General features: G+C 42.0%; 3 protein-coding genes and 1 long non-coding RNA gene across 8 annotated transcripts in view; 2 read left to right on the top strand and 2 right to left on the bottom strand.

The window, feature by feature from the left end:
* Nucleotides 1-9,838, bottom strand: part of LOC123995647 (zinc finger and BTB domain-containing protein 1-like) — a 19,671-nt gene extending 9,833 nt beyond the window's left edge. Inside the window, exon 1 of the mRNA XM_046299298.1 lies at nt 9,361-9,838. The gene's annotated coding sequence lies outside the window, so the exon portion shown is untranslated. The remainder of the gene's footprint in view (nt 1-9,360) is intronic.
* Nucleotides 9,839-22,628: 12,790 nt separating this feature from the next.
* LOC123995817 (zinc finger and BTB domain-containing protein 25-like) lies at nt 22,629-26,778 on the top strand. The gene is made up of 3 exons (XM_046299499.1): nt 22,629-22,767; nt 24,276-24,470; nt 24,902-26,778. The coding sequence occupies exons 2-3, from the start codon at nt 24,298-24,300 to the stop codon at nt 26,127-26,129; spliced, it is 1,401 nt and encodes a 466-aa protein (XP_046155455.1). The 5' UTR covers nt 22,629-22,767; nt 24,276-24,297; the 3' UTR covers nt 26,130-26,778.
* A 14,003-nt stretch (nt 26,779-40,781) lies between these two features.
* Nucleotides 40,782-93,729, bottom strand: LOC123994936 (C-1-tetrahydrofolate synthase, cytoplasmic-like). 4 transcript variants are annotated; one of them, XM_046298065.1, is made up of 28 exons: nt 93,522-93,727; nt 91,611-91,782; nt 91,206-91,290; nt 88,248-88,307; nt 88,097-88,150; nt 83,124-83,260; nt 79,901-80,001; nt 79,439-79,575; nt 72,855-72,966; nt 72,405-72,532; nt 70,143-70,240; nt 69,576-69,749; nt 69,210-69,346; nt 68,713-68,759; nt 68,518-68,625; nt 65,334-65,408; nt 64,898-64,984; nt 62,968-63,102; nt 62,532-62,600; nt 58,488-58,599; nt 57,362-57,501; nt 55,626-55,667; nt 54,735-54,835; nt 54,123-54,300; nt 49,687-49,794; nt 46,277-46,429; nt 42,323-42,411; nt 40,782-41,468 (listed from the first exon to the last, which is right to left on the bottom strand). In XM_046298065.1, the coding sequence occupies exons 2-27, from the start codon at nt 91,709-91,711 to the stop codon at nt 42,340-42,342; spliced, it is 2,751 nt and encodes a 916-aa protein (XP_046154021.1). In that variant the 5' UTR covers nt 91,712-91,782; nt 93,522-93,727; the 3' UTR covers nt 40,782-41,468; nt 42,323-42,339. The 4 variants fall into 4 exon arrangements, with proteins under 4 accessions (XP_046154021.1, XP_046154019.1, XP_046154020.1 ...); XM_046298063.1 differs by having other exon boundaries at nt 91,611-91,774; XM_046298064.1 differs by having other exon boundaries at nt 91,611-91,766.
* Nucleotides 93,730-97,628: 3,899 nt separating this feature from the next.
* Nucleotides 97,629-98,898, top strand: LOC123995492. Of its 2 annotated transcripts, none has more exons than XR_006831857.1 (3): nt 97,629-97,723; nt 98,071-98,141; nt 98,476-98,898. It is a non-coding gene; the product is annotated as an uncharacterized LOC123995492 (long non-coding RNA). The 2 variants fall into 2 exon arrangements; XR_006831858.1 differs by having other exon boundaries at nt 98,461-98,898.
* Nucleotides 98,899-144,179: the final 45,281 nt, after the last annotated feature.

The raw sequence follows: 144,179 nt of genomic DNA, 5'->3' as shown, positions 1-144,179 counted from the left end.
AGTGAGCCATGTTTCCGTGAAACAGAGAATGTTAAAATCTCTGATGTCTCTCTGCCACTGGATCCTAGACTTCCTGATGGGCTGCCCCCAGGTGGTAAGGGCAGGTAACAACACATCTGCCACACTGATCGTCAACACGTGGGCCCCCAAGGGGTGCGTGCTCAGTGCCCTCCTGTACTCCCTGTTCACCAATGACTGCAAGACCATGCACAACTTCAACACCATCATTAAGGCCTGATCACTGACAACGATGAGACAGCCTATAGGGAGGAGGTCAGAGACCTGACCATGTGGTGTAAGGACAACAACCTCTCCCTCAACGTGATCGAGACAAAATAGATGATTGTGGTCTACAGGAAAAAGAGGACCGAGCATGCCCCCATTCTCATCGACGGCGCTGAAGTGGAGCAAGATGAGAGCGTCAAGTTCCTTGGCATCTACATCACCAACAAACTAACATGGTCCAAGCACACCAAGACAGTCGTGAAGAGGGCATGACAAAACCTATTCCCCCTCAGGAGACTGAACAGATTTGGCATGGGTCCTCAGATCCTCAAAAGATTTTACAGCTGCACCATCGAGAGCATCCTGACGGGTTGCTAGAGGGTACGAGCGTACGGCCCAGTACGTCACTGGGGCCAAGCTTCCTGCTATCCAGGACCTCTACACAAGGCGGTGTCAGAGCAAGGCCCACAAAATTGTCAAAGACAACAGTCACCCAAGTCATAGACTCTTCTCTCTGCTACCGCACGGCAAGCGATACCAGCGCACCAAGTCTAGGTCAAGAGGCTTCTAAACAGCTTCTACCCAAAGTCATAATGATCCTGAGGAGCTCATCAAATGGCTACCCAGACTATTTGCACACCACATGCTGCTACTCTCTGTTATTATCTATGCATAGCCATTTTAACAACTCTACCTGCGTGTACATTATTATCTCAATTACCTCGACACCGGTGCCCCCCCACATTGACTCTGTACCGGTACCCCTTGTATATAGCCTTCACATTGACTCTGTACCGTAGCGCCCTGTATATAGCCTCCACATGGAGTCTGTACCAGTACCCCCTGTATATAGCCTCCACATGGACTCTGTACCGTAACACCCTTTATATAGCCTCCACATTGACTCTGTAACTTAGCACCCTGTATATAGCCTCCACATTGACTCTGTACCAGTACCCCATGTATATAGCCTCCACATTGACACAGTACCGGTACCCCTTGTATCTAGCCTCCACAATGACACAGTACCGGTACCCCTTGTATATAGCCTTCACATTGACTCTGTACCGTAGCGCCCTGTATATAGCCTCCACATGGAGTCTGTACCAGTACCCCCTGTATATAGCCTCCACATTGACACAGTACCGGTACCCCTTGTATCTAGCCTTCACATTGACTCTGTACCGTAACACCCTTTATATAGCCTCCACATTGACTCTAACGTAGCACCCTGTATATAGCCTCCACATTGACTCTGTACCAGTACCCCATGTATATAGCCTCCACATTGACACAGTACCGGTACCCCTTGTATCTAGCCTCCACAATGACACAGTACCGGTACCCCTTGTATATAGCCTTCACATTGACTCTTTAACGTAGCACCCTGTATATAGCCTCCACATTGACTCTGTAATGTAGCACCCTGTATATAGCCTCCACATTGACTCTGTACCGTAACACCCTGTATATAGCCTCCACATTGACTCTGTACCATAACACCTTGTATATAGCCTCCACATTGACTCTGTACCGTAACACCCTGTATATAGCCTCCACATTGACTCTGTACCATAACACCTTGTATATAGCCTCCACATTGACTCTGTACCGTAACACCTTGTATATAGCCTCCACATTGACTCTGTACCGTAACACCTTTTATATAGCCTTCACATTGACTCTGTAACGTAACACCCTGTATATAGCCTCCACATTGACTCTGTACCGTAACACCTTGTATATAGCCTCCACATTGACTCTGTAACGTAGCACCCTGTATACAGCTCCGCTACTGTTATTCTCTGCTGCTCTTTAATTATTTGTTTTTCTCATCTCTTACTTTTTTTGTAGGTATTTTCTTAAAACTGAATCTTAAGGGCTTGTAAGTAAGCATTTCACTGTAAGGTCTACCTACACCTGTTGTATTTGGGGCATGCAACAAATATCAATGTTATTAACTATTATCAACTGCTGTCTATTTGGTTAGAAAGATGGTTCTATACAGAGGATAATTCTGTACTGAATGGAGAGCCATCCTCCTATAGGTTGACTTCATCCATACACACACACACACACACACACACACACACACACACACACACACACACACACACACACACACACACACACACACACACACACACACACACACACACACACACACACACACACACACACACACACACACACACACACACACAGGTAAGGGATGAAGGGAACCTGTAGGAGGATAGCTCTCCATGACAAGGGTTGGGCGTGAAATGACAGTAGGCTGTTTAATACTAAGCCGTACTGACTGATGAGTGGCATGGATTGGTACTCGACTCAGTCCCACACAGTATGTTATCATTTATTTAGCTAACTGATTATCCATAGTTGCCTCTTTTGATACAGCAACAGTCTTAAAATACACTGTTACCTTGAATGCAACATTAAGATGTTAAACTTTCCAACTCCAAATGAACTCTATGACATTCCCTATTTTTACTCTCTCTCTCACTGCAGTTGTTCTCAGATGATGGATCAGTGTGTGTAGAAAACATATCTGACAAGGTTAGTCAGGCTTCTACTTCATCACCCTGGACCACTACACCTACGAGGCAGAGGATGCCAATTTTTACCTGTGTGTTACCTTTGACCTTGACATAACTTTCTAAGGCTTTTGGGGTCATGGGTGTTCCCTAACTCATTTTGTGCCTTACACAACTTAACACATATGTATCCATTCACCTTCCTCAGTCCTGACCTGGGGTATCAAACTCCAATATTTGTGAAATCAGAGGAAGGCTTCAACAGCAGAGGGACATCAGGGAAATGGGCGTCTTTGTTTTTACTAAGACGTGGCTTACGAACAATAAACTCGACTCTGCTATACATCCGGACGGCTTCTCCATATTTCGATTGGATCGAGTGGTGGCTTCTGGTAAGTCAGGGTTAGGGGCTGTGCTTTCTCAAACAATTCCTGGTGTCCCGAAGTTGAAAACATTGCAATACTCTTCACCCCACCTGGAGTTTCTGATGTTTAAATGCAAACCCCACTATATGCTGAGGGAATTCACGTGTTTTATTATCACATCTGTGTACATACCGCCACAAGCAAAACCAAGGCGGCACTCAGCGAACTGTAAAGGATCATTAGCCTGCAAGAATCCTCTCACGCGGAAGTAGTCTTTATTGTTGCGGGTGACTTTCAAATCAAACCAGTCTAAAACAAATGTTGCCAAAGAAATCACCAACATGTATCCTGCCCCACAAGAGGATCCAGCGTGCTTGACCATGTATACACAAACATCCATTTAAAAAAAGATTTTACCTTTATTTAATTTGACTAATATTATGGTATTTCTATTCAGAGAAAAATTAAAAACGAAACCCCCATGGTTTCCGATAGGGTGGAATGGAAAATACGGCGCTGTACAACGTGACGGTCGGGGGTAGGCTACGGGATTGGAGGAGCCTAAATGGTTTGCCTTCATTAGACAGATTTGTACCAAGATTTCTGTAAATCAGCAATATTTATTCCCATAATAATTCGTTATGGATCCATAACTAAATAATCATCTGCATTTTGAAAGAGTATTTTTTATCATTATTATATTGATGAAATGTGTTTTTGTTTATTAGGTTACTATGCAATATACAATACTGTAGTAAACATTTTTTTTACTGTAGTAAACATGGGAAAGTGCCTAATTCCTTACATAAGGGAGAGCAGTCTGTACTACAGAATGCGGGGCACGCAGGAGACCAGTGTTATAAAGCGTTCCCAAAGTAAACTGCCTGCTACTCAGGCCCAGAAGCTAGGATATGCATATAATTGGTAGATGTGGATAGGAGGTGCTCTACAGTTTCCAGAACTGTTAAAATAATGTCTGTGAGTATAACAGAACTGAAATGGCAGGCTAGAACCTGAGGAAAATCCATCCAGGAAGTGCTATTATTTTGAAATGGGTGTTTTTCCATTGAAAGCCAATCCACCATTTAAAGGGATAGGACCGAGATTCCATTCCCTATGGACTCCACTAGCTGTGCACAATCTTTAGACATTGTTTCTGGCCTTTATTCTGAAAATTGAGGGAGAATGAGCTGTTTCAATGAGAAGTCCCCAACCTGTTTGGTGCGTAATCCCGAGAGCGCGTCTTTCTTGTTTTTCATTTATATTGACGACACTATTGTCCGGTTTAAATATGATTGATTATTTAGGCTAAAAACAACCTGATGATTGATTATAAACATCGTTTCACATGTTTCTAAGAACTTTACGGATACGATTTGGAATTTTCATCTGCCTCTTGTGACCGCACTTGGGCCATTGGATTATTGAACAAAACACGCCAACAAAATTGAGGTTTTTGGATATAAAGAGGGACTTTATCGAACAAAACAAACATTTGTGTAACTGGGAGTTTTGTGAGTACAACCATATGAAGATCATCAAAGTGATTCATTTTATTGCTACTTCTGACTTTCATGACTAATCTACTTGGCTGCTAACTGTTTGTAAAGTTGTGTGTGCGGAGCGCTGTCCTCAGATAATCACATGGTTTGCTTTCGCCGTAAAGCCTTTTTGAAATCTGACACGGTGGCTGGATTAACAATTAAGTGAAGCTTAAGGTTAGTGATTCATTTCTCTCTATTTCTGCTTTTTGTGACTCCTCTCGTTGGCTGGAAAAATGGCTGTGTTTTTCTGTGACTTGGCTCTGACATAACATAATCTTTTGGTTTGCTTGCGCTATAAAGCCTTTTTTAAATCGGGCACTGTGGTGGGATCAACAAGAAGTGTATATATAAAATGGTGTAAAATATTTGTATGTTTGAGGAATTTTAATGTTGGGATTTCTGTTGTTTTGAATTTGGCGCCCTGCACTTTCACTGGTTGTTGTTCTATCGATCCCGTTGGCGGGATCTCAGCCCAAAGAGGTGAAAGACTGTGCATCCGTATTCATCGACCTGGCCAAGGCATTCGACTCTGTCAATCACCACATTCTTATCAGCAGACTCAACAGCCTTGGTTTCTCAAATTACTGCCTTGACTGGTTAACCAACTACTTCTCAGACAGAGTTCAGTGTGTCAAATCGTTGTCCGGACCTCTGGCAGTCTCTATGGGGGTGCCACGGGGTTCAGTTCTCGGGACGACTCTCTTCTCTCTTCTCAATTATGTCACTCTTGCTGCTGGTGATTCTCTGATCCACCTCTACGCAGACAACACCATTCTGTATACTTCTGCCCCTTCTTTGGACACTGTGCTAACTAACCTCCAGTCGAGCTTCAATGCAATACAACTCTCCTTACATGACCTCCAACTGCTCTTAAATGCAAGCAAAACTAAATGCATTCTCTTCAACCGATCGCTGCTAGCACCTGCCCACCCGTCCAGCATCACTACTCTGGACGGTACTGACCTAGAGTATATGGACAACTACAAATACCTAGGTGTCTGGTTAGACTGTAAACTCTCCTTCCAGACTCACATTAAGCATCTCCAACCCAAAATGAAATCTAGAATCGGCTTCCTATTTCGCAACAGAGCATCCTTCACTCATGCTGCAAAACATACCCTCGTAAAACTGTCCTACCGATCCTTGACGATGTCTTACAAAATAGCCTCCAACACTCAACTCAAGAAATTGGATGCAGTCTATCACAGTTCCACCCGTTTCGCTGAAGCTGGAGACTCATATCTCCCTCACTAGCTTTAAGCACCAGCTGTCAGAGCAGCTCACAGATCCTTGCACCTGTACACAGCCCATCTGTAAATAGCCCATACAACTACCTCATCCCCATACTGTATTTATTTTGCTCCTTTGCACCCCAGTAACTATACTTGCATATTCATCTTCTGCACATCTACCACTCTAGTGTTTAATTGCTATATCATAATTACCTTGCCACTATGGCCTATTTTATTGCCTTATCCCTTATATTATCTCATTTGCACACTGTGTATATACTTTTTCTACTGTATTATTGACTGCATGTTTGTTTATTCCATGTGTAACTGTATTGTCGTGTGTGTTGAACTGCTTTGCTTTGTCTTGGCCAGGTCGCAGTTGTAAATGGGAACTTGTTCTCAACTAGCCTACCTGGTTGAATAAAGGTGAAATAAAATAAAACCTCTGGGACTTGTTGGATTGGAGGGTGAGGGCTAGATCCATTCCCCCAGAAATGTCTTAATGCAGCTGGTGGCGACACCAGATACTGACTGTTACTTTTGACCCCCCCCCCTTTGTTTAGGGACACATTATTGCATTTCTGTTAGTCACATGTCTGTAGAACTTGTTCAGTTAATGTCTCAGTTGTTGAATATTGTTATGTTCATACAAATATTTACACATGTTAAGGTTTTTTCAAATAAACACAGTTGACATTGAGAGGACGTTTCTTTTTTTGCTGTGTTTATGTCAAGGAAACAACTTTATAGGTGTAAGCAATAGAGTGAATGCACTTTGAAGTAAATCTCAGCCCTGTTAAAGTGGAAATATGTAACTTTTGGGGGGACCAGACCAAATTAACATAGAAATGTGAGTTATAGATCTGTCATTTGCATTGTAAGCAAGTCTAAGAAGCGGCAGATCTGTTCTATGTGCCCTATTTCTATGCTTTCAGTTATTATTTTTTTTAACACATTTTTTCTTTAACTAGGCAAGTCAGTTAAGAACTCATTTTTATTCACAATGACGGCCGACCCCAGCCAAACCCTAACGACGCTGGGACAATTGTGCACCGCCCTATGGGACTCCCAATCATGACCAGTTGTGATACAACCTGGAATTGAAACATGGTCTGTAGTGACGCTTCTAGCACTGAGATGCCATGCCTTAGACCACGGTCACACTTGGGATCCGTAAGTTTAGTTTTTATGTCTTTTACTATTGATTTTGTACACCAGCTTCAAACAGTTGAAAATACAATATACAAAAGATATTTCACAGTGGTTTAGATGGTACAATGATTCTCTACACTATACTAGCTGATTTTGCCATAAACTGAAATTAGGCCAACTATTACAATTTCGCTAACTAGGAAATGGCTGAGTGATTTTTTCATAGTCTAACTTTAAATGTACACAAAATATTTTATTTTATCATAGTGATTCAGGATTATCATTAAAAAATAGGTTAACATGCCTCACCAATATTAGACAACTTCACAGAAAGCTCTTGAAAAAAGTAAATCAACTCAATGATGAGAACAGTAAGATTAACCAATACGTGACTGGACACAGTGGCGTAACGGGAAGATCGGAATACCATGAACCAAAAGGTTGTGAGTTCAAATCCCAGGTGAGATAATGTTGAATATTTGCTGTATAAATGAACATGCACAATGTAATCATCTACTTTCAGTGTGTAAAATACATCAATTAAAATCACTGTGTATGTGAGTCTCCCCAACAGACAAAGAGCTATGAATTGATCAGTGGTTCACCAATCAGGGCCTTGATGTTAGGCAGTGTCAGTGGAAAGCCATAAGACTCCTGAACATCTAATCAAATGGCTACCTAGACTATTTTGACAGTGCAGCAGTATCTAACAGGTAATATCTAACAAAACCTAATATCTAACACATTCGGCAACAAAACCAACACAATCTAGTAAATGAATAGGATGAGAAAGTAGAAGTATAAAATATATGGATGAGTGGCTAAGATGCAATAGATAGTGAAGGATACAGAATATGCATGAGATGAGTAATGCGAGATATGTAAACATTCTAAAAGTGGCATTATTAAAGTGACTAGTGTTCAATTTATTAAAGTGGCCAATGATATCAAGTGTGTAGCTAGGCAGCCGCCTCTCTGTGCTAGTGGTGGCTGTTTAACAATCTGATGGCCTTTAGCTTTGATGCGAGGTGAACAGGTACTTGTAACTTTTATTTCTTATTCTTATGTTTTAAACTGCATTGTTGGTTAAGGGCTTGTAAGTAAGCATTTCACTGTAAGGTGAATTCAGCGCATGTGACTAATAAAATTTGATAGGCTCGGAAACAGCAACAAGGTGTAATTAAACTCTTTGGGGGTTCAATTACACCTGACAACTGATACACAGAAATGATCCCATAAAACGTGTCTAGAACATTAACATCTTAGATTCTGATAAAATGGTAACCATATTCTGGGTAGGATCTATGTGACATTATGTAGATGGTCTCTTAGAAACATTCATTACACATCACACAAACATTCCTATGAAAACGTTATTTAATGACCTAATGAGATTCTTAAGGAACCTTCTCTAAGGTTGTGGGGACGTTCTTGTTAGCTGGGGTGGGCCTTCAACCAGAGGGTACAATAGGGACAAATCTGCTGTGATTCGGTTATTCTAACAAGGCCCTTAATCCCTATACTCCAGGCGTGCTACACCGTGGCAGACTCTGGCATCCAGCCACTCAGTGCGTGTGTACCTTGGGAAGCAAAAAGGACCAGTTTCTATATAGCTTATCATTTTTGATGTGATATACAGCCAGCCTGTCAATGACATATGTTCTACAGTGTTGACATAGAGGGGTTCAGTCTGCAATAACTAAGCATTTGTAGCCTTTTTATTTTAAGCCTTAGCTGACTAAAATCCACTCCATAGTGAAAGAAGTTGAGTTCATCAGAAATGCCTTTCAGGTCTTCAAGCCTAAATCTATAACAGTCTAGAATGCATTTGAACGTAGTTGACCACAATGAACTATCTGCCATCATCAATGGTCTACTTTGAGAATGTGCAGTCAGTAAAAATAACCTCATGTTTGTGGTTCAAAACAGCAGTTTTTTTGTCAGGACTCCACGACGACTCAAATTGAGAGGTTTTACATCCCACCCACGCATCTTCATTGGCCTAATTTGGAGACTGTCGCGCGGACATCATGTCTGTCAATCATACCACAATAAATAGTAATAATCAGCTAGACAGATTTACAATCATTCCGATCGGAGCAACAGAGTGGTACTTCTTGAAAATATCGGGGAACCAAACAAAGTGAAACCAAAATGGAGAGCTCCACGGCAGTGTTGTCGGAAATGTCACGCAAGCACGCACAGCCACCCCGCGCTGCTTCCCGCATTCACGCTAGGTGAAAAAAGGCACAAGGTTTTTCCAAACGCCGGAATGTTGACCCTGTGAAAACACTGAATAAATACTCACCGAAAACAAAGGTGGCCGACTGTGGCTGTAGTAAAACTCAAGTTGGGTTGTACTGTCCAGAAGTTCCACCTGAACCGCTTTTATCCAAGCATAAAGTTGTGACGAGAATAATCGCGATGGCGAAGCCCCTTCTGCAGCAGGGATGACTGAATTTCCGCACAGCCGCTGTTTGAGCTCGTTCACCGCACTGAGCCTGATCGAGCCCCACTCACGCAAATCCAACCCTCTCGAGACTGCACAGTAGAGTAACAAGGCAGGTAACATTACTCAGTTGAACGCTTGCAGTTAAAATGGACGAACATAGAAAATGTGATTTATGTGATAATGGCATAGTAGGCTAGTTATTATATTATACATGTAGGCCTGTACAATTGAATTAGGCATATCTTCCTCATCATTAATTTGATTAATAGCCAATGTGTATTGCCTTTCGTCTCCACATGCACAGGCATTTACTATAATGACCGCCGATTATGTTTAGGCTACATTTCAGCATAAAGGCAAATTAGAATAAACTTTGACATCTCCAAGGCATACGTTAATTAGAACTTTGCTGCACCCATTGGCTGAGCATGGCATGTACATTTTATGATCTATTAGAAAGTGTTCTCTGCTGCAAAGTTTGTTAACGAACATCATATTTTTATTAGGATGGCGTAAAACACTATGTGCAAAAATAAATAGATACGTGCGTTCGCTACCCAGACAGGTGATTTTTACACATTTTATGACCTGACAGAAAATGTACATGGGACACACTCTTTTCACGCATTTTGCCCGGTGGGCAGTCCCATACGTGGGCGTCGGTTTCAAAGTGCAATGACTGTCCCAATGGCATGGGATTGTCCGATGCACGTCAACGTTCTACGGAGGCTGGGTCCAGTTGTTTTAGCTAACATTCCACTCCCTACCACTCCGGTCATTTCCCATGTCTTTGGCAAATGCCATGGAGTAGCCTACAAGGAGTGGAATGAACGAGCTGAACTGAGACCATAACCAGGCAACTCCACCTGGGATCTAATTCATACATTAAGCTATGATGGGTTTATACTTTATAGTTTACTTTAGCAATAATACACGAGAGGCCATGTTTTATGACATTTTTATCATGGCTGTGTATTATTGCTTTTATACATTGGGTTAACAGCATTAAAAATCAAGATTATTTCCCAAACGATCAGTTTTTAAACAAAACATTCACTAACACTGGTTATCAAGTGACATTTTAGGCATTCTCTGATCATGACTTATTTTGTGTTTATTAGGATATAGCATCAAGTACTAGGATTAGGATATACAGTGTCTGAGTGTCTCATAGTGTTAGTGTAAGAGTATCGTTCCATAGTATAGTAATTCCATACCCAGCATTTGGAATTCAGTTTATGTCCTCCCACTGCTAAAGGGTGGAGATCCCTCAGATGCTAATAACAATCGTCCTATCCCCAAACTCCCTGTCCTGGTCAAAGTCTATGAATCCCCAGTGAACTCACTATCCTGGCCAAGGTCTATGAATCCGTAGTGAACTCACAGTTAAAAAACTTATTGAAAAGAACATACTGAGCGGGGTTCATTCTTGCTTTAGATCGGGGCACAGCACCACAACTGCAGCTATGGCAGTGGCAAACAACATCATTAATGCACTTGATAAAAAGCAACGTTGTGCTGCTCTGTTTGTGAATTTATTAAAGGCCTTTGATTCCGTTGACCATGAATAGTTGCTAGCTAAACTCAGTAACATTGGTCTCAGTGAAGGGGCAGTAAATTGGTTTAGGAACTACCTTTCTGACAGAACACAATGTGTATATACGGACAATCACAGTCTAGCTTTCTTGAGATGAAAAGTGTGCCCCAGGGTTCAATTTTAGCTCCTGTGTTGTTCTCAATTTTCATTAATGATTTGGGAAATGGGATGCAACCAGCAAAGTTACATCTATATGCAGATGATACGGGTCAAATGGGTCAAATGTTTCGAGTAGCCTTCCACATGCTTCCTACAAATAAGTTGGGAGAATTTTGGCCCATTCCTCCTGACAGAGCTGGTGGAACTGAGTCAGGTTTGTAGGCCTACTTGCTCGCACACACTTTTTCAGTTCTACCCACAAATGTTCTATAGGATTGAGGTCAGAGCTTTGTGATGGCCACTCCAATACCTTGACTTTGTTGTCCTTAAGCCATTTTGCCACAACTTTGTAAGTATGCTTGGGGTCATTGTCCATTTGGAAGACCCATTTACGACCAAGCTTTAACTCCCTGACTGATGTCTTGAGATGTTGCCTCAATATATCCATATAATTTTCCTTCCTTACGATGCCACCCATTTTGTGAATTGTACCAGTCCTTCCTGCAGCAGAGCACCCCCACAATATGATGCTGCCACCCCGTGCTTCACGGTTGGAATGTTCATTATGGCCTAACAGTTCTATGTTTATTTAATCAGACCAGAGGACATTTCTCCATAAAGTACGATCTTTGTCCCCATGTGCAGTTGCAAACCATAGTCTTGCTTTTGTTATGGCAGTTTTGGAGCAGTGGCTTCTTCCTTGCTGAGCGGCCTTTCAGGTTATGTCGATATAGGACTCGTTTTACTGATACTTTTGTACCCGTTTCCTCCAGCGTCTTCACAAGGTCCTTTGCTGTTGTTCTATGATTGATTTGAACATTTCGCATCAAAGTACGTTCATCTCTAAGAAACAGAACACATCTCCTTCCTGAGCGGTCTGACGTCTGCGGGGTCCCATGGTGTTTATAATTGCGTACTATTGTTTGTACAGATGACCGTGGTACCTTAAGGCGTATGGAAAATGCTCCCAAGTATGAACCAGACTTGTGGAGGTCTACAATTTTCCCATGATGTCAAGCACAGAGGCACTGAATTTGAAGATAGGCATTGAAAAACATCCACAGGTACACCTCCAATTGACTCAAATTATATCAATTAGCCTATCAGTAGCATCTAAAGCCATCACATAATTTTCTGGAATTTTCCAAGTGTCACGCCTTGGTCATCGTATTTTGTGTTTTTGTTATATGTTTGGGTAGGCCAGGGTGTGACATGGGTTTATATGTTGTGTTTCGTATTGGGGTTTGTATTATTTGGGATCGCGGCTGATTAGGGGTGTGGTATAGGCTTGGCTGCCTGAGGCGATTCTCAATTAGAGTCAGGTGCTTATCGTTGTCTCTGATTGGGAACCGTATTTAGGTAGCCTGACTTTCGCTTTATATTTTGTGGGTGTTTGTTCCTGTCTCTGTGTTATAGTCACCAGATAGGCTGTAATTAGTTTCACGTTCTGTTGTTTTGTATTTAGTATTCAGTTATTTTCATGTACCGCGTCTTCCTTCATTAAAGTCATGAGTAACCTACACGCTGCATTTCGGTCCGACTCTCTTCTTTCAACAGACGAACGCTGTTACACCAAGCTGTTTATTAAAGGCACAGTCAAATTAGTGTATGTAAACTTCTGACCCACTGGAATTGTGATACAGTGAATTATAAGTGAAATAATCTGTCTGTAAACAATTGTTGGAAAAAATACTTGTGTCATGTGTAACAGTATAACTTTAGACCGTCCCCTCGCCCATACCCAGGCGCGAACCAGGGACCCTCTGCACACATCAACAACAGTCACCTACGAAGCATCGTTACCCATCGCTCCACAAAAGCCGCGGCCCTTGCAGAGCAAGGGGAACCACCACTTCAAGGTCTCAGAGCAAGTGACATCACCGATTGAAACGCTATTTAGCGCGCACCACTGCTAACTAGCTAGCTATTTCACATCCGTTACACATGCACAAAGTAGATGTCCTAACCGACTTGCCAAAACTATAGTTTATTAACAAAAAATGTGTGGAGTGGTTGAAAAACAAGTTTTAATGACTCCAACCTAAGTGTACAGTCGTGGCCAAAAGTTTTGAGAGTGACACAAATATGAATTTTAACAAAGTCTGCTGCCTCAGTTTGTATGATGGCAATTTGCATATACTCCAGAATGTTATGAAGAGTGATCAGATGAATTGCAACTAATTGCAAAGTCCCTATTTGCCATGCAAATGAGCTGAATCTCCCCAAAACATTTCCAATGCATTTCAGCCCTGCCACAAAAGGACCAGCTGACATCATGCCAGTGATTCTTCTTGTTAACACAGGTGTGAGTGTTGACGAGGACAAGGCTGGAGATCACTCTGTCATGCTGATTGAGTTCGAATAACAGACTGGAAGCTTCAAAAGGAGGGTGGTGCTTGGAATCATTGTTCTTCCTCTGTCATCCATGGTTGCCTGCAAGGAAACACGTACCGTCATCATTGCTTTGCACAAAAAGGGCTTCACAGGCAAGGATATTGCTGCCAGTAAGATTGCACCTAAATCAACCATTTATCGGATCATCAAGAACTTCAAGGAGTGCGGTTCAATTGTTGTGAAGAAGGCTTCAGGGTGCACAAGAAAATCCAGCAAGCGCCAGGACCATCTCCTAAAGTTGATTCAGCTGCGGGATCGGGGCACCACCAGGACAGAACTTGCTCAGGAATGGCAGCAGGCAGGTGTGAGTGCATCTGCGCTCACAGTGAGGCAAAGAATTTTGGAGGATGGCCTGGTGTCAACAAGGGCAGCAAAGAAGCCAACCTACATTATTAATCTCATATGTATATGTATATACTGTACTCTATATCATCTACTGCATCTTTATGTAATACATGTATCACCAGCCACTTTAACTATGCCACTTTGTTTACATACTCATCTCATATGTATATACTGCACTCAATACCATCTACTGTATCTTGCCTATGCCGCTCTGTACCATCACTCACTCACTCATATTTTTATGTACATATTCTTATCCCCTTACACTTGTGTCTATAAGGTAGTAGTTTTGGAATTGTTAGCTAGATTACTTGTTGGTTATTACTGCATTGTCGGAACTAGCGGTCGCATCGACACGGTCGCATCGACACTTCGCTCCGCAGGTAGTATACATTTCATTACATTTCATTATAGCACAACGGTTTGATTTGTCTAAATCTTAGCAATTTCTTCTTAGCTAGCTACATAGCCGTCTTTGTATCAAAGATATTTGCGTAATTATCGTATTTCGCCGTCCTAACGTAGTCTTCACTAGCCAGCTAGCTAACGTCCACTGATTAGCTGCACTGGAGAAACTGTTACACTCAACTGAACGACTTGATTAGTGTAGTGTTAGCTAGCTACATAGCTGTCTTTGCTGTCTTCGTATCCAAGATAATTGTGTAGTTTAGAGTGTGTAGTCTTAGAGTGATTATCTTAATTTACCGAGGTTAGCTAGCCAGCTATTTGTCGTCCTTAACGTAGGAGACTCTGCTAGCTAGCCAACAGCTAGCCGACAGCTAGCCAACAGCTAGCCAACGTCTTCTGAATAGACTCAACAACCCGGTCGCATTCACAGGTAGTATCACATTTTCATTTTATTTCATTACAGTATAACGGTTTGATTTGTTTGATCGTAGCTAGCTACATAGCTAGCTACATAGCCATCTTTGTATCAAAGATAATTGTGTAGTCTAGAGCGATTTTCTAGGTTAGCTAGCCAGCTATTGTCGTTCTTTTAACGCAACGTAACGTAAACAACACTACTAGCTAGCCAGCTAGCCCCCGAATAGCAGCACTGTCGAAACTATTACACTCAACGGAACGACTTGATTAGTGTAGTGTCAACAACGCACCCACTGCCAGCTAGCCTACTTCAGCAGTACTGTATCATTTTAATCATTTTAGTCAATAAGATTCTTGCTACGTAAGCTTAACTTTCTGAACATCCGAGATGTGTAGTCCACTTGTCATTCCAATCTCCTTTGCATTAGCGTAGCCTCTTCTGTAGCCTGTCAACTATGTGTCTGTCTATCCCTGTTCTCTCCTCTCTGCACAGACCATACAAACGCTCCACACCGCGTGGCCGCGGCCACCCTAATCTGGTGGTCCCTGCGCGCACGACCCACGTGGAGTTCCAGGTCTCCGGTAGCCTCTGGAACTGCCGATCTGCGGCCAACAAGGCAGAGTTCATCTCAGCCTATGCCTCCCTCCAGTCCCTCGACTTCTTGGCACTGACGGAAACATGGATCACCACAGACAACACTGCTACTCCTACTGCTCTCTCTTCGTCCGCCCACGTGTTCTCGCACACCCCGAGAGCTTCTGGTCAGCGGGGTGGTGGCACCGGGATCCTCATCTCTCCCAAGTGGTCATTCTCTCTTTCTCCCCTTACCCATCTGTCTATCGCCTCCTTTGAATTCCATGCTGTCACAGTTACCAGCCCTTTCAAGCTTAACATCCTTATCATTTATCGCCCTCCAGGTTCCCTCGGAGAGTTCATCAATGAGCTTGATGCCTTGATAAGCTCCTTTCCTGAGGACGGCTCACCTCTCACAGTTCTGGGCGACTTTAACCTCCCCACGTCTACCTTTGACTCATTCCTCTCTGCCTCCTTCTTTCCACTCCTCTCCTCTTTTGACCTCACCCTCTCTCCTTCCACCCCTACTCACAAGGCAGGCAATACGCTCGACCTCATCTTTACTAGATGCTGTTCTTCCACTAACCTCATTGCAACTCCCCTCCAAGTCTCCGACCACTACCTTGTATCCTTTTCCCTCTCGCTCTCATCCAACACCTCCCACACTGCCTCTACTCGGATGGTATCGTGCCGTCCCAACCTTCGCTCTCTCTCCCCCGCTACTCTCTCCTCTTCCATCCTATCATCTCTTCCCTCTGCTCAAACCTTCTCCAACCTATCTCCTGATTCTGCCTCCTCAACCCTCCTCTCCTCCCTCTCTGCATCCTTTGACTCTCTATGTCCCCTATCCTCCAGGCCGGCTCGGTCCTCCCCTCCCGCTCCGTGGCTCGATGACTCATTGCGAGCTCACAGAACAGGGCTCCGGGCAGCCGAGCGGAAATGGAGGAAAACTCGCCTCCCTGCGGACCTGGCATCCTTTCACTCCCTCCTCTCCACATTTTCCTCCTCTGTCTCTGCTGCTAAAGCCACTTTCTACCACTCTAAATTCCAAGCATCTGCCTCTAACCCTAGGAAGCTCTTTGCCACTTTCTCCTCCCTCCTGAATCCTCCCCCCCCCTCCCTCTCTGCAGATGACTTCGTCAACCATTTTGAAAAGAAGGTCGACGACATCCGATCCTCGTTAGCTAAGTCAAACGACACCGCTGTTTCTGCTCACACTGCCCTACCCTGTGCTCTGACCTCTTTCTCCCCTCTCTCTCCATATGAAATCTTGCGTCTTGTGACGGCCGGCCGCCCAACAACCTGCCCGCATGACCCTATCCCCTCCTCTCTTCTCCAGACCATTTCCGGAGACCTTCTCCCTACCTCACCTCGCTCATCAACTCATCCCTGACCGCTGGCTACGTCCCTTCCGTCTTCAAGAGAGCGAGAGTTGCACCCCTTCTGAAAAAACCTACACTCGATCCCTCCGATGTCAACAATTACAGACCAGTATCCCTTCTTACTTTTCTCTCCAAAACTCTTGAACGTGCCGTCCTTGGCCAGCTCTCCCGCTATCTCTCTCTGAATGACCTTCTTGATCCAAATCAGTCAGGTTTCAAGACTAGTCATTCAACTGAGACTGCTCTCCTCTGTATCACGGAGGCGCTCCGCACTGCTAAAGCTAACTCTCTCTCCTCTGCTCTCATCCTTCTAGATCTATCGGCTGCCTTCGATACTGTAAACCATCAGATCCTCCTCTCCACCCTCTCCGAGTTGGGCATCTCCGGCGCGGCCCACGCTTGGATTGCGTCCTACCTGACAGGTCGCTCCTACCAGGTGGCGTGGCGAGAATCTGTCTCCTCACCACGCGCTCTCACCACTGGTGTCCCCCAGGGCTCTGTTCTTGGCCCTCTCCTATTCTCGCTATACACCAAGTCACTTGGCTCTGTGATAACCTCACATGGTCTCTCCTATCATTGCTATGCAGACGACACACAATTAATCTTCTCCTTTCCCCCTTCTGATGACCAGGTGGCGAATCGCATCTCTGCATGTCTGGCAGACATATCAGTGTGGATGACGGATCACCACCTCAAGCGGAACCTCGGCAAGACGGAGCTGCTCTTCCTCCCGGGGAAGGACTGCCCGTTCCATGATCTCGCCATCACGGTTGACAACTCCATTGTGTCCTCCTCCCAGAGCGCTAAGAACATTGGCGTGATCCTGGACAACACCCTGTCGTTCTCAACCAACATCAAGGCGGTGGCCCGTTCCTGTAGGTTCATGCTCTACAACATCCGCAGAGTACGACCCTGCCTCACACAGGAAGCGGCGCAGGTCCTAATCCAGGCACTTGTCATCTCCCGTCTGGATTACTGCAACTCGCTGTTGGCTGGGCTCCCTGCCTGTGCCATTAAACCCCTTCAACTCATCCAGAACGCCGCAGCCCGTCTGGTGTTCAACCTTCCCAAGTTCTCTCACGTCACCCCGCTCCTCCGTTCTCTCCACTGGCTTCCAGTTGAAGCTCGCATCCGCTACAAGACCATGGTGCTTGCCTACGGAGCTGTGAGGGGAACGGCACCTCAGTACCTCCAGGCTCTGATCAGGCCCTACACCCAAACAAGGGCACTGCGTTCATCCACCTCTGGCCTGCTCGCCTCCCTACCACTGAGGAAGTACAGCTCCCGCTCAGCCCAGTCAAAACTGTTCGCTACTCTGGCCCCCCAATAGTGGAACAAACTCCCTCACGACGCCAGGACAGCGGAGTCAATCACCACCTTCCGAAGACACCTGAAACCCCACCTCTTTAAGGAATACCTAGGATAGGATAAGTAATCCCTCTCACCCCCCCCCTTTAAGATTTAGATGCACTATTGTAAAGTGACTGTTCCACTCGATGTCATAAGGTGAATGCACCAATTTGTAAGTCGCTCTGGATAAGAGCGTCTGCTAAATGACTTAAATGTAATGTAAATGTAGAAGCACAAGCATTTCGCTACACTCGCATTAACATCTGCTAACCATGTGTATGTGACAAATAAAATTGGATTTGATTTGATTTCTCTCCAGGAAAAACATCAGGGCCAAACCGATATTCTGCAAAAGGTACAGAGATTGGACTGCTGAGGACTGGAGTAAAGTCATTTTCTCTGATTCCGCTTTCAGATTGTTTGGGGCATCTCGAATAAAGCTTGTCCGGAGAAGACAAGGTGAGCGCTGCCAACAGTAAAGCATCCTGAGACCACTACCACTACTCATAATTTTGCCTATGAACACAGCCATGAATAAAGAATAGAACCAACACATCCTCCGAGAGCAACTTCTCCCAACCATTCAGGAACAGTTCGTTGATGAACAATGCCTTTTCCAGCATGATGGGGCACCTTGCCATAAGGAAAAAATTATAACTAAGTGGCCAGGGAACAAGACATTGATATTTTGGGTCCATGGCCAGGAAACACCCCAGACCTTAATCCCATTGAGAACTTGTTGTCAATCCTCAAGAGGTGGGTGAATAAACAAATACCCACAAATTCTGACAAACTCCAAGCATTGATTATGCAAGAATGGGCTGCCATCAGTCAGGATGTGGCCCAGAAGGTAATTGACAGCATGCGGATTGCAGGGCGGATTGCAGAGGACTTGAAAAAGAAGGGTGAACACTGCAAATATTGACACTGCATCAACTTCATGTAATTGTCAATGAAAGCCTTTGACAATTATGAAATGCTTATAATTATACTTCAGTATTCCATAGTAATATCTAGACATTGAGGCAGCAGACTTTGTGAAAATGTATATTTGTCATTCTCAAAACTTTTGGCCACGACTGTATGTAAACTTCCAACTTCAACTTTGTTCTTTCTGGATTCCAATAGAGTGACAATCGCTGAGAAAGGGCCAGGGCAACACGTTTTACAATCAAATCCAGCTTTATTCACAAAGCACATTTCAGACATGGCAACACAACGTGCGTTACAGGGGGAAAAAAAACACTGAATTTTAAAACTGAAATATTTACTACACAACAAACGTAAGAGGATTCAAAACAAAAGAATAACAATACAAACTGAACGACTAAAAAGCACCCTGAGGAAAAGCAAAGAAAAAAAGATGCGTTTTAAGATCTCTTTTGTATATGTCCACAGTTTTGGCCCCCACCAGGTTCTCTGGCAGGCTATTCCAGAGGCTGGGAGCATAATAACTAGAGGCTGCCTCTCCATGCCTCTTGTTCTTAGTGTTTGGGATAGTTAAAAGGCCAGAAGACCTGAGGGACCTACTGGGTACATAACTCTAAAGCATGTCCGACATGTATTGGGGTGTACAACCGTGGATTGATTTTAAAAAACAATATAAGTATAAACTCGCAGGCAGCCAGTGGAGAGCCCTTAAAACCTGTGTAATGTGTGCTCAGTCTGGTCTTGGTCAGTACCCACGCTGCAGCATTCTGTATGTTTTGCAGTTGACCAATGGGTTTCTTGGGTAGACCAGACAGGAGAGCACTACAGTAGTCTAGGCTGCTTGTAATAAAAACACGGATGAGTCTCTCTGTATCAGCCAGAGAGAGAAATGGCTCCACCTTGGAGATGTTCCTCAGGTGGTAAAAAGTTATTTTGGTCACATTCTCAATGTGTGATTCAAAATGTTTTACCTGGTGTTTTCTCTTTATTGCCTGTGAATGACAATGTGTGGCCAGATTCTCTCTCTGTGCTTTAGCTCAAACAATAAGTACCTAGGTCTTGTCTTGATTTAGCTGGAGGAAGTTGTGTGCCATCCAAGTATTTAAATCACTAATACAGTCTAATAATTTATCCATGGAGCTAAAATCCTCTGGGGACACAGAAATGTAAAGTTGTGTATGGTCTGAGTAGCAGTGAAATCAACGCTGTTCTTTCTGATAACGCTGCCAAGGGGTAACAATATAGAAACTGAACAGTAACGGGACCCAAAGTCGAACCTTGTGGAATGTCACATGTGATATGTATTTTCTATGAGTTATGTTCACCAAGGGTGACGACAACTCTTGACGGGTTAAATAGGTCCTAAACCAATTTATATCTGGACCAGAGAAGCACACCCACCTCTCCAGTCTGTCCAGAAGGGCATCATGGTTAACAGTGTCGAATGTAGCACTTAAATCCAGGAGTACAAGGACAGAGAGCTGTTTAGCATCTGTGTTGGCTCTAAGATAATTGACTACTTTACAGCACCCTCAGCACCCCTACATCCGCGGCTATAAGCCAATCTACAAAATGTATTTGAATGAAATATATTAAACTGATTATGATTAGATTTAACCTAATTTCAGGACCTCTATACCAGGCGGTGTCAGAGCAAAGCCCACAAAATTGTCAAAGACTCCAGTCATAAGACTGCTGAACAATTAATCAAATAGCCACCTGGACTATTTACATTGACACCCGCCGCCTTTGTTTTTACTATGCTGCTACTCTCTAATTATTATCTCTGCATAGTCACTTCACCCCTACCTACATGTACAAATGACCTGCTACTAATCTGTACCCCTGCACATTGACTCAGTACCGGTACCCCCTGTATATAGCCTCATTATTGTTATGTAATCTTATTGTGTTACTTTTCATTTTATTTTTTACTAATATTTTCTTAACTCTATTTCTTGAACTGCATTGTTGGTTAAGGGCTTGTAAGTAAGCATTTCACGGTATTCGGTGCATGTGACAAATAAAATTGGATTTGATTTGCTGATTGGTTAGTCAACATGCAATAATACCTGTATACTGTCAATCACTGAGACATGCATTTCTAGCTTCATTAAAAACTGTTAACCTGATGGATTTTGGATGTCCTTGTTCTTATTTGTTGGAGGACCTATACATGAGGCTAACTGTTACGTAACTAGGAGTGGTGGGTGTAACTTTACCATATTATCTTTTAGGCAAACTCACACAAACTCTCATTTGCATGAATTATATCTCTCAACTTTAAACAATGCGAAATTTGAATACAAAATCATTTGTTTAGCTTTTCCCTATGATGTGGCTGCATGAAATTGCAAATAATGTGAATTCAGCGATTACATTTGTTAACTTCATCTTTGTGGCTCCCTGATGAAACAGTAACATCCATTACTGTAGTTAGGCTTAGAACATCTGAACTCTCTATTGCTGTTTTTCAACTGTAACACCAGTGTTACACTAGTGCAGGGTTCTCCAATTAGCGCCCCCGAGAGTGGTTTTAGTTTTCTGAGCAAAAAAAAAGATTTAAATTGTTCACAGTGTAGCCATTGTTATATAAATGCAGCTGAAAAGCCCCAGCAGCCTTGCCTTGGCCCCAGGGCCGGAGCTAGCCTTTTGGGGGCCCTAAGCGAGATTTGGTCGGCATGGCGAATTGAGTGATTGTCAGTGACTGACATAACAATAAAAAAATTGCTCAACCAAATTTCGAACTTGCACCTTGTGTATTCTACTATTCTAACTCTCAACAGTAAATTGAGACCCTGAGTTCCACAAAAAATGTATTAAGTGTTCTGCAGTTCTACATATTTTGCCATAGGGTGGAGAATTTTTTTAACACCTTTCATGCAATTCTATTCATTGTGGCAAGGGGCAGAGATTTATTTATCTCTTCAGTTTTGTAGCTACTTTCCTGCAATTCTATGACTTATGCCATGTTAATGATATTTCAGTGAGAGTGACTAACAAAATCAATTTGAGGTCACAGGGCCCCTGGGCACGTGCCCTGCATGACCGGTTGGTATTCGGCCATGATAACTAATTTAACAATCTAAAAAATGCTGGCTGACCTGGCTAATTTGAGTAACTGTCAGTGATTGACATAACAAGAGAATAATTGCTGATTCACAACCAAATTTCTAACTTGCACCTTGTGTATTCTACTATTCTAACCCTCAACAATAACTTGAAATTGTAAGTCGCTCTGGATAAGAGCGTCTGCTAAATGACTTAAATGTAAATGTAAATCCCGACTGGGGTTCGGGCCCCCTGGTGGCCTGGGCCCCAAGCAACCGCATTTGTCACTTATTCCTGAAGCCGGCCCTGCTAGGCCCCAAGTTAGCTGAACCTGCTGTTCGCAGGAGCTATGGTCAAGTGAGATATAGGTGCCGACCTGCATAGAAGGAAACAGAACACGGTTAAATCATCAGTGGAAATACCACATATATGGCTTTGCGCAGTGTGTTGAATAGATGCCACGATCCGGACATGAGTGAGTGCTCGGCTCGTTCTCGACACTGTGCGCGTTGAAATCTACGCCCACGGTGACGTTAGCACCGCCTACCGGGCGAAATGCCGTGAAAGAGTACGTCCCAAATGTACGGCGCAGTACAGTCACGTGACGAATAACATGCTCAGTTGACAATCACATATGAAGACGTGAGAGACTGCGAGAATTTCTCTGCAGCAACAAATAAACTCCGAAATATAAACCTGTATTTCGCAAATAGGTGGTAAGAAAGACTCCCAATTATCGTATATGTTTTGTTTTGCAAATAGGAGGGGATATCCAAATGCATGCATTAGTCTAGAAGGAACACTTGATTCGGTCTGACGGAACACTTGATTCAACGCAGACGTGTGTGAATGGATATTAATGCTGTCGTGAAACAAGTTGGCGAATTTATAATGAAACTAGCTGTGGGTTGTAGGCTACATAGGGGACTGGCATATTGACCATCTTTTAGGATGGTATTTTCAGTTATTGATGTATTCCATTCGTCGAAAGCTGACCCTGTCGTGGTTGCAGAATGCATGCTTTGTTGCCATGTCTGACAGTCCATCGTATTGGCCCATCTGCTTTGAAGTAGATAACACGAATGTGTACATTTGAATAAAGGCTTGCTACAATATAAATATGCCCGGTCGACAATAATACTTCTGGCATCTTTGGAAAGCTCAAATTCTCGCCTTTTCAAGGAAAACACTGTCATGTCCCTTGACGGTTATGATTGGGAGAAAATATAGAGATTGACACTGTTTTTAACCTGTAACTAAGGCTTTATATGGTTAATTATGGCTGGCATTGGTTAAAATCTGCCACAATATCAATGCTGTCAGCTAAGGTACAGTGTATGAGGGGATAGTAGGTGGGTTGGACAAGGCTATCAGAATGTGCACATGATGGACGGTAGAGGTAGCCTAAATATTAATTATTTAATATTTCTAAAAATTCACTGACTATGTGACTAAAATGGCTGGGATTTAAAACTAAACTAAAATGGTTTTAGTCGAACGAATACGAGAACTAACGAAGGATGAAATAACACAAATGTAACAGCCTAAAATGTATTTTAAAACTTAATCTTAAATAGCTGCCGAAATGAACACTGCAGTGTAACATTACATTCTATTGACCCCATGCTCAGTTGCAATGTACCATTATTGCTATAAGGCTACATTGACATCTGGAATAGTTTTTATGTCATAGTTTTTAGGTTAGCCTACAGTTACTCAATGTTTCAAGTGTCAATGTTTTTCACACCAGACGTGAAGCTCCTTTACTATCTAAAATGTCTACATGTAGAAAGTTACGGAGATGCCAACATCTGGCCTAGTACTTTAGTTAGAGATGCTTCTTTCAGTGCTTTGACCAGCAGAGTATGTCATTGTTTCAGCAACACTTTGAGAAATGCCTTAGTGCATGAGTCAGAGGTGTTAAATTTACGAACAAATGTTTGGTGCGTGTTTTAGAGCGTGCAGGAAGAGTGTAGTCCGATAGAACCACATTTTGTCATTGCACAGAAATCAGACCTGTCATGGTTACCAATAGTATTTGTGTGTTTGATCGTTTATTGAGCTTACCTGGCAAAATGGAATAGCCCCAGAAGTGCAAACCCACCACACTAAAAGTATTTGATAGGAAGGACATACTATTTTAACCCACGTCTGCACAATATATCCTCTCCCAAATTAATTTTAAGCTGTATATAATACAATCTTAATTACTGTGTGCGTGTAGCAGGAGGTCGAGAAGTGGCATCATGGACGTGTCCAGCCACAGCCTGTTCCTCCTGCAGCAGCTCAACGTCCAGAGGGAGTTCGGCTTCCTGTGTGACTGTACTGTCGCCATTGGCAACGTGTACTTCAAGGCCCACCGGGCCGTCCTGGCTGCCTTCTCCAACTACTTCAAGATGATCTTCATTCATCAGTCAAGGTTTGCTATCTTTTATCAACAGTACTAGTCAATATCACACTCATGTTGTTGTTAAATACCTATGTTGAGGCCTTCAAGTAAGTACTTAGCATTGTACAGTAGCGTGGGCTAGTGTCCACATACGATGTAGGCTAGCATAATAGTGGTCGTCAGGGGTTATTTCAGTGGTATTGGAGATTCAAAGGAAGGTTGTGTTGACTCATATTTCACTGACTGTTAAGCTAATATGATCGTTGAGGATGGTAATATACAAAATGTATATGATGTGTGTGTTTTCCCTGGAAAGCTGTCACAAATAAGATATTTTGAGCTAGTTTTATACATCTTACTCTACAAAATCCAAGAGATACTTTGATATAAATCTGTCTTTGCAGACTAAAAGCTAATGGTCAGCAATAATACTTTCCCACTGTCTACTACCATCTCCACAGCGAGTGCATTAAAATCCAGCCCACGGACATCCAGCCGGATGTGTTCAGTTACCTGCTCCACATCATGTACACTGGCATGGGCCCCAAGCAGCCAGTGGACCAGGGCCGCCTACAGGAGGGCATCAAGTTTCTCCATGCCTACCAGCTGTGCCGTAACCCCGACGACGAGGGTTCCCCCGATGTTGGCGACCTGGTCCGTATGTCCAACCTGTATGGTATTCAGATTTCATCCCAGTTGGCCAACAAAGAGGGTACTGAGGGCCCTAAAGGTAGTGCAGGGGCCCGAGGAGGAGACGGGCGTTCGTCCACCCAGGCGGGCCGCTCCCACGCCGCACAGTTCTCGATGACCGTGGGGATGGAGGGCATCCCCTCCTCGGACCGTCAGCCCTTCTCTGGTCACCTCCGTGGCGTCTCCTCAGTGGCTTCCGGCGACGACTCAGACATCTCGACACGCATCAAGCAGGAGAGGGTGGAGGAAGGGGAGGGAAAGGAGGGCCACCAGGTGCTGGGAAGAGTAGGGTCCCCAACATCTCCCTCAGCCCAGGGCGGCAGCCCCTGCCAGGGCCTCCTGTTCAAGAATGGCCCTCTGGTGCTGCTGTGCCCCCGCTGTGGCGAGCGCTGCTCCTCCCCCGAGCGGCTCCGCAAGCACCTTGTCAGCCATGCCGCCTGTTCCCTGGATCCCAGTGGACTAATGGAGGACCTCTCCCAGGGCGGGGTAGGGGACCCGGAGGGCCCTGAGGACAAGCAGCAACGTGGGGCCCCCCAGGATCAGCTAGATGCAGGCTGCTTGGAGGAGGCCCTGCGGCAGAGCCAGGCCCTAGCTAATGAGCTAGCTGCTGAGCTAAGTTGGAGCAGGGGCGGTATAGCCATTGGCACTAGTCCACCCCCCACCACCACCTCCAGTACCAGTCACGCACGAAAGCGCAAGATCGCTTGTGCTGTGTGCAGCTTGCGCTTCGCCCAGAAGAGCCAGCTGCAGGAGCACATGTATACTCACACGGGCAAGCCGTCACGCTACCACCGCTACAGCCGCCTCTGCAGCCAGCTCATCCACGCCTCCGGACACTTCTGCGAGGGGCCAGCGGAGGGCGGCGTTGGGGTGGCAGCAAGCACCACAGTAATGTTGACGGAGGAGTCCAACAGGGAAGCTCAGGACAATGGCAGCTCCTGCTATTCGCTAGACTCTGAGATCTCACAAGAGAGCGTGGATGCCGTCACTGTGGAATGAAAGTGATAAAAAAAAACTGAGTGCCAAATATTTTTTCTTATTCTTAATTCCTGATAGTACCTCCTGTTTCAGTTTTTTTTCTTTGGTTTGATTCCTACTGAACATGACCTTGTTTCAGTTATAGGGATTCCTTACCTTTTGTCATTATCCTTCCACTTATCCGCTTATATCCTGTCTTTTGTCAATACTGTCATCTTTCTGTTGGTTAGATGAAACCCTGTGATGTGATTCCAGTGTAAACCGTATCTAATTTTATTCAGTGAATGTCTGAATAGAATAGAACATTGTTTTTACATGATACTTGTGTTCTCTCTCTGTTGTCATATGTTACCAGCTGATATTGATTGGAATTCAGCAAATACTATGTATCTGCAGTTATTTCTGAGAATTTGCACATTCCGAAATAAGTAGTTGTTGAAACAGGTACAGTACCAGTCAAAAGTTTGAATACACCTACTCATTCCAATGTTTTTTTTATATATTGTAGAATAATAGTGAAGACGACAAAAATGTGAAATAATACATGGGATTATGTAGTAACCCAAAAAGTGCCTTTATGACGGCTTTCCATTCTCTCAACCAGCTTCATGAGGTAGTCACCTGGAATGCATTTCAATTAACAGGTGTGCTTTGTTAAAAGGTCATTTGTGGAATTTCTTAATTAGTTTGAGCCAATCAGTTGTGTTCTGACAAAGTAAGGGTGGTATACAAAAGATAGCCCTATTTGGTAAAATACCAAGTCCATATTATGGCAAGAACAGCTGTTATAAGCAAAGAGAAACGACAGTCCATCATTACTTTAAGACATGAAGGTTAGTCAATTCGGAAAATGTACAGAGCTTTGAAACTTTCTTCAAGTGCAGTGTCAAAAACCATTGAGCTATAATGAAACTGGCTTTCATAAGGACCACCACAGGAAAGGAAGACCCAGAGTTACCTCTGCTGCAGGAGGAGGATAAGTTCATTAGAGTTATCAGCCTCAGAAATTGCAGCCCAAATAAATGCTTCAAATAGTTCAAGTAACATCAACTGTTCAGAGGTGACTGCATGACTCAGGCCTTCATAGTCTAATTGCTGCAAATAAACCACTACTAAAGGACACCAATAATAAGAACAGAGGTGCTTGGGCCAAGAAACACGAGCAATGGACATTAGACCTGTGGAAACCTGTCGTTTGGTCTGATCAGTCCAAATATTCGATTTTTGGTTCCAACTGCCGTGTCTTTGTGAGACACAGAGTAGATGAATGGATGATCTCTGCATGTGTGGTTCCCACCATGAAGCATGGAGGAGGAGGTGTGATGGTGTGGGGGTGCTTTGCTGTTGACACTGTGACACTATTTTGAATTCAAGGCATTCTTAACCAGCATGGCTACCACAGCATTCTGCAGCGATACACCATCCCATTTGGTTTGGGCTTAGTGGGACTATCATTTGTTTTTCAACATGATAACAACCAAACACACCTCCAGGCTGTTTAAGGGCTATTTGACCAAGAAGAGTGATGACCTGGCCTCCACAATCACCTGACCTCAACCTAATTGAGATGGTTTGGGATGAGTTGGACCACAGAGAGAAGGAAAAGCAGGCAACAAGTGCTCAGCATATGTGGGAACTCCTTCAAGACTTGGAAAAGCATTCCTCAAGGAGCTGGTTGAGGGAATGTCAAGAGTGTTCAGAGCTGTCATCAAGGCAATGGGTGGCTACTTTGAAGTGTTTAACAGTTTTTTTTGTTACTACATGATTCCATATGTGTTATTTCATAGTTTTGATGTCTTCACTATTATTCTACAATGTATTATTTCATTCTACCATGTGTTATTTAATAGTAAAATTAAGGAAATACCCTTGAATGAGTAGGTGTCTCAACTTTTGACTGTTACTGTATGCAATGTTGTTATGGATGTTTGTCAGGGTTACAGGAATTTGCAAGGGACAACTTCTTAAGACCACAATGTTGCAGTACACAATTAAAGTATGGAACATCATTATACATATTGGATTTATTTAATTTTATATTTCTTCCCAAAATTGTGAGCAGTGCCTTGCTGTTTATTTTTTTATTCAGTACCTCCTAACAAACTAGCTAAACAAACTAGAGAATTAGCTTGAATTCAAGCTAGGAAGAGTGTACTACCTACTTAAGTGGACAAATATGCAAAAGTAGACTGTCACAAGTGTCATCCCAAGACCTTTTCAAGCTGGAAAACCTGGATCTGTATGTTTCAAGTGTCACAAGAGAGGTGATCTAGAATCAGGTGTTTCCTGTCTTATTCATTCTTGATCGAAAAGGCAAAACTGATTCTAAATCAGTTGGGGGGGAGAACTCAATATACTTTAAAATGACAAAAACTAAACTGTAGAAATGATAATGGACCTACATTCACACAGTTTCTAGACTGTCCAGCTCGCTAATAATCACTGGAATGAAAGGTAGACAGTGAGGGAGCATTTAACATTTCCTAAATGATGGATTGATGGCTATTTTTTGCTAATTTTGCCAGCAAGGAAATATATCACATTTTCAATGTGGCCCTCCCCTCCGTACCTCGTTAAAGACCGAATGCGGCAAGGACCTTTAGCAGGGGGACCTAAGCAGAGTGGCTAAGTATAGAGTACACTTGTTGAATGTCCTTTCTCCTTGACTAGGAATATTTTCAACACTAAGAGGAAGGACTTATTTTAGCTCATAACAGGCTAACATGAGTAGAAGTGACTAAAAGAGATGTTCTGAAATTCGTTAGTGCTCTACAGCTTTATGATAGTGAGATTATAGTTTCACCATTGATGCATATGTGCCAATGGCCATCAGAATGTGTAGAAGAATGCATCTGTTAATGACAAACCAGGAGTCTGCATGTACTGTGATAGGTTTATACTGTCTCGAAATTGACGATCAGATTTGCCATTTTGGGTGTTTCCATTTTTGTACTGTCGTGTGTGACTTCTGGTCTGTTTGAATTCGCTACTCTTCTATGGTGTTTCCACTTTGTCATACACTTTAAACATGAATGTGGTTTAATGTTTTGTAAATCTGTGTCACCTTTCCATAAATGAGAAATGTTTTGTAAATAAATGTTAAGAGATTGTCCAATGTAACTCTTCTCATTGATAAAAATCATTGGTTTCCACAAACCTGAGTCTGTTTGTGCTATACAATTCCAACTCCTTTGCCAACTCCCTCCTTGACATGCCAAACTAAGACAAGGACTGCAATGGAGTAGGCAAGAGCACAAACAGATCTGGGACCAGGCTTTATGTTCCCTGTTCTTGTAGTAACAATCTGTCACCACCAGAGGCCACTTAAGAGCTGACGGACTCATCCCCAAAAGGTACCATCGCTCCTGTCCTCTACCCCGTGCTTGATGGACTGAGTCCCAATTCTCCACCCTTTTCCAGAAGTGTGCACTTGAAAAATATCTGACATGGATTTAACAAAGATGGAAACTCCCTCCAGCATATGCTTACGCCAATCCTATGCTTATAAATCCATAATGGGGAGTGTGCAAGTACACACTTCTGAATACGCGTGGAGAATTGGTAAGCAAACATGGTGCATTAGTAGCGCAGGGTAATGGAACGACTACACAGAATGTTTTATGCATCTCTCTACGGGGCTCAACAACAAAATATTAAAACTGACAGATGGCTTCTGACTCTGAGACAGCACACCTCTCAAGCAGTGGGTTCGATACATTCCAATTCATTCTTGGACAGCTAGTGCTGGAACCCATCAAACTGTCCAGTGTTGTATTGATCATATATGTTGTTACATTTAGTAAGAGGCTGAGGCTGTAAGGACAATAATTCTCCCTTCCAAACAAATGGAAAACTATTATTGCACCTAATTTAAGAGAAAAACTGATAAACTCGGAAACAGAGCTGTAGTGGTAAAAACTGGCAGTTGCTTGATGATTTATTATAATTTAACTAGGCAAGTCAGTTAAGAACAAATTCTTATTTACAATGACGGTCTACCAAAAGGCCTCTTGCGGGGATGGGCGCTGGGATTAAAAAATTTAATACAAATATAGGACAAAAAACACACATCACGACAAGAGAGACGACACTACATAAAGAGAGACCAAAGAGAGCAACATAGCAAGGCAGCAACACCTGACAACACAGCATGGTAGCAACACAACATGACAACAACATGGTAGCAACACAACATAGCAGCAGCACAAAACACGGTACAAACATTATTGAGCAAAGACAACGGCACAAAGGGCAAGAAGGTAGAGATGACAATACATCACGCGAATCAGCCACAACTGTCAGTAGGAGTGTAGATGAGTCTTTGAATGAAGAGATGAAGACAAAACTGTCCCGTTTAGGTAGGTTATAATTAAATGTAAGATAGTTCTATTGCTATAGAAACCAAACACTGCAGCATTCACTGGGGAAGATCATTTTCACGTTAATGAAAAACATTGGTAGACCAGGAGTGAGATTTTGCTTGTCTGTTCGATAATTGAATGAAAAATATTGTTATATTGATAAATACATACAGTGGGGCAAGAAGGTATTTAGTCAGCCACCAATTGTGCAAGTTCTCCCACTTAAAAAGATGAGAGAGGCCTGTAATTTTCATCATAGGTACACTTCAACTATGACAGACAAAATGAGAAAACAAAATCCAGAAAATCACATTGTAGGATTTTTAATGGATTTATTTTCAAATGATGGTGGAAAATAAGTATTGTCCCCCACGTCATAGTTTTGCTCCACCGTGCTGAGCTTCTTTGAGAAGAAGGCACAAGGGCAGAGCTTCGGTGGCGTACCCGAGCCTTGAGAGAGCACAGCTCCTATCCCAGCCTCGGACATGTCCCCCTCCACTATGAACTTCAAAGAGGGTTCCGGATGGGCCAGCACGGGAGCTGAGGTAAACAGAGCCCTCAGGTGACTGAAAGCCCTGTCCCCCTCAGCTGTCCACTGCAAGCGCACCTGACCCCCTGCAGCAGTGAAGTAATGGGAGCTGCTACCTGACCAAAACCCCGGATAAACCTCTGTGCCAAGTAGTTGGCAAACCCTAAGAATCACTGCACCTCCTTTACTGTGGTAGGAGTCGGCCAATTACGCACGGCTGCAATGTGGTCACTCTCCATCTCCACCCCTGACGTGGAAATGCGATATCCTAGGAAGGAGACGGACTGTTGGAAGAACAGGTATTTCTCAGCCTTGACATACAGGTCATGCTCCAACAGGTGACCAAGCACTCTGCGCACCAGGGACACGTGCTCAGTGCGTGTAGCGGAGTATATCAAAATGTCATCACCACTACACCCTGCCCGTACAGGTCCCTGAAAATCTCATCTACAAAAGCTTGGAAGACTGATGGCGCATTCATCAACCCATACGGCATGACGAGGTACTCATAGTGCCCAGAGGTGGTACTGAAAGCCGTCTTCCACTCATCTCCCTCTCGGATACGCACCAGGTTGTAAGTGCTCCTGAGATCTAGTTTTGGGAAGAAGTGCGTCCCGTGCGTTGACAGGGCGCCTAGGATAGGATAAGTAATCCTTCTCACCCCCCCCCCCTTTAAGATTTAGATGCACTATTGTAAAGTGACTGTTCTACTGGATGTCATAAGGTGAATGCACCAATTTGTAAGTCGCTCTGGATAAGAGCGTCTGCTAAATTACTTAAATGTAATGTAATGTAAATGACTCTATGGCTGTGGCTATGAGTGGTATCAGGTAACTATACCTCACCGTGATCTGATTTAGATCCCGGTAGTCAATGCACAGACGGTAGTAAATGCACAGACGCAGATCTCCCTCCTTCTTATTCACAAAAAAGAAACTCGAGGAGGCAGGTGAAGTGGAGGACCTAATGTACCCCTGATGCAGGGATTCGAGACATATGTTTCCATAGCCTCCGTCTATGCCTGTGAGAGGGGATACACGTGACTCCTGGGAAGTGCAGCGGCAACCAGGAGATCTATCGCACAATCGCCCCGTCGATGAGGTGGTAATTGTGTCGCCTTCTTTTTAGAGAAGGCGAGAGCCAAATCGGCATATTCAGGGGGAATGCGCACGGTGGAGACCTGGTCTGGACTCTCCACCATAGTAGCACCAACAGAAACCCCTAAACACCTCCCTGAACACTCTTGCGACCACCCCGTGAGAGCCCTCTGTGGCCAAGAAACAGTGGGGGTCATGACAAGCTAACCAGGGTAGGCCCAGCACCACGGGAAACGCAGGAGAGTCAATAAGGACGAGACTAATTCTCTCCGTTTGACCCCCCTGCGTCACCATGCCCAAAGAAGCGGTGACCTCCCTAATCAACTCTGACCCTAATGGTCGTCTATTTAAGGCGTGAACGGGGAAAGGAACATCCACGGGAAAATGGGGATCACTAAACTATGGGCTAAAGCTTTATCAAGGAAATTCCCAGCTGCGCCTGAATCGACGAGTGCCTTATGCTGGGAATGCGGGGAAAACTCAGGAAAAGTTACAGACATAAATGTAAGTGCAACAGAGGACTCTGGGTGAGGATGGTGCCAGCTCACCTGGGGTTACGCCAGGGCGCCCTGCCCGCTGCCTCGATTCCCAGAGGAACTGATAAGAGAATGTTCTCCAGGTACATAACCCAATTTAATTATATTGCTCAGTCTGCAAACCAGAATTTGTAAGATCCTGGTCGAATGAAACAGACAGAGGCCCAGCTAAAATAGTAAAATAAATGGATTCACGGGAACTTTCTAAAGTCAAGAATACACAACAATTCACTTTATACTGACTTCTCACGCCCACACATTCACACAGCCATACACACACACATACACACAAACAGACGCACACAATGTCCTGCTACGCACACACTGTCTCACTACCCAGCCGACAGAGATCAGTGACCTTGTCCTTGAGACATACTCCCTGTTCTCTCCCAAATCTCTAGTCAGGTCGGCACCAAGCTCGGACATATTGTTTACCCTAATTCTGACTAGGACTACACATTTATAGATTATAATTTTATACATTCTAATTAATTCCATACAATTATATTTACATTTACATTTACATTTAAGTTATTTAGCAGACGCTCTTATCCAGAGCGACTTACAAATTGGTGCATTCACCTTATGACATCCATTATATGTTTCAGGGTGGAATATTCTAATCTTTACATTAACAGATAATTCTCAACTAACAGGAACCCACCCGGCACCAACCGCCACAGATAGTGCACGAGCGGGAACCCCTTCCGGTCTCCCTGCGCACCGTCCCTCCCAGCTCCATGGGTATTGAAGGGGGGTGCGGGAGGATGGAAGCACCAGACCCCTATCTGAATGTCCACGAGTAGCCAGCAGGTTGTCCAGCCGGATGGACAGGTCCACCAACTGGTCAAACGAGAGGGTGGTGTCTCTGCAGGCCAGCTCCCGACGGACATCCTCGTGTAGACTGCAGCACTGTACACTTTACCTTCTCCACTATGCAATTTGGTTTCCAAGCTGGTCATGGGTGCAACTCAGTCACGCTCAAGGTCCTAAACAATATCATAACCACCATAGATAAAAGACAGTACTGTGCAGACGTTTTCATCGACCTGGCCAAGGCTTTCGACTCTGTCTATCACCACATTGTTATCGGCAGACTCAAGAGCCTTCGTTTCTCAAATGACTGCCTCGCCTGGTTTACCAACTACTTCTCAGATAGAGTTCAGTGTGTCAAATCGGAGGGCCTGTTGTCCGGACCTCTGGCAGTCCCTATGGGGTGCCACAGAGTTAAATTTTCAGGCCGACTCTTTTCTCTGAATATATCAATGATGTCGGTCTTGGGGCTGGCGATTCTCTGATCCACCTCTACGCAGACGACACCATCCTGTAAACACCTGTCCCTTCCTTGGACATTGTGTTAACAAACCTCCAAAAGAGCTTCAATGCCATATAACTCTCCTTCCGTGGCCCCCATCTGCTCTTAAATGCTAGAAAAACTAAATGCATGCTCTTCAACCGATTTCTGCCCGCACCTGCCCGCCCGCCGCCTAGCATCACTACTCTGGACGGTTCTGACTACAAAGATCCTAGGTATCTGCTTAGACTCTAAACACTCCTCCCAGACTCACATTAAGCATTCACTCATGCTGCCAAACATACCCTTGTAAAACTGATTATCCAACCAATCCATTCACTTTGGCAATGTCATTTACAAAATAGCCTCCCAACACTCAGCAAATTGGATGTACTCTATCACAGTGCCATCCGTTTGGTCACCAAAACCCCATATACTACCTACCGCTGCGACTTGTATGCTCTCGTTGGCTGGCCCTCGCTACATATTTGTTGCCAAACCCACTGGATCCAGGTCATCTATAAGTCTTTGCTAGGTAAAGCCCCGCCTTATCTCAGCTCACTGGTCACCATAGCAACACCCACCCGTAGCACGCGCTCCAGCAGGCATATTTCAATGGTCATCCCCAAAGCCAACACCTGCTTTGGCCGCCTTTCCTTCCAGTTCTCTGCCGCCAATGACTGGAACGAATTGCAATAATCACTGAAGCTGGAGACTTATATCTCCCTCTCTAACTTTAAGCATCAGCTGTCAGAACAGCTTACCGATCACTGTATCTGTACATAACCAATCTGTAAACAGCACACCCAACTACCTCATCCCTATATTGTTATTTATCCTCTTGCACCCCAGGATCTCTATTTGTACATCACCATCTGCACATCTATCACTCCATTGTTAATGCTAAATTGTCATTATTTTGCCACTATGGCCTATTTATTGCCTTACTTCCCTAACCTTACTACATTTGCACACACTGTACATAGATTTTTCTATTGTGTTATTGACTGTACGTTTGTTTATCCCATGTGTAACTCTGCATTGTTGTTTTTGTCGCACTGCTTCGCTTTTTCTTGGCCAGGTCGCAGTTGTAAATGAGATCGTATTCCTGGTGAAATAAAAAATATAAATAAACGTGACTTGTTATGAAGCACATTGTGACTCCTGAATTCATTTAAGGCTTGCCATAACAAAGGGGCTGAACACTTGACACAAGACATTTCAGCTTTTCATGGTTAATTCATCCGTAAAACATTTAGAAAAACATAATTCCACGATGACATTATGGGCTGTTGTGTGTACTTCAGTCACAAAATACCTACATTAAATCCATTTGAAATTCAGGCTGTAACACAGCAAAATGTGGGAATTGTCAAGGGGTGTGAATACTTTCTGAAGGCACTGTGGCCTATACATAGAAATAACACAGGTGAGTCAGTCCCTCTAGAGCAGGTAGCTTTCTGTAGACAATCAGGAGGCCTACAGCATCTAACTGACATACTGATTAAAGAAAGACATGTCCTCAGAGGTCTTTATTAACCATAGATTTCACCCAAGCTGTCCATGTCTCATTCATTGAATTGCAGTCATCCTTACTTCTGAAGAAGAATAAACTGAAGATGAGGAAGGAGGCGGTATGGTAGGTGTCACACTCTGTACCATTATTTGCGTTGTTTGTTTCCTTGTTTTGTTTGGTCAGGATGTGATACGAGTGGGCATTCTATGTTGCATGTCTAGTTAGTCTGTTTCTTTGTGTTTTGGCTTGATATGGTTCTTAAACAGTGGCAGGTGTTTACATTTACATTTACATTTAAGTCATTTAGCAGACGCTCTTATCCAGAGCGACTTACAAATTGGTGCATTCACCTTATGACATCCAGTGGAACAGCCACTTTACAATAGTGCATCTAAATATTTTAAGGGGGGGGGGGGGTGAGAAGGATTACTTTATCCTATCCTAGGTATTCCTTAAAGAGGTGGGGTTTCAGGTGTCTCCGGAAGGTGGTGATTGACTCCGCTGTCCTGGCGTCGTGAGGGAGTTTGTTCCACCATTGGGGAGCCAGAGCAGCGAACAGTTTTGACTGGGCTGAGCGGGAACTGTACTTCCTCAGTGGTAGGGAGGCGAGCAGGCCATAGGTGGATGAACGCAGTGCCCTTATTTGGGTGTAGGGCCTGATGTTTGTCGTTGTCTCTGATTGGGAACCATATTTAGGTAGCCTGTTTTGTATTGTGGTTTGTGGGTTATTGTCTATGTTATGTTGCATGTTAGCACAGTGTTTCGATAGCAGTCGTGTTAGTTTGTTTTAGTGTATTTCGTGTTTTTTCCATCTTTCATTAAATCATGCATTCACACCACGCTGCGCTTTGGTCTCCTCAATACGGTGATCGTGACAGTAGGAGGAGGTGGTGGAAGGCATATGAATATCATCTATTCGTTATATTCCTGTTACAGAGGCTACATTGTGAAGTGTTCAAAGAAATAAATGAGATAGCCATAAACAAAACTTTTCTGGGCCTTGGCAACTAAAACTGACAACCTGAGGATACAGTACAGTTTTGAGAGCAAAATATAAAATTCAACATTGACAGAAGTCATGGCCATATAACCATATAAATATGAATATTGGCATCATAAAGAGACAGTCTCTAGGTGTTTTGCAATATAATCGGATATTAGGTAATGGTCAGGATGGTCCATTAAAATTACCTTCTTTGCAGCAATTTGACCACAAAGACCTGAGTCACGCAGTCTCATCTGAACATTTGATGTTGAAATGTGTCTGTTACTTGAACTCTTTGAGGCATTTATTTGGGATGCAATTTCTGAGGCTGGTAACTCCAATTAATTTATCCTCTGCAGCAGAAGTAACTCATGGTCCTCATGAGAACCAGTTTCATTGTTACTCTCAGTGGTTTTTGTGGCTCCACTTGAAGAAACTTTCAAAGTTCTTGACATTTTCCGAAATGACTGACCTTAATGATGGACTGTTGTTTGTCTATGCATATATGAGGTGTTCTTGCCATAATATGGACTTCGTCTTTCACCAAATAGTGCTATCTTCTGTTTAACACGTTCCACCTTGTCAGAACACAACTGGTTGGATCAAACACATTAAGAAATTCCACAAATAAACTTTGAATAAGGTAGCCCTAAATATTTCTAAAACTAAAAGCATTGTATTTGGGACAAAACATTCACTAAACCCTAAACCTCAACTAAATCTTGTAATAAATAATGTGGAAATTGAGCAAGTTGAGATGACTAAACTGCTTGGAGTAACCCTAGATTTAAACTGCCATGGTCAAACCATATTGATCCAATCAAATCTTATTTGTCACATTCGCCTAATACAACAGTGAAATGTCCCTCAGCAGAGTTTCAGAGCGCCACCTATAGTTTTTGATAAAACTCAAACTGTCATTAAACTTTCATTAAAATACACATGCAGGGTACTGAATTAAAGCTACACTCGTTGTGAATCCAGGCAACAAGTCAGATTTGCAAAATGCTTTTCGCGAAAGCATGAGAAGCTATTATCTGATAGCATGTAACACCCCAAAAGACCCGCAGGGGACGTAAACAAAATAATTAGCATAGTCGGCGCTACACAAACCGCACAAATAAAATATAAAACATTCATTACCTTTGACCATCTTCTTTGTTGGCACTCCTAGATGTCCCATAAACATCTAGGAGTGCCATTTTTTTCCGATTAAATCGGTCCATATATAGCCTAGATATCGATCTATGAAGACTGTGATCAAGGAAAAAAATAGCGTTTTATAACGTAACGTAATTTTTTTAAATTAAAAAAGTCAACGATAAACTTTCACAAAACACTTCGAAATACTTTTGTAATGCAACTTTAGGTATTAGTAAACATTAATAAGCAATCAAATTGATCACGAGGCGATGTATATTCTATAGCTGTACGTCTGGAAATAATGTCCGGGTAAATCTCAACCAAGATATACGGTCGGAGACCGGAAGAAAGGCGCTACCTTGTGTCCGTTTGACCAAGAAACAAATCGTAGGCAAATGACAAGACTGTTGACATCGTGTGGAAGCTGTAGGTATTGCAACCTCGGCCCCATTTAATGTGGTTCACATTCAACAATGGGTTCTAGTGGCACATGGATATATTTTAGCATTTTCAGTGATCAGATTTTCCTGTGCTTTTTGATGAAACGCACGTTCTGTTATAGTCACATCCGTGATTTAACCAGTTTTATAAATGTCTGAGTGTTTTCTATCCACACATACTAATCATATGCATATACTATATTCCTGGCATGAGTAGCAGGACGCTGAAATGTTGGGCGATTTTTAACAGAATGTTCGAAAAAGTAGGGGGTAGGAGTAACCTGGAGAAGAGACCCTTAATAAGCAAGCTGGTCCTGGGGTTCTGTCCACAAACAAAAACAGACTCCTATGGTGGGAGAATCAGAATTAGTTCGGTAACGTAAGAATTAAGATGTCTTATCTGCTTAAAACTTCTTACGGGACTTCATTGGGACGCTAGCGTCCCACTTCGACAACATCCTTTGAAATTATAGGGCGTCAAATTCAAATGACAGAAATCGTAATATTAAACATTCATGAAAATACAAGTGACATACATCATTAAAAAACTTCTCGTTAATCCAGTCGCTTTGTCAGATTTCAAAAAGGCTTTACTGTGAAAGCACACCATGCGATTATCTGAGGACAGCGCCCCTGCACACAAAAGCATTACATACATTTTCCAACCAAGCAGAGGCGTCACGAAAGTCAGAAATAGCAATAAAATAAATCCCCTACCTTTGAAGATCTTCCTCTGTTTGTAATCCCAAGGGTCCCAGCTACATTACAAATGGTCGTTTTGTTCGATAAAGTCCTTCTTTATACCCCAAAAAGTCAGTTTAGTTGGCGCGCTTGACTCAGTAATCGACTGGTTTGCCTCGTTCAAAATGCATACAACTGAATCCCGCAAGTTACCAATAAACTTCTTCCAAACATATCAAACAACATTCCTAATCAATCCTCAGGTACCCTAATATATAAATAAATGATACAATTGAAGACAGAGAATACCGGAGACCATTACCGGAGATAAATAACAAAGTGCACACCCTCACCGGAACACACAACAAACATTACAGCCAAAATGGGAGCCACATAGAAAAAATACAAATTCAAGCTAATTTTTCAAAAAACAAACCTGAACCTCTTTCCAAAGACGGTTGACATCTAGTGGAAGCCCTAGGAACTGCAATCTGGGAGGTCTTCCTTTTATATTCACATTCCCAGCCATTGTAATCAGTGGTGAGCTGAAAAAAGGTTTTCGCCTGCCATATCAGTTCTGTTATACTCACAGACATTATTTTAACAGTTTTGAAACTTTACAGTGTTTTCTATCCAATACTATCATGCCAATGCAAATCCTAGCTTCTGGGCCTGAGTAACAGGTAGTTTAAATTGGGCACCTCATTCTTCCAAAATTCAAAATACTGCTCCCTAGTACGAAGAAGTTAATATGCTTAAAACTGTTGAACTCTTGTTGTTAGATTATATCCCTTCAGACTCTGGTGTTGGTAGACGCACTTACTCCCCATATGGGCCTCAGTCACCGGGGGCCCAGAGAGGGGAGAAGTCAGGCTTGTCTTTCACATGTCCCTGGTGCTATGCAGAATATCAGAAAAAGAAGAGAACAGGAGGGAACATAGTCTTCAATGTTGTCAATGTTGTCTTCAATGTTGCGATTGTGTCTTTACCTATTTTAAACCATGATGGTGTGATTCATCGGAAACCATTTACTATTCTCCACAATGTCTGTGCGCCAGTCACTCCCTCTATTGGCCTTAGGGGACATAAGGTCTGAGACAAGATGTGTGGGGTAGTGTTTGGAACCATTGTATGTCATCTCTGATGTTGCACCTATCCTTGGATAGTGATTGACCTAGAGGCTCACTCTCCTCAGTGAGCTTGTCTAGGTGTGTGGTTAAAGAGGGAATTTACTTGAGAAGGGGGTTTCTGGAGTTGACAAATTACTTATGCAATGTAATGTTTTGGGGGCCAAATTATGTACAATAAGGACAGTCTTCATAGCAGATGCTGGCTCGGTGATATTCCTTTCTCATTTATCAAGTCTCACCTTGTGACCCATTCCACAGGTCTGTTGTTTGTCATGTAGACTAAAGGGGTGTATCTTGGCTATGAAATATATTTGTATCCTTTGTCTCGGGGCTCACAACAAGGTTGTTTTGTCGACCAGCCATACACAGCTCTCACTAATGAAGATTCAGTATAACTCTGATTTGTGTGCTAAGTTTTTCTCTCCTCATTTGATAATACAGACATTAACCCCCACACCCCAAAGAGCCCCAGAACAGCAACACAATTAGACCCATCCAAATCATGAGAAAACAAAAAGATAATTACTTGACACATTGGAAAGAATTAACAAAAAACAGAGCAAACTAGAATACTTTTTGGCCCTAGACAGAGAGCACACTGTGGCAAAATACCTGACCATTGTGACTGACCCAAATGGAAAGCTTTGACTATGTATAGATTCAGTTAGCATAGCCTTGCTATTGAGAAAGGCAGCCGTAGGCAGACCTGGCTCTCAAGAGAAGACAGGCTGTGTGCCCACAAAATAAGGTGGCTACTGAGCTGCACTTCCTAACATCCTGCCAAATGTATGACCAAATTAGAGACACATATTTCCCTCAGATTACACAGATCCACAAAGAATTAGAAAACAAATCCAATTTTGATAATCTATTGGGTGAAATATCACAGTGTGCCATCACAGCAGCAAGATCTGTGACCTGTTGCCACAAGAAAAGGTCAACCAGTGAAGAACAAACACCATTGTAAATACAACCTATTTATATGTTTATTTACTTTCCCTTTTGTACTTTGACTATTTGCACATAATTACAACACATGATATGACATTTGACTTTATTCTTTTGGAACTTCTGTGAGCGTAATGTTTACTATTAATTTGTGTTAAATTCACTTTTGTTTATTATCTATTTCACTTGCTTTGCCAATGTTAACATATGTTTCCCATGCCAATAAAGCCCTTAAGTTGAATTGAATTAAGGGAAAGAGAAAAGTCCAACGAACATGGTCCATTAGGGACAGCAGGAGAACAGGTGTGAGGTGGAGCATATTGCCTTTTTCCTTCTCATGTCTTTTTTTCTGAAATTTTTCTCCTTGTTTGGTCCACATTTAATGAAAGGGGTTGTTACAGTATATCTACAAAGAATGGTAGTTAGCTGATTTACTGAGTGTGTGGTTGATAATGTGTGTATAGAGGCAGTGTTCTTCAACCACAGCGTGAGTAGGCTTTTGTTCCAGCCCAGCACTAGCAAACTCGCCTGATGCCTGCACACCCTGTGGGTTCCCCGGGACCAGGGTTGAAGAACATTGGTTCTATTGTAGTTCTCAATGGTTTGATCACTGGGTTTCCTGTTGCACTGTGGTTGACTGTTGCTGACAGCAGTTGGAGGGGACAGAGGTCTTCACTCTTGAGATTAATGATTTCCAACTCTTTTAGAAAGGCACAAAGAAAGAAAAGGATTAAGGAGGGTGGGAGAATGACGGATGGAAAAGAGGAGACGGAGGAGAGAGAGAAAAGAGAGGCTAAAGAGACATGCAAGAGAGGAAGTGATGGGAGAGAAATGCAGGGGAGGGAGAGAAGTGAAGTGGAAAAAAGGAATGGGGGTACACTTAGAAAAAGGTGCTTTCTAGAACCTAAAGGGGTTATTTGGCTGTCACCATATGATAACACGGTTCATGGATCCCGAAGGTTGCACATAGAATAAAACATGGTTATCCTATAGGGATAGCAAGATAATCCCTTTGGAACCTTTTTTCCTAAGAGTGGAGAGTGGGGAAGAGAGACAGAGGGTAGAGAGAGGAAAAAATAGCGTGGGTGAGAGAAAGAGTGGAAGAGGGAGAGAGAGAATGAGTTACACACGGATAAACAGGTGCAGCAGGGAACCAACACAGTCAGCAATAAAATGCTTAATAAAAACACATTTTCAAAGCCTTACACAGACCTTGTCTACGGCCCAAATGTCACCATATTCCCTATTTAGTGCACTACTTTTGACCATAGGGCCCTGGTCAAACGTAGTGTACTAAATAAGGAATAGGGTGCCATTTGGGATGCAAGCATATTTTACCATTGGCTTTCAAACTGAATTGGATTCCAGACGAGAAACATTACTATTCAAATGAGAAACGAGATCAAATTAGTCACAAGAGCAGAGGCACAACACAACCTCTTTCATGATTGTAAGTGAATTCATGTTTTTGATTCCATTGAATTATAAATCGATTATGTCAAACAAAGTAAAGGTGGTGATTTAGTCATTCAGCCCGTTGCCCTGTGAACTCACCCGAGAGGAGGCAGGGACTATTTGCTCTCAGTGCTGAAGTCGTTGTCATGGAAACAGGAGAAGGCTGGAGATTGGGGTGGTACACTCGTCTAGTATAGGGCGGATAGAGGAAGATAAGAAATGTGTAAGAACAATAATACAGTATCTGGAGAGCAGCAGGTTGCAATATGCTACCTTTTTCTGTTACTACACTCAATAACAAAAAAAGGTGCTAGTTATTACCAAAAAATGGTACTTAATTTTTCCCTGCAGGGAAAATTCTACCATTTTGAGTTCCATTTAGAACCATCATAAGCAACCCTCTGGTTCCAGGTAGAACCAATGGCAAGTTCTACAGTTATACCCATAGGATACTTCAGATGTGCTGATGGCACACACTGTTAGGTACTCACATGGTACTGGTCAGTACCTTTAAACCTTGTACATGTGGGCTACATAGATGAGGTAGTCATATTGCACACAGAGTCCATGCAACTTATTATGTGACTTTTAAGCACATTTTTACTCCTGAACTTATTTAGACTTGCCATAGGAAAGGGGTTGAATACTTATTGACTCAAGACATTTCAGCCTTTCATTTTGTATTAATTTGAAGAAATGTCAAAAAACATCATTCTACTTTGACAAATCGAATTTTATTATATTTTAAATTCAGGCTGTAACAGCAGAATGTGGAAAAGGTCAAGGGGCATGAATACTTTCTGAAGGCACCTACATCTAAGTGTTAAATACATGTTATTCATGGGGTGCCTTTGATACAACTATGAAACAGAAAGCATGTGTTGTAACAGCGTAACAGATTTGATTATTATGACAAAAATAAAAAATACCCCAACCGCCGCAGTCAGTAAGACGCATGGTCAAATGATGAAAACATCAGTAGCCTAAACATCATTATAAGTGCCAAGTGTGCTTGATAAATAGTGAAAATCAGCACAAAAACAATGGCATTATAATGATTATATATAGTTAATTGTCAGCCCGCAGTGGCATCGGTTGGCGGTTGTCCATATCACATAAATAATGAACGATGGTGAGTGTGTTGCTGAAGTTGTTTTTTGCTTGAGTTGTAGGGTCTGCTCGCTCAGTTAATCGGCCCATAGCATTGTCACCGGCTTGTTCTACCCAAACAGTGCCTTCCCTTCCTCTCTCCTCTCTCACTGTTTCATTTGGTGGTGGTGTAGACACCTGTCACGCTTACTCCCTCTCCCCCTCTCCAGCGCAAGATGTTACCAGGCTACTAACCAGCGGCCCTGGCAACCATTACCACACACACCTGCATCCCATCATTACGCACACCTACTTTCCACCATTACGCACACCTGGACTTCATCATCACCTTGATTACCTTCCCCTTTTTTAGCCCTCAGTAGCCTCAGTCATCAGGTAGTATTCCCGCGTATACGTGACAGCACCTGTTTAGTGCGTACCATCCTGGCTTTTTTGCTATTGGACCTCAGAGATGTATGTTCAGCCTGAGGCTCAGAATCAGAAGAACAATCAGAGATGTTATGATTCATTTCTTCCCCACCATCTGAGTTGTTTTCGTTCAATTTTGTATCAATGCTAATGCAGCATGTGCATCCATTCGCCTTGCTATTCTTGCCATTATAAATTACGCACGGTTTCACTGTGTACTCTATGTAGGCTAGAGTAGACTGACAAGTCTGCTTGGATTCGGTGGCACTACTTGGGATAGACAAGTGACAGCAGTTTCCTTCCGTACACGTCCATATTCAGAATCCCGGTGCAACCTAGCAAATATCGTTAAAAATATCCTCTGAGTAAGTTTGGGCAACAGTGTCTTGGCTTCGTCAGCACCACAACGCTGTTCAGACAGCTTACCCGCATAGATGAAACTCAATCTCATTGAATTTGTCTCCTCAGTTTAATTTTGTGTGTTGTGTGCGTGCGTGCGTGCGCACATACAGTTGAAGTCGGAAGTTTACATACACTTAGGTTGGAGTCATTAAAACTTGTTTTTCAACCACTCCACAAATTTCTTGTTAACAAACTATAGTTTTGGCAAGTCGGTTAGGAGATCTACTTTCTGAATGACAAAAGTAATTTTTCCAACAATTGTTTACAATTTCACTTAGAATTCACTGAAGGTACCTTGTTCATCTGTACAAACAATAGTACTCAGGTATAAACACTATGGGACCACACAGCCATCAGACCACTCAGGAAGGAGACGCATTCTGTCTCCTAGAGATGAATGTACTTTGGTGCGAAAAGTGCAAATCAATCCGAGAACAACAGCAAAGAACCTTGCGAAAATTCTGGAGGAAATAGGTACAAAAGTACCTATATCCACAGTAAAACGAGTCCTATATCGACATAACATGAAAGGCCGATCCGCAAGGAAGAAGCAACTGCTCCAAAACCACCATAAAACAGCCAGACTACGGTTTGCAACTGCACATGGGGACAAAGATCGTACTTTTTGGAGAAACATCCTCTGGTCTGATGAAACAAAAATAGAACTGTTTGTCCATAATGACCATCATTATGTTTGGAGGAAAAAGGGGGAGGATTGCACACCATCCCAACCGTGAAACACGGGGGTGGCAGCATCATGTTGTGGGGGTGCTTTGCGGCAGGAGGGACTGGTGCACTTCACAAAATAGATAGCATCATGAGGGAGGAAATTATGTGGATATATTGAAGCAACATCTCAAGACATCAGTCAGGAAATCTCAAATGGGTATTCCAAATGAACAATGACCTCAAGCAGACTTCCAAAGTTGTGGCATAAGGACAACAAAGTCAAGGTATTGGAGTGGCCATCACAAAGCCCTGACCTCAATCCTATAGAAGATTTGTGGGCAGAACTGAAAAAGTGTGTGCGAGCAAGGAGGCCTATAAACCTGACTCAGTTACACCAGCTCTGTCAAGAGGAATGGACCAAAATTCACCCAACTTATTGTGGAGAGCTTGTGGAAGGCTACACGAAACGTTTGACCCTAGTTAAATAATTTTAAAGGCAATGCTACCAAATACGAATTGAGTGTATATAATCTTCTGACCCACTGGGAATGCAATGAAAGAAATAAAAGCTGAAATAATTATCTCTACTATTATTCTTAGATTTCACATTCTTAAAATAAAGTGGTAATCCTAACTGACCTAAGATTTTACACGATTTAAAAAATAAAAATGTCAGTTTAAATGTATTTGGCAAAGGTGTTTGTAAACTTCCGACTTCAACTGTATGTGTGTGTTTATGTTGAAGGGGGGGGTTTTCTGAGTCCTTGTGAAATATTTCAATATGTCTTCTGATTTTATTGACATGTGACTTCATCCAAAGAAAAGTGACTGTCTAGTGACCTGTGCTTCATTGGGTTTCTGTTTTGTATTTGTCTCTTGAGGGCTTTTTGCACTAAACCAAGGCGAGCCAAACCATGCATTACTGAGCTGGTCTGGTTACGCATCCAACATAGTTGCTAAAAAAGCACAATGTCAGCATGGTAGTGTGAAAATGTTATTAGATTCTTTCTTGCCTTTCAAATTGTAGCAAAATGTGCACATTTTGTGAAGAGGAGACAAAATAATCCTCAAAACAATTGCCTGAGCATGCAACTGATCTTGGAGAAGAGGCTTTTGGTCAAAATAAGAGATATGTTATGTGGCAGGAGTCATCTATCTGTTAGTCAGAGATGGAATATGAGAGACGTGTGTGGCCTTAGTGAAAATCTCTGTGTGAATCTTATTTTAGCTGAATGCTCGTCGATATTACAGGGGAGTTTTCAAAAGTGTCTGCAGTGTCTGAATCTCTCTTGCAATGATTCTAAAAAGCTCAAGTCGTCACTCGTTTCAGCATTTCAGCTAACTGGCATTCCTCACTATACCCATGTGTCACATGCCCATGTATTGCATGTCATGTTCCAGTTCCGCATTCATATGAGTAACACTGAGTAACTCATATGAATGAGTGACAGCCCCAGTACTCACCGTGCCAACCAAGGGGTAGAGAAAACCAGCACCCAAATTGGCATGGATGTCCCTGATGGGCAAGGTAAATCCGGTGGGCACCCCTTTCCTCTCTGGGTCATGGGACAGGGACAGGTGGGTCTTTGCCATGCATATGGGCAGGTTGCCCAAGCCCTGGGGGAAGAGATGGAGAGACGCTGTTTCATTCACCCTGGTATGAGTTTAAATGCATCACATTGAGAAGCTTTCATTGGCGTACAATGGCCAGTCCAGTGAAGTGTTAGCTAGGAATTCACCATTTGTTGTTGATGGCATTCATACAGAATCACAGCCTTTTTGTAGGGCAGTATATTTTTTGTTTATTTTACAGTACTAGTCAAACGTTTGGACACACCAACAAATTTTTCTTTATTTTTACTCTTTTCTTCATTGTAGAATAATAGTGAAGACATCAAAACTACGAAATAACACATATGGAATCATGTAGTAACCCCAAAAAGTGTTAAACAAATCAAAATATATTTTAGAGTCTTCAAAGTAGCTACCCTTTGCCATGATGTCAGCTTTGCACACTCTTGGCATTCTCTCAACCAGCTTCATGAGGTAATCACCTGGAAAGCATTTCAATTAACAGGTGTACGTTAAAAGTTCATTTGTGTAATTCCTTTCCTTCTTAATTAAATGCATTTGAGCAGATCAGTTGGGTTAGGGGTGGTATACAGAAGATAGCCCTATTTTGTAAAAGACCAAGATCAAGTGTCCTTCAAGTGCAGTCACAAAAACCATCAAACGCTGTGATGAAACTGGCTCTCATGAGGACCGCCACAGGAAGTCGCTCTGGATAAGAGCGTCTGCAATGGAAAGGAAGGCCCAGAGTTACCTCTGCTGCAGAGCATAAGTTCATTAGAGTTAACTACACCTCAGAATGCAGCCCAAATACAGTGTCAAGAAAAAGTATGTAAACCCTTTGGAATCACCTGGATTTCTAAGTCACAACAACAGACAAATTCAGTGTGCTTAAAATAAAACACAATTGATTGTATTTTTCCTGTCTATATTGAACACATAATTTAAACATTCACACTGTAGGTTGGAAAAAGCACGTGCACCCCTAGGCTAATGACTGCTCCAAAAGCTAATTGGAGTCAGGAGTCAACTAACCTGGAGTCGAATCAGTGAGACGAGATTGGAGATATTGGTTAGAGCTGCCCTGCCCCCCAAAAAACATAACATTTGAGCTTGCTATTCACAAGAAGCATTACCTGATGTGAACCATGCCTCGAACAAAAAGAGATCTCAGAAGACCTAAGATTAAGAATTGTTGCCTTGCATAAAGCTGGAAAGGGCTACAAAGGTTTCTCGAAAAGAAAGTCCGCGGTAAGACAGCAGCTCTGTTGACAAGTCTACAATACATAAAACACTAAACAAGAATGGTGTTCATGGGTGGACACCACGAAAGAAGCCACTGCTGTCCAAAAAAGCATTGCTGCTCATCTGAAGTTCGCAAAAGAGTGCCTGGATGTTCCACAGCGCTTCTGGCAAAATATTCTGTGGACAGATTAAACTAAAGTTGAGTTGATTCAAGGAACACACAGCACTATGTGTGGAGAGAAAAAGGCACAGCACACCAACATCAAAACCTCATCACAATTGTAAAGTATGGTGGAGGGAGCATCATGGTTTGGGGCTGCTTTGCTGCCTCAGGGCCTGGACAGCTTGCTATCAACGGAAAAATTAATTCCCAAGTTTATCAAGACATTTTGCAGGAGAATGTCAGGCTATCTGTCTGCCAATTGAAGCTCAACAGAAGTTGGGTGATGCAATAGGACAATGACCCAAAACACAGAAGTAAATCAACAACAACCTATTAGAGCGTTGGACTAGTAACCGGAAGGTTGCGAGTTCAAACCCCCGAGCTGACAAGGTACAAATCTGTCGTTCTGCCCCTGAACAGGCAGTTAACCCACTGTTCCCAGGCCGTCATTGAAAATAAGAATGTGTTCTTAACTGACTTGCCTGGTTAAATAAAGGTAAAATAAATAAATAAAATAAATCCAAGGGTTCACATACTTTTTCCAACCTGCACTGTGAATGTTTACACGGTGTGTTCAATAAAGACATGAACAATTATAATTGTTGTTTGTTATTAGTTCAAGCAGACTGTGAGCGTCTATTATTTTGACTTAAATGAAGATTAGATCAATTTTTATGACCAATTTATGAAGAAATCCAGGTAAGTCTAAAGGGTTCACATACTTTTTCTTCTCAGTGTAAAATATTCACAGAGTTCAAGTAACAGACAGCTCAACATAAACTGTTCAGCGAAGACTGCGTGAATCAGGCCTTCCAATGGTCGAATTTCCGCAAAGAAACAACTACTAAAGGACACCAATAAGAAGAAGAGACTTGCTTGGGCCAAGAAACACTAGCAACATTAGACCGGTGGAAATCTGTCCTTTGAGACCAAATTTGAGATTTTTGGTTCCAACTGCCGTGTCCTTGTGAGACACAGAATAAGTGAACGGATGATCTCTGCATGTGTGGTTCCCACCGTGAAGCATGGAGGAAGAGGTGTGATGGCATGGGGGTACTTTGCTGGTGACAATGTCAGTGAATTAATTAGAATTCAAGGCACATTTAATCAGCATGGCTACCACAACATTCTGCAGTAATTCCCCAAAACACACCTCCAGGCTTTGTAAGGGCCATTTGAATAAGGGAAGTCATGGGGCTGCATCAGATGACCTGGCCTCCATGATCACCCAACCTCAACCCAATTAAAATTGTTTGGGATGAGTAGGACAGGAGAGGGAGCAGGCAACGAGTGCTCAGCATATGTGGGAACTCCTTCATGACTGTTGGAAAATCATTCCTCATGAAAAGCTGGTTGAGAGAATGCCAAGAGTGTGCAAAGCTGTCTTCAAGGCATAGGGTGGCTATTTGAGGAATCTAAAATCAAAAACATATTTAGATTTGTTTAACACTGTTTTGGTTACTACATGATTCCATGTGTTATTTCATAGTTTGATGTCTTCACTATTATTCTACAATTTAAAAAATAGTAAAAATAAAGAAAAACCCTTGAATGAATAGGTGTGTCCAAGCTTTTGACTGGTACTGTTGTTATTTTTAGGAAGGAATAAAGCACAAACGGAAGTAAAGGTTATGATGAAAATAGTTGGTGAAAAGAATTCTGGATTTTGAGTTTAATTTTCAGATTTTTTGGAATGAGTGTTTGTCTGGTTCAAGATATTGACGAAGTTTCCCCTTTCCACGGATCTAGGATAAGATTTCCTCAGACCAAGACCCTTAACCAATTGGGGTTTGCCTTAAAATATCTGACCCTGGATCAGCGGTTAGAGGCAAATTCTTCCAACTCTGTTGAGCTGTCTAACATAAAGATTGTCCTGTTGCATTGTGTGTGGACTCACTTGTTTTGAGAACAGCGCCACCTTCTGTTGGGCCTGAGGAAGGAGCTCCACATCATCCGCTCCATACATTGACTTTGCTATTACTCTGATTTTGTCGTCAATGGGAATCTGAAAAATATACAGATTTTCTCAGTGAGTGTTGTCAACACATAGCTTGTAGCATGACGACACCAACAAGACACTGACTTTATTTTCAAAGGGGTAACGAGCAGTACTGAACAATTAACACCTGAAGTAGAAAGCTTGTGACACATTCATTTTACAGTTTAAATTTAGTCAGTTCGAATAGGTTTTTATCCAGAAAGTCAGTTGTGGTTAATGCCAATGCTATGTTATTTTCAACAGGGTCATCGTGTTCATCAGGGCATGCAGGGCAACAAAAACTGTTGTAAAACATGTTGGAATACAATGGCAAGAAAAAGTATGTGAACCCTTTGGAATTACCCGAATTTGTACGTAAATTGGTCATAAAATGTTATATGATCTTCATCTAAGTTTGCGGTCATTTTATTTTTTTACAGGGACAGTACACATTAATCAACGTTTCAGTAAATGTGCCGGTTTTAGCCAGCCGGCTAATTTTCAACCGCAGTCCCTGGGCAGGTTATAAGTCACAGTCCCTGGGCAGGTTATAAGTCACAACAATAGCCAAACACAATCTGCTTAAACTAATAACAGAAAAACAAACATTTTCATGTCTTATTGAACACACCGTGTAAACATTCACAGTGCAGGGTGAAAATCCAAGAATGCGAACCCTTGGATTTACAGTTGGGATGAGGTTTTGATGTTGGTGTGCTGTGGAACCTCCAGGTGCCCTTTTGTGAACTTATCGTAGACTCATCAACAGAGATGTTAACATGTTCCAGATATTTTTGTAAGTATTTAGCTGACACTCTAGGATTCTTCTTAACCTCATTGAGCATTCTGCACTGGGCTCTTGCAGTCATATTTGCAGGACGGCCACTCCTAGGGAGAGTAGCAACAGCGCTGAACAATTTGTCTTACCCTGTACTGATGAACATCAAGGCTTTTAGAGATACTTTTGTAACCCTTTCCAGCTTCATGCAGGTCAACAATTATTTATCTTATGTCTTCTGAGATCTCATTTGTTTGAGCCATGGTTCACACCAGGCAATGCTTCTTGTGAATAGCAAACTCACATTTTGTGAGTGTTTGTTATAGGGCAGGGCAGCTCTAACTCCTTCTAACTCCCTTATCTTACCTCATTTGCACTCACTGTACATAGACTTTTCTTTTGTTCTGCTGTATTATTGACTATGTTTTGTTTATTCCATGTGTAACTGTGTTGTTGTATGTGTCGAAATGTTATGCTTTACATTGGCCAGGTTGCAGTTGCAAATGAGAATTGTTCTCAACTAGCCTACCTGGTTAAATAAAGGTTAAATATATAAAAAATAACCAACATCTCCAATCATTGATTGTACTCCAGGTTAGCTGATTCCAATTAGCTTTTGGGGTTGTAGAACATGTTATATGAGATTGAATTTAAGACATTTTGCCTAATAAAATTAGATACATTTTATGGTGTTTCTATTCCAAGAAAAACAAAAAATTAAAACCTCAGGAAAATATGGCACTGTGCAATGTGACAGTCGGGAGACTAGCTCCTGAGTGGCGCAGTGGTCTAAGGCACTGCAGCTCAGTGCAAGAGGCATCACTACAGTCCCTGGTTCGGATCCAGGCTGTATCAAATCTGACCATTATTGGGAGTCCCATAGTGCCTTAGACCACTGTGCCACTCAGGAGCCATGACCAATATATATTGTCCTGCTAATAGCCCATCCTAGAAACGGTGTTTGCAGAATTCACAACCTGTTACGCTTGTGAAAAACAGGGTTATTAATAATAATGCTTATTCCCCCTTCCACTTGTTAAAGTTTACATTTTCTTATTTAAAATATATATATATATATATATTTTACCTTTATGTATAACGTTTTTGGATGAATTAGTATATTTGAGTTTAACCACAATATTTGTTGTATTATTTGTTCTGTCTTTTCTGGTGGTTTAAACTGAAATTGCAACCAACTGGCTTGTTTAAAAAACAACAGTATTTTGGAAATGATTTCATTTTCAAATAACTGAAAGTGAGCGAGGAAAAGTCCATTCTTGAACATGGGGTGAGACATTTTTACTAATTTGTAAATAAAGTCAGTTTGTTATTTAGAATAATTTATTTCTGTTTTTAGAGGGAGAAACTGGACACAAGGTAGCGCCTTTCTTCCGGTCTCCGACCGGATATTTTGGTTGAGATTTACCCGGACATTATTTCCAGACGTACAGCTATAGAATATACATCGCCTCGTGATCAATTTGATCGCTTATTAACGTTTACTAATACCTAAAGTTGCATTACAAAAGTATTTCGAAGTGTTTTGTGAAAGTTTATCGTCAACTTTTTTAATTTAAAAAAATGACGTTACGTTATAAAACGCTATTTTTTTCCTTGATCACACAGTCTTCATAGATCGATATCTAGGCTATATATGGATCGATTTAATCAAAAAAAAGACCCAATAGTGATGTTTATGGGACATCTAGGAGTGCCAACAAAGAAGATGGTCAAAGGTAATGAATGTTTTATATTTTATTTGTGCGTTTTGTGTAGCGCCGACTATGCTAATTATTTTGTTTACGTCCCCTGCGGGTCTTTTGGGGTGTTACATGCTATCAGATAATAGCTTCTCATGCTTTCGCCGAAAAGCATTTTAAAAATCTGACTTGTTGCCTGGATTCACAGCGAGTGTAGCTTTAATTCAGTACCCTGCATGTGTATTTTAATGAACGTTTGAGTTTTAACGAGTGCTATTAGCATTTAGCGTAGCGCATTTGCATTTCCAGATGTCTAGATGGGACGCCTGCGTGTTGGGTAGGAGCAAGAGGTTAACAGCCCATAATATCGCTGTACAACGTGATTGGTCAGAAGTAGGCTACACTACTACAGTAAGAGCAAAATAATCCCCAAATTTTCACACCCTAATTGTAGTCTAACCAATACCCAAATGGAGATAAAAATCTCATTGATTTATCAAGACCAGTCCCCAATGCTTGTCTCAAAGCAGCGCTGTTTTGACCTCTGAATGCTGTCTTTGCCCCCTTCCACTTGCCTCTTCCATTAATTTTGAAAGCGTATTTTCCAGTAAGCATAATCAGTACTCTACTGTAACTCCCCGTTGTGCTGGTCTGGAGCAGTGACGCACCGTACTAAACCAAAAATTATCCCCAAGTCCCGCAGCATAATCTCCAAACTTTTAGTTGAGCAACCACTGTAGATATATTTGACGTTGTATTATTTTCACTTTCACTTTCTTAGCAAGCGAATGCAGCTAGCCAGTTTAGCCTACTCAAACACCCAGCTCAAACAGAGAGGGATGCTCTGTTAGCTAGCTGGCTATGGATATCCAGCACTGGAACTTTTCCAAGTCAAGGTAAGCTTATGGTTTTATTAATTTATGGCCACCAGAGCCCGCCGCTGTAACTGCTAAACTACTTGGACTGTCATGTACACTGTACTTCATGATTGTAGCGGGTTTACAATTGCGTTAGTTCTTGTAGCTATGTTGACTAGGACGTTAGCTAATATGGTGACAACAATGTAGACTGTGTGTGTAGCGATTAGCCATTATGATATGAAAGTTTGGCTTGGAAAGGTTTATTCATCTGGTCACAAGACAGCTGATGTGTTTTGCACCGAAGTCCACAAGTGAAGGGCAAAGGTGAGAGGAGGAATAGTATGAGCAAAGTGATCATGCTGTTTGTTTGTGGCTGCTATGAAAGTGAACTGTGTTTTCGTGTGATTAGGGGTGTATTCATTCTGCTGATTATTTTCTTAAACAGAAGCAAATGGAATTAAACGGGGATATACATAGCTGAATTTGTCCAATAGAAACGTAGATAGAAAAGTGTTGGAATAATGATTACACCCTAGATCAGCTAGATGCAGGCAAGAGTGTGCCTAATAGGCTAGGTTGTAGAAACCTCATGATGAGTATAAGGACTATTCAAGTATAATGTGAAGCAGCCTAAACCTATCGATGTTACATTGAGCTGGGTGAATGGAAGATGAATGACAGTCATCCAATATGCTCTAATAGAAATGCTCATAAAAAATATTGATCCTCCTTCATCTTAACTGGCACCAACCACCACTGCTTACCACCTTATTACTTTCACCAATCCAATCAACTCAGATCCACCATTACTTCTAGGAAGGACTGATGCATTTCTGAGGTTTTCCAACAGCGTCACATTTGTAATGGGGTAGTTGAGGATAGAGTATAGTTTGAGCTCCAGGGTGAATGTTCCCAATGGTACAGATGCAGGAACTGGAAAATGCTAAAACTGACCCAAGATCAACATCTAGGGGCAACTTACCCCTACGCCATAGCTGATAGTGGGAGCTGTTTTACCTCCAGGTCATACAGGAAGTTCATCTGGTGTGGTGTCTCAGCTGCCCTCTGTACCGCCTGACCCAACGCCACCGCTCCGGCACCGCCTTCAGCCCAGTGTGAGCATGGCACCGCCTCCAAGGCCCCCGCCAGTTTAGCCTGCTCACAGACTAGGCCCAACTCTGCATCAGTGTCGGTGCTGTTGTAATCAAAGGACAAATACACCAATGAGTCTGATGCAAGGCTGGGCAGTAAGAAATGTTTCGCCTGTGACAGCAGGAATGAAAGTGTGCAGCTTCTCTTGAGTTGTGGTAAATTCCGTTTCAATTCCGCTGAGGACCATTGAACTCTGAACTGACTGAATTGAAATGGAAATAATCAGATCCCAATCTTGGAAATGACCCCAATGGAAATGACCTCAGGGCTTCTCGATCAGACGAGGAAATACACTTCTATTCTCTTGAATAAGGTAAAGTCAACTTTTTAATTGGACTGAAAATCCACACCAGACCAATATCCCTAGACCATTCAAGACAGTGACACACACTGTGTGTGTTCAGTGCTGTTCTTAAAATCCGCTGACAGACACCCAAACATCAGTCTGGAATAGGAACACTGGAGACAATGGCCTACCTGAAGGTGTTGATGGCTACAACGACAGGTAAGCCAAAAGCCCGGACATTCTCCAGCTGCCTCTTCAAGTGGTTGCAGCCATTTTCCAGTAACGTCAGGTTCTGCAAACAAAAATTGGAGAGACAGACCAACTAAAAGTGATTCTGACACAACTTCCATTGATGTGGGACTGTCCTAATATGGACACCGTACACTACTCTTTATCCTCTTGATGGCTTGAAGCACATCTCAACCACAGGAAACAACGTCAACAGCAATAACAACAAAAAGTAATTGGACATCTAATTTCTATCTGTATCTCCAATCTGACCACAACAACCTCTCTCCTCTACAATTCTCATTGAGGTTTAGCTCTGACAGAAAATCTCTAAACCTCCACTATATAAATAAGTTGAAATGTGTCAATGAAGGTTGTTTTAAAAATCTCCACAGAGTGAAAATAAATCCTGTATCATTTCGAAGGGGGGCAGCCTGTGTCACGACTTCCACCGAAGTCTCCTCTCCTTATTCGATCGGTGTCACCGGCTTTCTAGCCATCGCCGCTCCATTTTTCATACAGTATATCCATTTGTTTTGTCTTGTTTTCATACACACCTGGTTTTCATTTCCCCAATCAATCTACTTGTATTTAACCCTCTGTTTCCCATCATGTTTTGTGTGTAATTGTTTTCATGTCAAGTGATGTTTTTTAGCGCTTTACTTTATTGTTCCGATTTTTTGAGCGCGTTTGTTTTGTTGTGCTCCCGGTTTGGAACTATAATAAAGTGACCTTTATTTAATCATACTCTGCTGCACCTGGCTTCGCCTTCATACACATCTTGACAGCCTGATATATATTTCAGCAGCTTGTGAGTGAGTGTATGGCTGGCTGGGAAGCCATGGGGAACTTACCTCCGCTGAGTACTCCTTCGGCATGGCTGAACCTGCCGTGACCTGTGGAAAAGAAGAGGAAAACCAACAGGGACATTACATTTAGTGTGCATGGCCACTACACTGTTAGATGTCTGTCTCTCCCACTCTCTTTTTTTGCCTTTCTCCTCACTTTGATGTATTGGGTTGTTGGGTTGGGAAATGGTCTCGGTCGCTCTCTTTCTCACTCTCCTTCTTTCTGCTTCATTCTGGCATAGAGATGTGCCATCAACGGTCCACTGTTTATTTTCTCTCTCTCACTGTATTGCTCTCTTTCGCGCTCGCTCTCTTTTTCTTTCAATCTCTCTCACACCGCTCAAGAAGCAGGCACCACAGAAGCAGGCACAACAAAACAATTTCTTAATTGTTCAGTTTAGATTATGAGAATAAACATTGACTTTATTTATTCAGGGCACTACAACTGTGTTTTGGACAATTAGCATGTCAAATTACATTGACTACAACAACTCCTGTACGGCTCCTGTACGGTGTGTGGTGTTGATGCTAGAGACATCGATGCCAGCCAGTGGTGCCCATTAGCATGTTAAATAATTAAACATCTCTGTGTCATTGAAATTCCCAAAATGGAAGCATGTGTGTCCTGTGACAGAAGAGGCTTCATGAAGACTGTATGGACTTGAAGTTTACATCGTACTCTTCGGCTGTCCCCGTAGTTTAACCTTTTTTGGTTCCATGTAGAACCCTCCGTGGAAAGGGTTAAACCCGGAACCAAAATGGTTCTACTTGGAACCAAAAAGGGTTCTTCAAAGGGTTATGATATGAGGACAGCCAAATAAACCTTTCAGGCTCACGATAGCATGAAGAGTGTATGTGTGGTACAGATTACTTTTCCAAAGTGCAAACTCCGTTTTAAGTTCATTGCAGTTTCCCAGTTCAATTCAATTCTATTATTTTTAATTGCCATGGCAGCTTCAGGTTTAGTGCACACTGTCATGAAAGGTCAAACCCATGGCATTTATCAACAGTCGATATCTGTGTGAGGTAGGTTGCCCTTAAACACAGATCTAGGATCCGATGATCTTTCCCCCGATCTTCATCTAAACCATAAGGGATTGAAAACATATCCAACCGTGTATCAGTGGATAGTGGCAATTTATGTCTAATCCTATAGTATGTTTGCGGTGAGAAATGATGATGGATGAGGTCGATCTGTCAATTAATAATTGATATCTAATGAATCCTCAGGGTTAGAGACTTTACATTAAAATGGCACCCCATTTCTTCTATAGTTTACTACTTTTAACAGAGCCCTATGGGCCTTGGTCAGAAGTATTGCACTACATAGGGAATAGGGTGCTATTTTGGAGGCAACCATATCCAGGAGCCACTTGCCAGATGTTCTTCGATCTTCAAAGGGAGTGAATGAGAGGGGCCAGTGTTTTAAAAAATCAAGTCTCATTTTTATGTTGTCCATGGAGTGTGTTCAGACCCTGGCTCTTTCTTAATTGTATTTGAAATATTTCCTCAACTCGCCTCCTATCCTTCATTGCGCTGATCTAAATGGACTGACTACAGTAGGTGAGACTAATGATGAGCTTCTAGCATTTTGTTTTCACCTGTCAAGTCTTTTCAAATCAATGCAGATGAAGTGAAAGAAGACAGATTTTTCAGCAATTGAGATAGAGCACTTATCCAATTGACTGACTGGTATTTTCTACTCTCCTCCCTTACTAGCACTCCCCCTAGTAGTAGCTCACCGCAGGTCCACCCCCATGCATCTTCAGGGCAGGAACTGAAGCCACCATCACCACCACGTCAGGATGCAGGCCCGAAGAGCGACACTTAATGTCGAAGAACTTCTCCATGCCTAATTCAGCACCTCCTTCTGCCTCGGTGACTGGGGGAAGTTTTATTTGTGCGTGCGTGCGTGTGTGTGTGTGATGTTACATTGGTGATGTAGGGAGGTGAGACACAAACAACAGAATCATTATATATTCATAAGTATATGTCCCATTTATGTAACATTACAAAAATGTATCATTTTATTGAACAGAAACAAAACCCTGGTCTAATATCCTTTCACTTTACTTTTTCTAACCGACTTTTCTAAACGTTCCCTCTATAATCCGATTGTATGACCTTGTGTCAATGCCAGCTTGTGACCATTCTGCAGAGCTGCCTCCCGTAAACGAGTCATCCCATTTCACGCAAGTAGTTTTTCAAAAGCTTTCTGCTATTAATTGTGTTCAACCTTTCTCCTGTTGTCACTTGTTTCATGGAATGTCCACCGTTGAATGAAATAAAATGTGCTTTATTGTCCATTCAATTGACCTTCGACAGAAAATCACACAAAGTTCATACTAAAGTTCATACTAAAGTTCATACTAAAGTGCATACTAAAGTGCATGATTCAGTTAGTGTGTCATATGTGTTAAAGGCCCGATGCAGCCATTTTTATCACACTGTCATATCTGGGTAACAGTATCTTACTGTAATAGCTATTCATTAAAACGGTCAAAAATAAACAAAAATAGCCTAATTAGCAACAACAACAAAAATTCTCAAACAATCATTTTGTTAGGACTGTATGGGAGTGAGGGGTCTCATTGGAGGGGCCTAATGCGAGGGATATGTATGCTGAAACTAGCTGTTATTGGAAGAGAGGCTTGGAACTTTTGATGTCACCAGACAAGTCAAAACTCCACCCATTCAAAACCTGCTGATTAGAAGGTCCTGTGTAAATTGTATTTTCAACCATCAGGAAGTAAAACTTTTATTTACACTTTTACAGTGTTAGTTTCATCATCTGTTTTACAATATGATACAAACACAGGAAAAACAATCATTTTGGCTGCACTAGGCTTTTAACAGCATTTTACTTACCCACAAACCCCTCTGGGCCCACCAGCTTTAAGGCGATCTGGTCAGCCAGGATGGACGAGTTGCCCTGGGCAATATCTGACAATGGACAGGTGTGAACAAACACAGGTGTCCCCTAGAAAGAGAGAGAGAGAGAGAGAGGTGGGGGGTGGAGAAGAGGAAGAGAGTCAACAGTAAAAAACCTAAGACACAGAACCTAACCCTCAATCATTTAGCAACAACAATATTAAGAATTTATGAAGCAATTGTTATCTGGGCCTCACGGCTGTATTCTCTCCCTCTATCCTTTCCTCTGTCGCTCCCTCTATCCTCCCCCTTCCTTTGTCTGTGTCCTACGTGCTTGTCAAGATAAACATACAGTTGCCTGGTGGATGTATGCAGTACCAGTCAAACGTTGTGACACACCTACTCATTCAAGGGTTTCTTTATTTGTACTATTTTCTACATTGTAGAATAATAGTGAAGACATCACAACTGTGGAATAACACAGATGGAATTAAAAAGTGTTAAACAAATCAAAATATATTTATATTTGGGATTTTTCAAAGTAGACACATTTTGCCTTGATGACAGCTTTGCACACGCTTGGCATTCTCTCAACCAGCTTCACCTGGAATGCTTTTCCAACAATCTTGAAGGAGTTCCCAAATATGCTGAGCACTTGTTGGCTGCTTTTCCTTCACTCTGCAGTCCAACTCATCCAACTCATCCCAAACCATCTCAATTGGGTTGAGGTTGGGTTTTGTGGTATTGTGGAGGCCAGGTCATCTGATGCAGCGCTCTATCACTCTCCTTCTTGGTCAAATAGCCCTTACACAGCCTGGAGGTATGTTGAGTCATTGTCCTGTTGAAAGAAAATGATAGTCCCACTAAGCCCAAACCAGATGGGATGGCGTATTGCTGTAGAATGCTGTGGTAACCATGCTGTTTAAGTGTGCCTTGAATTATAAATAAATCACTGACAGTGTCACCAGCATCCCCACACCATAACACCTCATCCTCCATGCTTCACAGTGGGAAATATACATGCGGAGATCATCCATTCACCTACTCTGTGTCTCACAAAGACACGGCGGTTGAAACCAAAAATCTCAAATTTGGACTCATCAGACCAAAGGACAGATTTCCACCGATCTAATGTACATTGTTCATGTTTCTTGGCCCAAGCAAGTCTCTTCTTATTGGTGTTCTTTAGTAGTGGTTTCTTCGCAGTAATTCAACCATGAGAAGGCCTGATTCACGCAGTCTCCTCTGAACAGCTGATGTTGAGATGTGCCTGTTACTTTAACTCTAAAGAACTCATCCTCTGCAGCAGAATTAACTCTGGATCTTCCTTTCCTGTGGCGGTCCTCATGAGAGCCAGTTTCATCATAGAGCTTGATGCTTTTTGCAACTGCACTTGAAGAAACTTTCAAAGTTCTTGAAATTTTCCGCATTGACTGACCTTCATGTCTTAAAGTAATGATGGACTGTTGTTTCTCTTTGCTTATTTGAGCTGTTCTTGCCATAATATGGACGTGGTCTTTTACCAAATAGGACTATCTTCTATATACAGTGCCTTGCGAAAGTATTCGGCCCCCTTGAACTTTGCGACCTTTTGCCACTTTTCAGGCTTCAAACGTAAATATATAAAACTGTATTTTTTTGTGAAGAATCAACAACAAGTGGGACACAATCATGAAGTGGAACGACATTTATTGGATATCTCAAACTTTTTAAACAAATCAAAAACTGAAAAATTGGGCGTGCAAAATTATTCAGCCTCCTTAAGTTAATACTTTGTAGCGCCACCTTTTGCTGCGATTACAGCTGTAAGTCGCTTGGGGTATGTCTCTATCAGTTTTGCACATCGAGAGACTGAAATTTTTTCCCATTCCTCCTTGCAAAACAGCCCGAGCTCAGTGAGGTTGGATGGAGAGCATTTGTGAACAGCAGTTTTCAGTTCTTTCCACAGATTCTCGATTGGATTCAGGTCTGGACTTTGACTTGGCCATTCTAACACCTGGATATGTTTATTTTTGAACCATTCCATTGTAGATTTTGCTTTATGTTTTGGATCATTGTCTTGTTGGAAGACAAATCTCCGTCCCAGTCTCAGGTCTTTTGCAGACTCCATCAGGGTTTCATCTAAAAATGGTCCTGTATTAGGCTCCATCCATCTTCCCATCAATTTTAACCATCTTCCCTGTCCCTGCTGAAGAAAAGCAGGCCCAAACCATGATGCTGCCACCACCATGTTTGACAGGGGGGATGGTGTGTTCAGGGTGATTAGCTGTGTTGCTTTTACGCCAAACATAACGTTTTGCATTGTTGCCAAAAAGTTCCATTTTGGTTTCATCTGACCAGAGCACCTTCTTCCACATGTTTGGTGTGTCTTCCAGGTGGCTTGTGGCAAACTTTAAACAACACTTTTTATGGATATCTTTAAGAAATGGCTGTCTTCTTGCCACTCTTCCATAAAGGCCAGATTTGTGCAATATACGACTGATTGTTGTCCTATGGACACAGTCTCCCACCTCAGCTGTAGATCTCTGCAGTTCATCCAGAGTGATCATGGGCCTCTTGGCTGCATCTCTGATCAGTCTTCTCCTTGTATGAGCTGAAAGTTTAGAGGGACGGCCAGGTCTTGGTAGATTTGCAGTGGTCTGATACTCCTTCCATTTCAATATTATCGCTTGCACAGTGCTCCTTGGGATGTTTAAAGCTTGGGAAATATTTTTGTATCCAATTCCGGCTTTAAACTTCTTCACAACAGTATCTTGGACCTGCCTGGTGTGTTCCTTGTTCTTCATGATGCTCTCTGCGCTTTTAACGGACCTCTGAGACTATCACAGTGCAGGTGCATTTATACGGAGACTTGATTACACACAGGTGGATTGTATTTATCATCATTAGTCATTTAGGTCAACATTGGATTATTCAGAGATCCTCACTGAACTTCTGGAGAGAGTTTGCTGCACTGAAAGTAAAGGGACTGAATAATTTTGCACGCCGAATTTCTCAGTTTTTTATTTGTTAAAAAAGTTTGAAATATCCAATAAATGTCGTTCCACTTCATGATTGTGTCCCACTTGTTGTTGATTCCTCACAAAAAAAATACAGTTTTATATCTATGTTTGAAGCCTGAAATGTGGCAAAAGGTCGCAAAGTTCAAGGGGCCGAATACTTTCGCAAGGCACTGTATCACCCCTACCTTGTCACAACACAGCTGATTGGCTCAAATACATTAAGAAGGAAAGACATTTCACAAATGAACTTCTAAAAAGGCACACCTGTTCATTGAAATGCATTCCAGATGACTATGAAGCAGGTTGAGAGAATGCCAGGAGTGTGCAAAGCTGTAATCAAGGCAAAGGGTGGCTACCTTAAATAATCTCAAATATAAAATATATTTTGATTTGTTTAACACTATTTCATAGTTTAGATGTCTTCACTATTATTGTACAATGTAGAAGATAATCCAAATAAATAAAAACCCTGGAATTAGTATTTTATGAAATGTTTTACCTTTATTTAACCAGGCAAGTCAGTTAAGAACAAATTCTTATTTACAATGATGTCCTACACCATCCAAACCCGGATGGCGCTGGTCCAGTTGTGCGCCGCCCTATGGGACTCCCAATCACGGCTGGTTGTGATAGAGCCTGGATTCAAACCAGGGTGTCTCTAGTGACTCCTCTAGCACTGAGATACAGTGCCTTAGACCGCTGCGCCACTCGGGAGCCCAAGTAGGGGGCCCAAAGTGAAGCCGAAGCTCTGACGTCATCTATAGCATGTTACTGTATAGCCACTGCATTCCAATTTAGCCATTTATCATTGCCCAAATCTGTCATTTTGAACCTGTATATGGGTACGAGTGTAAAGTACTGTACTAGGGTACTCTTTAAAGAGGTAAGGATTCAGATGTTTTCAGAGGGACTCCACTGTCCTGGCATTAAGGGAAAGCTTGTTCCACCATTGGGGTGCGCACACATACACACACACAAACAAAAGGCTTAAGGGTCTAACACGAAATATTAATCTCATAGATCGGTCTGGGTCTCTTACCTCCATGGTCTGCATTAGACTGGGCTTCACAGCATCTCTCATCAATGTAGCCAGCACTCCACTAATGCCCTGTTGGATGAACACAGCAAGAGACTCTAATAACATGTTATTCACTCAGAAACAATAAGAATAGCACTCGCTCCTGTTGCACACCATGATTGGAAATGATATAGAACAAGCGCCATAAGTGGACACACGTTCGTCCGCAAATCAATATTTGCACACTTGCTAACGCATATCGTAAACTCTTTCTCTTCTTTTCAAACACACACACACACACACACACACACACACACACACACACACACACACACACACACACACACACACACACACACACACACACACACACACACACACACACACACACACACACACACACACACACACACACACACACACACACACACACACACACACACACACACTCTCTGACCAGGTCCTCTGTTGTGACAGGCCCCCCCTTGCGGCTGTAGGCCACCACCATCCTGGCCAAGCGGCGCGTCATGTCTCCCAGACTGGTACTGAGGGCCAACACCGCCATCATCTCACTGGCCACATATCCACTCAGCTGTTTGGAAGGAGTTTGGAAGGACTTTATTAGATAGAACCTTACAAATATACCTATTTGTATTTATTATGGATCCCCATTACCTGCCAAGGCAGCAGCTACTCTTCCCGGGGTCCAGCCAAATGAAGCAATATATACAATTCTAAAAACAATACATTCATTACAGAATTCACAACACACTAAGTGTGTGCCGTCAGGCCCATACTCCACTACCACATATCTATAACGCAAAATCCATGTGTACGTGTGTGTATAGTGAGCATGTTATCATGTGTGTGTATAGTGAGTATGTTATCATGCATATGTTATCATGTGTCTGTGCCAATGTTTGTGTTTCTTCACAGTCCCCACTGTTCCATACAGTGTATTTTTATCTGCTATTTAATTCTGATTCTACTGCTTGCATCAGTTACCTGATGTGGAATAGAGTTCCATGTTGTCATGGCTCTGGGTAGTACTGTGCTCCTCCCATAGTCTGATCTGAACTTGGGGACTGTGAAGAGACCTCCGGTTGCATTTCTTGTGGGGTATGAATGGGTCTCCGAGCTGTGTGCTAGTATTTTAAACAGAAATCTCGGTACCTTCAGCTTGTCATCACCTCATACAAAAACAAGTAATGAGGAAGTCAATCTCTCTTCCACTTTCCATCTTACCACACTACTGAACAGTAGTCTAGGTGCGACAAATCCAGGGTCTGTAGGACCTGCCTTGTTGATAGTGTTGTTAAGAAGGCAGAGCAGCACTTTACTATGGACAGACTTCTCCCCATCTTATCTACTGTTGTATCAATATGTTTTGACCATGACAGTTTACAATCCAGGTTTACTCCAAGCAGTTTAGTCACCTCATATTGCTCAATTTCCACAATCATTATGAGATGTAGTTGAGGTTTAGGATTTAGTGAATGATTTGTCCCAAATACATTGCTTTTAGTTTTAGAAATACTAAGGACTAACTTATTGCTTGCTAACCATTCCGAAACTAACTGCAGCTCTTTGTTAAGTGTTGCAGTCATTTCAGTCGCTGTATTAGCTGATGTGTGAAGTGTTGAGTCATCCACATACATAGACACTCTGGCCTTACTCCAAGTCAGTGGCATGTTGTTAGTAAAGATTGAAAAAGCAAAGGGCCTAAACAGTTACCCTGGGGAATTCCTGATTCTATCTGGATTATGTTTGAGAGGCTTCCATTAAAGTATACCCTCTGTGTTCTGTTAGACAAGTAACTCTTTATCCACATTATAGCAGAGGGTGTAAAGCCATCACACATATGTTTTTCCTGCAGCAGACTATGCTTGATAATGTAAAAAGCTGCAATGAAGTCTAACAACAGCTTCCACAATAATTTCATCATCAATTTCTCTCAGCCAATCGCCAGTCATTTGTGTGCCGTGCTTGTTGAGTGTCCTTCCCTGTATGCGTGCTGAAAGTCTGTTGTCAATTTGTTTACTGTGAAATAGCATTGTATCTGGTTAAACACATTTTTTTCTAGCTTATCTCCGAATCCATTGATCTTTAGTCAAGCATGCTTATTCACAGTTGTTTTAAGAGACATTCAGTATCTCTGTGTGTTACATTCAAAATGTCACGGTATACAGTCGCTGAAGGAAGAATACTTGTGAATGGATGTTTATGAGGGAATCATTAGTACTCCTCATGTAGCCTGGTCCCAGATCTGTTTGTGTGTTCTTGTCAACTCCTATCATCATTGTCACGCAAATTCTCAAACAATAGGAGTTGTCAAGACAATATAAACAGATCTGGGACCAGGCTCCACCTCATAATATGTGACATACCGTCTTGGTCTCTGGATCAATGTCCAAACGGATAAATCGGTATATCTCCTCTGGTTTCAGGGTTTCTGGTTTCTCTATACCCAGTCTCTACAAACACATCACAAGGCAAACAATCATCTGCAAGAATGACAAGACCCCCCCCCCCCAACAAAAAGAATGAGCCCTTTAAACATGTCCCCCCACAGCCCATTTGTCGACTGCTATTCGTTTTAAACCCTACATTAAACCCTACATTTGATTTAAACTCTTTACATTCATTTCTACATTCACTATTCCTTCGTTGTTTTTTTCGACAATGGTCTACACCCTTGACATTTTCTGTAAGTATTTTTCTTTACAGAAATGGCCCCTTACACAAATTTGCTTTGAGATGTCTGCTTTAAAACAATACTTTGTTATAACCACATCAATAAAGAGAGGAAGATATTCCACTTGCCTTCAACCTATTGAGTTGGGAAAGGGAGAACTTCCTGTGACCGTCACTCAGTGGCACCAGCCAATCAAAGAGATCCTGTACGGGCATGGTAAAATTAAATCGCACCCTGTCATGAATTACACACAACTTGATTAACAGCCATTCCTCCTCCAATATATTTTGGTTTTACAAATCTGCTACGCATCTCGAATCTACAGTGCCTTCAGTAAGTATTCACACCCCGTGACTTTTTCCACAATTTGTTTGGCAGCGTGAGTGAAGGAGGCTTTGTTGCAAAATAGGATGCCGATTCTAGATTTAATTTTGGATTGGAGATGCTTAATTATATGAGTCTGGAAGGAGAGTTTACAGTCTAGCCAGACAAATAAAATAAAATAAAATTGGTTAGCAGATGTTAATGTGAGTGTAGCGAAATGCTTGTGCTTCTAGTTCTGACCATGCAGTAATATCTAACAAGTAATCTTACCTAACAATTTCACAACAACTACCTTTCACACAGAAGTGTGAAGGAATGAATAAGAATATGTACATTAAAATATATGGATGAGCGATGGCCGAACGGCGTAAGCAGGATGCAGTAGATGGTATAGAGTACAATATATACATAAGATGAGTAATGTAGGGTATGTAAACATGATATAAAGTGGCATTGTTTAAAGTGGCTAGTGATACATTTACTACATCCAAATTTTAATTATTAAAGTGGCTAGAGATTTGAGTCAGTATGTTGGCAGCAGCCACTCAATGTTAGTGATGGCTGTTTAACAGTCTGATGGCCTTGAGATAGAAGCTGTTTTTCAGCCTCTTGGTCCCAGCTTTGATGCACCTGTACTGACCTCGCCTTCTGGATGATAGCGGGGTGAACAGGCAGTGACTCGGGTGGTTGTTGTCCTTGATGATCTTTTTGGCCTTCCTGTGACATCGGGTGGTGTAGGTGTACTGGAGGGCAGGTAATTTGTCCCCGGTGATGCGCTGTGCAGACTTCACTACCCTCTGGAGAGCCTTACGGTTATGGGCGGAGCAGTTGCCGTACCAGGCGGTGATACAGCCCGACAAGATGCTCTCGATTGTGCATCTGTAAAGGTTTGTGTGTTTTTGTTGACAAGACAAATTTCTTCAGCCTCCTGAGGTTGAAGAGGCGCTGCTGTGCCAAGGTATTTGTAGTTGTCAGAACCGTCAGAACCGTCCAGAGTAGTGATGCTAGTCGGGCAGGCAGCAATTGGTTGAAGAGCATACATTTAGTTTTACTAGCATTTAAAAGCAGTTGGAGGCCACGGAAGGAGTGTTGTATGTTCATTGAAGCTTGTTTGGAGGTTTGTTAACACAGTGTCCAAAGAAGGGCCAGATGTATAAAGAATGGTGTCGTCTGTGTAGAGGTGAATCAAGGAATCACACGCAGCAAGAGCAACATCGTTGATATAATGTCAAAGTTGATTTTAGTTTTTTGAATTTGTACAAATGAATAATTCATTAAAACTGAAATGACTTGAGTCAATAAGTATTTAACCCCTTTGTTATGGCATGCCTAAAGAAGTACAGGAGTACAAATTTGCTTAACAAGTCACATAATAAGATGTATGGACTCACTCTGTGTGCAATATTAGTGGTAACATGATTTTTGAAATACTACTCATCTCTGTACCACAAAGACCAGGGAGGTTTTCCAAAGCCTCGCAAAAAAGGGCACCTATTGGTAGATGGGTGAAAATGTAAAAAAGCAGACTGAATATCTTGAGTATGGTGACGTTATCAATTATACTTTGGATGGTGTATCAATACAATTCCTAACTCAGTTGCCAAAGACGAAGGAAACCTATCAGGGATTTCACCATGGGGCCAATGGTGACTTTAAAACAGTTACAGAGTTTAATGGCTGTGAGAGGAGTAATCTGAGGATGGATCAACAACATTATAGTTACTCCACAATACTAACCTAAAGGGCAGAGTGAAAATAAGGAAGCCTGTACAGAATAACAGTCTTTCAAAACATGCATCCTGTTAGCAATAAGGCACTAAAGTAATGCTGCAAAAAATGTTTGCAAAGAAATTGAAAGAATGCCAAGACCGTGCAAAGCTGTCATCAAGGAAATGTCATACCCTGACCATAGAGAGCCCTTGGTTCTCTATGGTGTAGTAGGTCAAGACGTGACTAGGGGATGTTCTAGTTCAATATCTCTATGTTGGGGTTTTGTTTGGTTCCCAATTAGAGGCAGCTGGTTTCGTTGCCTCTAATTGGTGATCATATTTAGGTAGCAATTTTTTCCTGTGTTTGTGTGATATTATTTGTGTTTGTGCTTGTAGCACCACTGAGGTTATGTTTTGTTGCTTGTTTATTGTTTTGTTTGAAAGTTTCGCTCAAATAAAGATGTGGAACTCAACACAAGCTGCGCCTGGGTCCCGTCCTTATTACGAATGTGACAGAAAAAGGGTGGCTACTTTGAAGAATCTCAAATATAAAATATATTTAGATTTGTTTAATACTTTTTTGGTTACCACATGATTCCAGATGTGTTATTTCATAGTTTTGATGTCTTCACTATTATTCTACAATGTCGAAAAGAGTACAAATAAAGAAAAACCCTGGAATGAGTAGGTTTTCGAAAACTTCTGACTGGTACCGTAAATTGGCTTACAAATGGCTATCTGGCAATGATCAACAACCAGTATGACAGAGATGGAAGAATTTTGGAGAAGAATAATGGGCAAATATTGTACAATCCAGGTATGCAAAGCCCTTAGAGACATACCCCAAAACACTCACAGCTTATTATTTTTAATTAAATTGTTTTAATTTGTTTTAATTTGTATATATTTTATTTCCACTTTCACAAGACATATTGTGTGTGAATCATTGACAAAAAAGTTATAATTAAATACATTTTAATCCCACGTTGTAACTTAACAAAAGGTGTAAAAGGTTAAGAGGTGTGAATACTTTTTTGAAGACAATTTTATAATGACGTAAAACATTCTATAATGAATCCCTTTTGTTTTTAGTGTGAGTAATGTAAAGAGGCTTTTACATACAACTTTAAATAATGCAGGTTTGCAAGTTTTGGCTTGGAAATAACAGAAAGCACACATACCACATACTTTCCTAGTAAACAAAGTAAAGAACAATTGAAATAGTTTTTGAAATAGAGAGACCAAATAATATTGGGACTAATATGATGTTTTTTATTACCTTATCTGACTGTGTTGACTCGCATAACACACGTGCATTGATAGTGTCCACCACCAGGCTACTGGCTGCCATGACAGCTTGTGTGTCACTGGTGAGGTGGAGACTGACCTGGAATCAGTGAGGTAGAACAGATTAAAAAGACTGCACTCAAATGTGAACATTGATGTATCTAAAGGAGGAGTAGAAAGTGCTTACCTCTTCCATAGGAATGACTTGGCAATAACCACCTCCAACAGCACCAACTACATAGAAGTTATAATCAAAGTACCGTTTTATAATTGTTTAAACATGTGTGTATAACTATCTTTACAAATAATGGAGTAATTATGAATAAATCATTTAACATACAATTTACAAATCCATAAATAAAACTTTATGAAAAGGAGTATACAGAGTACACTTTGAGGGCTGAAACTTAACTTGAGAAACACGTGGTCACGTTAAGTTTTGCATGAATAATGTGCTTTTTATATGTGGAAGATTTTTGCATGTGTATGAGACTACACAACAACAACTGAGTATGCTTTCTTGTGATTATTTTGATTCGTCAGTTAAACGCTTGTGATTTGTCAGATAAATTAGTTGGATTGATATATATTTTTTAAACAAATTAACAACTGGGTAATCCAGTGGCAAAATCATTTCAAAGACAGAAACACCAAGCAGTATGTTTTGTTTAAAAAAAAACTCACCTTTCACCCCAAAGTTTGAGCCTCGGCTGGGTTGGCGCACACAGGCAAAACTGTTGACATGAAGGTGTGCCCCTAGGGCCTGTGCCAACCCCAGGGTGGTGGTTGTCGTTCCCTCACCCAGTGGTGTGGGTGTGATCCTGCAAGGAGGAAGTCAAAAGACTTGGCACAGATACGATGCTGTGCCATTTGCCATAAAACATTTGCCATTTCCGCGCACAGAGGCCAGGGCATATCCCATACAGGCTCATAATGAACTTTCCGTGCCAATGTTAATTGGTACACATACTGCATATCGGTATGTGATGTGACCTAGAGTATTGCATACTGTCCCATTGGGCCCAGTCTTTCAAGTTTTACTACCCTTACCCTGTGACCACCAAGTATTTCCCATTAGGCTGTGTCTTGAGGCGGTTCAAGGCCTCCAGACGAACTTTGGCTCGGGTCGTCCCGTAGGGCTCCACCTCCTCTGAGAAGAGGCCAACCTCCCGGGCCAGACGGCCAATTGTCTTTGGCGTGAAGGAGTGTGCGATCGCGGCGTCACTGAAAAAGGTCACAATAGCGACTGCATGTAGAGAGCTTCTTTGATCTCATAAATGACGTCATACTGATGTAGGCCTACAGTGATGCCAATTCTCCCCATTCTCTTTCATAATGTGGTTGTGTCCTTATGGCCACTACTGTTAGGACATGACCCTTACTTATTGTCAAATTGATAATGTAGGAGCAATATTAAAATATAACTGTATTGGCTGTATTGGCTGGCTGACTGACTGACTAAATGGCTGACTGATTGATTGATTTATCATTTAATTTACTGATTATCTCGGGGTCACCTATATGAAACATAAATCCATTTGAGATAAGCGTAAAAGGCACAACTGTGGCAAGTCCTCTAAATTGTGTGAAGATGTAGCAAGGATATCAAGTCTATACCTGGGTTGAGGTTTCTGTGGCTTTAGCTTGGCGTAGGAAATGTTCCACTTTCCTGGCTGGTACATCTTGAGAAAGCTCTTTGCACTCTGGACAGTGTTCTAGAAATGACAAAGAAAGAAAACACGAGATTAAATAGTTTACAGTTGTTGTTTTTATTTAACCGGATAGCCACCATTTTTCTTTTCAATTTTCGCCTAAATGACATACCCAAATCGAACTGCCTGTAGCTCAGGACCTGAAGCAAGGATATGCATATTCTTGGTACCATTTGAAAGGAAACACTTTGAAGTGAATTGAATGTAGGAGAATATAACACAAAAATCTGTTTGAAGAAAATACAAAGAAAATAAACAACCAGTATTTTGTTTACCACCATCTTTGAAATGCAATAGATAGCCATCACGCTGTTGTAGCCATCACTCTGGTTGTAATAGTGTCCACAAGATGGCAACAGTGTATGTGCAATGTTTCAGATGGATAACTTCAAGTATGACTGAACCTCGAAACTTTTAGTGTGAAGTTACCAGGTACATTTGGGCAAATCGCAAGGGAGACATTCACATTCATATTCCATTTTTATGCAATAATATCGTCAAATCTGTATATTTGGACTTTGATTTAGCTTTCCAAGTATTAGTAGCCGTATAATAAGTTCCACATTTGCAAAACAACCAGTTTTAATAATAACTACATAACTCTGAATATCTTTATCATTTTTGTCCCAAACGAAAAGGCATGCTGTCGTACAAGGTTGGAAACCCCATTTTACGATATATACATGGTTTCCCATATACATGATACTCCCGCAAAGCCCAGCTCATTGGCTATCTAGCTAGCTTTGTTTGACCCCGATTTGTGCTTATTTGACAAAGATACAGTCATTCAAGTGGTGACCGCCCGCGTCATTGGCGTGCCATGAAGAAGTCGCTCTCTGGCCAAATATGGTGTCCTATAGGATATACGACACCCCTAATGAAATAGTGAAGTCTTGTTAGCTTCTAGGATCTCTGAGGAATAGATTTGAAAGTGATTTAACTTGCTGAAACAACGTTTAGGGTGAGATTTTCACAGATTCCTTTCTTTGCAAAATGAACAAGTGGAAATACAAAATTGTTCGTGCATGCTATATGGACCTTTTTAGGATATGAAAAGGATTTGATCGAACAAAAGAACACTTAATGTTATCTCTGGGACACTTTGGATGATACATCAGAGAAAGGTTTCAGAATGTAATTACACATTTCAGCTATCAAACCTATCACGATGAAAAAGCTGTTTTGTTGTTAGGCGCTCTCCTCAAACAACAGCATGGCATTTTTTTGCAGTAATAGCTACTGTAAAGTGGACAGTGCAGTTATATTAACAAGAATTTAAGCTTTCAGCCGATATAAGAGACTTAAATTTCCCAAAATGTGTTTTTTTTATCTAAAATCTGTGATCTTGATATAACACGCTGCATGATTTACAACTGTCCCGTTGACAGGACGCCGATCCTTAAGATTAAGAAAAAAATCCCCAAAAGATAAACATCCTCATTTAAAACTACACAGAGAAAAAATTGCATTTTTTGTAACCATAGGTGAACATTGAACATTATAGCGTTGCGATCCTGACACAACCATTACAACTAAATGAGAAAACAAGGAAAGAAATACTCCCTCAAAAGCAATGGAGAAAGACAGCGATGTGTTCTAAATGGCACCTTATTCACTATTTTGAGCACTACTTTTGACCAGGTCCCATAGGGATCTTTTCAAAAGTAGTGTCCCATATAGGGAATAGGGTGCCATTTGGGATGTGCATAACTAGGGCCTACATTTGAATTACATTAACCAATAATATATTTACTTCTGTGTTGTTGCCAACATGACAAAAAAGAATATCTACAAGCAGCCATGGCAGGGTCAAAGCCAAGATATTTATGTGGTAAGGCCTATAAAATAGACTGGCAAGAACATTTACGAACATGAAAAACTCCTATCTATTCTTTTGTATTGATTTAGTATCTTTATCTTAGTGAGGAAACTAAAACAATTTAATCAAAAAGTTTCATTGTCCCCCTTAGCTCAAAATCAGTGTCTGTGCATTATAATATAGCCATAATTTGTTTCAGATAAATTATTTTAAAACAAAACTTATATCTACACAAATGCAAAAAGACAAAATAAGTATGTTTGACCTTCATGTGGGAAAGTAAATTGAATGCACTTTTTAGCCCGAAAAACACCCAAAAGTAATATGATTGAATTTATGACAGCCTACCTCCATGAGCATAGCAACGGTCATTGGTCCCACTCCCCCGGGCACAGGGGTAATGAACCCAGCCTTCTCCTTGGCAGAGGGGTAATGCACATCCCCCACCACTCGCATCCCGTTGGCTTTGCTGTCATCTGTGGGGGTCCAATTGTCAGGGTCAAAGTTCAAAGGCTGAAGTTGAGGATCACTGAGAACCCAAGCAGTAGCCTGGCTACTGGACTTTCTAAATTCAACATCATCACATTGTTGCATTAATGACAAGTTGACTAAAGCAGAAACAGACTAGCACCAGACAAGGTGGAATTTAAAAGGAGACATCTGCTTCCTTCTGAAAGTGTTAAATCGCTTCCTCTCCTCCTCTCCTGTTCTTCATCACCAATGATCGGTATGGACACTGGATGCTATTCAAGACTGTAGCTCTTGGATTGTGATTGAGAAAACGGTTGTTATACATACCTGGGATGTGGTTGATGCCACAGTCGATAACCACAGCACCCTCCTTCAACCACTCGCCTTTCACCATCTCCGCCTTGCCTGCACCCACCACCAATATGTCTGCCCTTCCCACCTGGAAAAGGGTTCAAATGTCATACATTCACGTAGATTTGGACCTTTTAGCTCTCAGTCTTATTGTTATAGGTTACATCTTTACATCTTCTAAAATATGTGGTGGGAACCAAAATGATTTCCCAACCGTTTTGCTCTGAACAGAACCATTATTATTTTTGTTCCGTTCCACAGTTCAGACCAGCAGTTCCACATCTAGCTCGATATTAAATCACTTCACCAATCAGTGTGGATAAAGCAGCGTCTATAGTTGTTTGCATTGGGCAGACAAGTGTGGGGCAAGAGATGCGACTGTAATTGTGGGGAGAGAGGGCCTCAAACATGAATCTTTAAAGACATGGGTGGGGATAAGGCTTGAGAGGATGTGAACAATCCTGAATGGGTGTAGACAAAGACGAGCTCTCTAGTAGGTGTACCAAAACATTTAAGGGCCATTTTATAAAAATTGGGGTTACAAGTTTATCAACTTTCAATGCAGAATAACTTTCCCATTGTTCTTCAACTGCAGTGTATGATATACCATCTTGTAATGCTATCCAATGTAAAAAAAAATACTACTTCAAATGTTGCTACATAAGACAATCGAGGCGGTTGGTCACATAAACAGTACATTCGGGAAAGTATTCAGACCACTTGACTTTTTCCACAATTTGTTGTTACAGTCTTATTCTAAAATTAATTCTTGTTTTTTTCCCTCATCAATCTACACACTATATCCCATAATGACAAAGCAAAAACAGGTTTATAAAAAATTTAAACTGAAATATCACATTTACAAAAGTATTCAGCACCTTTGGCAGCAATTACAGCCTTGAGCCTTCTTGGGTATGACGCCTCAAGCTTGACACACCTATATTTTGGGGAGTTTCTCAGATTCTTCTCTGCCGATCCTCTCAAGCTCTGTCAGGTTGGATGGGGAGTGTTACGTTACCCAGTTCCTGTGTTGTTGTGGGTTTGTATGTATGTATTTCAAGAAATGGCTTCCTGGATTCCCCTAAGCAGCTGATTGGTCGGCCCCCATTGCTAATTGGAGCTGACCCCGCCCTCTCTTCAGGGGATACAGTTGTCTGCAATCACAGACTCCTTCTCCAGCTGTATAAAAGTCAGTGTTCCTTGGCTCAGAGGGAGAGCTTCTGGGTATGCACCAGTATTGTTTGTTGCTCAGAGAGAGTGTCTTTGATGCCCTGTGTTGCTCGTTGCTCAAACAGTTTTCGTAAAGTATTTTGTAGCCGGTCCTGCTGAGGTTTGTTGTTTTTGTCACAAGGACTGTGTTTTGATTATTGAAATTGTTCACGTTACGTTAGTATTATTCAGTTTTTGTTCCCAGGGGGGGAAGGGGAATGCACCTTGGGAGTGCTTAGGCAAGAGGCCTGCGGTGATACATATACCCGTAGTATGTACTGTCTATGCACACTAGGTAAGACCTGGGCGGACCACCCCCTGTAATTTGGTTAGTGAGCCAGGTGGTGCTAGTTAGGTAAGTTGTGGGTAGGTAGGAGAGGGGGCTCTTTAACTTTTACTTTCGTTGCTTTGCACCAGTCCAGCCCCTTTTTCCCAAAGTACAGTGTGTAAATGAATAAATTCCCTGTTAAAGGTAACATTCTCTGCCTCTGTCATTCTTACCCGCACCTACAGTCACATACCTCTTTCACTCCAAGGGGAGTTGAGAGTAGCAGGGTGTTGCGTTCCCCCCTCCAAGAGGCTTGCGTAACAGGGAGCATTGCTGCACAGCTATTTTCAAATCTCTCCTGGGATGTTCGATCGGGCTCTGGCTGGGCCACTCAAGGACATTCAGAGACTTATCTCGAAGCCCCTCCTGCGTTGTCTCGGCTGTGTGTTTAGTGTCGTTGTCCTGTTGCAAGGTGAACCTTCACCCTAGTCTGAGGTCCTGAGCGCTCTGGAGCAGGTTTTCATCAAGGATCTCTCTGTACTTTGCTCAGTTCATTTTTCCCTCTCCTGACTACAATGGTTGCTCAATGAAAAGTGTTGTGATTATACTGCTGGACTTAGAGGTAATTTGTGGTTTAGTACAGTACCCTGCATCACTGCTTCATTTCTCCAGACCAGCACAAGGGGGAGTTAGAGCACTGATTTATGATTTTGGGTGCCAATATATAAGCCAAGTAGATATAAGCCAAGTAGAAACTGATAATTGTGCACTACTTCCAAATTGAATGATGAGGATGAAGAAGGTGATTGAATTTAGAACAATAGTGTAAGAATTGCTATTCCTCTGTCCTGTACGCGCACACCCTGTTTATTTCTACTAGTCGGTATTACTTACTAAAACTGTTGTTTAAGTAAGTAATGCTAAAAACCTTTAATACACTAAGGTTTTTATTCTAAGATAAACTAAAATGTTGGATTATATTCCATGATATTCTTAAAATGTATGTGTTGACTGAATATAAGTACTAAATAATCAAGTTGATGGCACAGTCAAATAGCCTCGGCACCTACATAAAGCTGAGTGACTCAGTCATATAGCCTCGGCACCTACATAAAGCTGAGTGACTCAGTCATATAGCCTCGGCACCTACATAAAGCTGAGTGATTCACTCATATAGCCTCGGCACCTACATAAAGCTGAGTGATTCACTCATATAGCCTCGGCACCTACATAAAGCTGAGTGATTCAGTCATATAGCCTCGGCACCTACATAAAGCTGAGTGACTCAGTCATATAGCCTCGGCACCTACATAAAGCTGAGTGATTCACTCATATAGCCTCGGCACCTACATAAAGCTGAGTGACTCAGTCATATAGCCTCGGCACCTACATAAAGCTGAGTGATTCACTCATATAGCCTCGGCACCTACATAAAGCTGAGTGACTCAGTCATATAGCCTCGGCACCTACATAAAGCTGAGTGACTCAGTCATATAGCCTCGGCACCTACATAAAGCTGAGTGATTCACTCATATAGCCTCGGCACCTACATAAAGCTGAGTGACTCACTCATATAGCCTCGGCACTTACATAAAGCTGAGTGACTCAGTTATATAGCCTCGGAACCTACATAAAGCTGAGTGACTCAGTCATATAGCCTCGGCACTTACATAAAGCTGAGTGTCTCAGTCATATAGCCTCGGCACCTACATGTCGCTCTGGATAAGAGCGTCTGCTAAATGACTTAAATGTAAATGTAAATAAAGCTGAGTGACTCAGTCATATAGCCTCGGCATCTACATAAAGCTGAGTGACTCAGTCATATAGCCTCGGCACCTACATAAAGCTGAGTGACTCACTCATATAGCCTCGGCACCTACATAAAGCTGAGTGACTCACTCATATAGCCTCGGCATCTACATAAAGCTGAGTGACTCACTCATTCATGGCTTTGGATCAAAGTAAATAAGTATCAACATTCTAACTGTTAGTCTTTAATAAAGAAACGTTCTGGTTGTCCTGACCTGGACACCATGTACAGCATTATAATAGCCCATTATGGGCTATTAGCAGGACAATATACGCTTACCAACACCTTTCTGTAGTTTGATACTTTGTGCTTCAAATACTTTATGCTTCAAATCCTATAAATCCAAGGCAATTGATCAGCGTTAAAAACTTAGTGGACGGGGCCTCCCGAGTGTCGCAGCTGTATCAGACACTGCATCTCAGTGCAAACTGCGTTGCTACAGATGCTAGTTCGATGTCAGACGCGAATGGGAGACCCATGAGGCCTTTTGTTGGGTTTTCTCCCTCTAAAAACATAAAGAAATCATTCTAAATAACAAACTGGCTTTATTTACAAATTGGTAAGAATGTCTCACCCCATGTTCAAGAATGGACTTTTTCTCGCTCACTCTAAGTTATTTGAAAATGAAATCATTTCCAAAATGTAGTTTTTTTTAAACAAATGGATTATTATTAATTAATTTAGAATGATATAAAAGCCCCTTAGATATTTTCACAGATCAAATTTGCCCTAGTGAAAAATGCCCCTTAGATATTAATTTAGAATACTCCAATCCTCTAAATGTAATTATTGTTGGAGAGTCACGTCATTGATTTTTTTTTTTTTTTGATATACTGGTGGCCTACCATAGGTGACATGAGTCTCACTAGTGTTGAGTAATGTGGTGTCGGTCTTATTTATTTAAAGAGCATATTGAAGTTAGAAGGAACACGATTTTAAGCAATAGTCTACAACTATTTTAGCACCTTTTTGCACTGCTCTGAGACCAGCATGGGGACTGGTCTTGATAAATCAAGAGATTTTTATTTTCACTATCTCCATTGGGGCATTGGTTAGACTACAATTAGGGTGTGGAAATGTTATACTCGTTGTACAGTAGCCTACTCCTGACTGTCACTTTGTACTGTCTCAGAGCTCTATGGACAATTCCTTTGAACTCATGGCTTGGTTTTTTCTCTGACATGCACTGTCAACTGTGGGACCTTATATAGACAGGTGTGTGCCTTTCCAAATCACGTCCAATCAACTGAATTTACCACAGTTGGACTCCAAGTTGTAGAAACTTCTCAGTGATGATCAATGGAAACAGGATGCACCTGAGCTCTTATGTAAATAAGGTATTTCTGTTTTTAATTTTAATACATTTGCTATTTCTAAATACCTGTTTTTGCTTTGTCATTATGGGGTATTGTGTGTAGATTGATGAGGGAAAATTCTAATTTAATCCATTTTAGAATAAGGCTGTAATATAAAAGAAAATAGGGATCTGAATACGTATGTATATATATACTTAAAAATGTCCTTGTTTTTCAAAGAAAAGCAAATTGATCAGAAATACAGTGTAGACATTGTTAATGTTGTAAATGATGATTGTAGCTGGAAATGGCTGATTTTTTCAAATGGAATATCTAGCGTACAGAGGCCCATTATCAACAACCATCACTCCTGTGTTCCAATGGCACGTTCTGTTAGATAATCCAAGTTTAGCATTTTGAAAGGCTAATTGGTCATTAGAAAACCCTTTTGCAATTATGTTAGCACAGCTGAAAACTGTTGTTTTGATGAAAGAAGCAATAAAACTGGCCTTCTTTTGACTAGTTGAGTATCTGGAGCATCAGTATTTGTGGGTTTGATTACAGGCTCAAAATAGACGTCAGTCTATTCTTGTTCTGAGAAATGAAGGCTATTCCATGTGAGAAATTTACAAGCAACGGAAGATCTCGTACAACGCTGTGTACTTCTCCCTTCACATAACAGCACCAACTGTCTCTAACCAGAATAGAAAGAGGAGTGGGAGGCCCCGATGCACAACTGAGCAAGAGGACAAGTACATTAGTGTCTAGCTTGAGAAACAGACACCTCACAAGTCCTCAGCTGGCAGCTTCATTAAATACTACCCGCAAAACACCAGTATCGACGTCAACAGTCAAGAGGCAACTCCAGGATGCTGGCCTTCTAGGCAGAGTTGCAAAGAAAAAGCCATATCTCAGACTGGCCAATAAAAAGAAAAGATTAAGATGGGCAAAAGAACACAGACACTGGACAGAGGAACTCTGTCTCGAAGGCCAGCATCCTGGAGTCGCTTCTTCACTGTTGACGTTGAGACTCTGTATGCCTATGTAGATATTCCATTAAAAATGTGCCGTTTCCAGCTACAATAGTCATTTACAACATTAACAATGTCTACACTGTGTATTTCTGATCAATTTGATGTTATTTTAATGGACAAAAACAAGGTAAATTCTATGTGACCCCAATCTTTTGAACGGTTGTGTACATACTGAACAAAAATATAAACACAACAAGTGTTGGTTCCATGTTTCATGAGCTGAAGTAAAATATTCCATAAATGTTCCATATGCACAAAAACATATTTCTCTGGTGCTGAGGAGTATTTCTGTCTGTAGCCCTTTTGAGTGGAAAAACTCATACGGATTGGCTGGGCCTGGCTCCAAAGTGGGTGGGCCTATGCCCTCCCAGGCCCACCAATGGCTGCGCCCATTGCCCAGTCTTGAAATCCATAAATTAGGGCCTAATTTATTTATTTAAATTGACTGGTTTCCTTCTATGAACTGTGACTCAGTAAAATCTTTGAAATTGTTGCACGTTGCTTTTATATTTTTGTTCGGTATATACAGTATATATATTTTTACACACATTACATCTAAATAAAGGTGCTTAGCGAAATGGAACATAACTGAGCGCATCTGTGGAGTTAGCTGATGAACGCAACTTTTTTAATGACAATTTTGAATCTATTAAAAATGGTGCTCAAGGATTCAAGAGGAGGTGACGATTACAAGAGGGGACCATTTCATGCTTCAACAAATGCAGTAAAAAAAATCAGTGAGAGGAAGGACGTGAACTTTCAACTAAGTGATTATAGGACGCAGTTGGAAGATTGTTCAAGAAGGGGATGGGATGCTAGCCTGACTCCAGATATGTTTGTGCTGTTCTGCCGTCTGTTTATTTCTATCACTGTCACACCAAATGACAGCAATGCAGTTGGCAAGACAGAGCACACAGATCTGGGGTCAGGTTAGATGGTGTTACTTGTGCAGCCAGGTCAGTTGTTTTGGAATGACAGGTGGTCACGGTGGCATGGCTCCAAAGAAGCAGGTCGTGCATGGGCGCTCCCACAATCTTGCTACGGCCAATCACCACAGCGTTCTTCCCAGCCACTGACGTGCCTATACGTGCAGACACAATTGGGGACCATTACACATTGCTCCATTTCATTCTCACACATACACATACTTGTCAATTTTCAAGTAATGATTTTTAAAATGATTACTTACATTTTTTTATTGTATAATGTTATATAATGTAAATATTGTCAGGTCCGGTCATACATTATGATACATTTATCAAAAAAGCACAAACTTCCTAAACTAGGAAAACTACCTTTAAGTATCCAGTTTCGTGCTTATGTGCGTTTCAAGGGAAGTGTTTGTGTATCGTTTGGCTACTATACAATAATCTCCATGGCAACAATAAGAGGTGTTTGACCCTCACCTGTCTGGCTAATGAGCTTCATGCAGCCTTTAGGAGTACAGGGGATGAAACAGTCCCCCAGGTCCCCCCGAGAGAGCTTCCCCGCGTTGATACTGGTCAGCCTGAGAACACACACACATACAAATCTATAGCATCACATTTCACATGCAATGGATGCTAAGGAATAGGTCCCCCACCCCACACTCTCACTCTCTCTATCTCTATAAAACACACACACACAATCAAACAAACAATGCCGACTGTGCCAGACACACACACTTCCATAAACTGAGAGCTTCCGGAAATGTTCTAAACTTCCAATCGGCGGAAGGTATTTTGGGGACATGGATTGATATTGGGGCCTCCTCTGACTTGTGTCATAGTTTATACGACCTGCAGAACAAATCACTACTGCCCTAAGATGTGGACAAGGAATCAATTGTACTCATCACTTGCCTAAATTGGACCAGCTCGTCTAAATTGGACCAGCTCGTCTAAATTGGACCAGCTTAATTTCCAAGCTCTCCCACGGTGTGAGAAATGACTTGTACAAGTCTGCCTAAACACTATTCAAACCCCTTCAAAGAGTCCACTCTGTCGCCTCCAACAAATCTTACTGATGCGCTAGCTCGATCACGTACCCTAAAATATATTTGCTCTAGTTCCACACCAGTGCTTGAATCAAACGGCTGTGTACACACTAAAAAGAAGATACTACACTATTTGCCCTTAGGAGGTCTGCGTCCTGAATGGCACCAAATTCCCTTTATAGTGCAATTATCTTGACCAGCTGCCCAAATGGCCATGACCATAGAAGTTGGCAAGACAGCAGAAATCATGGTGGCTGAAACCAGACCAAAGGGAGTCAGATGGAACTGGAAGAGTCCGGAGCCTCAGCGAGTGGTTGTGGTGTGTGTGAAAGTATTTGTTTTTTTTTATGTGTTTGGGAGTTGTTGTTTTTTGGGGGGGGGGTCGTAGTGGTGGTAGTGGTGGTAGTGGTGGTAGTGGTGGTAGTGGTGGTAGTGGTGGTGTTTGTGTGTTGGGTGGGGAAACGCTTATTATTATTTTATTTAAAAAATATATTTAACCTTTAGTTATCTAGGCAAGTCAGTTAAGAACACATTCTTTCTTACAATGACGGCCTATGAACAGTGGGTTAACTGCATTGTTCAGGGGCAGAACGACAGATTTTTACCTTGTCAGCATTATGACCAATAAACATATATTTTATATGTTTACAATATTTACAGATGACAGACTTATCATTTGCTCAGAAACTGAAAAACAATTCAACTAAATAGTGACTGATTTCAGCAGGTCATGTTACTCGCAAGACAGGTCAACAGCGTCCATTGTGCTAATAGGCTGCTGGATTGCAAGTGCAGTATGACTCTCTTTTCCTCAAATTAGGTTTGTCCCTCAAATATAAATAACTATACACCGTATTAATATCTAAGCCCCTAAAGCCAACACCTCATTTGGCCGCCTTTCGTTCCAGTACTCTGCTGCCTGTGACTGGAACGAATTGCAAAAATCGCTGAAGTTGGAGACTTTTATCTCCCTCACCAACTTCAAACATCAGCTATCTGAGCAGCTAACCGATCGCTGCTGCTGTACATAGTCTATTGGTAAATAGCCCACCCATTTTCACCTACCTCATCCCCGCACTGTTTTTATTTATTTACTTTTCTGCTCTTTTGCACACCAATATCTCTACCTGTACATGACCATCTGATCATTTATCACTCCAGTGTTAATCTGCAAAATTGTAATTATTCGCCTACCTCCTCATGCCTTTTGCACACATTGTATATAGACTCCCCTTTTTTTCTACTGTGTTATTGACTTGTTAATTGTTTACTCCATGTGTAACTCTGTGTTGTCTGTTCACACTGCTATGCTTTATCTTGGCCAGGTCGCAGTTGCAAATGAGAACCTGTTCTCAACTAGCCTACCTGGTTAAATAAAGGTGAAATAATTTTTTTTTTTAAATAGTATTTCTTAAGGGTAAAAAAGTAAACGATTGATTACTTAAAAACCCTGGTGACAAACAGCTCCTCACTGCCACTATGAGCTTATTGTGAAAGGTGTGACCTGTAAGCTAATAGTAACAGTAGCAACAGAAGTAACAGTAGGCCTACTACTCACAGTACAAACAATAGTAATAGTATGTTTCGATGTTCATATCAACAGTAACATACAGGGGTTGGAACCGGTTCAGGGAACAGAACTGAAAACTGGAAAAGAAAGGCATCAACAAACAGGACCAGAACCCGGTACGAAAGTGATCTATACTGTTCTGGAACATAACTGTTATTTTAAAAGCATGTGAACCGGTTAATAAAGTATTTTATCCCGGCATTTTCCACAAAAAAAATGCAACAAAGCACCTATGCAAAGTCCTCCCTTTTTGTCAATCAGAAACTTATTCCATCATCTGCCTGCCAGCTGAGAATCTTGCTAATATGTGTGCGTGTAGGCTACCTACCCATCCCCCTCCGAAACACAGCAGTAGCCTACTGATGTTACAAACTTGATTCAGAAGATCCGGAGCGTGATTTTTTAATTAGAGAAGAATGGATGAACCTTTCCAGTGCTAGTCAGGGATACTATCTATATACTATATTATCACATGTCACATTAGATCCATTATCTACAAAAAGGTAAGAAGGGTTTTTAATTTTGGTGCCGCTCTGCACACACACGCTTGTTAGCTAGCTAGCTTCTCTGGTCCAACATTAAGCCAACTCTGAAGTTAAAATACATTCAAAGTTCCTCCATAAAAGCCATAGGTATAATTATGTGGGCCTAATTCAGATAATGCATGTCATCACAAGATGCCCAGTGCTTCAAGCAAAGCCTTCTCGTCCACCCTCTCGCTCTTTCCCCACCCGCAAAATCTCAGCTGCATCTTGCGCCTGACACTTGTCTTTCCATCATGCGTGTAAACAACTCACTGAGCTATAGCTTCTCTGCTCCATATCACACTGCATGGTTGGTGAAGTAATTTAATGTTGAGCTAAATGTAAAGAAAGGAGAAGGATTTCAGAGGTTTAAAAAGGACAGAAAGGAACTACATGAACCGGTACTTTTTTGGGGAGTTCGAACTTGTTCAGAACCTTATTTTGCTTGTCGAAACGGGAAAAAAATAATAATGGTTTTGTTCAGAACAAAACAACTGGAAAATGATTTAGTTTCCAACCCCGGTAACACATGCAGGCTCCCTGTGAGAGTTGTCACTTACCCATCCACATCCTTTTCTGGGGCCACGGCATTAGTCACCTTCTCTGTGTCCATGGGGTTGATAGAGTCCAGTGGCAGCTGGACAATGAGGCCGTGGACCTCTAGGTTCTCATTGACCTCTACAATTCTACGGAGGACCTGTGCAGGCCAAGGTTTTAGAGTGGTGGTCAGGGATTGGTGAAGAGGTGCTAGTACAGAATAACAACATAGCCCTATTATTAAAATAATATCAAACTTGTTTAAAAGTTCATATCTGAGGAGTAATCATAATATCAAACTTGCTTGATTTTTTTATATTTCAAATGCTTTTCAAGGCCTGTATTTCTTTTGCTTAGGTAGAGGATTCAATGCCCCTCTTACGCAAATGTGCCAAATGTTGTATCCATATCTATGTTATATTATTAGATGCTCCTTGTTCAGGCTCTTCCCACTGGTCACAAACATCAATTAAACGTCTATTCCACGTTGGTTCAACGTATCTTCATTGAAATTAGGTAGAAACAACATTGATTCAACCAGTGTGTTCCAAGTAGGTTGAAATACACACACTACTCTGGCCGTATAGGGGCATGTAAAATACCAGTCAAACGTTTGGCACACCTACTCATTCAAGGGTCTTTCTTTATTTTGACTATTTTCTACAACTAACAACAATTTTCTAGTAACCAATAGAGTGTTAAACAAATCAAAATCTAGTTTATATTTGAGATTTTTCAAAGGAGCCACCCTTTGCCTTGATAACAGCTTTGTACACTCTTGGCATTCTTTCAACCAGCTTCAACTGGAATGCTTTTCCAAGAGTCTTGAAGGAGTTCCCACATATGCTGAGCACCTTTCCTGCTTTTCCTTCACTCTGCTTTCCAACTAATCCCAAACCATCTCAAATGGGTTGAGGTCGGGGATTGTGGAGGCCAGGTCACCTGATGCAGCACTCCATCACTCTCCTTCTTGGTCAACTAGCCCTTACACCGCCTGGAGGTGTGTTGGGTCATTGTCGTTGAAAAACAAATTATAGTCCCACTAACAGCAAGCCAGATGGGATGGCGTATCGCTGCAGAATGATGTGGTAGCCATGCTGGTTAAGTGTGCTTTGAGTTCTAAATAAATCACTGAGAGTGTCACCAGAAAAGCACCCCCACACCATCATTATGCTTCACGGTGGGAACCACACAAATCAAATCAAATCAAATGTTATTTGTCACATACACATGGTTAGCAGATGTTAATGCGAGTGTAGCGAAATGCTTGTGCTTCTAGTTCCGACAATGCAGTAATAACCAACAAGTAATCTAGCTAACAATTCCAAAACTACTACCTTATAGACACAAGTGTAAGGGGATAAAGAATATGTACATAAAGATATATGAATGAGTGATGGTACAGAGCGGCATAGGCAAGATCCAGTAGATAGTATTGAGTGCAGTATATACATATGAGATGAGTATGTAAACAAAGTGGCATAGTTAAAGTGGCTAGTGATACATGTATTACATAAAGATGCAGTAGATGATATAGAGTACAGTATATACATATACATATGAGATGAATAATGTAGGGTATGTAACATTATATTAGGTAGCATTGTTTAAAGTGGCTAGTGATATAGTGATATCATTTCCCATCAATTCCCATTATTAAAGTGGCTGGAGTTGAGTCAGTGTGTTGGCAGCAGCCACTCAATGTTCGTGATGGCCTTGAGATAGAAGCTGTTTTTCAGTCTCTCGGTCCCAGCTTTGATACACCTGTACTGACTTCGCCTTCTGGATGATAGCGGGTTGAACAGGCAGTGGCTCGGGTGGTTGTTGTCCTTGATGATCTTTATGGCCTTCCTGTGACATCGGGTGGTGTAGGTGTCCTGGAGGGCAGGTAGTTTGCCCCCGGTGATGCGTTGTGCAGACCTCATTACCCTCTGGAGAGCCTTACGGTTGTGGGCGGAGCAGTTGCCGTACTAGCCTGTGATACAGCCCGACAGGATGCTCTCGATTGTGCATCTGTAGAAGTTTGTGAGTGCTTTTGGTGACAAGCCGAATTTCTTCAGCCTCCTGAGGTTGAAGAGGCGCTGCTGCGCCTTCTTCACGATGCTGTCTGTGTGGGTGGACCAATTCAGTTTGTCTGTGATGTGTACGCCGAGGAACTTAAAACTTACTACCCTCCCCACTACTGTTCCATCGATGTGGATAGGGGGGTGTTCCCTCTGCTGTTTCCTGAAGTCCACAATCATCTCCTTAGTTTTTTTGATGTTGAGTGTGAGGTTATGTTCCTGACACCACACTCCGAGGGCCCTCACCTCCTCCCTGAGGCCGTCTCGCCATTGTTGGTAATCAAGCCTACCACTGTTGTGTCGTCCGCAAACTTGATGATTGAGTTGGAGGCGTGCGTGGCCACGCAGTCGTGGGTGAACAGGGAGTACAGGAGAGGGCTCAGAACGCACCCTTGTGGGGCCCCAGTGTTGAGGATCAGCGGGGTGGAAATGTTGTTGCCTACCTTCACCACCTGGGGGCGGCCCGTCAGGAAGTCCAGTACCCAGTTGCACAGGGCGGGGTCAAGACCCAGGGTCTCGAGCTTGATGATGAGCTTGGAGGGCACTATGGTGTTAAATTCCGAGCTGTAGTCGATGAACAGCATTCTCACATAGGTATTCCTCTTGTCCAGATGGGTTAGGGCAGTGTGCAGTGTGGTTGAGATTGCATCGTCTGTAGACCTATTTGGGAGGTAAGCAAATTGGAGTGGGTCTAGGGTGTCAGGTAGGGTGGAGGTGATATGGTCCTTGACTAGTCTCTCAAAGCACTTCATGATGACGGAAGTGAGTGCTACGGGGCGGTAGTCGTTTAGCTCAGTTACCTTAGCTTTCTTGGGAACAGGAACAATGGTGGCCCTCTTGAAGCATGGGGGAACAACAAACTGGGATAGGGATTGATTGAATATGTCCATAAACACACCAGCCAGCTGGTCTGCACATGCTCTGAGGGCGCGGCTGGGGATGCCGTCTTGGCCTGCAGCCTTGCAAGGGTTGACACGTTTAAATGTTTTCCTCACGTCGGCTGCAGTGAAGGAGAGTCTGCATGTTTTAGTTGCGGGCGGTGTCAGTGGCTCTGTATTGTCCTCAAAGCGGGCAAAAAAGTTATTTAGTCTGCCTGGGAGCAAGACATCCTGGTCCGTGACAGGGCTGGTTTTCTTTTTGTAATCCGTGATTGACTGTAGACCCTGCCACATACCCCTTGTGTCTGAGCCGTTGAATTGAGATTCTACTTTGTCTCTATACTGACGCTTAGCTTGTTTGATTGCCTTGTGGAGGTTTGTATTCGGTCATGTTTCCGGTCACCTTGCCCTGATTAAAAGCAGTGGTTCGGGCGTTCAGTTTCACGTGAATGCTGCCATCAATCCACGGTTTCTGGTTTGGGAATGTTTTAATCGTTGCTATGGGAACGACATCTTCAACTCACGTTCTAATGAACTCGCTCACCGAATCAGCGTATTCGTCAATGTTGTTGTCTGACGCTATACGAAACATATCCCAGTCCACGTGATGGAAGCAGTCTTGGAGTGTGGAATCAGATTGGTCGGACCAGCGTTGAACAGACCTCAGCGCGGGAGCTTCTTGTTTTAGTTTCTGTCTGAAGGCAGGGATCAACAAAATGGAGTCGTGGTCAGCTTTTCCGAAGAGATTATCCGTTCACCTACTCTGCATATCTCAAAGAAACGACGGTTGGACCCAAAGATCTCACATTTGGACTCATCAGACCAAAGGACAGATTTCTAATGTCCACTGCTCATGTGTATTGGCCCAAGCAAGTCTCTTCTTATTATTGGTGTCCTTTAGTAGTGGTTTCTTTGCAGTTATTTGACTATGAAGGCCTGATTCAATTATTTGGGCTGAAATTTCTGATGCTGGTAACTCTGATGAACTTATCCTCTGCAGCCCAGTTAACTCTGGGTCTTCCTTTCCTGTGGCGGTCCTCATGAGAGCCAGTTTCATCATAGCGCCTGATGGTTTTTGCATCTGCACTTCAAGAAACTTTCAAAGTTCTTGACATTTTCCGCATTGAATGACCTTCATGTCTTAAAGCAATGATGTACTGTCATTTAATTGAGCTGTTCTTCCCATAATATGGACATGGTCTTTTACCAAATAGGTTTATCTTCTGTATACCACCCCTACTTTGTCACAACTGATTAGCCAAACGCATTAAGGAAATAAATTCCACAAATTAACTTTTAATAGGGCTCACCTGTTATTTGAAATGCATTCCATGTGACTACCTCATGAACTGGTTGTGATAATGCCAATAGTGTGCAAAGCTGTTGTCACACCAGCCTTCGCTTTGGTTCACCCTCCTGTCCAACTCGGGCATTCGGTGTCGCCGGCCTTCTAGCTGCTGGCGAACCTACTGCTGGAAAACGCCTTTCACTCATCAACCCTGGACTTGTCTCGTCATCATTACACACCTGGTTCCAATCCCCACTCTATCACTGTATACATACTCCCTCTGCCATTTGTCTTTGTCAGTCATTGCAAATGTTACTTGTTTTCCTAAGAGGAATCTCTCCTACTATTTCCTGAATGCTTTATATTTTGCACTTTGGGTTCACCCTGTGCCTTTTTGTTTCTGAAGATGTATTTTTTCACAACAGCATTTAGGTTTCTTCCCGCTTTGATCTAGGTTGTTAAAATAAACTCAGTAGTACTAAACCTGCGACTGCCTCCTGCCTACTCCTCTCTACTACCACAGTGACAGCTGTCATCATGGCTACTTTGAAGAATCTCAAATATAAAATATATGTCGATTTTTTTAAATGCTTTTTTGGTTACTACATGATTCCATTTGTGTTATTTCATAGTTGTGGTGTCTTCACTATTATTCTACAATATAGAAACGAGTAAAAATAAAGAATAAAGAACAAAACCCTGGAATTAGTAGGTGTGTCCAAACTTTCATCAAAACATAACATGGATGTAGTGGCTGTACTTCTTACCTCATCCTCTGTTGCAGTCTTTGGCAGTCTGACATGGCTGGCATTGATTCCAATCTATAGAAATGGTGGCAGTGATTAGCATTCTCACTGCAAGTATACATCAAATAGCTAGCATGTGTTACTATCGACGCTCTGCTGCCACAGTGCTTACCTCAGCTGCAGCTTTTAGCTTCATGCTAATGTAGAGGTTAGAATCGTCTCTGTCACCCACCTGAAACACACACACAGTCCTGTATAACTAACCTTGTGCGGACACATAATTCAGTCCCATTCAAAATCCTATTTTCCCTAACCCTAGATACTAAAACTAACCTTAGCTCCTAACCCTAACACTAATTCTAACCTTAACCCATAAACCCCTAGAAATACTATTTGACCTTGTGGGGACAAAAATGTCCCCAGTTGGTCAAATTTTGGTTTGCTTAAAACCTGTTGCGACTCTAGGGGGAGTATTTTCATTTTTGTGAAAAAAGTGTTCTTTGGGCTGTTTTTCCCTACGTCACAATGCTGTAGAAGCCTTGGGGAATACGTATAAAGCATAAGTTGGTTGATAGCACATTCACAGCTCAATAGGGACTCATTGGATATTTTGTCAGGACAAGATGCTAGAATATGCATATAATTGACAGCCTTGGATAGAAAACACTCTAACGTTTCCAAAACTGTAAAGATATTGTCTGTGAGTATAACAGAACTGATGTTGCAGGCGAAAGCCTGAGAAAAATCCAATCTGATATTTTGTCAGGACAAGATGCTAGAATATGCATATAATTGACAGCCTTGGATAGAAAACACTCTAATGTTTCCAAAACTGTAAAGATATTGTCTGTGAGTATAACAGAACTGATGTTGCAGGCGAAAGCCTGAGAAAAATCCAATCCGGAAGTGCCCTATATTTTGAAAGGGCTGCGTTCCAATGAGTCCCTATTGAGCTGTGAATGTGCTATCAACCAGCTTATGCTTTCTACGTATTCCCCAAGGTGTCTACAGCATTGTGACGTAGTTTTACGCATTTATGTTGAAGAATAGCCGTAGGCGGCTACATTGCGTAAGTGGTCACCTTATGGCTCCCAGGGGGACTCTCGTGTACAATGCAGAGGTAACCATTACTCCAATCGGTCCTACTGAAAACAAAATTGTCCCGACGGATATATTATCGAATAGATATTTTGAAAAACACCTTGAGGATTGATTATAAACCATGTTTGCCATGTTTCTGTCGATATTATGGAGCTAATTTGGAATATTTTTCGCCATTTTCGTGACTGCAATTTCCGGGCGATTTCTCAGCCAAACGTGAAGAACAAACGGAGCCATTTCGCCTACAAAAATAATATTTTGGGAAAAATGAACTTTGGCCATCTACCTGGGAGTCTCGTGATTGAAAACATCCGAAGTTCATCAAAGGTAAACGATTTAATTTGATTGTTTTTCTGATTTGTGAAAAGATTGCCTGCTGCTAGCATGGCATAATGCTATGCTAGGCTATCGATAAACTTACACAAATGCTTGTCTAGCTTTGGCTGTAAAGCATATTTTGAAAATCTGAGATGACAGGGTGATTAACAAAAGGCTAAGCTGTGTCTCAATATATTTCATTTGTGATATTCATGAATAGGAATATTTTCTAGGGATATTTATGTCCGTTGCGTTATGCTAATTAGTGTCAGGCGATGATTACGCTCCCGCATGCGGGATGGGGAGTCAGTAGAGGTTAAAATAAGTATAGTTAAACACATCTATAGATGCACACATCAAATAGGATTTTAACAACAAAACAATACTAGAATATACTGTATGTATGTTGTTTTATCAAGTTACACAGCTTCAAATGCTAAACATGGAGCTCGAATGCTCTCCAGCTACACATCAACAAAAAAAGAGCATGTACCATGTTCCCCAAGTCTGTATATCAGCTATCCTTCCACGGAGTAAGCTGAGCAAAAACTGATGAATAAGTGTAGAGATTAAATGAATAACTAAATGAATAATTAAATGCAAATGATTCATTGTAGTTGATAAAACAGAAGTTATACAAAAGAAATAGAAAACAACAATCTACTTGTGGTGTTGGGATACATGTTACTCAACAAAACAATGTGTACAATTTGAAACAAAAAAGAACACTGAAAACATTTAATTATTCACTGAGTGCACAAAACATTAGGAACACCTGCTCTTTCCATGACAGACTGACCAGATGAATCCAAGTGAAAGCCATGATCACTTGTGAAATGCAGAAAGGGTTGAAGTGGAGGAGACAGGTTAAAGAAGGATTGGTAAGCCTTGAGACAACTGAGACATGAATTGTTTATGGGCGAGACAAAATATTGAAGTGCCTTTGAACAGGGTATGGTAGTAGGTGCCAGGCACACCGGTTTGAGTGAGTCAAGAAGTGCAACGCTGCTACATTTTTTTTATACTCAACAGTTTCTCATGTATATCAAGAATGGTCCACCACCCAAAGGACAACCAGCCAACTTGACATAACCGTGGGAAGCATTGGAGTCAACATGGGCCAGCATCCCTATGGAACGCTTTCGACTCCTTGTAGAGTCCATGCCCTGATGGATTGTTGCTGTTCTGAGGGCAAAAGTGGGTGCAACTCAATGTTAGGAATGTGTTGCTAAGGTTTTGTACACTCACTGTATATTCTGTTGGTTTGAATGAATTGGGCCTATGAATATTTGAGCAAGGTTATTTAAGACTTAGAAGGGTTACAGAGGGGGAACCTCACAGTTAGAAAACAAATAAACCGTAAAGTAGCCTATCGTTTATAAGGCGAGCAAAACAATCAACACATTTACCGAAAGCTCATCTGAAGAAGTGTGGAATTAGAAGAGAAGAAAAAGAATTAAATAAAGAAAAACAGCTCAAAAGAACACACTCTGGTAATGAAATAAGGAAACATACACAAAGGGGCCTTTCACACTACGGTGCAGAGTTGAGCCAAACTGAAGCAAGAGCTGTACTGAGCCGGCCTCATTATTAAGCCTCCACCACCGTTGCTGGAATTGTGCTGGAAAGGACAAAGTGAAGAGAAAATATCCAAGCAAGCACAACACAGTTTGGGTTGGCAGGATAATGGGGAAAAGGGTAAAAGACACACCTGCAACACTACCAGACCTGGCCGGAAGCCAGGGAACTGGCCCCTCATCTGGTCCAAGTCCTCTTTCAACCTTTCTCTCACCAGCCTGTATTGAACAAGAACAACCACATTGTAACATTAGTTACACTTTCTATGAAGCTGATATAATGCATTATAAACACACTCGTAGAACGAACAACCACATTGAAACATTGGGCATGGGATTCATTGAAAATGTTACCATCGACCATCATTGTAAATAAGAATTTGTTCTTAACTGACTTGCCTAGTTAAATAAAGGTAAAATAAATAAGAAAGAACAAACACAATATAACATTCAGCACTCCCCCGTATCAAACTCCATGACCTCCATGAGGCACCTTCACTCCAACATGCTGTGATATCACCGAGTCATAGGCTACTCACTGAGACGTCTTGTTGCCGGAGACAATTGTGGCCAGGTTGCGCCTGCCTCCTCTGCATCCTGTGGACCCTAGACGGAGGGTGAGGGAGGCGAAGGAAAGCATGGCTGACAACTGGAGAAAGATGGCTGGATGGCTGGATGGCTGGATGGCTGGATGGCTGGATGGCTGGATGGCTGGATGACTGGATGGAGAAATGAAGAGAAATAATAATGGATAGATGGTAAAGGGATTTTAAGAGGCCCAGAGAACAGAAAAAGGAACTGCATCCACTACAACTACGGTGCAACATATATCCCATTATGAACAATTGAAAACATCACAAGTGCCAGTTACAACTATAATAATAATAATAAATTACATTTGGAGAGCGCTTTTCATTTACAGATGTATATCACAAAGCTCTTATAGTGCAAGCCAGAAAACTGCAAACCCATACAGCAAGCTAGAAAAATGCAAACCCATACAGCAAGCTAGAAAACTGCAAACCCATACAGCAAGCTAGAAAACTGCAAACCCATACAGCAAGCTAGAAAACTGCAAACCCATACAGCAAGCTAGAAAACTGCAAACCCATACAGCAAGCTAGAAAACTGCAAACCCATACAGCAAGCTAGAAAACTGCAAACCCATACAGCAAGCCAGAAAACTACAAACCCATACAGCAAGCCAGAAAACTGCAAACCCATACAGCAAGCCAGAAAACTGCAAACCCATACAGCAAGCTAGAAAACTGCAAACCCATACAGCAAGCCAGAAAACTGCAAACCCATACAGCAAGCTAGAAAACTGCAAACCCATACAGCAAGCTAGAAAACTGCAAGCCCATACAGCAAGCTAGAAAACTGCAAACCCATACAGCAAGCTAGAAAACTGCAAACCCATACAGCAAGCTAGAAAACTGCAAACCCATACAGCAAGCTAGAAAACTGCAAACTCATACAGCAAGCCAGAAAACTGCAAACCCATACAGCAAGCCAGAAAACTGCAAACCCATACAGCAAGCTAGAAAACTGCAAACCCATACAGCAAGCCAGAAAACTGCAAACCCATACAGCAAGCTAGAAAACTGCAAACCCATACAGCAAGCTAGAAAACTGCAAACCCATACAGCAAGCTAGAAAACTGCAAACCCATACAGCAAGCTAGAAAACTGCAAACCCATACAGCAAGCTAGAAAACTGCAAACCCATACAGCAAGCTAGAAAACTGCAAACCCATACAGCAAGCTAGAAAACTGCAAACCCATACAGCAAGCTAGAAAACTGCAAACCCATACAGCAAGCTAGAAAACTGCAAACCCATACAGCAAGCTAGAAAACTGCAAACCCATACAGCAAGCTAGAAAACTGCAAACCCATACAGCAAGCTAGAAAACTGCAAACCCATACAGCAAGCTAGAAAACTGCAAACCCATACAGCAAGCTAGAAAACTGCAAACCCATACAGCAAGCTAGAAAACTGCAAACCCATACAGCAAGCTAGAAAACTGCAAACCCATACAGCAAGCTAGAAAACTGCAAACCCATACAGCAAGCCAGAAAACTGCAAACCCATACAGCAAGCCAGAAAACTGCAAACCCATACAGCAAGCTAGAAAACTGCAAACCCATACAGCAAGCTAGAAAACTGCGAACCCATACAGCAAGCTAGAAAACTGCAAACCCATACAGCAAGCCAGAAAACTGCAAACCCATACAGCAAGCTAGAAAACTGCAAACCCATACAGCAACTGGCTCAAAAGTTTCTACTATTGACTACAACCATGACTACTTGCAGAAATTGTTAGCATGCAATGTTGCAATATCTTATAATAATGTAATAACAGATTACAACTATATTATTATACAATAATTGTATTATTATTTTTGTTATTATAAATATTTGAAAAGTAAGAGAGATAAAAATGACTTACCAGAGTTAATGCAATGTCCAGAAGTGGATCTAGTCTCTTGAGGACCAGGTCAGCCACCAAGTGATCCACACTCCAACATAGTGGTCTAGGCAACTCCTCTTATCAGTGTGTGTGTGTGTGTGTGTGTGTGTGTGTGTGTGTGTGTGTGTGTGTGTGTGTGTGTGTGTGTGTGTGTGTGTGTGTGTGTGTGTGTGTGTGTGTGTGTGTGTGTGTGTGTGTGTGTGTGTGTGTGTGTGTGTGTGTGTGTGTGTAGCGCCCACTCTTTCTCACTCTCTGTCTCTCGTTCTCTCTCACAACTGGGGAGGCTTCCAGCAGTATCTTATCACAGTCTATGGACTTTTCCGTGGCATTCCTGCCTACTCCAGATTGAACGTGAACTAGGTACATACATTTCTCACTGCCAAGGCTATTGGGTTAGAGAGAGGGTAAAACATAGGGAAAGTTGCAACTCGTAGGCTCAAACCAAAAATCCAGGGGGAATGGAGTTTGGTTAAACAGAAACCCAGAGGTTGGGAAGTGTATTGCGCCATCCCACTACTGGGTCTACTCCCAGCCAATCAGAATCCATTCTGACAAGACAGTCTGAAATGTTTTTGGCAACCAAGCTTGTTTTTTTCCCTCATTTACTACCAAAAGTCGCTACTTTTCCACAGAGTTAAAGCAATTATTTATATCCAAGGAAGATGAACTGAGGTTGCTTTCTATTCAGGAAGGAGCCTGCCCCTCTGCTTTCTCTGTTATTTCTCTTTCAGCCAGAACTTTCTTTCTCTTCCCCTCCTTCTTCTGCATGTCAAAGACAACAAAACTCTGCTAACCCTGTTCTTTCTCTGTGTGTACATTGCAATAAATGAAGCAGTCTGATTTAGGTTTGTCCAGTTTCACAACATGGCATAACCAAAGCCTCAGTGTTGACCACAGTGGGTGTTAATCTCCACTACTACAACCAACACATTCAATAACCAGACCAGACCAGACTTACTGGAGTGAGTACAAAGGTCCTCTTGAGTTACTGAGAAACGGTTGCTGAAAAACAACATGATTTTCCAACGGCAATAAATATGGAGAAACAAAACTTATCAGCAGTTTGTATTTGGGTAGATGAAACCATGACTTGACAAATAAAAAGCTCCATTAGGCATTGCCTTAGTGAACATGTGTACTTTTCACTAAACCTATTTGACTCCATTTTTTTGCATCTCAGTCAGAGGAACCGAACAGAACACACTTACAAAATGGAGCCATGATGTGAATTGAGCATTGAAGCCAGAATACTTTAATTACATGTTGTTTATAAATGTGTTATCAATTATTATAAAGGACATTCATTTCAATGCTTATAAATGTTCACAAACAACAATGACCGCTAATCTTCAAAAGAGACACAATTAGCCTACCTGTAAATAGTGGGTTCAATCTGCTTCTTACATATTTATATCACTTCATTGCCTCCGGTTTTGCTTGGTTGGTTTTAATGCCTTTTTTCTCATGTTGTCTCCCACTCCTCCAGCTGTTTGATAGAGATAGTAGCCCTCTTTTAAGAACCACAGCGCCCTCCAGTGTTTACTTACTAAATTACAGTGGTTTTGAAAACAGTACCACCACACATGTGGACACCCTTGGTCGATTGCAAAAAAACAGGCATAATTTAACGTTGGTTGTCTCTTGACTTCTTAAAATGTTACTAACGGGAGATTACATCCACCTGTTAAAACACACTTGATTGAAACCAATAGATCTCTTGCTGTTTCCATGTCAAGTGATATGATACTAGACAGCTGCGTCTATGTTCTGTGCTCCCGCCTCCAATGAAAAAACAAACTACCAAGAATATGGGAAAAATCATTAAACTTCTAAAGTACTTTTCATAATACAAATTGTAAAGCGCTTCATTAGCAAACAAACCAACAATAATGCAGCTCGATAAACTAGCTAGCTGCATTAGCTAGCTCGCTGCAATATATAACTATATGCTATCTCAACACTGTTCAGCACTCAGGACCAGTCCCCTGGTTGAGTTATCATTATAGGAAAAAGGTCCATTAACAAATTATCTTTATATTGAATTGTTGTGTCCCTGTTTGACATTTTAACATTGGGAACATCATTGAAAGTAACTGATATATCCTGTTGTATAAAATGTGCAAGACATTTCATTTATGTTTCATGCTCTCACCTATGCAGAACTTAAACTCTTCAGAATGGCAATCAGATACGTGCTTTGATTGATAGAAACAATGATTTTAGGGGTTCTTATCAATAATTTCAGAAAAAGGCCTATTTAATTCATTTCAATTGTATATAATATTGTGTTAAATTCTACTAGATGGCTGTAATGAGCAGCAATTAACCCTGGACACTATTCGAACCCTGTTGGTATCTTGTGTCAGACTTTTGCATCAATATGCTTACGTTATGGTTATTGAGCATTTTACCCATGCACCCACTAGCCGTCAAGTCCTTGCTTCCTCTGTCCTTGTTTCCTTCATTCCTCACTGCTCTTTCAAAGCGCATTGGATGAGGAGGAGGACTGAGGGCATGAACCTTCAATCCTCTCTCCCATTGTGGTTTCAGAGGGAGGCAAGGCATTAAGGAAACAAGGGCAGAGGAAGCAAGGATTTGACGGCTAGTAACATTTTCAGACAGTGCATGAATGAGTGAGTGAGTGAGTTGCCATGATACCCAGGCCTTGTCATGACACAACCGCTAGGCTAGCCCCTACTCTCTAAACACTTGTGGAGATGTGAGAGGATGTGTGGTTACATGGTAATAGCTCCACTTTGCCCTCTGATAGACTTGCTGGAATTTTGTCCATATTGCTTACAATCCAATTCCAATACTTTCAGACCTCCACAAGAGTCTAGGGGTAGGGGCAGGGGCTAGGGGCTGGAAAGGACACCAGAACCCTGTGGGGACCTTTAGCACCAGTGTTAATTTTGGCAAAAACAACTATGACAAAAAACATTAGTAAATAACCTACTTTTCCCGAAAAAATCTAATCTAATTGTATTTTATTTTTATTTCACCTTTATTTAACCAGGTAGGCCAGTTGAGAACAAGTTCTCATGTTCAACTGCGACCTGGCCAAGATAAAGAAAAGCAGTGCGACAAAAACAACAACACAGAGTTACACATGGGATAAACAAATGTACAATCAATAACACAAAATAAAAAGAAAATTATAAAAATCTATGTACAGTGTGTGCAAATGTAGAATAGTAGGAAGGTAGGCAATAAATAGGCCCTAGAGGCTAAAATAATTACAATTTAGCATTAACACTGGAGTGATAGATGTGCAGATGATGATGTGCAAGTAGAGATACTGGGGTGCAAAAGAGCAAGAGGGTAAATAATAATATGGGGATAATGAGATGCCCTGGATAAAACGATAACCATTACAAATGATTTTGAAATTCAGTTGACGAAAATGTAATGAAACGGGAATAACATGTTTGACTAATGGACATTCAATCTCACATGAAGCTCTTTTTCATCTGTCTTGTCCAATCATAATCATGCATGCCTTTGCAGAATATAATACAATCTATCACTGGTCTTTTAGCTGGCGGGCTGATTGAGCTGATCTGCCTGGCTCTCCAACACACACATCTACTAGGTGGTCACTTCAGTCACTCGTCTCTCCTTTGAATTGATGTGCAGCCAGGACACTTCAATTGTGACTTACGTCAATTACAAACAATAATGTCTTCGATCATCTTTGCTTTCAGAAACTCTATTTTGCCATGTGCACTGTCTTGTCATCTGTGTTGCCACTCTCATGGTCGGCAAATGTGAGTGCAGTTGCTTTTTCCCAATTGGAAATAGTAATGCAATTTGCTGAACATTAGGAGCACAAGTAAACATTCCAGCATTGTTGGAAAGCTCATAATCTCCACTTTTTAAAGCCAGACTCAGTAAATCCAAAATAAAATAATGAATTTTTGAATTTATTTTTTATCACTCAAGTAAAGAGACATTTAGTCTTAATTTGAACTATTCAATGCTTTGACGGCACATCACTTGAAATATCGGAGCTTTTAAATTCAAGATTGTTTACATTTTGCAGCTGATGTCTCAACCAGGGGAAGTGATGACGTAGGGCCAAGATGTAATCTCGCCCACGAGCTGAGTGATGTTTACAACTCAACTCTCACCTTGCTGCAGTACCGATTAGCCTTACAGTTAATCCCATCCAATTATTTTATGTAATTAGCCATCATCCATTATATTGTACACTTTGCTCTGTTCTGGAAAATAGCTAGAATCTGCCAACCTGTTCTGCATGTTCCGTAGTGTTTTGTTGTGTTTTTCCTGTTGGCTAGACTAGGCAGCTAGCTGGCTAAATTAGCTAGCTAGATAGCATGCTAACAGTTAACTCGGCACATCGTAATCAAAAATGTTTTTTTTTTTCATTTAACCTATAAGCAAAATGTTTTGAGTATATTTGGTTAATTAATTAAATATGTTTTCTTTCCACAACAGAAAAATCCAAAGTGATCGTGATTCTTGAATGATTGTTTTAACGAGAATCTGTTTAAATGATTGCTTTCAGAAGTATCTGCTACCTGAACATGGCACACATATGTCTACACAGAGAGGGAGAGCCAGGTGCAGAGGTCCAAGGTACCGTAGAGGATTGCTGAGGGCCAGTGTAGAGACAGGGGCTCATGTAGATAGCAGAGCGCATGTAGAGAGCAGGGCAAGAGGATGAAACAGAACCTGGGGAGGGAACAGGGGGAGAGGTAGAAGGGGTAAGAGGCAGAATCAGGGAAATATCCCTGGCAGACAGTTGATCAAGATAGAGGTACACAGGTGGAGCTTTGTTAGCCACAATACACCATCTCTGATTAGTCTAAACCACATCTAGACCAGGTTGTCAACTCTGGTACATATGTCAGCCAGGAAATATAACTATTACTTTTTTAAAACTTATTAACTTTAGGTGTATCTTGAACAGCGGTTGGAGAGATACCAGCATGGTGCATGATGATGATGCTGGAGAGGACACCAGGAGCACTTTTGGATGTGATCCATCTCATGCAGGCCAACCAGTGAAGTGGAGAATGTGTGTGGGGAGGCCCTTTTTGGAGCACCTGTGGCAGGTGTCCTGAAATGCAAACTGACATTGAGATGAAGTGCTGTGGTGGGGGGGGCAGTGCATTGCCGCACATATACAGTGGTTCATCCTTTAAAAGTTGCTGTGTACTGCAGCACAGCTTGCGTGGTGCCGCAGAATTCTAGGGCACGTTATTTATCCATTAATAGTTAGTTAGTGCTAGTTTGACCACCAGAGGGCATCTTTAACAATCATTTGATAGCCTTCAATAGTGGCTGTATGTCACGTTCTGACCTTTATTTTCCTTTGTTTTGTCTTTATTTAGTATGGTCAGGGCGTGAGTTGGGGTGGGCAGTCTATGTTTTGTGTTTCTATGTTTGGTTTCTGTTTCGGCCTAGTATGGTTCTCAATCAGAGGCAGGTGTCGGTATCTGTCTCTGATTGAGAATCATACTTAGGTAGCCTGGGTTTCACTGTTGGTTTGTGGGTGTTTGTTTCCTGTGTCAGTGTTTGTGCCACACGGGACTGTTTCAGTTTGGTTATTTCACATATTCGTTTATTGTTTTTGTATTTCATAGTGTTCCATATTTTCTTATTAAAATTCGACATGGACACTTACCACGGTGTGTATTGGTCCGATCCTTGCTACACCGCTTCAGACGAAGAGGAGGAAATCTGCCATTACGCTGTACTAGAGAATTTAAAACCTTTTTTTGTAAGATATTATATTATATGGGACCGATTCTAAGAAATGTTGCTTAATTCATTTGATAAAAATTATGGTGTTTCTATTCCAAGAAAAATGGAAAACCCTCTGGGTTTCTGTTAGGATGGAACGGAAAATATGGCACTGTACAACGTGACGGTTAGGAGTAGGCTACAGGGCTGGGCTATTTAGCTAAAGAATCCCCATGTAGTACGGGCAGGACACCCAGGAGTCCGGGCTTCAATTCCGCCGATGTGGAGGAAGGAGTAGGCTGTCCGTGTAAATAAGAATTTGTTCTTAACTGACTTGCCTAATTAATAAAGGTTACACTAAAAGCATAACATTTCTACACCATAATTTTAGTCGAACCAATACCCAAACGAAGATTCAGTCAAAATAAAAATCTCATTGATTTATCAAGACCAGTCCCAGTGCTTGTCTCAGAGCAGTGCGAAACGATGCTAAAATAGTTGTAGGCTAATGCTTCAAATTATATTGCTTCTAACTTCTATATGCTCTTTAAATAAATAAGATCTACACCACTTTAAACAGCACATTACACATTACTCAACACTAGTGAGACTCATGTCGCCTACCGTAGGGTTACAGTATATCGAAAAAATATGTTGTGACTCTCCGCCAATAAATACATTTGGAGGATTGAAGGATTCCAAATTGAAACCAGGCACGGGTATCTGCAGCAACTTATTTTGCATTGCGATGCAGTGACTTAGACAGATGAGCTACTGGGTAGGCCCCATCCACAAAATGCAGAGAGGTGTTGGTAAATGTATATTGTCCTTCTAATAGCCTATAATGGGCTATTATAATACTGTACATGGTGTCCAGGTCAGGATAACCAAAAAATGTATTTATTAAAAACTATCAGAAAGAATGTTGGTACCTTCTTATTTTGATCCAAAGCCATGAATGAGTGAGTCACTCCGCTTTATGTAGGTGCGGCTATATGCCTGTGCCATCAACTTGATAATATACAACGATATTTTGGAGGTTATTTCATTTTCAAAAAAACAAAAGTGAGCGATTGTAATCTGAATAAAGGCCAAAATAATATTTGCAAAGGCCAAAACATGTTTTTTGAGGGAGAGAAACGCTGGGCCAATTGTGCGACTCCCAAACACGGTCAGATGTGATACATAATAATAATACTTAACTTAGAAATACATTTGATAATATCATTTCCCCCCAACCCTCCAAGGCAAGTCTATTGTCCAGCTAGAACAGTGGGAACGTTTCGCGAGTTAGCGCCATTATTAGTGCAATCCCCCTTAGTGCTGATTTGTGTTTACCCAGTGTGGCGGGGTGGGGGTCCCCTCCCTTCCCCATGGGCTAAGTCTGTCCTCTGTGCGCGGCTCTGCAGCCCGTGCCTTGAACCTTGTACGCTTTCAGTGGATACAGCTGGAGAACTGCAAGGCAATCCCATTGTGCGCCACTCAGGAGCCATGACCAATATATACTGTCCTGCTAATAACAGGGTTAATAACATATCTGTGAGAATATCCAAGGGGCTTTTATATAATTCTAAATGAGTCATCTCATGTGTCTCCCAGTTGAGGACAGTACAGGTATTGAACCAGCATCAGTTGCAACACACCTTGCACTGCTTTGCAGTGTCTTAGACCGTTGCACCACTCAGGTGCTGTACAAGATGTCCGGTTGGGACTGGGCTACAATACTACAGTAAGAGAAAAATAACAAAATGAAATAATAAAAACCTTAGTGTAACAACAGTTTTAGTAAGTAATACTGAAGTCGTGCACAATTATAATTTTCTATTTCGGTTTATGTCGCCCTTCATTGTCAATTAGGGTGTCATGTTTTGTCATTGGTTATCATGTCTTGTCTCTGTGCTTCCCTTCTATTTGTTTCCCTCTGCTGGTCTTATTAGGTTCTTTCCCTCTTTCTATCCCTCTCTCCCCCTCCCTCTCTCCCTCTCTCGCTCTCTCTCTCTATCGTTCCGTTCCTGCTCCCAGCTGTTCCTCATTCTCCTAACTACCTCATTTACTCTTTTCACACCTGTCCCCTATTTTGCCCTCTGATTAGAGTCCCTATTTCTCCCTCTGTTTTCCGCTTCTGTCCTTGTCGGATCCTTGTATGATGTTCGCTGTTCTGTGTCCTTGTTCCGCCCTGTCGTGTTTTACCTTCTTCAGATGCTGCGTGTGAGCAGGTGTCATTGTCAGCTACGGCCGATGCCTTCCCGAAGCGACCTGCAGTCTGTGGTCGCGTCTCCAGTCATTCCTCTCTACTGACGAGTGGATTTCAGTTTTCCTGTGTTTGCTTTCTCCTAGATAATATCCAGGATTATCGCTTTTGTCTATACTGGAATAAAGACTCTGTTTTCGTTAAGTCGCTTTTGGGTCCTCATTCACCTGCATAACAGAAGGATCCGACCAAGAATGGACCCAGCGACTACGGATTCTCGCAACACTGCCGTCGAGATCCAGGGAGCAATGCTCGGCAGACACGAGCAGGAATTGTCTGCTGCTCGTCATGCCGTTGAGACCCTGGCCGCTCAGGTTTCCGACCTCTCAGGACAGTTTCAGAGTCTTCGTCTCGTGCCAGCAGCTACTTCCTGGTCATCAGAGTCTCCGGAACCTAGGGTTAATAACCCACCATGTTACTCTGGGCAGCCCACTGAGTGCCGCTCCTTTCTCACCCAGTGTGATATTGTGTTCTCTCTCCAACCCAACACATACTCAAGAGAGAGAGCTCGGATTGCTTACGTCATTTCACTCCTTACTGGTCGGGCTCGGGAGTGGGGCACAGCTATCTGGGAGGCAAGAGCTGAGTGTTCTAACAATTATCTGAACTTTAAAGAGGAGATGATACGGGTTTTTGATCATTCAATTTTTGGTAAGGAGGCTTCTAGGGCCCTGGCTTCTCTATGTCAAGGTGATCGATCCATAACGGATTACTCTATAGAGTTTCGCACTCTTGCTGCCTCCAGTGACTGGAACGAGCCGGCGTTGCTCGCTCGTTTTCTGGAGGGACTCCACGCTAAGGTTAAAGATGAGATTCTCTCCCGGGAGGTTCCTTCCAGCGTGGACTCTTTGATTGCACTCGCCATCCGCATAGAACGACGGGTAGATCTTCGTCACCGAGCTCGTGGAAGAGAGCTCGCGTTAACGTTGTTCCCCCTCTCCGCATCTCAACCATCTCCTCCCTCCGGCTCAGAGACTGAGCCCATGCAGCTGGGAGGTATTCGCATCTCGACTAAGGAGAGGGAACGGAGGATCACCAACCGCCTTTGCCTCTATTGCGGTTCTGCTGGACATTTTGTCATTTCATGTCCAGTAAAAGCCAGAGCTCATCAGTAAGCGGAGGGCTACTGGTGAGCGCTACTACTCAGGTCTCTCCATCAAGATCCTGTACTACCTTGTCGGTCCATCTCCACTGGACCGGTTCGGCTGCTTCCTGCAGTGCCTTGATAGACTCTGGGGCTGAGGGTTGTTTTATGGACGAAGCATGGGCTCGGAAACATGACATTCCTCTCAGGCAGTTAGGGAAGCCCACGCCCATGTTCGCCTTAGATGGTAGTCTTCTCCCCAGTATCAGATGTGAGACACTACCTTTAACCCTCACAGTATCTGGTAACCACAGTGAGACCATTTCCTTTTTGATTTTTCGTTCACCTTTTACACCTGTTGTTTTGGGTCATCCCTGGCTAGTATGTCATAATCCTTCTATTAATTGGTCTAGTAATTCTATCCTATCCTGGAACGTTTCTTGTCATGTGAAGTGTTTAATGTCTGCTATCCCTCCTGTTTCTTCTGTCCCCTCTTCTCAGGAGGAACCTGGTGATTTGACAGGAGTGCCGGAGGAATATCATGATCTGCGCACGGTCTTCAGTCGGTCCAGAGCCAACTCCCTTCCACCTCACCGGTCGTATGATTGTTGTATTGATCTCCTTCCGGGGACCACTCCCCCTCGGGGTAGACTATACTCTCTGTCGGCTCCCGAACGTAAGGCTCTCGAGGATTATTTGTCTGTTTCTCTCGACACCGGTACCGTGGTGCCTTCTTCCTCTCCCGCCGGAGCGGGTTTTTTTTTGTTAAGAAGAAGGATGGTACTCTGCGCCCCTGCGTGGATTATCGAGGGCTGAATGACATAACGGTTAAGAATCGTTATCCGCTTCCCCTTATGTCGTCAGCCTTCGAAATTCTGCAGGGAGCCAGGTTCTTTACTAAGTTGGACCTTCGTAACGCTTACCATCTCGTGCGCATCAGAGAGGGGGACGAGTGGAAAACGGCGTTTAACACTCCGTTAGGGCATTTTGAATACCGGGTTCTGCCGTTCGGTCTCGCTAATGCTCCAGCTGTCTTTCAGGCATTAGTTAATGATGTACTGAGAGACATGCTGAACATCTTTGTTTTCGTCTACCTTGACGATATCCTGATTTTTTCACCTTCACTCGAGATTCATGTTCAGCACGTTCAACGTGTACTCCAGCGCCTTTTAGAGAATTGTCTCTACGTGAAGGCTGAGAAGTGCGCCTTTCATGTCTCCTCTGTCACATTTCTCGGTTCTGTTATTTCCGCTGAAGGCATTCAGATGGATCTCGCTAAGGTCCAGGCTGTCAGTGATTGGCCCGTTCCAAAGTCACGTGTCGAGTTGCAGCGCTTTCTAGGTTTCGCTAATTTCTATCGGCGTTTCATTCGTAATTTCGGTCAAGTTGCTGCCCCTCTCACAGCTCTTACTTCTGTCAAGACGTGCTTTAAGTGGTCCGGTTCCGCCCAGGGAGCTTTTGATCTCCTCAAGAAGCGTTTTACATCCGCTCCTATCCTTGTTACTCCTGACGTCACTAAACAATTCATTGTCGAGGTTGATGCTTCAGAGGTGGGCGTGGGAGCTATTCTTTCCCAGCGCTTCCATTCTGACGATAAGGTCCATCCTTGCGCTTATTTTTCTCATCGCCTGTCGCCATCGGAACGCAACTATGATGTGGGTAACCGCGAACTGCTCGCCATCCGCTTAGCCCTAGGCGAATGGCGACAGTGGTTGGAGGGGGCGACCGTTCCTTTTGTCGTTTGGACTGACCATAAGAACCTTGAGTACATCCGTTCTGCCAAACGACTTAATGCACGTCAAGCTCGTTGGGCGTTGTTTTTCACTCGTTTCGAGTTCGTGATTTCTTATCGCCCGGGTAATAAGAACACCAAGCCTGATGCCTTATCCCGTCTCTTTAGTTCTTCTGTGGCTTCTACCGACCCCGAGGGGATTCTCCCTGAAGGGCGTGTTGTCGGGTTGACTGTCTGGGGAATTGAGAGACAGGTAAAGCAAGCACTCACTCACACTGCGTCGCCGCGCGCTTGTCCTAGTAACCTTCTTTTCGTTCCTGTCTCTACTCGTCTGGCTGTTCTTCAGTGGGCTCACTCTGCCAAGTTAGCTGGCCACCCCGGCGTTCGGGGCATGCTTACTTCTATTCGCCAGCGGTTTTGGTGGCCTACTCAGGAGTGTGACACGTGCCGTTTCGTGGCTGCTTGTTCGGACTGCGCGCAGACTAAGTCGGGTAACTCTCCTCCTGCCGGTCGTCTCAGACCGCTTCCCATTCCTTCTCGACCATGGTCTCACATCGCCCTAGACTTTATTACCAGTCTGCCTTTGTCTGCGGGGAAGACTGTGATTCTTACGGTTGTCGATAGGTTCTCTAAGGCGGCACATTTCATTCCCCTCGCTAAGCTTCCTTCCGCTAAGGAGACGGCACAAATCATCATTGAGAATGTGTTCAGAATTCATGGCCTCCCGTTAGACGCCGTTTCAGACAGAGGTCCGCAATTCACGTCACAGTTTTGGAGGGAGTTCTGTCGTTTGATTGGTGCTTCCGTCAGTCTCTCTTCCGGTTTTCATCCCCAGTCTAACGGTCAAGCAGAAAGGGCCAATCAGACGATTGGTCGCATATTACGCAGCCTTTCTTTTAGAAACCCTGCGTCTTGGGCAGAACAGCTCCCTGGGCAGAATACGCTCACAACTCGCTTCCTTCGTCTGCTACCGGGCTATCTCCGTTTCAGAGTAGTCTTGGGTACCAGCCTCCTCTGTTCTCGTCCCAGCTCGCCGAGTCCAGCGTTCCCTCCGCTCAGGCTTTTGTCCAACGTTGTGAGCGCACCTGGAGGAGGGTCAGGTCTGCACTTTGCCGTTACAGGGCGCAGACTGTGAGAGCCGCCAATAAACGTAGGATTAAGAGTCCTAGGTATTGTCGCGGTCAGAGAGTGTGGCTTTCCACTCGTAACCTTCCCCTTACGACAGCTTCTCGCAAGTTGACTCCGCGGTTCATTGGTCCGTTCCGTGCCTCTCAGGTCGTCAATCCTGTCGCTGTGCGACTGCTTCTTCCGCGACATCTTCGTCGCGTCCACACTGTCTTCCATGTCTACTGTGTCAAGCCTTTTCTTCGCGCCCCCGTTCGTCCCCCCGTCCTTGTCGAGGGCGCACCTATTTACAAGGTACGGAATATCATGGACATGCGTTCTCGGGGACGTGGTCACCAGTACTTAGTGGATTGGGAGGGTTACGGTCCTGAGGAGAGGAGTTGGGTTCCATCTCGGGACGTGCTGGACCGTTCGTTGATTGATGATTTCCTCCGTTGCCGCCAGGGTTCCTCCTCGAGTGCGCCAGGAGGCGCTCGGTGAGTGGGGGGGTACTGTCATGTTTTGTCATTGGTTATCATGTCTTGTCTCTGTGCTTCCCTTCTATTCGTTTCCCTCTGCTGGTCTTATTAGGTTCTTTCCCTCTTTCTATCCCTCTCTCCCCCTCCCTCTCTCCCTCTCTCGCTCTCTCTCTCTATCGTTCCGTTCCTGCTCCCAGCTGTTCCTCATTCTCCTAACTACCTCATTTACTCTTTTCACACCTGTCCCCTATTTTGCCCTCTGATTAGAGTCCCTATTTCTCCCTCTGTTTTCCTCTTCTGTCCTTGTCGGATCCTTGTATGATGTTCGCTGTTCTGTGTCCTTGTTCTGCTCTGTCGTGTTTTACCTTCTTCAGATGCTGCGTGTGAGCAGGTGTCATTGTCAGCTACGGCCGATGCTTTCCCGAAGCGACCTGCAGTCTGTGGTCGCGTCTCCAGTCATTCCTCTCTACTGACGAGTGGATTTCAGTTTTCCTGTGTTTGCTTTCTCCTAGATAATATCCAGGATTATTGCTTTTGTCTATACTGGAATAAAGACTCTGTTTTCGTGAAGTCGCTTTTGGGTCCTCATTCACCTGCATAACATAGGGACACAGTAGGACCCAAAAGAATAATCAGTGCTCTAACTCCCCCTTGTGCTGGTCTGGAAAAATGAAGTGGTGACGCAGGGTACCGTACTAAACCACAAATGACCTTTATTTACCACAGCATAATCAATGCTCTGGTCTGGAACAATCAAGTGGTGATGCAGGGTACCGTACTAAACCACAAATGACCTTTATGTACCACAGCATAATCAATGCTCTGGTCTGGAACAATGAAGTGGTGATGCAGGGTACGGTACTAAACCACAAATGACCTTTATGTACCACAGCATAATCAATGCTCTGGTCTGGAACAATCAAGTGGTGATGCAGGGTACTGTACTAAACCACAAATGACCTTTATGTATCACAGCATAATCAATGCTCTGGTCTGGAACAATGAAGTGGTGATGCAGGGTACTGTACTAAACCACAAATGACCTTTATGTACCACAGCATAATCAATGCTCTGGTCTGGAACAATGAAATGGTGATGCAGGGTACCGTACTAAACCACAAATGACCTTTATGTATCACAGCATAATCAATGCTCTGGTCTGGAACAATGAAATGGTGATGCAGGGTACCGTACTAAACCACAAATGACCTTTATGTACCACAGCATAATCAATGCTCTGGTCTGGAACAATGAAGTGGTGATGCAGGGTACCATACTAAACCAGAAAGGACCTTTATATACCGCAGCATAATCGCACAACTTTTTGTGAAGTAACCACTGTACACTTACTGCGTGGAGCCTGGAAACCTGAGGAAAATAAGGGTCTATAGGAATGATCTGTTAGTCCTGGATGAGAACGAGGAACCGCTTCGGTTGGGCCACAGAATTGTTATTCAAAACTGCTGCAGGTAGTGCATCAGAGACACTTTCCCTGATCCCCATGGCCAATATAAAGGATTCACTCCTGGCAGACTGACCTAGAGAATTCTGTTCACATGTTTTGAACTGGGTTTTTTGTATGTGTTTGCTAACCCTAACACACTGTTTAAAAAAAACAACTGATGTTACAGTCAAAGGATGACTATAGTGTAAGTGAAAAATAATGTATATTTGTGATGTTCCACAAATAGTTCAAAAATTGTATATGAAACAACATTTTTGACTGACTGACAAAGTATTCATAAGGTCTATAACACAGATCAGCAAAAAAAGAGTAATTAGTATTACAATATCAAGATATAAGCAGATGTAGGCAGTAAAATGTGCTGCTGCACTGAACAAGTTCATGCAGGTTCAGACAGGAGATGTACAAAATAGTCTGCATGCGCAGAACAGGTGAGTGCCCAGAACGGCAGGGAAACAGTAAACAGTATTAGGAACACAGGTTTGTAAACGGGTCAGAGTTAGGCAGGTACAGAACGGCAGGCAGGCTAGCGGTCAGGGCAGGTATGGTCAGAACCAGGGAACAGAACTTGAGAAAGTAGGGAGACGGGAAAACCCGCTGGTGAGACATGACAAGACAAGACGAACTGGCAACAGACAAACAGAGAACACAGGTATAAATACACTGGGGATAATGAGGAAGATGAGCGACACCTGGAGGGGGTGGAGACAAGCACAAAGACAGTTGAAATAGATCAGGGTGTGACAAACACTCACATCTTGTTGCCAGCTTTGTTCCTCAGAACAGGCCTCTCTCGATGTTGATTATAGTTCAATGCTGCCAGGAGAGTCCTGGCCTCATATACAGTTGAAGTTGGGAGTTTACATACACTTAGGTCATTTTTCAACCATTCCACAAATTTGTTGTTAACAAACTATAGTTTTGGCAAGTCGTTTAGGACATCTACTTTGTGCATGACACAAGTCATTTTTACAACAATTGTTTACAGACAGATTATTTAACTTATAATTCACTGTATCATAATTCCAGTGGGTCAGAAGTTTACATACACTAAGTTGACTGTGCCCTTAAACAGCTTTGAAAAATCGAGAAAATGATGTCATGGCTTTAGAAGCTTCTGATAGGCTAATGGACATAATTTGAGTAAATTGGACGCGTGTCTTTGCTTGACGTCATTGGAAAATCAAAAGCATCCAGCCAAGACCCCAGAAAAAAATGTTTACAACTCCACAAATCTGGTTCATCCTTGGGAGGAATTCCCAAACACCTGAAGAGACCATGTTCATCTGTACAAACACTAGTACGCAAGATAAAACACCATGGCACCACGCAACCTTCATACCACTCAGGAAGGAGACGCATTCTGTCTCTTAGAGATGAACGTACTTTGGTGTGAAAAGTGCAAATCAATCCAAGAACAACAGCAAAGGACCTTGTGAAGATGCTAGAGCGAAACAGGTACAAGTGTATCTATATCCACAGTAAAATGAGTCCTATATCAAGATAACCTGAAAGGCCACTCAGCAAGGTAGAAGCCAGTGCTCCAAAACCACCATGAAAAAGCCAGTCTACAGCTTGCAACTGCACATGGGGACAAATATGTCCTTTTTGGAGAAATGTCCTCTGGTCTGAGGAAACAAAAATAGAACTGTTTGGCCATAATGACCATCGTTATGTTTGGAGGAATGAGGGGGAGGATTGCAAGCCGAAGAACACCATCCCAACCGCGAAGCACGGGTTGTCAGCATCATGTTCTAGGGGTGCTTTGCTGCAGGAGGGACTGGTGCACTTCACAAAATAGATGACATCATGAGGATTGAAAATTATATGGACATATTTTGAAGCAGCATCTCAAGACATCAGTCAGAACGTTATTAAAGCTTGGTTGCAAATGGGTCTTCCAAATTGACAATTACCCCAAGAATACTTTCAAAGTTGTGGCAAAATGGCTTAAGGACAACAAAGTCAAGGGATTGGAGAGGCCATCACAAAGCCCTGACTTCAATCTCATAGAATATGTTGGCAGAACTGAAAAAGCGTGTGTGCGAGCAAGGAGGCCTACAAACCTGACTCAGTTACACCAGTTCTGTCAGGGAATGTGATGAAAGAAAGAAAATCTGAAATAAATCATTCTCTCTACTATTTTTCTGACATTTCACATTCTTAAAATAAAGTGGTGATCCGAACTGACCTTAGGCAGTGAATTTTTACTAGCATTAAAAGTCAGTAATTGTGAAAAACTGAATTTAAATGTACTTGGATAAGGTGTACGTAAACTTCCGACTTCAGCCGAATGTGTGGTGTGAAGGAAAACGTCTTACTGGCATACATCAGAATGTGACTCTGGAATGCCTCCAGCTCATCAGTTGACCTGTGAAAAGCATCACAATTAGCCTTATGTGTGTTGTCTCATCAAGCATATAAAATATATATACGATTTTACAGTAGCTAAAAGCCAGGTACAGTGCCTTGCGAAAGTATTCGGCCCCCTTGAACTTTGTGACCTTTTGCCACATTTCAGGCTTCAAACATAAAGATATAAAACAGTATTTTTTTGTGAAGAATTAACAACAAGTGGGACACAATCATGAAGTGGAACCGCATTTATTGGATATTTCAAACTTTTTTTAACAAATCAAAAACTGAAAAATTGGGCGTGCAAAATTATTCAGCCCCCTTAAGTTAATACTTTGTAGCGCCACATTTTGCTGCGATTAATTATAAACAACGTTTGCCATGTTTCTGTCGATACAGAAACATACTATTTTCTAGTAATATTTATGTCCGTTGCGTTATGCTACTTAGTGTGAGCCAATGATTATGCTCCCAGATCCGGGATGGGGTGTCACTAGATTAACAACACTATCAACAAGGCAGGTGCTACAGGTCCTGGTTTTGTCTCACCTGGACTACTGTTCAGTCGTGTGGTCAGATGCTACAAAGAGGGATTTGGGAAAATTTCAGTTGGCTCAGAACAGGGCAGCACGGCTGGCCCTAAAAAGTACAAGAAGACATTAACATTAATAATATGCATGTCAATCTCTCATGGCTCAAAGTGGAAGAGAGATTGAATTCCTCATTACTTGTTTTTGTAAGAGGTGTTGACATGCTGGAGGTAACGAGCTGTCTGTTTAAAATACTAGCACACAGCTAGGACACCCATTCATACCCCACAAGACATGCCACCAGAGGTTTCTTCACAGTCCAAGGGCAGAACAGACTACGGGAGGCACACAGTACTACATAGAGCCATGACTACATGGAACTCTCTACCATATCAAGTAACTGATGCAAGCAGTAGAATCAGATTTAAAAATCAGGTAAAAATACACCTTATGGAACAGAGGGTACTGTGAAGCAACAAACATAGGCACAAACGCATGATAACACACACTTGATAACATACGCACATGTACACATGGATTTTGCATTGTAGATATGTGGTAGTGTCCGAGGGCACACACAATGAATGTAATGTTTTTAATAAATAAATACAAATACAAATAATAATAAATACAAATACAAACAAATGGGTTTTCGGCAGCTGTCACCATGACAGTTTGGCTGAGTCTGTCACAAAATCATGGATGGAGACAGGTTCAACAGCCCACAAGACTGACTGAAATTGTGCTCTACGAGAGGTGGCTTAAAGATATTCCCAAATATTAGCCTAGCATATTCCTCAAGTTGTTTTTCAAATATCTATTCGATAATATATCCACCAGGACAATTGTTTTTTCAGTAGGACCGATTGGAAAAACCTCTGTATTTTACCCGAGAATCACTCTGAGAACCATCAGGTGACCACTTACACAATGTAGCCGCTTAAGGGTATTCTTCAACATTAAGGCGTAAAACTATGTCACAATGCTGTAGACACCTTGGGGAATACGTAGAAAATCTGGTTGATAGCCCATTCACTGCTCAATAGGGACGCATTGGAACGCAGAGCTTTCAAAACATGAGGCACTTCCGGATTGGATTTTTCTCAGCCTTTCACCTGCAATATCAGTTCTGTTATACTCACAGACAATATATTCACAGTTTTGGAAACTTTAGAGTGTTTTCTATCCCCTGCTGTCAATTATATGCATATTCTAGCATCTTGTCCTGACAAAATATCCCGTTTACTTTGGGAACATTATTTTTCCAAAAATGAAAATACTGCCCCCTCCTCACAAGAAGTTTTAAGAAGGCGGAGCAGCGCTTTACTATGGACAGATTTCTCCCCATCTTAGCTACTGTCACAAATTTACTATCTTTTCGTAAATTAATGGAGGCGTTTTCACTCTGAGTCTCTCTTCTCTGGCACTAGAGTCCTGCATCAGGCAACAACAACAAAACTGTTGGAGTTAAGAAAGAACTTTGGTAAATACAACAGGGGAATTTACTTGACATGTGGACTGAGGATTTTTTTTTTAAATAAGCTCTTTTTTACTGTAGTACTGTGGCCCACTTCGACCTGTCATGATGTACAGCACCTGAGTGGCGCAACGGTCACTCAGGTGCTGGTTCAATACCAGATGCTGGTTCAATACCTGTGCTGTCCTCAACTGGTAAACCCATGAGATGACTGCAGGTTTTTGGTTTCTTTCCCTCGAAAAACAGAAATATTTTTTTTTTTATAAACTGGCTTTATTTACAAATTATTATGAATATCTCACTCCATGTTCAAGATTGGCATTTTTCCAATTATTCAGAAAACGAAATCTCCAAAATATCGTTCATTTTTAAACAAGCCATAGGAAGTTGGTTGCAATTTCAGTTTAATCCATCAGAAAAGACAGAACAAATAAATCAACAAATATTGTGGTTAAACTCAAATATGCTAATTGATTTGTTTTAAATAATTGTAAAAAAGTATTTTTAAAAGTATAATCTTTGTAAATGATATCATAAATAGGACTGGTAGGGTTATGTCACACATGCAGCTCTACCCAAAATTACAACCAACTAATTGCAGCATTACCACATAAAGAGAAAAGGCAAGTGGAAGGGGGAAAAAGGAAGAAACTGATAACATGTTTTCAAACGCTTGTTTTTTCACAAGGGCTATTAGCAGGACAATCGACACGATGTGGTCCCAAAAACACCTGTCTGACATAGGGTACACCACATCTCTTGGTGACGTCATTGAATGCCTCACCAGCTTTGATCCATGCAGGAAGGACGCAACGTATTTGTCAGACGAATCATTGAGCAGGAACTACAGAACAGTACAAAACAAGAGAACACACATTTCTTTCTATACATATTTTTTTAAACCTTTATTTAAACAGGGGAAACAAGCTGACACAGTATTTTTTACAGTTGTGCCCCTGTGAAACAATAAAAACACAGCAAATCATTAATTAAGAATTTTAAACCAAGCAAAATTAAATATAAAAAGTACAAGATGGAGATTAAAAAGATAAAATAAATATACTTCTATAAGAAAAACATACAATACAAAAAGCAATCACAGTTTATAATAAAAAAAAGTTGCATTACACCTGTTTTACAGGCATAACTGGAGTTCTCAATGCAATTCATTCCATGAGTGTGGAGCATAATACTCAGATGCCGTTTTGCCTAACTCAGAGTGGTTAATGTTCTGAACAACAACATAATAACAATAATAATAATATTAATATAAAATGTCTTACAGAGCCTTTCCATAAGTCCACTCAAGTTTCTTCAACTGTCTCCTGACTGTGATTGGAGTGATGTTGATGTTGTGCGGTGATGCCAGCAGATTCCAGATTGCCTTTCCCGATCGCTCATCATCTTCAACCATCAGTGAGTCGATGGCTTGAACAGTCTCGCTGGAAATGGAATACAATATAAAAATATGCAGCATACAGTAAAGACCAGCTGTCGATTATTTTTAGCATTAATTAGGCCTACTTTACAGTATTGTGGCCTACTGTACCTGTTCATTTTCCTGGGCTTTCGCGTTCAGCGTAACACAGGCGAATAGCACTGTCCGTGACCATAATCCCCAAGTCTAACAGTATTTTACTGACATGGTTAATTATTCAAGGCTCCTTTCTCTTCTCTGTGCTGGAGTTCTGTTAAGAATACAAAAGAAGCCATGCATCCTTGTTGGGCTCTCAGCAGGTGTTAGGAGTGTGTATTGGAGGCGAAGTCAGGTGCAGGAGAGCAGAGTGTAGTGAACAGGCGCATTTTTTATTCAGGTCCAAAATGACAGCACAAAGTAACATAAAATATGCCTAAACACGGAGCATAGACAAAAACTAATACGCGTAACTATATCCACAATATCAAAATACACGTAACACAAAACAATCCTACACAAAGACATGAGGGGGAACAGAGGAAATAAATACATGTAGATTGATTGGGGAATGAAAACCAGGTGTGAAGGGAACAAGACAAAACAAATGGATGCATGAAAAATGGAGCGGCGATGGCTAGAAAGCCGGTGACGTCCACCGCCGAACGCCACCCAAACAAGGAGAGGAGCCGACTTTGGCGGAAGTTGTGAAGGCAGGACAATAGATGCTTACCGGGTCAACCAAATTAATTGTTTTCTAACCACATCTGGATGGATCCATAACGAATTACTATGGGAATAAATATCACTGAATGACAGAAATATTGGAATAAAGTCACTAAGTAGCCTACTCCCGACCGGTCACATTCTACAAGTACAGCACCATATTTTCCTGAGGGCTTCGTTTTTCGTTGTTCTTGGAATAGAACCATCATAATATTAATCAAATGAAGCTACATTTCTTCAAATCAAATCCATATACTATGTTCTTACAAAAGGTTTTAAATTCTCTAGTAGAGCTAATGTTAAAAACAGTCAAATGCTTCTCAAAGATGCCCTCTGGTGGTCAAACGTCTTCTAACTAGCATTAATAGCAACAATGGATGACACTTAGATAACGTTCCATAGAATTCTGTGGCAGCCCACAAACTGTGCTGCAATATGACACATCTTTTACAGGAAGAACCACTGTATGCAAAAACGAGATAAAGAGGCAGTTTTCACGTTGCCGGTTGCTGTTTTAACGCAGAAAAGGAATTAACCACATGTACACAGACCTCCAGGGGTATTTGGATTACATAAAACATTTTTTTATTTTTTTTAAATAGGCTGCACCAACAGTATTTTTCCATAGTTTTCCATTCATACAAGGTGTCGGGTAATTTCCACAGTAGATTTGACGTGGAAAACAAGGGAATACTTTATTTCAGTTGTACCAATGATTATCAAATAGATAAATCTCCCCTATTCTACTAAAAAAGCAACATCAATATGTTCAGATGATAATACCCACCAGAGGGCGAAATATTCTTGAAAAATGTTAGCAGCAATCAGCACTAAAAGATAACACCGACATCCACTTTTCTACCAAGCTAACATATGGAATTGCTTTAAGTTTAGAACCAAACAGAATCAAACAGAGCCAAACGAGAGTTTCTAATGGACAAATTCAGATAAGTACTTTCCTGTTTCGTTCCGTTTGCTTCTGTTAAAAAAAATGTATTTTGCAACAGAATCTTAATGAATATGCCCAAATGGACAGCCAGTACCAAATGCGGTCTTGTAACAACTGCACAGTATCCCAGCCTATGGAATAACAGTTTGAGGGAGTTCTTCCCTCTTAAATTCCCCCGTGGTATTCTGCACCAGCCGGTTAAAAAACAGTTTAATTGAAAAAGACCACAAGTCGAGCTTTTGTTGCTATTCATATTCAAATCGTGCTGATAAAAAGAAAATCCATAGGCCTGACAGAAATACTCAACTAGACTTAAATAGCTGCAAAGTATCAAGATATCAAAGTGTGGGGGTTGTGATGCTGCACATGCACATTCAAGTTTCAGTTTTTTGAGTTCAATCAGTAGCACACAATCTCAATTTCTCAGTTGTTGGTGGTGGTGGTGGTGGTGTGTGTGTGTGTGTGTGTGTGTGTGTGTGTGTGTGTGTGTGTGTGTGTGTGTGTGTGTGTGTGTGTGTGTGTGTGTGTGTGTGTGTGTGTGTGTGTGTGTGTGTGTGTGTGTGTGTGTGTGTGTGTGTGTGTGTGTGTGTCTTTGTGGTTTTTGTGATGTGTCAAAAATGGGTCAAATGGGTCAAAAATGACCCTAAGACAATCTTTGTACCCTGGTGGTGTACAGCTTTCTTGGAAATATGAACAAAGGCGATGTTTCACTTTTTCTAATGTTGGGGTCACTGTAGGAAAAGTAATCAAATTTCAAGTTGAAAAGCAAAAAGCTTTATTAACCCCTGTAGGTCTACGCCCTTAGATCGCGATACCTACTACGCTAACATATGGAGTTGTTTTAAGGTTGTCATAAAATGGATAATTTAGACATCTAATTTGGAATTTTACAACTCCTGTTGGTATGCAAAAAATATATAAACACATTATTTGATGAAACATTGAATTTGGCCTTTACTGCTGTAGCCCATATAAAAGCATTGAATAACACATTTGTTCAAAAATGTAATAATAATCTGAGAGATATAAGAAAACTCACGTAATTCGTGGCACATTTAACTTCTTGCGTCGAGCCATCCCGGATCTGGTATCGTGACTACAGCCTCAAGCTCATTACCATAACGCAACGTTAACTATTCATGAAAATCGCAAATGAAATGAAATTAATCTATTTGCTCTCAAGCTTAGCCTTTTGTTAACAACACTGTCATCTCAGATTTTCAAAATATGCTTCTCAACCATTGCAAAACAAGCATTTGTGTAACAGTATTGATAGCTAACGTAGCATTTAGCGTAGCATTTAGCGTAGCATTTAGCAGGCAACATTTTCACAAAAACCAGAAAAGCATTCAAATAAAATCATTTACCTTTGAAGAACTTCGGATGTTTTCAATGAGGAGACTCTCAGATAGCAAATGTTCAGTTTTTCCTGAAAGATTATTTGTTTAGGACAAATCGCTCCGTTTTCTGCATCACGTTTAGCTACGAAAAAAAACCTGTATCCAGGATTGTGTAAATCTATCCGCAAGCTCATTAGCATAACACAATGTTAACTATTCATGAAAATCGCAAATGAAATGAAATTAATCTATTTGCTCATAAGCTTAGCCTTTTGTTAACAACACTGTCATCTCAGATTTTCAAAATATGCTTTTGAACCACAGCTAAACAAGCATTTGTGTAACAGTATTGATAGCCTAGCATAGGATTATGCATCTCTTTCAGCATGCAACATTTTCACAAAAACCAGAAAAGCATTCAAATAAAATCATTTATCTTTGAAGAACTTCGGATGTTTTCAATGAGGAGACTCAGATAGCAAATGTTCAGTTTTTCCTGAAAGATTATTTGTTTAGGACAAATCGCTCCGTTTTCTGCATCACGTTTAGCTCCGAAAAAAAACCTGTATCCAGGATTGTGTAAATCTATCCGCAAGCTCATTAGAATAACACAACGTTAACTATTCATGAAAATCGCAAATGAAATTAAATTAATCTATTTGCTCTCAAGCTTAGCCTTTTGTTAACAACACTGTCATCTCAGATTTTCAAAATATGCTTTTGAACCATAGCTAAACAAGCATTTGTGTAACAGTATTGATAGCCTAGCATAGGATTATGCCTCTCTTTCAGCATGCAACATTTTCACAAAAAACAGAAAAGAATTCAAATAAAATCATTTATTTACCTTTGAAGAACTTCAGATGTTTTCAATGAGGAGACTCTCAGTTAGATAGCAAATGTTCCGTTTTTACAAAAAAATATTATTTGTGTCGACTAATCGCTCTGTTTTGTTCATCATGTTTGGGTAAGGAAAAAAAAAATTAAGTCATTAAAACGCAAACTTTTTTCCAAATTAACTCCATAATATCGACAGAAACATGGCAAACCGATGTTTAGAATCAATCCTCAAGGTGTTTTTCACATATCTTCACATATCTGCCATCGTGGCAGTTGACTTTCTCTTCTGAAGAAATGGAACTTGCATGGACCTACAGATTACGCAATAATTTCGACACAGGACACCAGGTAAATGTAGTCTCTTATGGTCAATCTTCCAATGATATGCCTACAAACACGTCACAATGCAGCAGACACCTTGGGGAAACGACAGAAAGGGCAGGCTCATTCCTGGCGCATTCACAGCCATATAAGGAGACATTGGAACACAGCGCCTTCAGAATCTGGGGCATTTCCTGTATGAAACTTAATCTTGGTTTCGCCTGTAGCATTAGTTCTGGGGCACTCACAGATAATATCTTTGCAGTTTTGGAAACGTCAGAGTTTTGTCTTTCCAAGGCTGTCAATTCCATGCATAGTCGAGCATCTTTTCGTGACAAAATATTGCGCTTAAAACGGGCACGTCTTTTTATCCAATAATGACATAGCGCCCCCATAGGTTGAAGAGGTTAATCCATCCCACTTTTTGCCATTTTTACAGTCCTGCCGGCTTCAGACGATTCCCCTGAAGCGTGTGTGCATCATAGAGAGAGTCTCCTCTTTCAATATTGATACTAAATTAGTTTGTAGTTCCAATGGTTTGGTCTGGCTAGTTGATATTCTTCAAAATCAGGATGTCCACGACAGAGAGCAAAACCTGAAACCAAATGGGGAGGGTAGAGGGGGTGACTAGTATCAGTGGCGGCTCCAGTGCGGGTCGTAGCCACCGCCCGACAACGGATCCGGCCATGGAGCTGGGTTGGACATCATGCCTGGACTGGGCACAGGAAGACTCCGGCCATGGAGCTGGGTTGGACGCCGTGCCTGAACTGGGCACCGGCACAGAGGAAGGCTTCGGCCATGGAGCTGGGTTGGCCGCCGTGCCTGAACTGGGCACCGGCACAGAGGAAGGCTTCGGCCATGGAGCTGGGTTGGCCGCCGTGCCTGGACTGGGCGCTGGTGCAGAGGAAGGCTCCGGCCATGGAGCTGGGTTGAACGACGCGCACAGACTGGGCACCGGTGCAGAGGTCTCCAGCCCTGGAGCTGGGTTGGACGCCGTGCCTGGAGTGGGCATTGGCGCAGAGGAAGGCTCCGGCCATGGAGCTGGGCTGGCCGCCGTGCCTGGACTGGACAACAGCGCAGAGGAAGGCTCCAGCCTTGGAGCGGGACTGGACACCGTGCCTGGACACCGTGCCTGGCGCAGAGGAAGGCTCCGGCCATGGAGCTGGGCTGGCCGTCGTGCCTGGACTGGACACCAGCGCAGAGGAAGGCTCCGGCCTTGGAGCGGGACTGGACGCCTTGCTTGGGCCTGGACATCGGCGCAGAAGAAGGCTCCGGCCTTGGAGCGGGACTGGACACTGTGCCTGGACATCGGCACAGAGGAAGGCTCCGGCCCTGGAGCTGAGTTGGACGCCATGCCTGGACTGGGCATCGGTGCAGAGGAAGGCTCCGGCCTTGGAGCGGGACTGGACGCCTTGCTTGGACTGGACATCGGCACAGAAGAAGGCTCCGGCCTTGGAACGGGACTGGACACCTTCCCTGGACATCGGCGCAGAGGAAGGCTCCAGCCTTGGAGCGGGACTGGACACCGTGCCTGGACTGGGCATCGGCGCAGAGGAAGGCTCCGGCCTTGGAGTGGGACTGGACACCGTGCCTGGACATCGGCGCAGAGGAAGGCTCCGGCCTTGGAGCGGGACTGGACACCGTACCTGGACTGGACATCGGCGCAGAAGAAGGCTCCGGCCTTGGAGCGGGACTGGACACCGTGCCTGGACATCGGCGCAGAGGAAGGCTCCGGCCTTGGAGCGGGACTGGACACACCGTGCCTGGACTGGGCACCGGCGCAGAGGAAGGCTCCTGCCCTGGAGCGGGACTGGACACCGTGCCTGGACATCGGCGCAGAGGAAGGCTCCTGCCCTAGAGGGGGATTGGACACAGGACATACCGGACTGTGGAGGCGCACTGGAGGCCTGGTGCGTCGAGCTGGCACAGGTGGTACCGGACTGGAAAATGGCTACCTAAATATGATCCCCCAATTAGAGGCAAAAAAAGAAATACAATGACTAGAACACCCCCCGAGTCACGCTCTGACCGAAACACCATAGAGAACCGAGGGCTTTCTATGGTCAGGGCGTGACACTTTATATCGGCGGAAAAGAGGGGAATGAGTTGCAGCCACTACAGGAAACGAAAAGTCTCTAGCATAGACACACAGGCAGCTATTCAATAATCAAAATGAAGTGACCATGTGAAGCACGGGTGCATCAATCGACTGCATTCTGCTCATTGAACATTTCTTCATGTTTACTATGGAATCCCTAGCATAGGGATGGAATATTTGGACTGTTTTCTTGTCAAAAAGGCTGAGTTACATAGACCTACCTAACGATGTTTCAGCCATTGAATAGATATTAACGATTGCTTCAATAGAGAGATAAATGACTCCTAGTGGGACACAACCAATGCAGTACTGTAGGTTTTTGTACACACACTACAGTAATGGGAACAGGAGAGTCATATGATTCCAAATAAAGTCAAATAAATGTTGATGTGCATCAATATAAAAAAATGATTAAGTTACATTTCAAAAAGATAAATTCAGTGTGGATTTGTTTCTCTAGCAACAGACGATTGTTGTCAAGTTTGTTATTCAAAAGGAGCCCACTAGGTGGAATCCAAATATCAGAAATACTCCTCAGATTTAACCACGAAAAGGTGTAAACATGTCAACAAACACACAAAATAGATACTTGACTGTGATAAATAATTCTGAGTATAACATAAATAACAGTTACAATTTTACAGATCTTTTGATTTAATTCAAGATCTAAATAGTCCCATATACCCTCTAGGTAAAAACCTAGAGCAAACAGCCGTGGCTGCCATTAATACTTCCAACAGTAGATTCCTCACCCCTGTGGCTTTACTGGAATGCTGATAGGCCATCCAATAGAAGGGTTTGACAATCTTGTTCAAGGAAACCGTAGCTCAGTTGGTAGAGCATGGCGCTTGTAACGCCAGCGTAGTGGGTTCGATCCCCGGGACCACCCATACGTAGAATGTATGCACACATGACTGTAAGTCGCTTTGGATAAAAGCGTCTGCTAAATGGCATATATTTATTTATATTTTATATCAACACTAGCTATATACTGTAGGCTAGGTTGTTAAGTTACTCCAATGTAAGGCATTCTAAGATCTAGGGAAATTGCAACATGAACGCCTCAACTGGATGTAAATGGTGTTGTAACATGTATTGTAACATGGTAAAACAATAACAATGTGTGCTGTGTGTGATCTGTACACCAAGAGTTGCAATTTACAGTACTATAGAGTTTTATACTTGTATATGGAGTATGTGCAATGCTGGAAAGCTGTGTTCTCCAAAACCATGGTAAGTACTGTAAGTAGCCTTACATACATGCAAGGGCTATGGCTTGTGAACAGCACATAGGAGCAGGAGTCTACTGTATCTCCTGTTTCTGTTGCGTAACCTAACATTGCAGGCATAAAATAAACGCTTGAAACTAGATCTCCTATGGAAAAAAATAAAATAATTTAATTTGGATTTTAAAAAATCAATTTAAACCATTTTTATTTAACCTTCATTTATCTGGGCAAGTCAGTTTAGAACAAATTCTTATTTACAATGACGGCCTACACTGGCCAAAACCGGATGATGCTGGGCCAATTGTGCGCTGCCCTGTGGGACTCCCAATCACAGACGTTTGTGATGCAGCCTGGAATCGAACTAGGGTGTATGTAGTGACACGTCAAGCAATGAGATGCAGTGCTGCGTCATCCAGGAGCCACAAAGAACCCCCAGGTTCTCTTCTTCACGGTTCAACCAATACAGTAAATGTGGAGGAGTTAAGAGGGTTGTACAACTGAATACATTCAACTCTGAATCAGAGAGGTTAACGTCCAAAAGCAGAGGTCACGTCACATTCTCTCTTTCCATTTCCCCTAAAAACCGTACCATCTGGTTGTTGGGGGCTCGGCAGAAGCTCCTGTGTGAGGCAGCTTAAAGCAACGGTGCACCCATTTGGAATGTTATATTGTTTTTGTGCATCTCTATGCTCTATCGATTCCCTGGGTCATTTCATGTGTTCATGTGTATCTGAGTTATTGGCATTCAAGCAGGCAGAAGGCCGGTATGATGGAGCACCGTGATAAAATCCCTCTCGCTACACTAGAAGTTAATTGGACTACCACTTTTAGATCAAAAACATCTATCATACATGTCAGATTTCAATACGGTCTGATGTCATAACTCAGGATGATGTATTCTCTCCAATGTTTTTGCAATATTCCTACCTCGAGAAACGTGTCATTTAACAGAGGGTCAAGCACATTTTTATTATTTGTCTGCCTCTTTAGTCCTGGGTGCGTTGCATGGTGTCGTTGCCAGAGTTTCCTATCTCCTCAAAAGTATATATGTCGTTGTGAATGTTAGACTCCACTCTGAGGCACATCGATATGTAGGTTGAAAATGGTGAGAATGTAGACCCCTAAATGTATAGTGCAGTTTGTTTAGCTTATTTTACTGCTAACTAGCTACGTTGCATGCTGATATTGTATTTGGTATTATTGTGTGTAGCTAAGGTTGCTAGCTAGCCAGCCAGCCCATAGAGAGAACATTGCATTGTGGATTTTGTAGTCAACTTTAGCTGCAGCAGAATTCCACAACAATGTTTCATGTTGCTACCAACACCAAAATGAAACCTTAAATAACACAATTTTGTTTGTGAACTAACACTATAAATTAAAGGAAACAGTGGTTTTGGGTGGATTTTTCCTTTAATGTACAAGTACACCCCCTGGACAGAACACTAGTCTGTCACAGGACCCCCAATCTATCTACTTAATGCTGACACGCATCGGGTACCATTTTTACAGTTTTTGGTATGACTCTATTGGGGATCAAACCCCCAAATTCCCAATCTTAGAGAATATACTCTAACCACAAGGCCACTGAGTTGATATGCAGACCTATTTTCTGTAATCAGTATGTTGATGAGTCCACGCAGTACCACATCTCTGAAACACAAACATGGATGATTCTGATTCCCACTACCCCCAAGAATGTCTGTAAGTGAATCAACATCATTAATATAACCTGGTTTGTGTTCATCAGGACACACCGTAGCAAAACATTGCAATGAAAAATGAAAACGGGTGATTCTTATTGGACAAATTCAGATAGTACCTCCCTGTTTAACTCATTTTTTGAGTGTTTTATTCAGTTTAGTGCACACTGAACACAACTGTGTATGTTGAAAAATATCTTCTTAGACACATGAGGAAGTCTTAGTTAATGGGAACACCTTATTTGTCCTTTGCTGTCCTGTCAGGGCGGTTTGTTGAAAAGGAATTTGAGGTGCGGTCTGTGGCTTCCTTGCACTGTTGCCGCCGAGGAGCACTTGAAAGCTATACCTGATTCACACTATAGGGCCCGAAACCAAGCCAAGCCATGTCAAGTCAAGCAGACCTGCACTGGGCTGTCCTACATGTAGTTGCTGGAAAGGACAATGTGAAAAGAAAATGTTAGAGCCAGCAGAGTATGGTTCAGATTAGACCTATTGTGTTAATGAGGCAATTGTTAGGACTACAGTGTCACAGATATGACATCTGGAAAAAAAGGTAGCCACACATACAATCGCTATACATTTATACATCCCAACCATGAAGCGCGGGGGTGGCAGCATCATGTTGTGGGTGTGCTTTTCTGCAGGGGGAACTTGTGCACTTCGCAAAATAGATGGCATCATGAGAATGGAAAGTTACGTGGATATGTTGTAGCAACATCTCAAGTCATCAGTCAGGAAGTTAATAACCTCTTCAACCTATGGGGGCGCTATGTCATTATTGGATAAAAAAAACGTGCCTGTTTTAAGCGCAATATTTTGTCACGAATAGATGCTCGACTATGCATATAATTGGCAGCTTTGGAAAGAAAACACTCCGATGTTTCAAAAACTGCAAAGATATTATCTGTGAGTGCCCCAGAACTGATGCTACAGGCGAAACCAAGATGAAACTTCAAACAGGAAATGAGCAGGATTTTTGACGTTTTTCATTGTCTCCTTATATGGCTGTGAAAGCGGCACGAATTAGCCTGCCCTTTCTATCGTTTCTCCAAGTTGTCTGCAGCTTTGTGACGTATTTGTAGGCATATCATTGGAAGATTGGCCATAAGAGACTACATTTACCAGGGGTCCGCCCGGTGTCCTTTGTTGAAATTGTTGCGTAATCTCCAAGCTGCTCGCATTCATCCATGTGATTGAGACAGAGAGGAGACTTCCAGGAATGATATATCATGAAGAGATTTGTGCAAAACACCTTGAGGATTGATTCTAAACAACGTTTACCATGTTTCAGTCGATATTATGGAGTTAATGTAGAAGAAAGTTTGGCGTTTGGATGAATGAATTTTTTTTTTTTTTGGTAGCCAAACATGACGCAGAAAACGGACCGATTTCTCCTGCACAAATAAACTTTCAGGAAAAACTGAACATTTGCTATCTAACTGAGAGGCTCCTCATTGAAAACATCCGAAGGTCTTCAAAGGTAAATTATTTTATTTGAATGGTTTTCTGGTTTTTGTGAAAATGTTGCCTGCTGAATGCTAACGCTAAATGCTAACGCTAAATGCTAACGCTAGCTATCAATACTGTTATACAAATGCTTGTTTTGCTATGGTTGAGAAGCATATTTTTGAAAATCTGAGATGACAGTGTTGTTAACAAAAGGCTAAGCTTGAGAGCTAGCATATTGATTTCATTTCATTTGCGATTTTCATGAATAGATAACGTTGTGTTATGATAATGAGCTTGCTGATAGATTTACACAATCCTGGATACATTTTTTTTCTTAGCTAAACGTGACGCACAAAATGGAGCGATTTCTCCTAAACAAATAATCTTTCAGGAAAAACTGAACATTTGCTATCTAACTGAGAGTCTCCTCATTAAAAACATCAGAAGTTCTTCAAAGGCAAATTATTTTATTTGAATGGTTTTCTGGTTTTTGAGAAAATTTTGCCTGCTGAATGCTAACGCTAAATGCTATGCTAACGCTAAATGCTGTTACACAAATACTTGTTTTGCTATGGTTGAGAAGCATATTTTTGAAAATCTGAGATGACAGTGTTGTTAACAAAAGGGTAAGCTTGAGAGCTAGCATATTTATTTCATTTCATTTGCGATTTTCATGAATAGTTAACGTTACGTTATGGTAATGAGCTTGAGGCTGTATTCACGATCCCGGATCCGTGATGGCTCGACGCAAGAAGTTAAAGCTTGGTCGCAAATGGTCTTCCAAATGGACAATGACCCGAAGCATACTTCCTCAGTTGTGGAAAAATGGCTTATCTTTTTATGGGCGCTAGCGTCCCACCTGGCTAACATCCGGTGAAATTGCAGGGTGTGAAATTCAAACTACAGTATTCTAAATATTTAGCTTTCATAAAATCAAAAGTGTAATACATCAAAATAAAGCTTAACTTCTTCTTAATCCAGCCACTGTGTCAGATTTCAAAAAGGCTTTACGGCGAAAGCACACCATGCGATTATCCGAGGACAGCGCCCCGCATACAAAACCATGAAATACATATTTCAACCAGGCAGGTGTGACACGAAAGTCAGAAATAGCGATTTAAAAAATGCCTTACATTTGATGATCTTCTTCTGTTGGCACTACAAAAGGTCCCAGTTACATCACAACTGTTCATTTTGTTCGATAAAGTCCTTCTTAATATCCATTAAAACTTGGTTTAACTTGCACGCTTCAGTCAATAATTCACCTAGTTTCCCTACATCAAAATGCATACAAAATGAATCACAAAAGTTATGAGTACATTTTTCCAAACAAGTCAAACAACATTTATAAACAAACCTTAGGTACCCTAATACGTAAATAAATGATGACATTTAAGACTGAGAATCGCTATTGTCTTTACCGGAGACAATAACCAAAGAACACGCTCTCTTCCATGCACTTGGAAACACTACAGCCAAAATGGGAGCCACCTACAAAAACTACAATTTCTGGCTCATTTTTCCAAAAAACAGCCTGAACCTCTTTCTACAGATTCGTGACATCTAGTGGAAGCCATATAAACTGAAATCTGGTAGGACTTGACCTTATAATAAAAGTGATAGCCATTGAAAATATTGGTAGGCTGACATTTTTTGGGGGGGATGGTTTGTCCTCTGGGTTTCTCCTGCCATATCAGTTCTGTTATACTCACATACATAATGACAATAGTGGATAGTTTCCTATCCAAATCTACCAATTATATGCATATCCTAGCTTCTGGGCCTGAGTAATAGGCAGTTTACTTTCGGCATGCTTTTCACCCGGACGTCAAAATACTTCCCCCTACCCAAGGTTAAGGACAACAAAGTCAAGGTATCGGAGTGGCCATAACAAACCCTGACCTCATTCCTATAGCAAATTTGAGGGCAGAATTGAAAAAGCATGTGCGAGCAAGGAGGCCTACAAACCTGACTCAGTTACACCAGCCCTGTCAGGAGGAATGGACCAAAATTCACCATAATTATTGTCGGAAGCTTGTGGAAAGCTACCCAAAACGTTTGACCCAAGTTAAACATTTTAAAGGCAATGCTACGAAATACTTAGTGAGTGTATGTAAACTTCTGACCCACTGGGAATGTGATGAAAGATATAAGAGCTGAAATAAATCATTTTCTCAAATATTATTCTGACATTTTCACATTCTGAAAATAAAGTGGTGATCCTAACTGACCTACGACAGGGAAGTTTTACTAGGATTAAACATCAGGAATTGTGAAAAGCCGAGTTAAAATGTATTTGGCTAAGGTGTGTGTGTGAACTTCCGACTTCAACTGTAACTTATAAATGCCTCATGAGCTTTGTTCAACTGTCTTACCGGTCAAAACACAAAATATGAGCATATTTTACTCCAATGTTTGTAAAAAAGTAAATGTAAACAAAACACTATGTAGCTTTAAAACATGGTTAAAACCATAATGTTGATCTACTGGAGGGTCAGTCCTTGCATCCATAGCTCTGTCTATCAAATTAGAGAGCAATTACATTTCTCCAGCCCCGTCTCTCAACTTTTTACGGAAACAGGGGAGAACGCAATGTTAATGTTTCAACTGCTGATTGCCGCTTTTATTAAACATTTAATGACACTGTCATCATCCAGGTTGCCTGGAAAACACTGCAGGTCACGAGAATATGTAGCATCTATTAATAAGTCCCCTGGGCAGGCGAAGGTGAAACGTGTCATACCTGTCAAATAATTGTCATTGGGTTGGACAACTAGCCAAAGCCCACCCTGGAAGTCTTTCTTCACCAAATATCTGCTTGATGTGCCCACTTCCCCCTTTAACTATCAAAAGGTTGTCTTGTCCTCATTGAAGTCCCGTAGATCATTTAAACCTTGTGTAGTGTTCAGGTCAGTGGGACCCATTTTCAATGTTTACTACAAGAAAAATTCTACAATGCATTTTTTTCAACCTGAGACTCATTGGCATTGGCTCATTTTTTGTGAAGAACATGTTAAACAAGATATTTTCATTGAGTGCACACTGTGCACTTTCCTACACATGTATATTACATACATTGGGGCAAAAAAAAGTATTTAGTCAGCCACCAATTGTGCAAGTTCTCCCACTTCAACTATGACAGACAAAATGAGAGAAAAAAATCCAGATAATCACATTGTAGGATTTTTAATGAATTTATTTGCAAATTATGGTGGAAAATAAGTGGAAAATAAGTAATAAGTACCCAGAATCTGTCTGTCTCCATGCCTAGCTACCTGTCTCCTGCTTTTCTCAAACTCTTTACCCTTTGTAGTATGTGAAACTACACAACACAATGTCTTCCGGGATCCTGAACAATGTTATTACAATACAGCCAGGTTCAAATTGAGGGACACAGCAAATACATAGCTTTGCATGTGTGGCTCAATCAGTATGGCAAGAATAATCTCTGCACAGAGGGTTTTAGACATTTTTTTTGCCTTGAGAGAATCTAGTGTGGAAGGAGCATCTTCCAGTTTGGAAGATGACGAAATGTCAGAATATGAGGTTCCTGTGTCTGTCAATTCAGAGTCTGACAGTGAGTTGAAAGAAGAAGATGAGATCGACCTTCAGCCAGCCCCAGGACCAGCCCGTCAGCATCCAGCTCATCAGCAGCCTGCAGGAGGAGAAATATGGATGTCAAAAAATTGTGAAATTGAATGGTCTTATTGCCCAAGGAATGAGCCACCCTGCATGGCTGCCAATGTGATAAGGATGTAACCAGGGCCGGCGCAGATGGCTGTTACTCATGTGCAAAGTCTTCTTTTGAACTGTTCATCCCAGACACCATCCAGAAAATCATTCTGGACTGCACTAATTTGGAGGGAATGCATGTTTTTGGAGAGAGATGGAAGGAGAAGGAACAAGCTAATTTACATACATCATCTTAGGGGTTATTAACCTTGCTGGTGTTTTCAGATCTCGTGGGGAATCCCTGAGGGATGCAGAAACTGGCTGAGAACTTTTCAGTGCAACAATGATAATAATAATAATAATAATAACATTATGTCCAGTATTATCCGCTTCGATAACCAAGACACCAGTCCACCTCGACATCAGAGAGACAAGATAGCTGCAATCAGGTCAGTGTGGGACAAGTGGGTGGACCGCCTTCCCCTGTTTTACAACCCTGGGCCCAACGTTACTATTGATGAGCAGCTTATGCCATTTAGGGGCAGATGCTGCTTTATCATATGTGTGGAACTTGCAAGTGTATAAGGGAAAGCCAGACGGAGGAGCCCCTGAGAAGAACCAACGGATGCAGGTTGTCCTGGATGTGACACAGGGACTCCATGGTTACAACATGACATGCAATACCTTTTTTACTTTGCACAAGCTGGAACAGGAGCTCGTCAAGAGGAAGCTGACGATGGTAGGAACGGTACGGGAAAAAAAACAAGCCAGAGCTCCCATCTCAGCTGTTGAATACACGGAACAGTGTCCTACATGCCAAAGAAAGGCAAAAATGTATTATTCATGAGTACCCTGCATACGAATGGGAGAATCTGTGGCCAGGAATAGGGGGGTGGACAATTTAGACAAGCTGGTGACTGGCTACAGCTGCAAAAGAAGAACCGTACGCTGGTCACTTGTGATATTCTTCAACATCTTGGACATCTCAGAGTAAAATGCGTTTGCCATCTGGATGGCGTTAAACCCAGATTGGAACAGAGGGAAGTTCCAGAGGAGATGGCTCTTTCTTGAGGAGCTGGGCAAGGCTTTGTTAAGACCTCATCCAGAGGAGGCAACATACCCTAAGTACTCCAGCTTCTGCAGCCATCGTGAGGAGGATTCAGAAGGAGGATGCTGGTGCCGCATCCGCCCGACCAACAGAACCAACACCTCCAATACAGGAAGTGTGAGTGATATTGTTGCATGTGTGTGTGTCTGGCTCTCCTACTGCTGTATATATATATATACGGGTGTACGGGTGTGTATAGTGCGTATGTTATCAGTAGGCCATCATTGTAAATAAGTATTTGTTCTTAGCTGACTTGCCTAGTTAAATAAAGGCCTGTAGGACCTGCCTTGTTGATAGGGTTGTTAAGAAGGTAGAGCATCACTTTATTATGGACAGACTTCTCCCCATCGTAGCTACTGTTGTATCAATATGTTTCTACCATGACAGTTTACAGGGTTACTCCTGTAAACGCCCAGTTTTTCAGTTTTTGATTTGTTAAAAAAGTGTAAAATATCCAATAAATGTCGTTCCACTTCATGATTGTGTCCCACTTGTTGTTGATTCTTCACAAAAAATACAGTTTTATATCTTTATGTTTGAAGCCTGAAATGTGGCAAAAGGTCGCAAAGTTCAAGGGAGCCGAATACTTTCGCAAGGCACTGTATTCCCACCTAAATTGATCACATCCCCTGTGTCACGACTCCGACCGAAGGTAGCTCCCCTTCCTGTTCGGGTGGCCCTCGTCATCACCGGCCGACTAGCTGCCACAGATCCCTTTTCCCCTTTTCTGTTTATTGGTTTCACCTGTGTTTGTTTTAGGCTGATTGGTTGGGCTTTATTTGCCCGCCTGCTGTGCGGGATTGTTCGGGATTGTTCGATGTAAACGTCTGTGTGTCACGGTTTTCCCATGTGTTTGCGTTTTTTGCTGGACTGTTTAAGTCCCCCGTGTTTGGGGCATTTGTTTTGGTTGGCGTATGTTCACCATTGTTGTGCATTAAAAGTTAGCACTACCCTGAACTCTCTGCTTCCTGCGCCTGACTTCTCACCCACTACACCCCAGGCGTTACACCCTGCCAATTTGGGCTGCCACTGTTACCACCATCATCCACCCTTCCAATTCCCCTAGATGGTATAAACCCTCCATCCATTCTGTCGTACCACTTTAATCAGTAATTAAAGAGGCAGTAAAATGGCAGCCATAGAGCACCAGTGGTAGAGGGAGACAGATGAGACATAATTCATCTTTAAAACGGTCCATATAAAAATGCAGGTAAAACCCAAAACATTTCCCCTTTCATCCGGTGCCAATTTGGTTCTCAATCGTTAAATTGACCACGCAGGTACAAATGGGATATATTCATTAGTGCATACCATAGCAAACTGTAGCAAAACGTTTCACATTGAAAACAAGTGTTTTTTGGGGGGGGGGGGGGGTTCAGGTTAGTCCCTCCCCGTTTCAGCCCATTTCAGTCCATTTTCTTCCATTTACTTCCTAGTGAATACACCCGTGATCTGCTCAAACAAGCACAGGTGGCTTGGAGAATGCACGTTTTTTCAAAAGTCAGCGATTATGGTAGATACCATCGGTGTCCCTCAGAATCTATTCAACCTGTCGGACATCTGGCACTTGTGCTGTCATAAAGATAGAGACATATACACTACCATTCAAAAGTATAAATGTCCTTGTTTTCCATGAAAACATACATGAAATTAGTTGCATAATGAATAGGAAATATAGTCAAGATGTTGACAAGTTTATAAATAATGATTTTTAATTTAAATAATAATTGTCCTTCAAAATTTGCTTTCGTCAAAGAATCCTCCATTGTCAATTTGTTAAGAACCAGTGTATTTTTAATTATATGTACAACATGTATCTTTCGTCAAGGTTTATGATGAGTATTTCTGTTATCTGACGAGGCTCTCTGTAATTACCATATATATTTTGGAGGCCTTTCTGAACATGGCACCAATGTAAACTGAGATTTGTGGCTATAAATATGCATATTTTCGAACAAAACATAAATGTATTGTGTAACATGATGTCATATGAGTGTCATCTGATGAAGATTATCAAAGGTTAGTGATGAATTTTATCTCTAATTCTGCTTTTGTGACCATCTTTGGCTGGGAAAAAATGGCTGTGTGTTTTTTGGGATTTGGTGGTGATCTAACATAAATATATGTTGTGTTTTCGATGTAAAACATGTTTAAAAATTGGACGATGGGTGGATTAACAAGATGTTTATCTTTCATTTGCTGTATTGGACTTGTGTGAAAGTTAAATATTTCTAAACAATAATTTTTAATTTCCCACACTGCCTTTTCAGCCGAATGTTGGGGGGGGTGGGGGTGGGGGGTTAAGGTACTGTTAATGTTGGGGTGTCCTAGACAAGTTAAGGTACTCAGAAGAGATTTCACCCCATGCTTTCTGAAGCATCTCCCGCAAGTTGGATTGGCTTGATGGGCACTTCTTACGTACCATACGGTCAAGCTGCTCCCACAACAGCTCAATAGGGTTGAGATCCGGATACTATGCTGGCCAGTCCATTATAGACATAATACCAGCTGACTGCTACTTAACTAAATAGATATTGTATAGTTTGAAGCTGTGCTTTGGGTCATTGTCCTGTTGTAGGAGGAAATTGGCTCCAATTAACTTCTTATGGCTGGGGGGCAGTATTGCGTAGCTTGGATGAATAAGTTGCCCAAAGTAAATGGCCTGCTCCTCAGTGTCAGTTGCTAATATATGCATATTATTATTAGTATTGGGTAGAAAACACTCTAAAGTTTCTAAAACTGTTTGAATGATGTCTGTGAGTATAATAGAACTCATATGGCAGGCAAAATCCTGAGGAGAAGTCAAAACAGGAAGTGAGAAATCTGAGCTTTGTATGTATTCACCACAGTTCCCAAATAAATCCCCTTGAGATATTAATTATGTTGCACTGCCTAGGGGTTCCACTAGATGTCAACCATCTATAGAAATTTGAATGAGACTTCTACTGTGTTGTGGGACTCAATGAGAGCAGAATCTATCAGGTGACTGGCAGTCAGACATTTTCTGATCACGCGCATTCCTCATGGTATCCAGTTGCGCTCCATTGCTCATCAAGACACAAAGGAATACTTCAGATGGAACTTTATTGAAGCTATATGTTAAAAACATCCTAATGATTGATTCTGTACATAGTTTGAAATGTTTCTTAGACCTGTAATATAACTTTAAGTTTTTGTCCGACGTAACGCTGACCAGAATGAGCGTTTGGATATGTATACCAAACGCGCTAACAAAATAAGGTATTTGGACATAAATAACGGACATTATCGAACAAAACAAAAATGTATTGTGGACCTGGGATTCATGTAGTGCTTTCTGATGTAGATCAAAGGAAAGGGAATATTTATCATGTAATTTATTGTTTATGTTGACGCCATCATTGCGGCTATTGTGACTTATTCTTCTAAGCGGTGTCTCAGATTATTGCATGGTTTGCTTATTCCGTAAAGTTTTTTTGAAATCAGACACAGCGGTTGCATTAAGGAGAGGTATATCTATAATTCCATGTGTATAACTTGTATTATCATCATCACATTTATGATGAGTATTTCTGTTGACTGATGTGGCTATGCAAAATCACTGGATGTTTTTGGAACTATTGAATGTAACGCGCCAATGTAAACTCATATTTTGATAAATATGAACGTTTTATCAAACACAACAAACATGTATTGTGTAACATGAAGTCCTATGAATGTCATCTGATGAAGATCATCAAAGGTTAGTGATTCATTTGATCTCTATTTGTGCTTTTTGAAACTCGCCTCTGGCTGGGAAAAAAATGGCTGTGTTTTTCTGTGGCTTGGTGGTGACCTAACATAATCGTTTGTGGTGCTTTCGCTGTAAAGCTTATTTGAAATCGGACACTGTGGTGGGATTAACAACAAGATTACCATTAAAAAGTTATAAAATACATGTATGTTTGAGGAATTTTAATTATGAGATTTCTGTTGTTTTGAATTTGGCGCCTTGGACTTTCACTGGCTGTTGTCATATCATCCCGTTAACGGGATTGCAGCCATAAGAATTTTTAAGAGGGTATGGCATGACGTTGCAAAATGGAGTGATAGCCTTCCTTCAAGATCCCTTTTACCCTGTACAAATCTCACACTTTACCACCACCAAATCACCCCCAGACAATTACATTGCCTCCACCATGTTTGACAGATGGCGGCAAGCACTCCTCCACCATCTTTACATGTTTTCTGCATCTCACAAATGTTCTTCTTTGTGATCTGAACACCTCAAACTTAGATTTGTCTGTCCATAACACTTTTTTCCAATCTTTCTCTTTCCAGGTGACCTCGGGTTGCTGGCATTCTACATTTACATTACATTTAAGTCATTTAGCAGACGCTCTTATCCAGAGCGACTTCTAGGCAGAGTTCCTCTGTCCAGTGTATGTGATCTTTTGCCCATCTTAATCTTTTCTTTTTATTGGCCAGTCTGAGAGATGTCTTTTTCTTTGCAACTCTGCCTAGAAGGCCAGCATCCCGGCTGTTGACGTTGAGACTGGTGTTTTGCGGGTACTAATGAAGCTGCCAGTTGAGGACTTGTGATGCGTCCGTTTCTCAAACTAGACACTCTAATGTACTTGTCCTCTTGCTCAGTTGTCCCACTCCTCTTTCTATTCTGGTTAGAGCCTGTTTGCGCTGATCTGTGAACGGATTAGTACATAGATCTTCAGTTTCTTGGCAATTTCTCAGATGGAATTGCCTTCATTTCTCAGAACAAGAATAGACTGACAAGTTTCAGAAGAAAGTTATTTGTTTCTGGCCATATTGAGCCTGTAATCAAACCCACAAATGCTCCAGATACTGAACATGTCTAATGAAGGCCAGTTTTATTGCTTATTTAATCAGAACAACAGTTTTCAGCTGTGCTAACATAATTGCAAAAGTGTTTTCTAATGATCAATTAGCCTTTTAAAATGATAAACTGTGATTAGCTAACACAACGTGCACTTAGAACACAGGAGTGTTGGTTTCTGATAATGGGCCCTTGTACACCAATGTAGATATTCCACAAAGATATCTGCCGTTTCCAGCTACAATAGTCATTTCCACATTAGCAATGTCTACAATGTATTTCTGATGAATTTGATTTTAATATAATGGACAGAAAAAATGCTTTTCTTTCAAAAACAAAGACATTTCTAAGTGACCTGAAACTTTTGAACTGTAGTGTATGTACACTTATGTAGTATGTTAATAAATACCAGTACTGTTGTAATGTCTACACTGGGAGTCGGAAAGCAAGTAGAGGGAGTGACTTTAAGAAGACATTTCACACGGATCAAAACAAGAAACACGAGTAGCGTACAGACTTGAAACACTGAACCAGAAACAATAACACCTGGGGAAGGAACCAAAGGGAGTGACATATATAGGGAAGGTAATCAGGCAGGTGATGGGAGTCCAGGTGAGTCTGATGAGGTGCTGGTGCGCGTAACGATGGTGACAGGTGTGTGTAATAATTAGCAGCCTGATGACCTCGAGCACCGGAGAGGGAGTATACGGACAACTGTGTTAATATCAAATAGAAAAAAAGGTTTGTCTAGATGTATTTTTACAGTACAGGTGTTTTGAAATGTATCCAGTTAAAGAAACAATTTATGCATTGGTGAATTTCATCAAGTGACGACAACGATTATGGACTTGTCATTGTTATATCACTTGCGATAAAGATGAATCTTCAGCACACAATCACTTCTTCATTGCAATTGTTCTTTATCCACACCCAGTGCCACATTTGAATGTAAATTGAATTGACCTGTGAATTTCATCCCCACTACTCCACTGTAGCTTCTTATCCAGGGCGACTTACAGTAAGTGCATTCAACTATAGTAGGTAAGACAACCCCAAATCACAGTCAACGCAAGTATACATTTTCCTCAGCCAAATCAGTGTTAAGTGAGAAAATAAAGACGTATGAGTGTTATTGCGAGAAAGACAAGTACAACAGTAAGGTGTTCATTTTTTGTAAGGGGGTAGTCACGGCAAAGGGACGGGTTTGATATCCTGTTTAACCACCTCTCTATGTACCTTCAAAAAGTAACGAAGCTAGTACTGCATGATACTTTAGAATTTGGAACAAAGCTTTGAGCATAAAGAAGATTATTTTCACACAAATATTTACACAATATTTCATTTTTATGTTGTAATGGGTTAATAAGTGGTGTCCAGGCTATCCCCAAAATGATCTGTCAAATAGTCAGATAGACATGTTTCCTTATTATAGTAAACATTTTACTCACTTTCTGCACATCTGAAATTCAAAATAAGAACATGCTAACTTTTTGGGATTTGACAACCTGTGCCAAAGCGCAAAAGAATAGTACAACTTTGAGATTAACCAGTGTGCATGTTTGAAGCAGGCATATTCTTTGTGTGAATTATGTTTAATCCTCAAACAAACCGGTAACCTGTGTTGTACATCACTTGTCAAGCATATTGGCCCAATTCAGAGTTGAGAAAAACACATACTCTGACTTCATTGATGTCAATTGGAGACTTGAACATTTGAGTTAGTTATCCCAAGTCACAATATTGCCCATACAATATTCGGAAACCTCTCCCCTCACACGTGCCCTCTCTTCCCTGCTACTGCTATTTTGTTGTTTTTCGGTGGTCATTTTAACAAAAGTAAGATGTCCGCCTACCACGCTGCACCTTGGTCTAACCGCTCAAACGGGAGACTCCTGATTCAAAAGACGAGCGTAACAGACACAAAATGATTTCAATATATCCTGGTGATATGTGGCATTTGCTATTTCAATTTCATGCATTTAAATACTTTTTTCCAGGCAAGAGCAACATGCTCTGCTGTGTGCAAAAAGAAGACTACATCTGTATCTAATGGTGAACACAAGAAAGCATGCCTTCCTATTACAAAGCCGTAAAACCCTTTATCTCCCCTCCGATGGGTTCCTCCCTATCGGTCATCCCTACATATTCCGTTAAGCAGTGGTGCTGAGTCATCATGCATACCATGCACACCTGTCCCCATAAACCACCACCAACATTCATTATGGCCTCCGTGTCCGATTCTTCATTTCCAGATGCCAGCTTCCATGCTCTGAGACGAACTGGGGGGGCTTCCATACTGGTGCATTACCCACAGTTCCATGGGACACGCTGGGCTGGTGCCTGGTGCATACGGGATGTTAAAGGGTGACATGGCTTGCTTAAAACTGATATTTGCATTATGTTCGTCCAATGGTGAATTACATTTAGTGAGCCAGAAAATGGTTTGGGATGGGTAAATGGGGATGGTTGGTTGGTTCTTGATGTAATGTTTCATGTAGGTTGTGTGTTGATTTGGATCAGAGTTTCTACACCACATAGCTGTGACTGGAGTGTGGGCGCCTTGTTGGCTCTGCATCCTACACACACACACGCACACACCCACACCCGTACACAGCATCAATTCAATCAGATCTCCAAACTGGTTTTGTTACCAAACACTATTGGTGTGGTTCGTAAGATGCAATCTTTACAGCTCCCAACTGTCTTCACATTGCAAAGAATGGGTGAACTCACAGGGACATTGAAAGCTGGTTTCCAGGTTTCCCGGGATCAGTCAAAAACACCACTCTTAGAATGCAAATTTGGGTTCATGTGCTCAACAATATAATGTACAGTATACATTGTGAAAACAAGTACCTACTCCTTCATAGTGTAAGAGCAACAAAGAGCTAAATATGGTATGAATCTTCCTACAGATTGCTCAACAACACATCTGAGTAGACACGTATTCTACCTGTCAGGGGTATGGCTGAAAACAAAGGAATCATCGAAGGAGGCCATACAGTAAATATTTGCTCTAAGTGACCGATTATAAGCTGATCTAGAAGACCGAAGAGAAAAGGAAAACCATGTGGAGAAAAAGCTTACACTTTACCACTTTATCACAGTAATTACAAGGCATGATATAATATAAGTACCTGGTAATATACGAATAGACTAGTGGTTAGTTGCAAATTATGTTTGATTTGGACATGATATGCATCTGCATCAAAATCTGTGACTTCATTGTAAAAAAGCAAGAGTGACTAGGCCCTAAATCTTAACAGTTATCAAGATTTGGGAAAACTGAAAAGTTCAAGATGTTGTACATACCACAGAGGTTTTCTGTGAGACACCTCTTGTCTCACAAATCTTGATTGTAAAAGTGGTGATCACTAATGAGAGGATAGATTTACGTAGGCCTGCTGCTCCTAGATACGGGGTGAGCAACGACTCAAAAGGAAATGATCATAACCTAGCTAGTAAGCACTTATTGGACCACTGGTGTCTTTCATAGAGGGGGAATCCTTCTTGAATAAAACATGGGAGAACACAAACCTATGAAAGTCTTTCTCGTGGCCACCTATACTTTCATCATTGTGAATTTAAAACCTTGTCTCCATGCTGCAATGCGGCTTTGTTGCTACTTTGTTGCTACTTTGCTATCTGGCAACTTTTTTTTACTTAAAAAAAAATTAAATGTACCAACGTCTTGAGTTTTTAATTTTTTCCTCGTTCTACTTTTTTCATTCACATTTTCACTCTGGACGCTTTATCTGGACATGGTTCTACAGAATCTCCACCAGCCGAAGGTAAGTAGTAACATTAACATGATGCCTTCTAATTGCAGTCGCTGTACTCATAATATATAGGAAAACTATCGCCTTATGGTGATAGTCGTGCTGCAAGCCCAGTTTCAGACGCAATCGTCAGGCAAGGTTAATTTAAGTGTAGGAAAAGATGAAACAGTGTCTGTGCCACCAGTAAGTACAGATAGTAGTATAAATCCCCTCAAATGGTCCCCGCAGCCGGACAACTTTCTCATGGCTTCTGGAAGAAAATGCTGTCGGAATGCTCAACCGGTGTCGCTCAGTCAGCTGACAGAAACTTTCACCCTTTATGGGATCTGAGCCGCCGAAGCCTCCCACCATTAGCTCGAACAAATTGAAAGCCCTAGTCATTGGCAACTCCATCACCAGCAGTATTAGACTTCAAACGAATCATCCAGCGATCATACACTGTTTACCAGGGGGCGGGGCCACCGACGTTAAGGCTAATCTCAAGAGGGTGCCGAAACAATCAGAAGTCACCAAGCACAACATTGCTCCAGCGTGTAAATTACCTAGAAAGATGTGTTGGTATGAAGTAATTGTCTCTGACTCACTCCCAGGAGTGATGAGGGGGGAGTAGGGGAGTGATGAGCTCTACAGCAGAGTCTCACACCTCAATCGCTGGTTGAAAACTGTTTCTTGCCCCTCCCAAAATATCCACAAACAGGACCAAGCCTGGCCTGCTGAGGAGTGACGGACTCCACCCTAGCTGGAGGGGGGCTCTCATCTTATCTATCAAATAGACAGGGCTCTAACTCACAATGAGATAGGGTGCAGGCCAGTGTTCAAAGTTTTGGATATTTTTTATAACCCAACCCTGATCTGTACTTCTCCGCAACTTTGTCCCTGACCTGTTTGGAGAGCTCCTTGGTCTTCATGGTACCGCTTGCTTGGTGGTGCCCCTTGCTACGTGGTGTTGCAGACTCTGGTGCCTTTCAGAACAGGTGTATATATACTCAGATTATGTGACACTTAGATTACACACAGGTGGACTTTATTTAACCAATTATGTGACTTCTGGAGGTAATTGGTTGCACCAGATATTATTTAAGGGCTTTGTAGCAAAAGGGGTGAATACATATGCATGCACCACTTTTCAGTTTATTTTTTATTTTTTGAAACAAGTTATTTTTTTCATTTCACTTCGCCAATTTGGACTATTTTGTGTATGTACATTACTTGAAATCCAAATAAAAATCTATTTAAATTACAGGTTGTAATGCAACAAAATAGGGAAAACGCCAAGGGGTGTGAATACTTTTGCAAGGCACTGTAAGCATGTCTGACGTCTCTCTGGGAGTTTTGGGTTGGGTTGGGTGTAGGAGTTGGCACATGTCACGACATACACTGTCAACTGTGGGACCTTATATAGACAGGTGTGTGCCTTTCTAAATAATGTCAAATCAATTGAATTTACCACAGGTTGTAGAAACATCTCAATGGATGATCAATGGAAACAGGATGCACCTGACCTCAAATTCTAGTCTCATAGGAAAGGGTCTGAATACTTATGTAAATGAGGTATTTTCTGTGTATTTATTTTTAATACATTTTTTTTAGACCTGTTTTCGCATTGTCATTATGGGCTATTGTGTGTAGATTGATGAGCAAAAAATATAATTTTGCCCATTCTAGAATAAGACTAACGTAACAAAATGTGGAAAATGGAATAGGGAAGGGGTCTGAAATACTTTCCGAATGCATTGTAAATCCACTCTTACAATAACACCTGACTACGTGACTGTAATTTCCCGAGATCATTCTTTCTCGATAACTGACAACTATCACAAAGAGAATGCTGTCCGTACAGTTCCATGTAAAACGATCATCTAAGAGCCAAACACTTAGATTCTGATTGGACGGAGGCAGACAGGAAGGTACCTGTGATTGGCTTAAGTATCGTAAGTGATTCAGGCACCACGTTATATCAGATTAATGTTGGCTTGTTTGGTATGAGATGCCATGGCAGGGGTTATATAAAACATTTCCAATTCAAATGAAAAGCTGCAGTCCAATGAGAATTGTGGTGAGATTAAAAATTCCATTGGATGTGGCTAGATTAGTCCTTGTGAAGCTCATCTTACATTTTGACATTTGATGAAAGTACAATCATCAAATCACTGCATGTTATCACACTCCAGGATAATGAGGTAAATCCTTTGCCATAGAACGGACATCACCACTCAAGTCATTCTATGTCTTTGTACATTGCAATCTTCTCCTGCCGTTTAAACCACTTCAGAGCTTAAATCGTAAGCAGAGCTCTATAGTACATTTTTCTACTCATGTTTTATCTTACTAAATGCTGATAATGTATAGATACCTTTTTTTGTGATGTATCTTGTATTTCTTGCAATACAAAATAGTACATTAAAGTTATCACAATCTTGTAAGGAGGTTTGGGGCCTTTGGACAGCATTACCATGCATTTGCAAATGATAGAAATCCCCATACCTCACATACCTGTTTCTATATCTTAATGCCTTCTTGAAAATGAGAGCCAGGTGAAAAATCTCTGTGCCCTTGAGCTATGTACCTAACTCCCATTTGTTCCAGCGGTGCCGTGCTACTCTCAGTGTTTCGCTGCACTTTTACGGTGTATGTAACAATAAACCATTATTTTTTTGTTAGCCAGCAACAACCAGTTTTTATGGTTGTTGAGTCAAATGCACGTGACCATTTCAATACATTTAGACGTGTAGTATAACCCTCTGTAGGACTACTGTACAAACAGGTACTACTGGAAAATAAATTACATGGGTGTGTCCTCATAATGATGCTATTCCTTATCCTGCTGCAATAATACATCCAAGGTATCACAGACAAATCTAAAACATCCCGTGTTTAGCATCATTAGTAGCGTATGTGCTAATATGTATTTACCAGTATAGTGTGGCCATTTTTGAATACATCAATGTTATTTTCTCAAACTCTTTAGGGACTTTTGTGATGAGTCCAAAGACCACATTTGGATAATGATTATTTTAAAACCTCTTCAGGCTAGGGGGCAGTATTTTCACATCCGGATGAAAAGCGTGCCCAAAGTTAACTGCCTGCTACTCAGGCTCAAAAGCTAGGATATGCATATAATTGGTATATTTGGACTCTAACGTTTCTAAAACTGTTAAAATTATGTCTGTGAGTATAACATAACTTATTTGGCAGGCGAAACCCCGAGGACAAACCATCCAGGATTTTTTTTGCTGTTGACGTGACTGTGTTTTCAATTCGTTTTGTATGTGAATCTAGATTTCTGAGGCATGTGGTTGCAGTTCCCACTAGATGTCAACCGTCTTTAGAAATTGGTTGAAGTTTTTCCTTTGAGAAATTACGAAGTAGCCCTTTCCTTTCTGGGTGCATAGCCAAGTGGACGGTTTTGTTTGGGGACGCGTGACCTGGAGCTCGCTCCATTTTCATTTTATCCGCTATTGAACACAGTTTATCCCATCTTAAATTTGATCGATTATTTACATTTGAAAATACCTCAAATTGGATTAGGAAAGTTGTTTGGACAAAGCTTACAGGTAACATATCATCTGTAGTCATGTTGGGCGAGTTGGAACAGGTGTTTATCTGAATCAAACGCGCCAAATAAATTGACATTTTGGAGATATAACGACGGAATTTATCGAACAAAAGGACCATTTGTGATGTTTATGGGACATTTTGGAGTGCCAACAGAAGAAGATCTTCATAGGTAAGGCATGAATTATATTGTTATTTCTGAGTTTTGTGTCACGCCTGGAAATATGATTGTCATGTGTTTGGGGTGCTGTCCTCAGATAATTGCATGGTTTGCTTTCGCCGTAAAGACTTTTTGAACTCTGTGACGGTGGCTGGATTTAACAAGAAGTTAAGCTTTAATTTGGTGTATTGTGATTGTATGAAAGTTACATATTTCTAATCATTTTTTTTCATGCTCTGCAATTTCACCGGATGTTGTCTAAACGTTCCGCTAACACTATTTTTTTTAAAGTAGCTTTGTTTGATTTTACTTTCTTTGTATTGAAAATAAAATGTGTCTCCTTGCTTAATAAGTAACAGACAAATTTGGGAAACTGAATGAACTGAACTAAAGCACTGGAAACAATGGAAATTAGATGGCTGCCGGAGGAGATGGCTGCCGTTTTACGCGCTCCTAACCAAATGTGCTGTTGTTTGTGTTTTGTTTGCGCTGTTTGGAACTTATTTTGTATATAATGTTTCTGCCACGGTCTCTTATGACCGAAAAGAGCTTCTGGATCAGAACAGCGATTACTCACCTCAAACTGGACAAAGAGTTTTCTTTAACGAGTCGGACGCATAGGATTTACTGCTGATAGCGGACCAGGTCCAAATCCCCGTCATTCGCATTAAGAAGTGATGCCGATACAAGGGACACATGTCCGGGTGCCTTGTGAGAATTCGTCGTAGAGTGGGTAACCCGCCTCTACCATCCGTTCTATTAGCCAACATGCAATCATTGGAGAATAAACTGGATGAGCTCCATTCGAGACTATCTTACGAACGGGACATACAATTCTTTAATATCTATTGTTTCACTGAGTCGTGGCTGAACGACAACATGGATAATATACATGTCAGGGATTTCCTCCTCTTCTTCCGAAGAGGAGAGGCGAAAAGGATCAGAGGACCAATATGCGGCGTGGTAAGTGTCCATGGTTCTTTTAATACATAACTGTACACATGAACACTACAAAACAATAAACATGGAAAACCTAAACAGTCCTATCTGGTGCAAAGACAGAGACAGGAACACTCACCCACCAACACACAGTGAAACCCAGACTACCTAAGTATGATTCTCAATCAGAGACAACTAATGACACCTGCCTCTGATTGAGAACCATACTAGGCCGAAACATAGAAATACCCAAAACCTAGAAAAACAAACATAGACTGCCCACCCAACTCACGCCCTGACCATACTAAATAAATACAAAAGAAAGGAAATAAAGGTCAGAACGTGACAATACAGTTGGCTGGGTTTTCCGGGCATCGACATAACAGAACAGCTGCATCCGGTGGTCTGTATCTGTTTGTCAATAACAGCTGGTGCCCAAAATCTGACATTAAGGAAGTCTTGAGGTTTTGCTCACCTGAGGTAGAGTATCTCAATATAATCTGTAGACCACACTATTTACTAAGAGTGTTTTCATCTATATTCTTCATATCTGTCTATTTACCACCACAAATCAATGCTGGCACTAAGACCGCACTCAACGAGCTCTATAAAGCCATAAGAAAAAAAACTCTAGACCACCTATACTCCACACAGACGTGTACAACGCTCTCCCTCAACCTCCATTTGAAAAATCGGACCATAATTATATCCTCCTGATTCCTGCTTACAAGCAAAAACTAAAGCAGGAAGAACCAGTGACTCGCTCAATACGGAAGTGGTCAGACGACGCAGATGCTAAGCTACAGGAGTGTTTTGCTTGCACAGACTGGGAATATGTACTGGCATTCATCCGATGGCATTAAGGTGTATACCACATCAGTCAATAAGTGCATCGATGACGTCGTTCCCACAGTGACCGTATGTACATACCCCATGAATTACATATCCCAACCAGAAGCCATGGATTATCGGCAACATCCGCACTGAGCTAAAGGGTAGAGCTGTCGCTTTCAAGGAGCGGGACCCAGACGTTTATAAGAAATCCCGCTATTCCATTCGACGAACCATCAAACAGACAAAGCGTCAATACAGGACTAGTATTGAATCCTCTTACAGCAACTCCAACGATCATAGGATGTGGCAGGGCTTGCAACCTATTACAGAATACAAAGGGAAGCCCAGCCTCGAGCTGCCAAGTTATACGAGCCTACCAGACAACCTAAATTACTTATATGCGCGCTTCGAGGCAAGCAACCCTAAAGCACGCATGAGAGCACCTGCTGTTCTGGATGACTGTGTGATTATGCTCTCCGTAGCCGATGTGAGTAAGACCTTTAAACAGGACAACATTCACAAGGCCGTAGAGCCAGACAGATTACCAGGACGTGCGCTCGCTGACCAACTAGCAAGTGTCTTCACAGATAATTTCAACCTGTCTGTAATACCGACATGTTTCTAGCAGGCCACCATAGTCCCTGTGCCCAAGAACACCAAGGTAACCAGCCTAAATCACTACCAACCCGTAGCACTCAGTCTGTAGCCATGAAGTGCTTTGAAAGGCTGATCATGGCTCACATCAACACCATCCTACTAGAAACCCTAGACCCACTTCAATTTGCATACCAGCTCTACAGATCCACAGATAAATCCATCTCAATTGCACTCCACACTGCCCTTTCCTACCTGGACAAAATTAACACCTACGTGAGAATGATATTCATTGACTACAGCTCAGCGTTCAAAACCACAGTGCCCTCAAAGCTCATGACGAAGCTAAGGACCCTGGGACTAAACACCTACCTCTGCAACTGTATCCTGCACTTCCTGATGGGCCCCAGGTGGTAAGGGTAGGCAACAGCACATCTTCCACGCTGATCCTAAACATGGGGGTCACTCAGGGGTGTGTGCTTAACAGGGAGTGCAGTCAACTCCTGCATTCCCTGTTCACCCACGACTACGTGGCCAAGCACGACTCCAACGCCATCATTTAGTTTGCTGACGATAACCAACAACGATGAGACAGCCTATAGGGAGGAGGTCAGGTGCCAGGACAACAACCTCTCTTAACAGCTTCTACCCCCAAGCCATATGTTTGCTGAACAGCTAATCAATGGCAACCTGGACTGGTAGCATTGATCCCCCTTTTTTAACGCTGCTGCTACTCACTGTTTATTATCTATGCATCGTCACTTTACCCTCACCTACTCATACATATTACCTCAATTACCACATCGAATTGGTATCGGTACCCCCTGTATATAACCTCATTATTGTTACTTTCATTTTTTTTACTTCAGTTAAATTAGTAAATATTTTCTTAACTGTTCTTATTCTTAAAACTGCATTGTTGGTTATAGGCTTG

The sequence above is a fragment of the Oncorhynchus gorbuscha genome, linkage group LG14, assembly GCF_021184085.1.
Source record: "Oncorhynchus gorbuscha isolate QuinsamMale2020 ecotype Even-year linkage group LG14, OgorEven_v1.0, whole genome shotgun sequence".
Taxonomy (NCBI): domain Eukaryota; kingdom Metazoa; phylum Chordata; class Actinopteri; order Salmoniformes; family Salmonidae; genus Oncorhynchus; species Oncorhynchus gorbuscha.
This window is presented reverse-complemented; position numbering and strand designations above follow the sequence as displayed.

What these genes read in the sequence shown, in the direction of transcription:
- LOC123995817 (XM_046299499.1), top strand. Translation starts at nt 24,298, where the DNA reads ATGGACGTGTCCAGCCACAGCCTGTTCCTCCTGCAGCAGCTCAACGTC. An exon ending in ATCTTCATTCATCAGTCAAG is followed by an intron (nt 24,471 to 24,901) that starts GTTTGCTATCTT and finishes CCATCTCCACAG; the next exon opens with CGAGTGCATTAAAATCCAGC.
- LOC123994936 (XM_046298066.1), bottom strand. Translation starts at nt 91,711, where the DNA reads ATGCTTTCCTTCGCCTCCCTCACCCTCCGTCTAGGGTCCACAGGATGC. An exon ending in CAGGTCTGGTAGTGTTGCAG is followed by an intron (nt 88,308 to 91,205) that starts GTGTGTCTTTTA and finishes TGTGTGTTTCAG; the next exon opens with GTGGGTGACAGAGACGATTC. An exon ending in AGTCAACACAGTCAGATAAG is followed by an intron (nt 65,409 to 68,517) that starts GTAATAAAAAAC and finishes ATGCCCGTACAG; the next exon opens with GATCTCTTTGATTGGCTGGT.